Below are 144,179 nucleotides of genomic sequence, written 5' to 3' on the forward strand. Positions count from 1 at the left end.
CTGCACACACAGAACCATGTACAGATGTGATCCTCCACTGCACACACAGAGCCCTGTACAGCTGCGATCCTCCACTGCACACACAGAACCCTTTACAGATGTGCCCGTCCTTTGCACACACAGAACCCTGTACAGATTTGCTCCTCCACTGCACACACAGAACCCTGTACAGATGTGCCCCTCCACTGCACACACAGAACCCTGTACAGATGTGCTCCTCCACTGCACACACAGAACCCTGTACAGATGTGCTCATCCAATGCACACACAGAACCCTGTATAGATGTGCTCCTCCACTGCACACACAGAACCCTGTACAGATGTGACCCCCACTGCACACACAGCACCCTATACAGATGTGACCCCCACTGCTCACACACAGCACCTTATACAGATGTGATCCTCCACTGCACACACATCACCTTATACAGATGTTACCCCCACTGCACACACATCACCATATACAGATGTGAACCCCACTGCATACACAGCACCCTATACAAATGTGATCCCCTCTGCACACAGCACCTTATACAGATGTGATCCACCACTGCACACACAGCACACTATACAGATGTGATACCTTCTGCGCACACAGCACCCTATACAGATGTGATCCCTTCTGCACACAGCACCCTATACAGATGTGATCCCCTCTGCACACACAGCACCCTATACTGATGTGATCCCTTCTGCACACAGCACCCTATACAGATGTGATCCCTTCTGTGCACACACAGCACCCTATACAGATGTGATCCCTTCTGTGCACACACAGCACCCTATACAGATGTGATCCCTTCTGCACACAGCACCCTATACAGATGTGATCCCTTCTGCACACAGCACCCTATACAGATGTGATCCCTTCTGTGCACACACAGCACCCTATACAGATGTGATCCCTTCTGTGCACACACAACACCCTATACAGATGTGATCCCCTCTGCACACACAACACCCTATACAGATGTGATCCCCTCTGCACACACAGCACCCTATACAGATGTGATCCCCTCTGCACACACAGCACCCTATACAGATGTGATCCCCACTGCACACACAGCACCCTATACAGATGTGATCCTCCACTGCACACACAGCACCCTGTACAGATGTAATCCTCCACTGCACACACAGCACCCTGTACAGATGTGTTCATCCACTGCACACACAGAACCCTATACAGATGTGCTCCTCCACTGCACACACAAAACCCTGTACAGATGTGATCCTCCACTGCACACTCAGAACCTTGTACAGATGTGCTCCTCCACTGCACACACAGAACCCTGTACAAATGTGGTCCTCCACTGCACACACAGAACCCTGTACAGATGTGCTCCTCCACTGCACACACAGCACCCAGTACAGATGTGCTCCTCCACTGCACACACAGCACCCAGTACAGATGTGCTCCTCCACTGCACACACAGCACCCTGTACAGATGTGCTCCTCCACTGCACACACAGCACCCTGTACAGATGTGATCCTCCACTGCACACACAACCCTGTACAGATGTGCCCCTCCACTGCACACCCAGAACCCTGTACAGATGTGATCCTCCACTGCACACACAGAACCCTGTACAGATGTGCTCCTCCACTGCACACACAGAACCCTGTACAGATGTGATCCTACACTGCACACACAGAGCCCTGTACAGCTGTGATCCTCCACTGCACACACAGAACCATGTACAGATGTGATCCTCCACTGCACACACAGAGCCCTGTACAGCTGCGATCCTCCACTGCACACACAGAACCCTTTACAGATGTGCCCCTCCACTGCACACACAGAACCCTGTACAGATGTGCTCCTCCACTGCACACACAGAACCCTGTACAGATGTGCTCCTCCAATGCACACACAGAACCCTGTATAGATGTGCTCCTCCACTGCACACACAGAACCCTGTACAGATGTGACCCCCACTGCACACACAGCACCCTATACAGATGTGACCCCCACTGCTCACACACAGCACCTTATACAGATGTGATTCTCCACTGCACACACATCACCTTATACAGATGTTACCCCCACTGCAAACACAGCACCATATACAGATGTGAACCCCACTGCATACACAGCACCCTATACAAATGTGATCCCCTCTGCACACAGCACCTTATACAGATGTGATCCACCACTGCACACACAGCACACTATACAGATGTGATACCTTCTGCGCACACAGCACCCTATACAGATGTGATCCCTTCTGCACACAGCACCCTATACAGATGTGATCCCCTCTGCACACACAGCACCCTATACTGATGTGATCCCTTCTGCACACAGCACCCTATACAGATGTGATCCCTTCTGTGCACACACAGCACCCTATACAGATGTGATCCCTTCTGTGCACACACAGCACCCTATACAGATGTGATCCCTTCTGCACACAGCACCCTATACAGATGTGATCCCTTCTGTGCACACACAGCACCCTATACAGATGTGATCCCTTCTGTGCACACGCAACACCCTATACAGATGTGATCCCCTCTGCACACACAACACCCTATACAGATGTGATCCCCTCTGCACACACAGCACCCTATACAGATGTGATCCCCACTGCACACACAGCACCCTATACAGATGTGATCCCCTCTGCACACACAGCACCCTATACAGATGTGATCCCCTCTGCACACACAGCACCCTATACAGATGTGATCCCCTCTGCACACACAGCACCCTATACAGATGTGATCCCCTCTGCACACACAGCACCCTATACAGATGTGATCCCCTCTGCACACACAACACCCTATACAGATGTGATCCCCTCTGCACACACAGCACCCTATACAGATGTGATCCCTTCTGTGCACACACAGCACCCTATACAGATGTGATCCCCTCTGCACACACAGCACCCTATACAGATGTGATCCCTTCTGTGCACACACAGCACCCTATACAGATGTGATCCCCTCTGCACACACAGCACCCTATACAGATGTGATCCCCTCTGCGCACACAGCACCCTATATATAGTTGTAATCCCCCACTACACACTTTATCTACTCATAAGGTTCTCTAGTCCAGTGATTTGCAACCTTTTTTTTTGCCGTGGCACACTTTTTTACATTAAAAAATCCTGCGGCACACCACCATCACTAACTTTTACAAAATCACACATTGTAGCCTAATACAGGATATATATACAGTATATATATATATATATATATATATATATATATATACAAACACACTGTACTGTGCTGTCATGCCATGCCTCCTATAAACTATACATGACATATTGACATTCATTCACAAACAATCATAATGATCGTCTGTGAATGAATGGCAATGTCATGGTTGTAAAGGATGCCTGATGAGCCTGTCACATACCTCCCAATATTTCAAAATTTGAAAGAGGGACACCCCCGCACTGTTGTCAGTCTGCCGTGGCACACCTGAGGATCTCTCACGGCACATTAGTGTGCCACGGCACACTGGTTGAAAAACACTGCTCTAGTCAGCCAAACATTCTCTGATAAGCCTTATCATGCACCCACACTACAGAGAGATTTAGGTGCCACATTTACCACAGTGTTATCTCTATCTTGTGCACACATGTGCAGGAGCTATAGACCAGCAGCACAGCTCCACCTCTTACTATACACCGAGCTGTTCCAGCAGAGCCCTCAGAATCCTGGAATCTTGTCTCTGTGGGCACAACATGCTGAGTGAGTACCACTGCTCTTATATACAGTATATATCTGTATTTGTTGCCAAGAAAATAACAGGGGGAAATTACACGAGCACATTAGTAAGCACGGATGAAAAAATATATAATATAACAAGGAGGGGGTTGTTACTTGACAATAAATTCATTTTAACTGAGTCTGAAAGGTTCATTTTGTAGCATATTTTTCTTCAAAACACAAGTTTAAGAAACTTTGGAAACAATCACATATCAGTTGTGTGACGTGAGTCACCAAGATCTGAGGACCCGTTATGGAACATTCTTTGGGCTGGAGGTACATGGGCTTAAGGATACCCAGAGACTGCATGGAAATGTGGAATTTTATATGCTGGACACCCCATGTACTTTCATAACTCTGTCTTATGTCCATGTCACCCTGTATCCATAAATACAGGATGGGTACAGGGTGTGAGTGCCCCATTGTGGGAGCAATTGTGACTCTATAAACCAAGTGGGCATAAAGGACTTAATACTTAATAAGAGCTGTTCTTATATTTTGTAATTAGATGTATTTATTTACGTTTCAGATCTGATTGTGTCTCAAGAGTCTGTCTAGGTAAACTGATTGTGTTCCTATTTTGAACCTCAAGCATTCAGTCTTGGCTAATGTTCTTAGGGGTAGCTATAACAACCTGCAGCAGACGTTATTCCAATAGTGGCCGGTATTCAGTGGAGGTTGATTGGTTGGCGTTTGGCGGGAGGAAGCGGACTTTAACGGGTATTCCCAGTCTGGGGTACCGAGACCCGCTACAAGTTGTAAATGTAACAATGTGTAGTAACAAAACAAACAAAAAAAAAACATGTTAAAGGGATACTGAACCCAAATTGTTTCTTTCATGATTCAGATACAGCAGCAATTTTAAGTAACTTATTAATTCATTCCTATTATAAATGTTTCTTCGCTCTCTTGGTATTTTTACTTTAAAAAGCAGGAATGTAAGCTTAAAGGGACAGTATACACCAATTTTCATATAACTTCATGTAATAGAGACTACTATAAAGAATAATATGCACAGATACTGATATAAAAATTCAGTAGAAAACCGTTTGAAAACTTACTTAGAAGCTTCCAGTTTAGCTCTGTTTAAAAGGTTACTGGAACACCCACTGCAAGTGTGAAATATTAGACCCTCCCCCTTCATTTGCATGTAAAAAGACCCTTTACACAAACAGAAGCAAGCTGAGTAGGTATACGTCGGTATTCTCCTAAAACTTTGGGGCTTGGTTAGGAGTCTGAAAATTAGAGCAATGTTATTTAAAAATAAGCAAAACTATTAATTTAAAAAAAAACAAACAAACAACTGTATGGGCTATATAAATGGATCATCTACAAAACATTTATGCAAAGAATCATCTAGTGTATAATGTCCCTTTAAGAGCCGGCTCATTTTAGGTTCAGCACCTGGGCCACCAATCAGCAAGCGCTACCCAGGTGCTTAACCAAATATAGGCCAGCTCTTGGCTCTATTGGCTAAGAGGTGGAAACGTCACCTCACTGAAAAATAGCGTTCTGCTATGGACTGCCTGAGGAGTTTAGCGTGGCAAACACTTCAGAAAAATAAAGGAACTCTCGGTATGAAGTATTTTATACTTCATGACTGAAAGTCCCCTTTATTTGTTCCACAGCGTTTCAAAAACGCTAGGATTTACTATCACTTTAAAGCACAAAGATAGGGCAAAACGGTGTGAAAAAAATTAAGAAAAATATTACAAACAGTTTGGTGTCTGGATTGATCTCTTTATACAGTGTTTAAGGATAAGAATCTTTTATATGTGTAAATGATAACTGTTAAAAAATCTGAATTCCATTTTAAATGGGCATGAGTGTTATATTGGGCATGTTTGCTCAATTTTTTTTAATTTTTAATTTTTTTTTTTTTTTTTTTAGGTTTTTCATTCATGAGATACAATTGTGTTCTCCGATTTGGTGAGATTTTCATCTGAAATCAAGAAAAGTGCAGGAAATAGTTTTCTATAAGAAAACAGTGTCCCCAATTGATATCACCTTCTATTACGGATTTTAAATAGTTCTGATATTGTAATTGTGTAAATTTCTGAGTTACAAGGTTTAGAAAGCCATTATAGTCGATAAATTACATTCTGAACCTGCCATTGATCCAATCCACAACGCTAGTTACACATCTGAGTAGTGGGATTGGATCAGCGGTGTGTTCAGCTTGGGACCAGCAGTGCACTGCGGGGTCCCAAACATAACATCTACTGTGTGTTTAAACCCTTTGCGGGAGTTAAATACACAGTAGACCAGGGTGGATAGTCAGGGGCAACAACTCTGTTTAAAATTTAGGAGCCATTAAGAATATTAATAGCCAGACATACTCTTAGGAGCCAGACAGTGGTATCTGTATATAAAGCTACGAAGAATAACCCAAAGTTTGGAACCAGGGGTAAAATTCTAGGAGCCAATGGCTCCCAGGCTCCTGGGTTTGTCAAGCCCTGCTCTAACAGATTAGAGCATGTCATTTTTCAACTATAATGGCCCTTTAAAATATCGCCAAAAGTTCCAGACCTCACTGTACAGAACGAGGTTGGACTTTGCCAAATAATGTTCCTAATACTATGAGGGCTATTTATCAAGCTGAGGTGGACAGGGGCGCATATATGCTCTGGCGGGCTGAATTCAGCATTGCAATCCAGCCCCTGCCCACACACAGCCAATCATGCGTGGGCAGGAGCTGTCAATCTCCCTGGTTGGAAAAGACCGGTGAGATTGAATTTCGCCAGTTAAGAGGTGGCAAAAGGGTAGGGAAGCAGCGGTCTGATGACTGCTGCTTGTTTGAGAACCTGCAGCCGTAGTGGGTCGAATGGCTTGCAAAGCTTTTGATAAATCGACCCCTTAAAGAAGATAGCAACATGATGTTTTAGTAGGGGCATATTATGGCCTAGGCAGATACAGCTAACTGTGTGCTCTGCAGGATGCTCTATAGGAACCATTCTGTGTACGTAGTAGTTAGATAGCATGAAAATCTGGCGTGTTGGTGTGCCCAACAGTTAAAAATATTGCCCTAGTGTGCTTAATGATAATGTATTACATAACATAAGTAGAGATCACTAGGACATTGCAGGGGTTACATGCAAAGCTTGGATTAACAATGCAAAAATTACATACACTTGCGTATTAGAGCGTCTAATGTCTGCTTTCGAATGTCTCTTCAAATAGATTCTTGTTTAGACATCTGTACCTCTTGTCATTGGCTCACCCGATGTGTTCAGCTCCCAGTAGTGCATTGCTGTTTTTTTTAACAAAGAATACCAATAGAATGAAGCAAATTTTATAATATAAGTATTTATATATTTCTAAATTGTAAAAACTAGCCTGCAATGACTTGTGCCCTCATGTGTGTGCCCGTTCGGGTTGCACACTCGCTGACAGGAAGTTTGTGAGTTTTTGTTTATTCTCTGTGTTTCACGTACATGGGCACCAATCAGCTAAGCTGTAGGCGGGGCGTCCGTCCAGCACATCAAAAATATGTTATTATTATTCTATTTACTAGGGGTGCACCGAAATTTCGGCTGCAGAAAGTTTCGGACGAAAATGGCATTTTTGGTTATTTCGTTTTTCGGGTTTTTTTGCCTTTTATTTTTGGTAAAATTGTGTAGCATATTTCAAATGTGATGCCAGTCTAGAGCTGCTGTTTGAGTTCATTACTTGACTTACTGTTTTGCATATAATAATACTTTTCTAGGAGTATACTTTATTTTGATAATTGGTAAAAAAAAAAAAATATCATATAATATGTATAAGCCTTATATACAGTGCTTATACATCAGCCTCTTGTGCGTAGACATTCTATTCGCCTGAGGCAAATATGCGTGCACACTATATATGCATAAGCCCCAAGCTCGCACACAGTTGGTACAAATTAGCACCCACCAGACAGTGTATACAAAAAAGCACAGAAACTTTCTATAACCACCTTGCACGTAAGGTCGTAGCTAAGTCCGGTGGTCCTGGTGATAGGCAGTGTGAGACCCGAACCAGGAACTAGGCGGAGATAAAATGAGACGATCAGGTGCAGCCACTCCCATTGCACAGATAACTACACCCAAAAACAAAACGCATGTCCACCTCGTATTGTTGTCTGGCTATAACCACGCTCTCCCTTGTAGAGCTTCACCAATTTCACTGCAGATCACACCCTATGGTACAAGTGACCACGCCCATTTGTTGGAGCTTTCCCGTCTACAAGCTCTCAACTACACACACACTGTAGTTAAAAAAGAAAAAAAAATATTTCAGTTTCGTTTCGGATTTCGGCCAGGGGCATCCTGAATTTTCGGTATCAGTTTCGGTCCAGAATTTTCATTTTGGTGCATCCCTACTATTTACAATTAGTTTAATATTAAATTGTAATTTTATATTATGGCTCAACTGTCAGATGTGAAAAAAGTATTCTTTTTTTTAGTGATATCCATATCTATAGAACTACTGACGTTAGGAGCAAGAAATTTGGCATGTAAACTTACGTTATAATGACAATTTTAAATTATAATTTTTACTTTTCGAACTTGTTCGGTTTTTGAGATAAAGGTCCTCATAAATCACCCCCTCCTTTTCACCTTCCTTAAGTGGATTTTTGGGAAATGGTAAAACGCGTGTTTGTTTATTTTTGAAGGAGAATCTAAATACCAATTTTAACCTCTGTAACATCTTTGGTTTTTGAGCGATAGGTATCCTCGTAAAAAAAAATAATCACCCCCCTTTTTCTCCCTCTTAGGGATGTCATTTCTAAAAATCCTTCCTTAGTGGTTGCCTACGTCATAAAACAACGTACCTTCCAAATTTCACGTTCCTTGGTTAAACCGTTTGAGCTGGGCATTGATCAGTCAGTCAGGACTTTTATTTTCCTATTATATATATATATATTTTATTTTTTCTATTTTATATATAGATTTTGCTTAACAAATAAGTATTGAACGACCCCATGTATGACTATCAGACATATGATAGATTTTTTTCCTGACAAATGATCTGTGCGTGCTCATATTTGTCATGTATACTGTGACTATGCTGTAAATACATCTAGCAATACTGCAGTGGGCGCGATGTTGTGTTATTTGCTACTTTGAAGTTTACCTAATTACTTAGAAGGTTGGGAACCAATTAAACGAAAATTCTCTGATGATGCTTATTTATAAAGCACAGACGAATGTTTAAAAGGAATTAAAATGAATCACAATTTATATATAATCGTATACAGTTGATCTTCACCATCATTCCCAGAACGGTAGTTTGTTTGCTTTTTACTCACTGATTCCTGAACCATGAAGAGAACATTCTACAGCAGACAAAGTAAGTACAATTTTTGTTTTTGTCATTTTGGTATTTCAATTTTTTTTTTTTTTTTTTATTGAATGCCAACAAATACTGTTAGTGTACATTCTAGTAATGATATATCCCAAATACAGGTTTGTTAAGAAAGTCATTGAGATTCATTTGTCAAATCCAAAAATAAAATGACTTTACAACCAGTGGTGAAACAAACTCACAATACTAGATATAATCCAGTCTCCTGAATACAGGTTGGGTATGGAAAAATATGATGAAGGGGATATAGAAGGATAGGGGGCGGAGGAGGTGTGTTTAGGCTTGCCACCTTTCTTGGAAGAAAATACCGGCCACACTCATTAACATAAATTTAAATAAATAATTTAACAGCATAACTCAAAATCTAAAGCTGATTGTCTCATTTGTTTATAACTAGTATTTATCACTTTGACAGGGGCTTTCTTTCAATAGAATAGAAATTCTTTATTTTCTACATTGACATAAACCTTAAAGGGACACTGAACCCAAATTTTTTTCTTTCGTGATTCAGATAGAGCATAAAATTTTAAGCAACTTTCTAATTTACTCCTATTATCAAATTTTCTTCATTCTCTTGCTATCTTTATTTGAAATGCAAGAATGTAAGTTTAAATGCCGGCCCATTTTTGGTGAACAACCTGGGTTGTTCTTGCTGATTGGTGGAAAAATGTATCCACCAATAAAAAAGTGCTGTCTGGAGCCCTGAACGAAAAAAAAGCTTAGATGCCTTCTTTTTCAAATAAAGATAGCAAGAGAACAAAGAAAAATTGATAATAGGAGTAAATTAGAAAGTTGCTTAAAATTGCATGCTCTATCTGAATCACAAAAGAAAAAAGTGTCCCTTTAAAAATACTGGCCGTGTCGGTAAAATACCAGCTGGGTGGCAACCCTAGGTCTGTTGGAAGCAGGGTAGATTTGATTTAAATCAAATTGATTTAAATCACAATTTAAATCACTAGTCAGTAAAGGTTTCATTTTTAGAATAACTTTTCAAATGATTTTTCCAGTTATATCAGAAAATTACTGATTTATATACCATTAAAGGGACAGTATACACCAAATTTCATATAACTGCATGTAATAGACACTATTATAAATAAGAATATGCATAGATACTGATCTAAAAATACAGTATAAGACCTTTTAAAAACATATATAGAATCTTGGAATTTACCACTGTTGATGAGGTTAGGCTGGGACACCCAGTGAAAGGGGCTTAGAAAGCAGGAAGCGCAGACCCCCCCCCCCCCCCCCCCCCCCTTTACACAAACAGGAGCAAGCTGGGTTCTGTAGACATCAGTATACATCGAAGACTTTGGGGCTTGGTTCTGAAAATCAGCACAATTTAAAAATAAGCAAAATGATACATTGTTACAAAAACACCCCCTGATGGGCTATATAAATGGATCATCTACAAAACATTTATGCAAAGAAAAATCTAATGTACAATGTCCCCTTAAAAAATCCATAGATAAATTGTGGAAATTATTGGGAGGTGAACTATCTCCATTTTAATAGGTTTATTTTTAATCAACTTTTCAGCTGCACTTTATTAAAAGGAGAAAAATAATGATAAACTTAATAATAACAATTTAAATAGCTTTATTTATCTAAAACAATAGCTTTATATTTCATTTTTAATGCTTGCCCCTCCCTCCTCACACTTAGGTCCTTGTGCAGATCCATTCCACTGCAAACAACCTTCTATTCGTTGAGTTTCTTGAAACCTAGTATGGGTTGATTCTGTGTACATAGATTTGCAGGGGAGCAATGGCATTAAAGGGATAGTAAAGTCAAAATTAATCTTTAATGATTCAGAAAGAGCATGCAATGTTAAACAACTTTCTTATTTACTCCTCTTGTCTAATTTGCTTCATTCTCTTGGTATCCATTGTTGATAGGTTCAGCAGCAATGTACTGTGAACTAGTTACTTATCATTGGCTCACCCAATGTGTTCACCTAGCTCCCAGTAGATCATTGCTCTCCTTCAACAAACGATACCAAAAGAACAAAGCACATTTGATAAAATAATGAAATCTGAAAATTGTATGCTCTATCTATCTGAATCATGAAAGAAAAATGTTGTGTTTATGTCCCTTTAAGATCCATTTCTCAACTCTGTATGTTTATTTTAGAACATTTTTGCAGTGAAAAAGATCCATGTTATTTCTGCAGACACTATGGGGTAGATTTATCAAATGTCGGGCGGATATGATCCGCATACGCTGTCGGCATTTATCATTGCACAAGCACTTCTGGTGGAATGCTTGTGCAATGCTGCCCCCTGAACATTCTCGGCCAATCGGCTGCTAGCAGGGGCTGTCAATCATCCTGATTGTATCTGATTGGAAAATTGCAGTCCGCCACCTCAGAGGTGGTGGGTGAGTTAAAGGGACATTCCGGCCAAAATTGGAACATTTTTGTAATATACATGTATTAGCAAAAATGCTTCTAATAAAAGCTATAGCTGTTTGAAAAGTGTATCTAAGTATGCACCGTGCACCAGCATTTAAACATCACTTGTTCAGAGACCATGATACAAGCCCCACTGGTGCTCAGAGCACCAGTGGGGTTTTTATCTAAGTATGCACCGTGCACCAGCATTTAAACATCACTTGTTCAGAGAGCATGATACAAGCCCCACTGGTGCTCTGAGCAGCTGCAGTACTAAGAATGTGCGTACACTAAGAATATCTAGCTATGCTTCACATGCACGTGCAGAGAAAAATGTTAACAGTGATAATTTTTACTAGAAGCATTTTTGCCAATAAATGTGTATTGCAAATATGTTTCTGAAACTTCGGGTAGTAGATTGCAGAATCCGCTGTTTGATAAATCTACCCCAAATTCACAGTTGTGAGAACTAGAAAAACAAGAATATGTAAAAATATCTTCTAGACAGAAAAAATGCCCAAAATAATATTACAGAAACCTCTGGAAGCGCACATGACATTGTGAATGGATTAATGGAATTAATTTACCAAAACATTAAAGATAAAAGCCATGAATATACAGCCTCACGCTATATAATTAAAAACAAATTCTTACTTCAGGATAAATAACCTTTGGATTATAATGTACCTTAAATAGAAACTATATTTAGATAGATTTGTCATCAAAAAAGCATTTAATTTAAAAAAAAATCCTATATAAATAAAAAATGCATATTTAAATAAAAACATTTTGTTTATTTTTTAAAATCATTCACCTAGATTACGAGTTTTGAGCGCTATAGGGAAAGTAAAGAACGCAACAAAAGTGGTGTTATTTAACCCCCTATAGCGCTGCCATTACAAGTTAAAAAAAACCCGGCTTGCACGGGCGATATGGAGATTTTGAGCTCCATGCCGCACCAAAATACAAGCAGTGTTTTGACGTGCTCGTGCACACTTTCCCCATAGATGTCAATGGGGAGAGCTGGCAAAATAAAAAGTCTATCACCTGCGATCGCGGAAACAAAAGCTCCGTAACGCAGCCCCATTGATGTCTATGGGGAAAAAAAAATTATGTTTAAACCTAACACCCTAACATAAACCCTACGTCTAAACACCCCTAATCTGCTGCCCCTGACATCGCCGACGTCTGCCTACAGTTATTAACCCCTAATCTGCCACATAAATAAAATTATTAACCCCTAATCTGCCACTCCCGATATCGCCGCCACTATACTACATTTATTAACCCCTATTCCGCCGCACCCCAACATTGCCCACACTATACTGAAGTTATTAACCCCTATTCCGCTGCTACCCAACATCGCCACAACTAAATAAAGTTATTAACTCCTAAACCTCTGGCCTCCCACATCACTAACACTAAATAAACCTATTAACCCCTAAACGCCAACCCCCCACATCAAAATAAACTAAATTAAACTAGTAACCCCTAAACCTAACGCCCCCTAGCTTTATATTAAATTTACATTTTCCCTATCTTAAATTAAATTAAAACTTACCTGTCAAATTAAAAAAACTAAGCTTAAACTAACAATTAAACTAATATACTTATTAAACTAAAATTAAACTAACTACTGTTGAAGAAAAAATTAACACGAGACAGCAGTTCCAAATTAATAAGGTTATAATTGTACAATTAAACAAAATTACAACAAAATGACAACAGGTCACTTTACAGTAATACAGAGTGTGGCGCGCAGCCTCAGATAAGAACAGTGTCTTCTTTTATAGCCCATGTGTTGTGCCTCCAACTAAGAATCTTCACATGTAAACACCTTGTGGTCTTCTTATCTTGTCCATACAGACTTTGGGTGTTGTTCCTATAGCTGAAAAGACTTACTTTGCATACACAGCAGAAAAGAGCTGAACTGACAAGAAAAGAATGTAACTGTTTAAAAACGTCACGTCAGCCCATTATAACACATGAGAAATATATACAGAATTAAAAATATTTTTCCCTAACATTTCTCACCCTTTTGATAATTTTATTATCACGTGTATTTATCTATTACCTTTCATTTATTATCACGCCATTATTACTTTGTGTCTCTCATTTGACTAACAGCCTTCCTACCTGGAAATGACCCCTTAGACAGACTGTATATCACTGAGTATACAGATAAGCTGCATAGACAGTGGAATTCTGAGCCTCCATTCCAGATCTGCCTACATAGTTATCATTTCCTCTAAGCATTCACACATCTTTATTGGTAACACGCAAACACAAAATATGCAATCTCTATCTAATCAGATAACAACAGCAGCCAGAACTGAATCCGGTCACAGGCCTAGGTCCAAATCCTGTAGTAGGCCCAAAGCTGATGAGGTGCAATTGTGGGACCCCCTCGCAGAGATGAGATCTTCCACCTGTCTCCTAAAATGACTGGAGGGTCTGCAGGGGAGGCAGGTAGCTGAGCTAGGTTATCAGACGGTCATCTCTATAGCTGTTGTATCATCACCCTAAACAATCGGTATCTTCATCTTTTGCTGCAACGAGAAACACAAATCATTAACAATTTCCAAACAATTAGACATATTAGAATTACTCCTATCACTACCACTATGGGTTTTAAAAGATTTGTAAGCATATTGTTAAACCAGGTTCCAATGGATCCCATCCTTCCTTAGCTATATCTCTAGATCTTTGTTGTAACTCTTTTACTTTATTCATGTGTGCTTCTATGGGGTCATGGGAATCCTCCACCCAGGTACAACAATAATCTTACATGTCCCCCCTTCAATGGCAAGTAGGTAAGCAAGAGCCATCCTATTCTGCAGAGCCACTTTTCTAACTTGGGCTAACTCTTCATTGAGGACATGTATAGAACTTGTAGTCTCATTAATAATCCCATCCATAATACTAGCATATTTGTTAATTCTATTGGCTAGCTCAATTCCCCAACCTGTCCAGGCAGGAAACCACATCCAGGCTTTATCTGCAGATGAGAATAATTCTCGCTTATACCTTGTTTAAGGACCATTGGAATACTCAACATCTTTTCTAGCCATAGTTGAAACCATCTCATATTGTTATATAACTGAGTTTGACAGCTCCATTCATCATTGTCTGTCTGTTCAAGACAGGCACACCTAGGGGTACACAAAGCTTTAACGTTGGACAAAAACACAAACTGTTACAATCAGCAGTTACTGTATCACATTTAAATCATTCATTGATATTGGTACACCTATTAAAGGGATTTCTTTATGATTGGCCAGAACATGAGAGCATATCCAACAGTCTGTGGCATTCAGTTGCTTTGCGGTTTGTTGGTGTAAAAGCCAGATGGAATTTGTCCGTTTGTCACCCTTCACTGGTGTATAGAGGTAAAAAAAACACAAAGCAAAGGACAAAGAAAAAAACAGGACAGTATATGCATTTTGGCAGTTAGTTAACCCTCTTTGTCCCCAGTGGTCTCAATCTTTTGACACAGGTTTTTATCACCGGCCTGGAAGTTCACTTTCTTACAGTGAGAGGCGTGTATCCAGTTTGGTTTCCATTCTACTTTGACTGAGGTGGGTGTTGTCAGTAACACCTGGTATGGGCCGTCAAACCGGGGCTCTAAGTGTCTCCTCACGTATCTTCTTATCACCACCCAGTCTCCAGGGTGCAGGTGGTGAGTTCCAGTTATTTGTTCTGGATCTGGTAATGAAGAGAAAACTTTTCCATACAAATTAGTCAGTTGCTCATGCAGCTGAACAACATAATCAGTTAAAGAAGCATACTACCCATGTAATTCTTGTGGAAAGAAAAGTCCTGTTAGTGGTGGCCTACCAAACAAAATTTAAAATGGCGGAAGGCCATGCTTCCCCTTTGGGGTGTGTCTTACTGCAAAGAGGGCTAAAGGTAAGGCTTGTACCCAAGTAAGTTTTGTCTGCTCGCAGATTTTAACTATTTTATTTTTTAAAACACCATTGGCTCTCTCTCTACTTTCCCAGATGATTAATCTGCAACCCTTTCATCATTTCTGCAAACACTTGCCCAGTAAAATGAGTCCCTCAATCAGATTCTACTGTTTCAGGTAAACCATATCTGCACACAATTTCAGTTATCAGTTTTTTTGCTGTTACACCTGCTGTTGCTTTGGCAACCAGCCAGGCCTCCACCCAAGAGGAAAACATGTCTACACACACCAAAACATACTCATACACACCACATTTGGGCAGCTGAATATAGTCTATTTGCAGTCTTTGGAATGGGTAGTCAGGTTTTACAAGGGGTTTCATCTCCACCTTTGTCAATTTACCTGGATTGTATTTAGCACAAATCAAGCATTTCTTGCACCATTCAGTTGCAAATTGTGAGAAACCTGGTGCAAACCAAAATTTATTAACACTTGCAATCATTCCCCCTTTGGAAACATGGGAAGTGAGAAGAGATAAACTGGCTAAAACAGGATATAGCACTGTAGGTGCACATAATCTACCATCCCCATGTTTCCAAACCTCAATTTTTGTAATTTAGTGTTTGTTATTGTTTTGTAATTAGATAGTTTGTAATTTTTACAGTAGTGTTAGGATTTTTTTAATTTGTAGTTTAGTTTTATTTAATTGGCAGTTAGTTTAATTTTAGTTTAATAATTATATTAGTTTAATTGTTAGTTTAAACTTAGTTTTTTTTAATTTGACAGGTTTTAATTTAATTTAAGATAGGGAAATTTGAATTTTTAATATAAAGTTAGGGGGCATTAGGTTTAGTGGTTACTAGTTTAATTTAGTTTATTGCGATGTGGGGGGCTTTCAGTTTAGTGGTTAATAGTTTAATAATTAAATTTAGTTGTGGGGGGCTTTCGGTTTAGGGGTTAATAGGTTTAATATAGTGGCGGCGGTGTAGGGCTCAATAATTTTAGTATAGTGTGGGCGATGTGGGCGGAAGGCAGATTAGGGGTTAATAATATTTCAATAGTATTTGCGATGTGGGAGTGCGGCGGTTTATGGGGTTAATAAGTTTATTATAGTGGTGACGATGTCGGGGATCGGCGAAATAGGGGTTAATCATTTTTTTTAAGTGGCGGCGATGTCGGGAGCGGCAGATTATAAATTTTTTTAAAATAGTGTTTGTGATGCAGGAGGTTTAGGGGTTAATAGGTAGTTTATGGATGTTATTGTACTTTTTAACGCTTTAGTTATGAGTTTTATGTACAGCTTTGTAGTGTAAAACTCATAACTACTGACTTTAAATGGCGTTACGGATCTTGTCATTTTAGGCTGTAACGCTCGCTTTTTTAGCCTCACCACAAAACTGGTAATACCAGCGCTATGGGAATCCCATGAAAAAACGTCATTTTTAGGAGTGCGGTACTGACATTGCGGTACAGGCTAAAAGGCTTGCGGTACAGTTATACCGACAAGACTTGTAATGGCTGTGGTGCTGTTTTAACGCTGAAAAAAAACATATTTTCAGCATTAAAAGACGAACGCACAAACTTGTAATCTTGGTGATTGATTTTTATCTACCATGATTGGAAGGGTTCAAGTGGTCTAGAGTTGTAGCAACAAAGATAGCCGTATACCTCTAGCCAAGCTTGTTTGGATGGGGTGTGTTTGGATTCCCAAAGACGAGCAATTCGTGATTTGGCGCTGTTAAGACCAATTTGTAGGAAATATAACCATAATTTACAAGGGAATTTAGGTAAATCGTTAAGCAGATCGATTTGGAGTTTAACCTAAAATTGTTGCCGAAGATCTTTTGGAAATGACATTCCACGACTTTCCAAAACAGTTGAATAAATGCACATTGCCACATAATATGTAAGAGACTCCCATAATCCCTTTAACATTCACGGTAAGCCCCTGGATAGATAGTGCTCAACCGTAACGGGATGAGGTACCATCGTAGAAGTAACTTATGGTTCAGTTCTAGAATTTGTGGAGTGAAAGAGGACCTATGCGAAATATATATATTTTTTATGCATGTTCCTATCCAGTGTAAGTCAACATTTTCTTGTCAGACTTGCAGCTTAAGTATTAGAAATATGCAACTGATACATAGGTTTCAAAATAAAAATATTTTCAGCATGTTTAAAATCTGTTCTTTCATAAACCTGGTAAAAATATTTTTAGTACAGTTTTGCTTTAACCCCTTAACGACAGTGGACGTCTGTTATTAAGCACCACTAGGGGGCACGAAACGCGTCAGACTTGTTTCTATTTTTGATACAATAAAGAGTGATTTTATTTTGCTACTGATGTGAACCTGTTCCTTTTTCTATTGTGGATTTGAGAAGCAGTGTGGTTCTCTACTTGTTTTTTGGCTAGCACCCAGCCTGTAACGGAACACAAGGCAAATGACTTCATCATCGGGGGGCCTCATATGCCGCGAGCGGTGCCGCGAGCTGGTAGCGGCTAAGGAATGTTTTGTGACGTACAGTAAACTCTGATCTGAGACTTTTCAATAAATTGTATGTATATGATGTAGCTGATCTACATTAATACAACATTTCAATCTATTATGGCCCCTCCCTGAAGCTTGTCAGGTATAATTAGTCACATTATGTCTTTCTTTAGAACTGGAAAAACCTGCAGTGTTCTGAGTTCAATTACCGTTAAGTTAGGATAGAATACAAATGAGTTTAAATGTTTTTTTTGTTTTGTTTTTTTACTACTTAAAATAAAACCATTTTAAATCCTTTACAGAATGTGTTGCAGTGCCCTTTGGCAGTCAAAGAGTTAACTCTGACGCTAACGAAACCACCTCAAGACGCATATTCCATTGCAACTTAAAAATGTGACAAAGAATTACCAAGAAAACATTGTATTGGTTTCAAAACTGAGAAACAATCTCTATAAATTGTTTCTATCTGAATAAAGACCACAATATTAAAAATGTGTCCTGCCTCCCATTTGTAAAACCCCTGGCACTCAAAGGGTTAAATCGCTTGCATAAAGACTCATAATTGTGTTACTTAAAAAGGGACAGTAAACTGCTGAGATCAACTACAATAGATTGGTGACTACTCACCATGTTATTGTATTTTACTGTATAGGGATAGTGTACAGTAAAAACATTTTTCACTAATGTGTTTCCATTGACTTTTTATGCAAGCTGCAGAATATAAAATGTATGAGAAATTGCTTCTTTAGGTTTGTTTTTGTATACAAAATAGATTTGTTTTGTTCTTTAAAACCACAACCCATTAAAATCAGTTAAGCTTGCAGGGAAATCAGATATCCTTATGTTATCACGTTCTGTACACACACACACACACACTTATTTATATTATATCCGTTCGTATACCAAAGACCAATACTTAAAGGGACCTGAAATCCAAATTTTTTCTTTCTTGATTCAGAAAAGGAATATAATTTTAAACAACTCTCCAATTTACATCTATTATCTAATTTGTTTCATTATCTTAGTATAATTTGTTGAAAGGCATGTATAAATAGGATCAGTAGCTGCTGATTGGTGGCTGCACATAGATGCCTTGTGTGATTGGCTCACCCATGTGCATTGTTATTTCTTCAACAAAGGATATCTGAAGAGTGAATCAAATTAAATAATAGTAGCACATTGGAATGTTGTTTAGAATTGTATTCTCTATCTTAATTGTGAAAGAAAATGTTTGGGTTTCATGTCCCTTTAAGAGAGAACAAATACAAATTAACATTGTATTACTTATCTCTCTTTACCCCCACTGGGAGTGTAACTTCTTCTGCTGGCTATGTTTACAAAGCTTTTCTATAGCTAACTGTTAAAATGGACCACTAATTAAATATATAATAATAAGACAATGCAAAAGTACTTTGTTTGAGTGTCATAGAGTAGTAGATTTCTTTTTAACACATTTTAAAGTTAGTTCTATTTTCTCTCCCTCCGGATCATGTGACAGTCATCAGCCAATCACAAAATGCTTTTATGTATATTCTGTGAATCTTGCACATAACCAGTAGGTATTATTGCCTGAGAAATTGTGCATATGAAAAGACTGTGCACATTTATATAAAAGAAGTGAATTAGAAAGTTGTTTAAAATTGCGTGCTCTATCTGAATCATTAAACTTTAATTTTGACTTGAGTGTCCGTTTAAAGGGACAGTCTAGGCCAAAATAAAACTTTCATGATTCAGATAGAGCATGTAATTTTAAACAATTTTCCATTTTACTTTTATCACCAATTTTGCTTTGTTCTCTTGGTATTCTTAGTTGAAACCTAGGAGGTTCATATGCTAATTTCTTAGATCTTGAAGCCCACCTCTTTCAGATTGCATTTTAACAGTTTGTCACCACTAGAGGGTGTTAGTTCATGTATTTTATATAGATAACACTGTGCTCGTGCACGAGAAGTTATCTGGGAGCAGGCACTGATTGGCTAGACTGCAAGTCTGTCAAAAGAACTGAAAAAAGGGGCAGTTTGCAGAGGCTTAGATACAAGATAATCACAGAGGTTAAAAGTATATTATTATAAATGTGTTAGTTATGCAAAACTGGGAAATGGGTAATAAAGGGATTATCTATCTTTTAAAACAATAAAAATTCTGGTGTAGACTGTCCCTTTAAGTATAGAAAGTATAGAAACTTTCAGTAATGGTCGGGATACCACAGGGAAAAATTTAAAAAGATGATATCAAGTTAGAGGAGCTATTGTGAACAAATTAAATGGATACTAAGCCCAAATGATTTATTTAATGATTCAGATAGAGCATGCAATTTTAAGCAACTTTCTATTTTACTCCTATTATCAAATTGTCTTAGTTCTTTTCCTATCTTTATTTGAAAAGCAGGAATGCAAACCTTGGGAGTCGGACCATTCTTGGTTCAGACCTGGGTTGTGCTTGTTGATTGGAGGCTAAATGTACCTACATTCAATTACTGCTCCTGTTTTCATCAATCATTGCTGACAAACAAATGGCATTGCTTGCAATATGAGCAGGAGCAGTGTTTGAATGAATGTGCTGGGTGCATATACTCAATGCGCTCCACACTGTTAAAGTTATACTTGAAACTTTTATACATTTGCTTTATTTGGAGAAGACAATTTGGGCTTAAGTCTGCAGAAAATAAGCCTGGTCAGCACCATAATGTTAGTTTAAAGTACTACATTGTTTTGCAGTGGTTATCAGTTAAAGCTAATTAGGGGTAGCTATGTAGCCAGGTTGGCCTTGAGAAATCAGAAGGGTACATTGCCAGTTCTGAGAATAAGAACATTTACAATATTCAGAGCTAGATTACATGAAAATTGGACAAAATAAATAATGAAAATATATTGCAAAGTTATTTTATTACACATAACTAAAGGTTTTATAGAAAAATCTCAAGGTTTTTCCTTTCCCGTTAAAATGGTAATGAGTTCATGCGCATTTCAATCTTGAGTGTTACGTCACCATAATATTTGTAATATATTGCGTCATATCTGCTGTGGTAGCTAAGTAGTTAATTCTGCAAGCTTCTGATACTTTCACTAAACATGGAGTGTGGCCAATCCCTTGTTTGTTTTTCTCAAGTTTAATCACTGTCCTACGCCTAAGATCAGGGTTGGAAAACATAACAAATCTCTTAATACAGCCAAAAAAATAGAATGTGTGTGGGAGGGGCATGTTCTCCCTGTCTTGGGAATTTTAAAGTTGTATAAAACAGTCTGTTTCATTATTTGAATAAAAAAGCAGTGGGTTATACTTAGTATAAATCATTACAATGTGTATTATTCATCATTTTAAAGCATTTTACCTTTTATTTCTTTTTTTATAACTTAATTTCTGGAGGGTTCGTTAAAGGGACAGTAAACACACACAAAAAACAGGCTTGCTTTAGTGTAATCCTTGCCCACTGATTACACCGTACTATGTTCTCTAAAAGGTCATTCTTTTTTGTTTTTCATGTAGCCAAAATCGAGTATGTTTGCCAGCACTGGCCGTTCTAAAATGGCAGCCGAACTCCTCCTACCAAATACGTCACCGTGTCCCAAGGTGTGGTGAACAGTCGCTCCCGTGCTTGAGGGTACTGAATTAGCGCATGCGCAGTACAAACTGGTGATTAAACCAGAAGAGCAGGGAACATTTTAAACCAACGGTTTAAAGGGACATGAAACCCAAACATTTTCTTTCATGATTCAGATAGAGAATACAATTTTAAACAACTTTCTAGTTTACTTCTATTATCTAATTTGCTTCATTCTCTTGTTATCCTTTGTTGAAGATGTGCAGCTACCAATCAGCAGCTCGTGACCCTACCTGAGTATCCTATTCAACAAATTATATCTAGAGAAAAAAAAATAGTAAATTGGAAAGTTGTTTAAAATCACCTACTTTAATTTGAGTCCTGTCACTTTAAAGTATACTTCCTATATATTGGAAAGTCAGAGTGGTGAGTGTAAGCACCTTATATTGCTCATCGAGCGGTAGCAGCAGGTATATTTTTTACCAATCTCAATCTTCTAACAACTCAGGCAAATATTGAAGGTTCCAGTATTTCTATTGGCCGATTTATCATGGCTCGAATGGGGCCAAATACCCCTGTTTCCGCACAAGCCTTTAGGCTTGCCGGAAACAGGAGTTAAGAAGCAGTGGTCTCTGAGGCGGCGGACATCAATCTGTTCGATCTCATACGATCGGGTTGATTGACACCCCCTGCTAGCGGATGATTGGCCGCGAATCTGCAGGGGGCGGCATTGCACAATCAGTTCACCAGAACTGCTTGTGCAATGTTAAATGCCGGCAGCGTATGCTGTCGGCATTCAGCAGTGTCTTTCGGACATGATACGCGACAGCGTATTATGTCCACCAAACATTGATTAATCGGCCCCCAAGTATCTAAAGTTGTGTGCGTTTATTGTCACTTGTTTGAATATTTGATAAGGGATAAAACCATTCCTTACTCTCATTGCCTGAGTTGTAACAGTCTGTAAAATTCTGTGATAATTTTTCAATCCTTTGCTGACCTGACAGTTAACTGCATCAGTAAACCAAACTGATGACTGTCGTAGCCTCTGCCAATATATCTTAGCACGAATAACGTATATGTGATGCCAGCGCACATGGTGTCTTTGTTCCATGAACAGGCTACTATGGAGAATATACAGCTATGGAAAAAATTAAGAGACCACTGCAAAATTATAATTTTCTCTGGTTTTACTATCTATAGTTATGTTTTTCAGTAAAATAAACCTTTTTGTTTTATTTATTCAAATTTTAAACAAAGATATTGTCATTTAGAACATATCATTGCAGAAAATGACAACTGGTAAAAATAACAAAAAAAGATGCAGTGTTTTCAGACCTTGAATAATTAAAAGAAAACAAGTTTATATTCATTATTAAACACAATACTTATGTTTTAACTCAGGAAGAGTTCAGAAATCAATATTTGGTGTAATGACCCTGATTTTCAATCACAGCTTTCATGCGTCTTGGCTGCTCTAGTCTCCACCTGTCTTTCACACTTAAAGGGACACTGAACACAATTTTTTTCTTTTGTGATTCAGATAGAGCATGAAATTTTAAGCAACTTTCTAATTTACTCCTATTACTATTTTTTTTCATTCTCTTGGTATCTTTATTTGAAATGCAAGAATGTAAGTTTAGATTCCGGCCCATTTTTGGTGAACAACCTGGGTTGTCCTTGCTGATTGGTGGATAAATTGCATCCACCAATAAAAAAGTGCTATCCAGAGTCCTGAACGAAAATAAAGCTTAGATGCCTTCTTTTTCAAATAAAGATAGCAAGAGAACGAAGAAAAATTGATAATAGGAGTAAATTAGAAAGTTGCTTAAAATTGCATGCTCTGTCTGAATCATGAAAGAAAACATTTGGGTTCAGTGTCCCTTTAAGTTAAGTGACTTTATGCCACTCCTGGTGCAAACATTCAAGCAGCTCGGCTTTCTTTGACGGCTTGTGACCTCCATCTTCCTCTTGATCACATTCTAGAAGTTTTCAATGGGGTTAAGGTCTGGAGATTGGGCTGCCATGACAGGGTCTTAATCTGGTGGTTCTCCACCCTCACCTTGATTGACCTGGGTGTGTGGCATAGAGCATTGTCCTGCTGGAAAACGCAATCCTCAGAGTTGGGGAATATTGTCTCAGCAGAAGAAAGCAAGTATTCTTACAGGATAACCTTGTACGTGACAGGATAACCTTGTACGTGACAGGCGGAAGTTCCGGTATCAACACCATTTATAGCCCCACACGAGCACCGCCTTGCCACCTTTGATAAAGCCTGGAGGGGCGAAATGCGTCAAGGGGTTCTAGGGCATATGGAGATTAGTATACTGGGCACAATAGTTTGCCTTATCACGCTACCATAAGCTAAACTATAACAATTTTTGGTAGAGGTTAATAACAGAATCAGTATATTGGGCACAATAGTTTGCCTTATCACGCTACCATAAGCTAAACTATAACAATTTTTGGTAGCCGCACTCAGTGGCTTTTTATAGAGGTTAATAACAGAATCAGTATATTGGGCACAATAGTTTGCTTTATCACGCTACCAGAAATTAAACTATAATAATTTATGTGAACTGCACTTTGCGGCTCTTTCAGCGGTTCATAATAGAGACCGGTGGTTTATATATTCACACCCGGTTGAGTGCAAGTTACTTTCTGATATTCAATATTACCGTAATAGTTTATTAATGTACAGAATTCATGCTGTTTATAGCATCACTGGTTATAAATACCAGTTAGCACCATAAATATATATGCAGTGCTGGATATAACAGTGCAAGCCGGCATTTTATATTAAAATATATATGATTTGAACTACTTGATGTAATAACAAGGGTCAGGAGACTCATATTCGCATACGTTGTACTTTGCACTAATGTTCAAAGTCGAGTGTCATCTTTCAGCAAGTACAATTAAAGAAAGAGAATTTTTACTACAAGTGCTCATGCATAACACAACTTACCTTCTGACCTATTATATATTTTGTACATACGGTTTGCATATTCATTCAACATCTGTAATTATTCCAAATTTAAATTGACAGTCAACATCAAAATTGTTATTGTTTAAAAGATAGATAACGCCTTTAATACCCTTTCCCAGCTTTGCACAACTAACATTGTTATATTATTATACTTTATTACATTTAAACCTCTATTTGTGCCTGTTTCTAAGCTTCTACAGACAGCCTATTTTTTATTAGCTTTTCACAACAGGATAGTGCCAGTTCATGTGAGCCATATAGATATCATTGTGATCACGCCCGTGGGTTGTGCAGAACACAGCACTAATTGGCTAAAATGCAAGTCAATAGATAATAAATAAAAACTCATGATCAGGGGGCTGTAATAAAAGGCTTAGATACAAGATAATCACAGAGGTAAGAAGTATATTAATATAACTGTGTTGGTTGTGCAAAACTGGGGAATGGGTAATAAAGGGATTATCTATCTTTTTAAACAAGAACATTTTTTTGAGTTCACTGTCCCTTTAATGCAAAGCATAACTCCCAACACAAAATAATTAATATAGTAATACAATTACTAGTACAAAGATATGTAAATATTAGTTGGGGGACTGCCTTTCATAGTGACATTGTTTATCAACTAATTGTGTTACTTATTTCTGGTAAATCCGGAATTTCTTGACAATAGAGCAGACTGACGAGTTATTTATTATGGATCAACCTGGGGCAAAGATAGACAGGGCAGAGAACTCAAGGGAACTGCTGATTTTTTTACTACTTTTCTGCCTTTGTAGTCTGGGCATAGAGTGCTAAAGATGCATTCTTTAGTGGCAATCTCCACCTTTTTTGCACATTGTAAAGTTATAACCTCTTATCACATGCTTTTTTATTAGCTTTTCACAACAAGAGACTGCTAATTCATATGGGTCATATAGATAAAATTGTGCTCTCTCCCATGGCTTGTGAATGACACTGCACTAATTGGCTCAATAGACAATAAATAAAATGTCATGTGATCAGGGGGCAGTCTGCAGAGGCTTAGATACAAGGTAATCACAGAGGTAAAAAGTGTATTTATATAACAGTGTTGGTTGTGCAAAACGAGGGAATGGGTAATATAAAGGGATTATCTATCTTTTTAAACAATAACAATTTTAGAGTAGACTGCCCCTTTAAAGGGACATGAAACTCTAAATTTTTCTTTTGTGATTCAGACAGAGCATTCCATTTTAACCCTTTAAAAACAGTCAACAAACCCTGTAAGTCGACTGTGTTTTCCTTTGAAGGAGTTAAAGGGACATAAAACCCATATATTTTCTTTCATGATTTAGATAGAACATACAATTTTATAGAACTTTCTAATTTACTTCTATTGTCATATTTTCTTTGTTTTCTTGTTATCCTTTGTTGAAAAGCAGGAAAGTAAGTTCAGGAATGTGCACGTGCATGTGTCTGTGCACTATATGGCAGCAGTTTTGCAACAATGTTATACATTAGCAGGAGCACTAGATGGCAGCACTGTTTCTTATCATGTAGAGCTTCAGGCACGTGCACGCTACCTACCAAGGTATCCCTTCAACACAGAATAACATGAGAATGAAATAAATTTGATAATTGAAGTAAATTGGAAAGTTTTTAAACATTGTTTTCTCTATCTGAATCATGAAAAACAATTTTTGGGTTTAATGTCCCTTTAAATGGCGTGTCTCTTGCTAACAGTGGCAAGACTGCACTAGGCCTGTGCCTCCAGGATTGGAGCGTATCAACAAGACCCACACTATCACAAGGCCAAAAATGTGTGTTAAAGGGACAGTCAACCCAAAATTTCAAATAGGTAATTCCTATAAACTGGTTGTCAAACCTGTCCTCAGACCTCCCTAAAAGGCCACATTTCTTCTGTTATGTGTGATCAGTCCACGGGTCATCATTACTTCTGGGATATAACTCCTCCCCAACAGGAAATGCAAGAGGATTCACCCAGCAGAGCTGCATATAGCTCCTCCCCTCTACGTCAGTCCCAGTCATTCTCTTGCACCCAACGACTAGATAGGATGTGTGAGAGGACTATGGTGATTATACTTAGTTTTTATGACTTCAATCAAAAGTTTGTTATTTTAAAATAACACCGGAGCGTGTTATTACTTCTCTGGCAGAGTTTGAGGAAGAATCTGTCAGAGTTTTTTACTATGATTTTAACCGGAGTAGTTAAGATCATATTGCTGTTCTCGGCCATCTGAGGGAGGTAAAGGCTTCAGATCAGGGGACAGCGGGCAGAGGAATCTGCATTGAGGTATGTAGCAGTTTTTATTTTCTGAATGGAATTGATGAGAAAATCCTGCCATACCGTTAAAATGACATGTATGTATACACTTCAGTATTCTGGGGATGGTATTTCACCGGAACTACTCTGTTAAAGGTCACTAATCCTTTTTAATAACTATTTATCATGTTAAACGTTTTTGCTGGAATGTAGAATCGTTTACATTGCTGAGGTACTGTGTGAATAAATATTTGGGCATTATTTTCCACTTGGCAGTTTTTTGGCTTTATTTGTGACAGTTTCGTTTCTCTTCACTGCTGTGTGGGAGAGGGAGGGGCCGTTTTGGCGCTCTTTGCTACGCATCAAAAAATACCAGTCAGTTACTTTTATTTTTCCTGCATGATCCGGTTCATCTCTGATAGATCTCAGGGGTCTTCAAACTTCTTTGAAGGGAGGTAAATTCTCTCAGCAGAGCTGTGAGAATTCTTATAGTGACTGTGAATAAAAACGTTGCTTTGTATTTTTTATGTCAAATTTAATTATTGTTATTTTACTAATGGGAACAAACCTTTGCTAAAAGTTTTGTTGTTTTAAAGTTTGATGCTATAACTGTTTTTCAGTTCACTATTTCAACTGTCATTTAATCGTTAGTACCTCTTTGAGGCACAGTACGTTTTTTGCTAAAAAAGATTATAACCAAGTTGTAAGTTTTTTGCTAGTGTGTTAAACATGTCTGACTCAGAGGAAGATATCTGTGTCATTTGTTCCAATGCCAAGGTGGAGCCCAATAGAAATTTATGTACTAACTGTATTGATGCTACTTTAAATAAAAGTCAATCTGTACAATGTGAACAAATTTCACCAAACAGCGAGGGGAGAGTTATGCCGACTAACTCGCCTCACGCGGCAGTACCTGCATCTCCCGCCCGGGAGGTGCGTGATATTTTGGCGCCTAGTACATCTGGGCGGCCATTACAGATAACATTACAAGATATGGCTACTGTTATGACTGAAGTTTTGTCTAAATTACCAGAACTAAGAGGCAAGCGTGATCACTCTGGGGTGAGAACAGAGTGCGCTGACAATGCTAGGGCCATGTCTGATACTGCGTCACAGCTCGCAGAGCATGAGGACGGAGAGCTTCATTCTGTGGGTGACGGTTCTGATCCAAACAGATTGGACTCAGATATTTCAAATTTTAAATTTAAATTGGAGAACCTCCGTGTATTACTAGGGGAGGTCTTAGCAGCTCTCAACGATTGTAACACCGTTGCAATACCAGAGAAACTGTGTAGGTTGGATAAATACTTTGCGGTACCGGCGAGTACTGACGTTTTTCCTATACCTAAGAGACTAACTGAAATTGTTACTAAGGAGTGGGATAGACCCGGTGTGCCGTTCTCACCCCCTCCAATATTTAGAAAGATGTTTCCAATAGACGCCACCACTCGGGACTTATGGCAAACGGTCCCCAAGGTGGAGGGAGCAGTTTCTACTTTAGCTAAGCGTACCACTATCCCGGTGGAGGATAGCTGTGCTTTCTCAGATCCAATGGATAAAAAATTAGAGGGTTACCTTAAGAAAATGTTTGTTCAACAAGGTTTTATATTACAACCCCTTGCATGTATCGCGCCGATTACGGCTGCGGCAGCATTTTGGATTGAGTCGCTTGAAGAGAACCTTAGTTCATCTACGCTAGACGACATTACGGACAGGCTTAGAGTCCTTAAACTAGCTAATTCCTTCATTTCGGAGGCCGTAGTACATTTAACCAAACTTACGGCTAAGAACTCAGGATTCGCCATACAGGCACGTAGGGCGCTGTGGCTAAAATCCTGGTCAGCTGATGTTACTTCTAAGTCCAAATTACTTAATATACCTTTCAAGGGGCAGTCTTTATTTGGGCCCGGTTTGAAAGAGATTATCGCTGACATTACAGGAGGTAAGGGCCACGCCCTACCTCAAGACAAAGCCAAAGCTAAGGCTAGACAGTCTAATTTTCGTCCCTTTCGGAACTTTAAAACAGGAGCAGCATCAACCTCCACTGCACCAAAACAGGAAGGAGCTGTTGCTCGTTACAGGCAAGGCTGGAAGCCTAACCAGTCCTGGAACAAGAGCAAGCAGGCCAGGAAACCTGCTGCTGCCCCAAAGACAGCATGAACCGAGAGCCCCCGATCCGGGACCGGATCTAGTGGGGGGCAGACTCTCTCTCTTCGCCCAGGCCTGGGCAAGAGATGTTCAGGATCCCTGGGCTCTAGAGATCATATCGCAGGGATACCTTCTAGACTTCAAATTATCTCCCCCAAGAGGGAGATTTCATCTGTCAAGGTTGTCAACAAACCAGATAAAGAAAGAAGCGTTTCTACGCTGCGTACAAGATCTGTTATTAATGGGAGTGATCCATCCGGTTCCGCGGTCGGAACAAGGACAAGGGTTCTACTCAAACCTGTTTGTGGTTCCCAAAAAAGAGGGAACTTTCAGGCCAATCTTAGATTTAAAGACTCTAAACAAATTCCTAAGAGTTCCATCGTTCAAAATGGAAACTATTCGGACAATCTTACCCATGATCCAAGAGGGTCAGTACATGACCACAGTGGATTTAAAGGATGCTTACCTTCACATACCGATCCACAAAGATCATCACCGGTATCTAAGGTTTGCCTTCTTAGACAGGCACTACCAGTTTGTAGCTCTTCCATTCGGATTGGCTACGGCTCCAAGAATCTTCACAAAGGTTCTGGGTGCCCTTCTAGCGGTACTAAGACCGCGAGGGATTTCGGTAGCTCCGTACCTAGACGACATTCTAATTCAAGCTTCAAGCTTTCAAACTGCCAGGTCTCATACAGAGTTAGTTCTGGCATTTCTAAGGTCGCATGGATGGAAAGTGAACGAAAAGAAGAGTTCTCTCTTTCCTCTCACAAGAGTTCCATTCTTGGGGACTCTTATAGATTCTGTAGAAATGAAGATTTACCTGACAGAAGACAGGTTAACAAAGCTTCAAAATGCATGCCGCGTCCTGCATTCCATTCAACACCCGTCAGTAGCTCAATGCATGGAGGTGATCGGCTTAATGGTAGCGGCAATGGACATAGTACCTTTTGCACGCCTACACCTCAGACCGCTGCAATTATGCATGCTAAGTCAGTGGAATGGGGATTACTCAGATTTGTCCCCTACTCTGAATCTGAATCAAGAGACCAGAAATTCTCTTCTATGGTGGCTTTATCGGCCACACCTGTCCAGGGGGATGCCATTCAGCAGGCCAGACTGGACAATTGTAACAACAGACGCCAGCCTACTAGGTTGGGGCGCTGTCTGGAATTCTCTGAAGGCTCAGGTACTATGGAATCAGGAGGAGAGTCTCCTTCCAATAAACATTCTGGAATTGAGAGCAGTGCTCAATGCCCTTCTGGCTTGGCCCCAGTTAACAACTCGGGGGTTCATCAGGTTTCAGTCGGACAACATCACGACTGTAGCTTACATCAACCATCAGGGAGGGACAAGAAGCTCCCTAGCAATGATGGAAGTATCAAAGATAATTCGCTGGGCAGAGTCTCACTCTTGCCACCTGTCAGCAATCCACATCCCGGGAGTGGAGAACTGGGAGGCGGATTTCTTGAGTCGCCAGACTTTTCATCCGGGGGAGTGGGAACTTCATCCGGAGGTCTTTGCCCAAATACTTCGACGTTGGGGCAAACCAGAGATAGATCTCATGGCGTCTCGCCAGAACGCCAAACTTCCTCGCTACGGGTCCAGATCCAGGGATCCGGGAGCAGTTCTGATAGATGCTTTGACAGCACCTTGGAACTTCAGGATGGCTTATGTGTTTCCACCCTTCCCGCTGCTTCCTCGATTGATTGCCAAAATCAAACAGGAGAGAGCATCAGTAATTCTAATAGCACCTGCATGGCCACGCAGGACTTGGTATGCAGATCTAGTGGACATGTCATCCTGTCCGCCTTGGTCTCTACCTCTAAGACAGGACCTTCTGATACAGGGTCCATTCAAACATCAAAATCTAACTTCTCTGAAGCTGACTGCTTGGAAATTGAACGCTTGATTTTATCAAAACGTGGTTTTTCTGAGTCGGTTATTGATACCCTAATTCAGGCTAGGAAGCCTGTTACCAGAAGGATTTACCATAAAATATGGCGGAAATACCTATACTGGTGCGAATCCAAAGGTTACTCCTGGAGTAAGGTTAGGATCGCTAGGATACTGTCTTTTCTACAAGAAGGTTTAGAAAAGGGTTTATCAGCTAGTTCATTAAAGGGACAGATTTCAGCTCTGTCCATCTTGTTACACAGACGTCTGTCAGAAGATCCAGACGTCCAGTCCTTTTGTCAGGCTTTAGCTAGGATCAAGCCTGTGTTTAAAGCTGTTGCTCCACCATGGAGTTTAAACTTAGTTCTTAACGTTTTACAGGGTGTTCCGTTTGAACCCCTTCATTCCATTGATATAAAAATGTTATCTTGGAAAGTTCTGTTTTTAATGGCTATTTCCTCGGCTCGAAGAGTCTCTGAGTTATCAGCCTTACATTGTGATTCCCCTTATCTGATTTTTCACTCAGACAAGGTAGTTCTGCGTACTAAACCTGGGTTCTTACCTAAGGTAGTCACTAACAGGAACATCAATCAAGAGATTGTTGTCCCATCCTTGTGTCCAAATCCTTCTTCAAAGAAGGAACGTCTTTTACACAATTTGGATGTAGTTCGTGCCCTCAAGTTCTACTTGCAGGCAACTAAAGATTTTCGCCAAACTTCTTCCTTGTTTGTCGTTTACTCTGGACAGAGGAGAGGTCAAAAAGCTTCTGCTACCTCTCTCTCTTTTTGGCTTCGTAGCATAATACGTTTAGCCTATGAGACTGCTGGACAGCAGCCTCCTGAAAGAATTACAGCTCACTCCACTAGAGCTGTGGCTTCCACTTGGGCCTTTAAGAATGAGGCCTCTGTTGAACAGATTTGCAAGGCTGCAACTTGGTCTTCACTTCATACTTTTTCCAAATTTTACAAATTTGACACTTTTGCTTCTTCGGAGGCTATTTTTGGGAGAAAGGTTCTTCAGGCAGTGGTTCCTTCTGTATAATGAGCCTGCCTTTCCCTCCCGTCATCCGTGTACTTTTGCTTTGGTATTGGTATCCCAGAAGTAATGATGACCCGTGGACTGATCACACATAACAGAAGAAAACATAATTTATGCTTACCTGATAAATTCCTTTCTTCTGTTGTGTGATCAGTCCACGGCCCGCCCTGTTTTTAAGGCAGGTAAATATCTTTTAAATTATACTCCAGTCACCACTTCACCCTTGGTTACTCCTTTCTCGTTGATTCTTGGTCGAATGACTGGGACTGACGTAGAGGGGAGGAGCTATATGCAGCTCTGCTGGGTGAATCCTCTTGCATTTCCTGTTGGGGAGGAGTTATATCCCAGAAGTAATGATGACCCGTGGACTGATCACACAACAGAAGAAAGGAATTTATCAGGTAAGCATAAATTATGTTTTTTAGGATAACCTTGGGTGAGAGCAGGTAAAATAATCATGTTTAATAATCAGCTGATTATTTCACCTGTGCTCTAGCTCAGATATCCTCAAAATCTGGCCTGTTAGGGAGGCCGGAGAACAGGTTTAAAAAAACTGCAATTTCTCTGAATTATGTCCATATAAATAAAAACATCAACACTATGTTATAGGTGCAAAGTCTTGCATTTAAAGGGATAGTACATTAAATATTCATGATTGAGTTTACATGAATTTTAAACAACTTTCTTTGTATTCCTATTCTCAAACTTGCTTTGCACTTTTGCTATCCTTTGTTAAAAGACATACCTAGATAGGCTCAGGAGCCGCAATGCACTACTGGGAGTTAGTTGATGATTGGTGACTGCATATTCTTCTTGTCATTGGGTCACCAGATGTGTTCTGCTCACTCTCAGTAGTGCATAGCTGCTGTTAGGATTACTCTTCAACAAAGAAAAAAAGTGTCTAGTGTCACTAATATTGAAGATTTCTCATTAGTCTCTCACATTCCCAAAAATTGCTTTATGGAAATGATTCACTACACAGTGGTGGATTTTAGTAAATAGGCACTTTCAATATCATAGTAGGAGTGGCTATAGAAGCTTTTCTATGGTTACTGAATCTAAGGGAGTGTTCATTTAACAGATCGCCTGTGCAACCAGCCTCTCAGCTTTTGTCACTGCAGGTCACATTTGTCACAAGCAGGAAATAAAAGTTCTGCCGTCCTTATCCCTCTCCTGTGTTTTCTGTTCTGTTAAATATGTAACCAAACCAATTTAGCTCCAGCAGATCAACTCTCAATCTCCGTTCTGGACAGAAACCTTTCCTGTGCAGGTAAAATGTTAGAGCTGAGATTATAGAAGTGTGTGACCTATCTGTAATTTATATAAACAAAATGCTTAGTAACGTATATATTTCTATCAATAGTTGTGCAGTGTGTTTGCCATTGAATTTGCGCAATATCAGGCTTAACTTTAAAAAATAAATTTAACTTCTGTTTCCTTTCCAGCACTTTAAAAAAAAAAATGTCACAGGTTTGCTGTTTAATCACAGCCCGTCCGCCTTGTTCACCTTAAAGGGATACAGTCTACTCCAGAATTGTTATTGTTTATAAAGATAGATAATCCCTTTATTACCCATTCCCAAGTTTTTCATAATCAACACCGTTATATTAATATACTTTTTACCTTTGTGATTACCTTGTATCTAAGCCTCTGCAGACTGTCCCCATATTTTAGTTCTTTTGACAGACTTTCATTTTAGCCAATCAGTGCCCTTTCATAAGTAATTCCACAGGCGTGAGCACAATGTTATCTATATGGCACACATGAACTTATGCCCTCTAGCTGTGAAAAACTGTCAAAATGCCCTGAGATAAGAGGCGGCCTACATAGACTTAGAAATTAGCATGTGAGCCTACCTAGGTTTAGCTTTCAACTAAGAATACCAAGAGAACAAAGCAAATTTGATGATAAAAGTAAATTGGAAAGTTGTTTAAAATTGCATGCCCTATCTGAATCATGAATGTTTAATTTTGACTAGACTGTCCCTTTAATGTAGCGCACTCCCATGCTGGATAAAGCAGCCAACAGTTCTATCCAGCACAGGAGTCCATTACATTGGTGACTGGCAGATCAGTCAATTAATCAGATTAGCGAATCACATCAACTCCGGTGACGTAGAATCAGCTGTCTGACCGCACATTCAACCACTGTGCATGGGCTGCTCCGCATCACCGCATTCCAATCGCTGCACGTCACTGCTTATAATTGAGACATATCTATACGCTGCACTGTAATTCCCCCATCTTCCCAATTTTTTTTTTGCCTCTGCATGGAGGGGGTCAAGGGGGGCTAATCTGAGGAATCTGTCAGAACAACGGTACAGATATTAAGCAATACAGTATACTTATACTGCACAATTATTTAGAGAAATATACATTTATTGTCCCTTGTTTGTGTATAAAATTCTGATTGTCCCACGTTCCCAAATTCTGTAACCTGCAATTTTTAACATTTTGAAAACCTAAGTTATAGATTTTGCTTTTTAGTCTCTCTAGTGGGAAAAAAAGCGCAATTTTTACACCAAAAATAAGTGTTCAATGTCCCTTTTAATGAAATTGTGCTGAAATATATTTAAGGTTGTTAAAGTGAAGGTCAATTTTCATGTGAAAGTGCCCGGTTTTTAAAAAAAACTATTAAAAACAAGGGCACTTTCATTAATGAAAATTGACATTTCAGCCGTTTTTTTTAAATATACTTACCTTTTCTTCTTGAAGCCGCTCCAGTGCTTTACCAGCCCGTCGCAAGCCTCTTCATACGTCAGCAATACAGCTTTAGTTGTGCTACTGTGTGCCCTCTGTACAAGTTATTAATCTAGCAGGCTGCATGCTGTTTAAAATAAACAGGTGTAAAGCTATGTGACCTCACAAGTTTTATGTTGTCAGTCAGGTTTCAAGTATTCAACAGAACTCTCTAGTATTTCAACTGGCCGTCTAGTAAAATATATGTTAAAATCTAGACACTTATCTGAGGGCTGATGATAACTGGCAGGGGCTGCAGGGCAATGGGTCTGATTTGAGGTCTTATGTGGGTGTATAACTGACAGGAACAGCAGGACAATGGGTCTGATTTGAGGTCTTATGTGGGTGTATAACTGACAGGAGATGCAGGGCAATGGGTCTGATTTGAGGTCTTATGTGGGTGTATAACTGACAGGAGCAGCAGGACAATGGGTCTGATTTGAGGTCTTATGTGGGTGTATAACTTACAGGAGCTGCAGGACAATGGGTCTGATTTGAGGTCTTATGTGGGTGTATAACTGACAGGAGATGCAGGGCAATGGGTCTGATTTGAGGTCTTATGTGGGTGTAGAACTAACAGGGGCTGCAGAGCAATGGGTCTGATTTGAGGTCTTATGTGGGTGTATAACTGACAGGGGCTGCAGGGAAATGGGTCTGATTTGAGGTCTTATGTGGGTGTAGAACTGACAGGGGCTGCAGGGCAATGGGTCTGATTTTAGGTCTTATGTGGTAGTAGAACTGACGGGGGCTGCAGGGCAATGGGTCTGATTTGAGATCTTATGTGGGTGTAGAACTGACAGGGGCTGCATGGCAATGGGTCTGATTTGAGGTCTTATGTGGGTGTAGAACTGACAGGGGCTGCAGGGCATTGGGTCTGATTTGAGGTCTTATGTGGGTGATTAACTTAAAGGGGTGCAGGGCAATGGGTCTGATTTGAGGTCTTATGTGGGTGTAGAACTGACAGGGGCTGCAGGCAGGGCCGCCATCAGGGGGTGACAGGGGTGACTCCTGTCAGGGGCCCAATGGGCCAGGAGGGCCCCATGAGGCCAGAACAACCAAAAAAAATAAGTTTTTTTTTTTTTTAATTTTGGCAGCCATCAGTGGGAACTACAGCAGAGTGCTAATTGAGCATTGGAAATGTTATTACAAGGAGTAAAGTATTAGCATTTGAGAGGATATCTGAGTGTGCACTAAACTACTATGCACAGTGTGAGACAGACTTGACACTTTGTTTGCACAGTGTTTGCCTGAGTCAGACAGCATTGCAGAGGAGGTAGGACTTACTTAGTAAATATTTTTTATTTGTTTGTGCAATTTCGGATTGTAACTTCGTTGTGGGGCCAGAGGTCCATAAAAACACAATTTTTTAGCAGCAGTGTATTTATGATTATTTGACAATGCTGTAGAAATTCTATATTTAAAGCCATGCAGAAATGTTTCCTCCTCAATACACAAATGGTAGGTGCCCTTTTGGCAGATATGCGTTTTTTTTAATTAATATATATATTAATTACATTCCAGTTTACTGCCCCTTTATGCAAGGACTTTCCAGATGCAAGGAGGCATTTTATCTAATATTTTTACATCTGCATAAAATGTTATACTCTCAGACTAAGATTGCTCAGTGTTTGAAATGAGACAGGTTAACTTAAAACTGTACAGTTTACACTACAGCTGACTTAATTTTGAAATACATGCAAACAAGCCTAAATCCTGCATTTAACCAGATCGAATGGTATGAGTACCACAGCTTATGGTTCCACCAAGACCATATAGAGTACAGCATTTTCAAAATCCATAAGTACAGCTGTACACTATATTTGAAGTGGTGCTCTTGGTTGGGGAAAATGGGGAAAAAACAAACATATGTCAACCTTTTAAAAGTACTTTTCTTCATCTAGCCATCTACCCAGATCATTAATGTACAATTTTGAATTCACAGAATTATTTTTGTTTGCTTAATTTCTGCAATTTTTTTTATCATGCATGTCACACACTGTTGATTTAGGGGATGCAATGTGCAGAAATGTTACTTCCTGTGAGTGTTTCTGTGGGTGTCTGTGTTTATGTATTTGTGCTTTTGTGTCAGGGTGCCAGGAATCAGACTGAGACGAGAAGTGCAAAAATAATAACACCTTTATTAATAGCAAAAAATAATAAAAAGTCCACAAGTCAAATAATAAGCCAGGAATCAAAACCAGAGCTGGTAGTCAGACGAGCCGAGTCAGGAGCCAAAGCGAATAGTCAGACGAGCCGAGTCAGGAGCCAAAGCGAGTAGTCAGACGAGCCGGAATCAGGAACAAGGAGAACAGCAGAGTCAGGAACAAGCCAGGGATCAGGAACCAGGAGGGATGTCAGACAGCCAGGTAATACACAGGAGATCTCACAAACAGGTCTGAGACAGCGCAAGGGCAAAGCATACTGAACAAAGGCCCTTTTAAATAATAAGTGATGACATCACAATTCTGAGACTGCATCCTGTCTCACACGGATGATGTACACCAGTCTGGCCATAAAAGGAAGTGCAGGAAATGAGCAGCATCACACAGTATGCACCAGTCAACAAGAGAGGTAAGTAAAATGGCTGCCAGCAGCAAATGGCAAACAAAGCGGGAAAAAAACCCTGACAGTACCCTCCCCCGCGGGAGGACAAAAGGCTTATTGGGGAAACGGGCATGGAAGGCACGGAGGAGGGCGGGAGCTTGAACATCAGAGGAGGGAACCCATGATTGCTCCTCCGGACCATAGCCCCTATCTAAACTTACATTCTTGCATTTCAAATAAAGATACCAAGAGAATGAAGAAAATTTGAAAATAGGAGTAAATTAGAATGTTGCTTAAAATTGCATGCTCTACCTGAATCACAAAAGAAAAAATTTGGGTTCAGTGTCCCTTTAAGAGAAAACACATTTTATAGTTAAGTATCCCTTTAAGAGAAAGTTTTCTTAATGGGGAAAAGAGTTCTGTATTAACTTTGAAGATGTGATATTGTTAATTGTTTATATTCCTTAATTGTTTTTATTGTTTTATTTTAAAATGATTTATTTGATCATTACCAATTGAAAACTACATCATTAAGATCCTGAAAAAAGTTGAGTTGTGCATAATGTTTTGCGCTATCAGACTTTCTGTAACCCTTTACCATTAGAGAGTGCTGCACTGTTCTTATTGAATGTCTTCTAGTGTTAAATTAGCTATTAACAATAAAACCATAACAATTAACAAGAACTTATAAATATGACACATATTAGACATAACACTGCAGTTCAACTTGCGTTGGTGCAGAGATATTGTAGTGCAATAAACACCTGGGACAAACTGTGTTTCCAAAACTGTGTTCCATGGAAGTGTGGTGGTGGGGATTAAACATTTCTGAAAGTGAGTGCCTAGATTGGCAATAATTGTCTAAAAAGGTTCTCTCATAAGTAGTATAGAGATGTGTACCATGGGACCACAACATTTTTTTTCTATGCCTACTTCAGAATGCCAACAAAGATGGGCAAGCAAAATAACTAAACTGTGAAACTGGTGGTGGACCTGATATTCTATTACCTATTCTTGACTTAGGCGCACTCTCTTTATCAGGAACACGTTAGTTTTAGATGTGCTGTGACTCAGATGCCCTCTATTTATCAAGCACTCAGGTGCAGTCTCTTTATCAGGAATACTTTAGTGTTAGGTGCGCTCTGACTCAAGTGTTCTCTCTTTATCAGGAATACTTTAGTGTTAGGTGCACTCTGACTCAAGTGTTCTCTCTTTATCAGGAATACTTTAGTGTAAGGTGCACTCTGACTCAGGTGCACTCTCTTTATAAGGAATACTTTAGTGTTAGGTGCGCTCTGACTCAGGTGCACTCTCTTTATAAGGAATACTTAGTGTTAGGTGCGCTCTGACTTAGGTGCACTCTGACTCAAGTGTTCTCTCTTTATCAGGAATACTTTAGTGTTAGGTGCACTCTGACTCAAGTGTTCTCTCTTTATCAGGAATACTTTAGTGTTAGGTGCACTCTGACTCAAGTGTTCTCTCTTTATCAGGAATACTTTAGTGTTAGGTGCGCTCTGACTCAGGTGCACTCTCTTTATAAGGAATACTTTAGTGTTAGGTGCGCTCTGACTCAGGTGCACTCTCTTTATAAGGAATACTTAGTGTTAGGTGCGCTCTGACTTAGGTGCACTCTCTTTTGTTAGGTGTGCTCTGACTCAAGTGTTCTCTCTTTATCAGGAATACTTTAGTGTTAGGTGCGCTCTGACTCAGGTGCACTCTCTTTATCAGGAATACTTAGTTTTAGGTGCACTCTGACTCAAGTGTTCTCTCTTTATCAGGAATACTTTAGTGTTAGGTGCGCTCTGACTCAGGTGCACTCTCTTTATCAGGAATACTTAGTTTTAGGTGCACTCTGACTCAGGTGCACTCTCTTTATAAGGAATACTTTAGTGTTAGGTGCGCTCTGACTCAGGTGCACTCTCTTTATAAGGAATACTTTAGTGCTAGGTGTGCTCTGACTCAGGTGCACTCTCTTTATAAGGAATACTTTAGTGTTAGGTGCGCTCTGACTCAGGTGCACTCTCTTTATAAGGAATACTTAGTGTTAGGTACGCTCTGACTTAGGTGCACTCTCTTGTGCTAGGTGCGCTCTGACTCAAGTGTTCTCTCTTTATCAGGAATACTTTAGTGTTAGGTGCACTCTGACTCAAGTGTTCTCTCTTTATCAGGAATACTTTAGTGTTAGGTGCACTCTGACTCAAGTGTTCTCTCTTCATCAGGAATACTTTAGTGTTAGGTGCACTCTGACTCAAGTGTTCTCTCTTTATCAGGAATACTTTAGTGTTAGGTGCACTCTGACTCAAGTGTTCTCTCTTCATCAGGAATACTTTAGTGTTAGGTGCACTCTGACTCAAGTGTTCTCTCTTTATCAGGAATACTTTAGTGTTAGGTGCGCTCTGACTTAGGTGCACTCTCTTGTGCTAGGTGCGCTCTGACTCAAGTGTTCTCTCTTTATCAGGAATACTTTAGTGTTAGGTGCACTCTGACTCAAGTGTTCTCTCTTTATCAGGAATACTTTAGTGTTAGGTACACTCTGACTCAAGTGTTCTCTCTTCATCAGGAATACTTTAGTGTTAGGTGCACTCTGACTCAAGTGTTCTCTCTTTATCAGGAATACTTTAGTGTTAGGTGCGCTATGACTCAGGTGCACTCTCTTTATCAGGAATACTTAGTGTTAGGTGCGTTCTGACTCAAGTTATCTATCTTTATCAGGAATACGTTTGTGTTAGGTGCACTCTCTTAATTATTAACACATTTGCGTTAAAAGTGCTATGACTCTGGTGTGCTCGCTTTATCGGAGTCTTAAATGCGCTCTGACTCAGGTGCACTCTCTTTATCATGGACACTTTAGTGTTAAATGCGCTCTGGTGCGCCATCTTCATGAGAGAGATTTAAGTGTTAAATGCGCTCTGATTCAGGTGCGCTCTCTTTATCTTTCTTTAGCAGATCGATGACGATTTCGGCTTCCTCCAATTGTTGTGTGCCCCCTTTGGTGTTCAGCTCGTGGGGAAACACAACAATTCGAAGAAGCCAGATTCTTCAATGATCTGCTAAAGAAAGCAGGAGATGCAGGCGGAGGTTCGGCGGTATGTTTACCATAACGCAAATGTAAGTATTTAAAAAAATAATCGTCTTTGTAAACTTTAATGAATTGAGGTGCCCCTGTTTTTAAGAGTATTATTTGATACTGAGCAGTAATTTGTGAAAGTTTACGATCACATTAAGGTACAGTGCACTGAAAACTGTAATTTGATTTGTATTAGGCGGGGCGCAATATTAATGTTTTAATCACACCAGTTTCCACCTCTGTACTTCGCCCTTCATTGTGAACTTTTACATAGCAGAGAGCTCTTATTATTTATATGGGAGACATCTCGCAACTCGCAGGGACAGCCCTCTTTTTTTATAGAATTCCATGAGGGCTGCTCTTGCTAGTATTAGATAATAAGGGATTATTATCAGGTGCGCTCTCTTTATCAGGAATACTTAGTGTTAAATGCGCTCTGACTCAAGTGCACTCTCTTTATCAGGAAAACTTAGTGTTAAATGCGCTCTGACTCAGGTGCGCTCTCTTTATCAGTAATACTTACTGCTAGATTACGAGTCTTGCGTTAGCCTTAAAAAGCAGCGTTGAGAGGTCCCAACGGCCAACGCTGCTTTTTAACACCCGCTGGTATTACAAGTCTGGCAGGTACAGGTGTACCACTCACTTTTCTTCCGCGACTCGAGCTTACCGCAAATCCCCTTACGTAAATTGCATATCCTATCTTTTTAATGGGATTTGCCTAACGCTGGTATTACGATCGCCTGACAAATTGAGCGGTACACCCTCTCCTGTCAAGACTCCTACCGCATTTAAAAGTCAGTAGTTAAAGGGACACTGAACCCAAATTTTTTCTTTTGTAATTCAGAAAGAGCATGCAATTTTAAGCAACTTTCTAATTTACTCCTATTTTCAATTTTTCTTCGTTCTCTTGCTATCATTATTTGAAAAAGAAGACATCTAAGCTTTTTTTTTTGGTTTCAGTACTCTGGACAGCACTTTTTTATTGGTGGATGAATTTATCCACCAATCAGCAAGGACTGGGCCGGCATCTAAACTTACATTCTTGCATTTCAAATAAAGATACCAAGAGAATGAAGAAAATTTGATAATAGGAGTAAATTAGAAAATTGCTTAAAATGGCATGCTCAATCTGAATCACGAAAGAAAAATTTTGGTTACAGTGTCCCTTTAAGAGTTTTATGGGCTAACGCCATAACATAAAACTCTTAACTAAAGTGCTAAAAAGTACACTAACACCCATAAACTACCTTTTAACCCCTAAACCGAGCCCCCCCCCCCACATCGGAAACACTTAAATAAAGTTTTTAACCCCTAATCTACCGACCGGACATTGCCGCCATTTTAATAAATATATTAACCCCTAAACCGCCGCACTCCTGCCTCGCAAACACTAGTTAAATTTTATTAACCCCTAATCTGCCGTCCCTAACATAGCCGACACCTACCTACATTTATTAACCCCTAATCTGCCGACCCCAACGTCGCCACTACTATATTAAATTTATTAACCCCTAAACCTAAGTCTAAACCTAAGTCTAACACCCCCCTAACTTAAATATAATTAAAATAAAACTAAATTAAATTACTACAATTAACTAAATTATTCCTATTTAAAACTAAATACTTACCTGTAAAATAAACCATAAGATAGCTACAATATAACTAATAGTTACATTTGTATCTATCTTAGGGTTTATATTTATTTTACAGGCAACTTTGTATTTATTTTAACTAGGTACAATAGATATTAAATAGTTATTAACTATTTAATAACTTCCTAGTTAAAATAAATACAAATATACCTGTAAAATAAGAGAGGTGCGCTCTCTTTATCAGGAATACTTAGTGTTAAATGTGCTCTGACTCAGGTGCGCTCTCTTTATCAGGAATACTTAGTGTTAAATGTTCTCTGACTCAGGTGCGCTCTCTTTATCAGGAATACTTAGTGTTAAATGCTCTCCGATTCAGGTGTGCTCTCTTTATCAGGAATACTTAGTGTTAAATGCGCTCTGACTCAGGTGCGCTCTCTTTATCAGGAATACTTTGTGTTAAATGTACTCTGACTCAGGTGCGCTCTCTTTATCAGGAATACTTAGTGTTAAATGTGCTCTGACTCAGGTGCGCTCTCTTTATCAGGAATACTTTGTGTTAAATGCTCTCTGACTCAGGTGCGCTCTCTTTATCAGGAATACTTAGTGTTAAATGCGCTCTGACTCAGGAGCACTCTCTTTATCAGGAATACTTAGTGTTAAATGCTCTCTGACTCAGGTGTGCTCTCTTTATCAGGAATACTTTGTGTTAAATGCTCTCTGACTCAGGTGCGCTCTCTTTATCAGGAATACTTAGTGTTAAATGCGCTCTGACTCAGGAGCACTCTCTTTATCAGGAATACTTTGTGTTAAATGCTCTCTGACTCAGGTGCGCTCTCTTTATCAGGAATACTTAGTGTTAAATGCGCTCTGACTCAGGAGCACTCTCTTTATCAGGAATACTTAGTGTTAAATGCGCTCTGACTCAGGTGCGCTCTCTTTATCAGGAATACTTAGTGTTAAATGCTCTCTGACTCAGGTGTGCTCTCTTTATCAGGAATACTTAGTGTTAAATGCTCTCTGACTCAGGAGCGCTCTCTTTATCAGGAATACTTAGTGTTAAATGCGCTCTGACTCAGGTGTGCTCTCTTTATCAGGAATACTTAGTGTTAAATGCGCTCTGACTCAGGTGTGCTCTCTTTATCAGGAATACTTAGTGTTAAATGCTCTCTGACTCAGGTGCGCTCTCTTTATCAGGAATACTTAGTGTTAAATGCTCTCTGACTCAGGTGCGCTCTCTTTATCAGGAATACTTAGTGTTAAATGCGCTCTGACTCAGGTGTGCTCTCTTTATCAGGAATACTTAGTGTTAAATGTGCTCTGACTCAGGTGCACTCTCTTTATCAGGAATACTTAGTGTTAAATGCTCTCTGACTCAGGTGCGCTCTCTTTATCAGGAATACTTAGTGTTAAATGCTCTCTGACTCAGGTGCACTCTCTTTATCAAGAATACTTAGTGTTAAATGTGCTCTGACACAGATATACTCTTTATCAGCTTTACTTTGGTGTAAAAATGCCAATTTCTTGTCAGTAGGCACTTGCTTTATAGTCTTATTTTAGGGTTTGTCACAAAATGACACACAGTGTGTTTATTCAGCACTCACAAACTTGACATGTCTGTCGCAGTACCACCCTTCTCTGCTTGTAAAAACTTTTCAAACATTACCTGGAAGATTGTTTTGTTTGAGTATCCTTGCGCCTTCAAGTGAGCCTCACCCTGGAGCCCGTATCCCTCACTCAAAATGTCCAATATTTGTGTTCAATAGAGAAATTTATGGTATTTGTGTATCATCCTCACATATGGGGGTATATTTATCAAGCTCCGTATGGCGAGCCGGAAACAGAAGTTATGACTTATCCGCATGCTCTGAGGCGGCGGACAGAAATCAACCCAATCAAATACGATCGGGTTGATTGACACCCCCTGCTAGCGGCCAATCGCCCGCAAATCTGCAGGGGGCGGCATTGCACAAGCAGTCCACCAGATACCGTATTTTTCGCACCATAAGACGCACTTTTTTCCCCCTCAAAAGTAAGGGGAAATGTCTGTGCGTCTTATGGAGCGAATGCAGACCTTGCGCTTGCATATTTAGGCTATTGTGGGTGTGTGATCTCTGAGCCAATCCGGCTCAATTCCTACTCGCTTCTCCTCTAGTGCTTGTTAGAGGTACGCTTACACATCAGCTCATCTACTTCCTGCTCTCTTGAATCTGGCTGTGTCTCTCACCGCGGCACTACGTCATCAGCTATGGCCGCATCTCGGAACTCTCACACACTGCCTAACTAGAACGGCGTCTTACCCGCTCCTGCATGCTACAACCACTGGGACTCCTAGAACAAGATCAGGTCGTATTAATCTTACCTGCTTACTCTGTAATTGCTACCGTCCTGTTATTACTCTCCTTGGGTCAGTAACTGCTATGCTGGTAATGCCTACCGTCCTGTTATTACTCTCCTTGGGTCAGTAACTGCTATGCTGGTAATGCCTACCGTCCTGTTATTACTCTCCTTGGGTCAGTAACTGCTATGCTGGCAATGCCTACCGTCCTGTTATTACTCTCCTTGTGTCAGTAACTGCTATGCTGGCAATGCCTACCGTCCTGTTATTACTCTACTTGGGTCAGTAACTGCTATGCTGGCAATGCCTAAGCTCTACATCAGTCTCTGAGCACACATTGCCTACTGAGTTAGAACCTGAATCCTGTGTCCGTATTTCTAACTAGCAAGGGGCTGAAATTAAGTCAGAAGGGTTAACCTTAGCATCTGGTGATTGTTGTTAACCCCTCTGTCACAAACTACTATGTATCTAAGAAATATACACTACTCATACTTATGTTTCATCTGTTACTGCTTACAAAAGAACCTCTCAAATTGAGTACTCAGTACTAACTAATTAGTAACTACTAATCAAATAGACCAGATATATTTAGTACTTGAAGGAATAGGTTAGGGTTAGGGGGTTAGGGGTTTAGGGTTTAGGATTAGAATATTTTTTCTTGTTTTCCTCCTCTAAAAACTAGGTGCGTCTTATGGTCAGGTGCGTCTTATGGAGCGAAAAATACGGTACTTTGTATCATGTCCGCTCGCACATTGATAAATATGCCCCATGGCCTGTACTAATAATCTCTGAATAGGTCAAGTTTTAGTATTGTGTCATTTTTATCGAGAATATTATATCCTCAGCCTTTTATTAATGATTCCTTGTCCATTTGATTGAGAGAATGTTTAATAAGCTTGTGGGTTTTATAGAACTTATTTTTATGTTAGTCACCTGTGTTCAAAGCATAGAAAAAAACGAATCAATTTATAAAGTTAAAATGACTGAACACTTTAATTATGTTTAAAGGGATAAAAAGGTCAAAAATGAAATATGCATGGGTGTGATTTGAAATATACTTCCATTAGCAAAAATGATCTAGTTAAACTTATTATAGGTAGAAAACCCTTTATCCAGACTGCTTGGGACCGGAAAAGGTTTGGATTTTGAAATATTTGTATCTTTAAAATGGGACAGTTTGAAGAGGGGATGGAACCAAGTGTATACAACAATATCTTATATCATTTAGATAACATGTATATGTCATATACAGCTTATATATGTAACCTAAATGTAGTTTTATATCATTTCTAATACTTTTGTATACAGAAGGTCATTGGAAAATTTATTTTCTGATCATTTTATTTAAAAGAAAAATAATTTATAGACTTGTGCATGATCGAAAAATTTGTTTCGGTTCGGATCGATTCAGATTTTTTCGAATTTCGGTTTGGATCGATTTGAATTCGGAAAAATTCGAATGAATTCGTTTCGGATTAGTTTCGGATTCATTCGGATTCGAATAAATTCGGCTGGATTCGGTTCGATTCGGAAATTCGGTATGTTTTAGGTGAGATGTGCTGTGTATTAGACTAGTATTATGTACTGTATATTAGGTGTAACCCATAGCAGAGTGATATAACCTAATATACTGTACAATACTAGTGTAATCCATGGCCATCCGAATCTACCGAATAAATCCGAACAAATTCGGATTTATTTGGTAGATTCAGCACTATTTCAATTCGGAAATTCGAATCGACCCGAATCTCCGAATTTAAGAAGTTCGGCCGAATTTCCGAATTGATCCGAAACTAATCGCAATAATTTACATGTTTGGATTTCAGAATAATTTTTTGTTTTGGAATTACGGATTTGTACTGTTTTTCTGCAGCATACGTATATATACTGTGAAGGCCTGTGAACCAATATTCAAACACCACACCTTCTCAAAGAGTCAGCAGTAGGGTGACCATGTGTCCCGGATTGCCCTGGACAGTCCCGATTTTGCAGGTCTGTCTCGGGTCCCGGGCACCTTCATTCTGCATTGTCCCGGAATAAATGTTCCCTCTAATGAGCGCGGCAGCGCATTGATTTCTATGGTCCCACGGCCCTCAGTTAGCAGTTGTGTTAGCGCCGGCGGGGATATTGGCAGCGTCGTCATATGTGATTATTCATGTGGAGTCTGTGTGGACTAAACCGGAGGCGAAAGGAGCTTCAGCATTGTTAGTTTGCGGTCTGCCTGGCAGTCTGGCACAGTATTGCAAAGTTTCTGTTATTCCAAATTATAGTTACTCATTAGTGGGCTCAATATTCTATAAGTTCTCTGCTCTGGCGATACTATCAGACATGTCTCAACATGAGACATGTAATGTTTGATAGTATCGCTAGAGCAGAGGACTTATAGAATATTGATCTCATAGGGATATATATATATTTGATTGTGCAATGTGTACTCTACTATACATATGAAACAGGGCACGCACAGGATAAAAAGAAAGCTGCAGAACTGGAATTTATCATCCCCCGTATGCATCTTAATGTATCTGTTTCCGCACAAGCCTTCAGGCTCACCAGAAAAAGGAGTTAAAAAGCAGCAGTCTTAAAGGGAAAGACTACACAAGAATTGTTTTTGTTTAAAAAGATAGATAATCCCTTTATTACTCTGTTCCCTAGTTTTGCATAACCAACACAGTTATATAAATACACCTTTTACCTCTGTGATTACCTTGTATCTAAGCCTCTGCAAACTGCCCCCTAATTTCAGTTCTTTTGACAGACATCCATTTTAGCCAATCAGAGCTGGCTCACTGGAACTCCACGTGCGTGAGCACAGTGTTATCTATATGACACACATGAACTAACACCCTCTAGTGGTGAAAAACTGTCAAAATGCCCTGAGAGAAGAGGCGGCCTTCAAGGGCTTAGAAATTAGCATATGAACCTCCTAGGTTTAGCTTTCAAATAAGAATACCAAGAGAGCAAAGCAAAATTGGTGATAAAAGTAAATTGGAAAATTGTTTAAAATGACATTCTCTATCTGAATCATGAAAGTTTATTTTGGACTAGGCTGTCCCTTTAAGACTGCTGCTCCTTAACTCGTCCGCCAATCAGCCCGACCGGATACGATCATGTTTATTGACACCCCCTGCTAGTGGCCGATTGGCTGCGAATCTGCAGGGGGCGGCATTGCACAAGCATTTCACAAGAAATGCTTGTGCAATGATAAATGCCGACAGCGTATGCTGTCGGCATTTATCGATATGTGGCTGACATGATATGCTACAGCGTATCATATCCGTCCGCACATTGTTAAATCGGCCTCTATGTGTCAATAGAAAGTGTAACATTAACTTGAAATCTAGTAGCCACATTTCCAAAAGTCAATCATGTCTTCATCAATGCTAAAGATACAAGTTAATGTCACATCATTTTCTATTGACTTTAGTCATTCCAGTTCTGCAGCTTTTGGACTAATCTTGCTGGGCTGCAAATGAAATACAAATTATAGCCAAACAGGGACAGGCACATTTATGTTTGTTTTAAGCAGTGTTTTCTACAGAATATTTATATTAATATCTATATTGTAGTATTAATGTCACAGCAGGGCACATCATCTTGCTGGGCTGCAAATTAAATACCAATTACAGCCAAACAGATACTGGTCTAGCTAATAAAAAATGTTCTGTAGATAAAAACACTGCTTAAAACAAACATTATTATTAACATTTATACAGGTGGCTCTCGTTTTACAACGGTTCAATTTACACTGTTTCAGAATAACAACCTTTTTTTCCAGTCATGTGACTGCTATTGAAAAGCATTGAGAAGCAGTGCATTTATTAAAATAGCCAGTAGGTGGAGCTGTTCGCTTGTGTTGCAGCAAAGCCAAGCAAGCTGAGATTAATCAGTTTAACCAGACCTGAGCTATCGAGCAGATTTCAAAGGAACAAGATCTTCCTGTCTATAAATCAGTCCAGATTGGAATGCATAGAAAGTCTGTGTTGTGTGATTATTTTATTAGGTTTATAATGCTGTTTAGCAAATGTTTTTGTTCATTTAACTTAGTTTAATTATATATTCTGTGTTATGTAATTATTTTATTAGGTTTATATTGCTCTAGCATTTAAAGTCTTCATTTCAAAGCTTTAAAAATAATGTATTAGGTGTCACTTATGACAATTTTCAGAGGGGCCTGGAACCTATCTCCCTCACTTCCCATTGACTTACATTATAAACTGGGTTTCAATTTACAACGGTTTCGATTTACAACCATTCCTTCTGGAACCTAACCCCGGCGTAAACTGAGGGCTACCTGTATTGTAATGTAGTTTTAGGCACTGAGAAATCTGATACCCTATCAACCCTCCCAATTAAATTTAGCTATTTGCCTGATATTTTTCTACCAATGGCACCTGGAAGGGTCTAAACTGGTAACCACTGTTTGCTTTGCTTTTCTTTTCAAAAACTGGCATGGCAGTTTGGAAATGTGATCACCCTAGTCAGCAGTAGCTTGCATGACATATTCAGAAGCAATAGACACTACTGCCAGCTCTCTGAGAAGGTGTGGTGTTTGAATATTGGTTCATGGGTCTTCACAGCATATGTGCATATGCTGCAGAAAAACTAATAACTTTTACTATACACATTTTTGCCAATTGAAGTATATTGCAAAAATGATTATATTTCACATTGAAATGCACCCATGCACATTTCAATTTTGACCTTTCTACCAAGTTAACACTTCAGTAATATGTAATGACACAATTAGGGTTGCCACCCGTCCCTTAAAATACAGAACACTTGTAAGTTACACATGCTGCAGGGTGTGCAGGGAGGAATATAAATAGTGCTGTCCAGAAACACAATACATGTTCCTCCCTGCACACCCTGCAGCATGTGTAACTCATAAGTGTCCAAGAAAACATGGCTGAGGTAGCAACCCTAGACACAATCCACATTATTTTCTCAGAGTTTTGCTTAAATATTTTTTATAGCTGGTTTTCCTTGTCTGAGTGACTGTTCCCTTTCAAAGGAGTGCAAAATGCAGTTAGGAATAGAAAATGACCTAAACCAATTGATTGATTTTCTAAATTTGCAGGTTACAGAATTTGCTCTTTGACCCCTAAAGGGAGCGTAGGCCAAGCTCAATATTTACACACAAACAAGAGGTGTTTAATGTCCTTAGCTATCATGCTGTCACGTCACTGCAGACTTATATTTCAGGATAGCTACAACTGAGTAACTTTGCTTCCATCTTGAAAGGAAAACTAAAACAAGCTGCTGTTAAAGGTGGTAACTTTTTTTCTTTTCGTTTCAAATCTGGCTTTACTAGTATTCAAAATTGAACATACATTGCATACATGTTCATATAATGAATTACCTTACTGCTAAATCATTTGAAAATAGCAATGTAACAAAATATGCAATGATTAAAAAATACAATAACAAAACAAGATAAAATAACACAAAAATTAACAGAGCATAAAAATTGAAATGTCCTGCAGATGAACAGTAATGATAGATAAAGTCCTTGATCTGACTATATTCCATATGACGGTCTATGATTAGAAGTGACTGCCTACATAATTAGATGTTAAAAAGCCTTACTCCGTTCAATTTGCTATTAATTAGCATTGGATCTGGATAAGAATACGAATATCCTCTATTGCTGATGGTAATAGTATTCCTAAGTCTATAAATTTGGAGGGGGTAAGTTTTTTTAGCTTGATGTGCATGTTTAAAAGGATAAATGAGTCTGCTTCACCATATGAAATGTTCTGTGCTTGATTTAAAGGGACACTCTACTCCAAAAATGTTTTTGTTTAAAAAGATAGATAATCCCTTTATTACCCATTCCCCAGTTTTTCATAACCAACACAGTTATATTAATACACTTTTTACCTCTGTGATTACCTTGTATCTAAGCCTATGCAGACAGCCCCGTGATCACATGATGTTTTATTTATTATCTATTGACTTGCATTTTATCCAATTAGTGCTGTGTCCTGCACAACTCCACAGGAGAGAGCAAAATGTTATCTATATGGCTCACATGGATTAGCAGTCTCTTGTTGTGAAAAGCTAATAAAAAAACATGTGATAAGAGTCTGTCTGTTGTGCCTAGTGGCAATAGCTCATCTGCTGCTGTTTGTTTGAGGCACGGCTAGTGCCGATAGCTCATCTGCTGTTGTTTGTTTGTTTGAAGCATGGCTAGTGCCGATAGCTCATCTGCTGTTGTTTGTTTGAAGCATGGCTAGTGCCGATAGCTCATCTGCTGTTGTTTGTTTGAAGCATGGCTAGTGCCGCTAGCTCATCTGCTGCTGTTTGTTTGAGGCACGGCTAGTGCCGCTAGCTCATCTGCTGCTGTTTGAGGCACGGCTAGTGCCGCTAGCTCATCTGCTGCTGTTTGTTTGAGGCACGGCTAGTGCCGATAGCTCATCTGCTGCTGTTTGTTTGAGGCACGGCTAGTGCCGATAGCTCATCTGCTGCTGTTTGTTTGAGGCACGGCTAGTGCCGATAGCTCATCTGCTGCTGTTTGTTTGAGGCACGGCTAGTGCCGATAGCTCATCTGCTGCTGTTTGTTTGAGGCACGGCTAGTGCCGATAGCTCATCTGCTGCTGTTTGTTTGAGGCACGGCTAGTGCCGATAGCTCATCTGCTGCTGTTTGTTTGAGGCACGGCTAGTGCCGATAGCTCATCTGCTGCTGTTTGTTTGAGGCACGGCTAGTGCCGATAGCTCATCTGCTGCTGTTTGTTTGAGGCACGGCTAGTGCCGATAGCTCATCTGCTGCTGTTTGTTTGAGGCACGGCTAGTGCCGATAGCTCATCTGCTGCTGTTTGTTTGAGGCACGGCTAGTGCCGATAGCGCAATCTGCTGCTGCTGTTTGTTATGCCTTAGAAACAGGCAGAAATTTAGAGGTTTTGTTGGTTGTGCAAAGCTCAGGAATTGATAGTAAAAGGCGTTATGTATTTTTTTAAACAATAACAATTTTGGTGTTGACTGTCTCTTTAAAGTTACCCTATTTATTTTAATTCCTTTTTTCCCAATTTTGTCTTTGCAGGGATGACAATTGCAAATAAAACAATTCTGCTGCGCATTGGAGTTCTGATGATAGTTGTATTTGCTGTATTAAAGTATCTGACTAAAACCAGGTAAGTCCCAGCTTCACTCGCACAGCTGCTAAAACTGAAATGGTACTAGTACATTTATAGCAACACTCACATATTAACCACCCATGTGTTTTATGCGTGCCACTTTAAAGGGATGTGAAACACTTTAAGATTGAGGTAAAGTCAAAATTAAAGGGACATTAAACACTTTGAGATGGTAATATAAAATGATAAATCGTATGTGTGTGTGTGTATATATATATATAGTCTGCAAAATACTTTCATTATTTATTTTGTCCCCTTTTCCTATAAATCCATTCTGAAATTGTGAGCTTTTCAGTTCCTGTTAGAAATGTAAGTGCAGAACACTGTTATATTCCCCACAGCCATTGGCTGCACACTCAGTGACCTATTTATAACTGTCCCTAATTGGCTACAACAGAGAAGGTAACTTAGGTTACAACATGGCAGCTCCCATTTGTTTTATAGACACTAAAGCTTTACATTTATTTTGTCAATATTTAAACAACTAATGTAACTCTAAAAAATAAATGTTATTCTTATACTAATCTTCTCTTTGAATGCATCATTCTATTTTGCATTTATTTAGTGTTTAATGTCCCTTTAAACTTTCATGATTCAGATAGATCCTGTTTACTTCTGTTATCTAATTTCCTTTATTCTCTTAGCAAAGTAAACAAAGGTAGGTTCAAGAGCACCAATGCTCAACTGGGAGCTAGCTGCTAATTAGTGGCTACACATATATGCCTCTTGTCGTTGGCTCACCAATATGTGTTCAGCTAGCTCCCAGTAGTGCATTGCTACTCCTTCAACAAAGGATACAAAGTGAATGAAGAAAACAAGAAAGCTATTTAAAATTGTATGCTCTTTCTGAATCATCAAATTTTTAGGTTCATGACGTTTAAATGTTTAATTATGTTTAGTAAAAAGATTTGCAATATACATTAAAGGGATAGTAAACACCAAAAATGTTATTGTTTCTAAAGATAGATAATCCCTTTATTTACCATTCCCTAGTTTTGCATAACCAACACAGTTATATTAATACACTTTTTACCTCTGTAATTACCTTGTATCTAAGATTCTGCAGACTGCCCCCTTATCTCACATCTTTTGACAGACTTGCATGTCAGGTAATTAGTGCTGACTCTTAAATAACTCCAGGGGCATGAGCACAATGTTATTTATATGAAACACATGAACTAACACCCTCAAATTAAACTTTCATGATTCAGATAGGGCATGTAATTTTAAACAACTTTCCAATTCACTTTTATCATCAAATTTGCTTTGTTCTCTTGGTATTCTTAGTTGAAAATTAAACCTAGGTAAGCTCATATGCTAATCTTTAAGCTCTTGAAGGCTGTCTCTTATTTCAATGCATTTGACAGTTTTTCACAGCTAGAGGGCGTTAGTTCATGCGTGCCATATAACATTGTGCTCACACCCGTGAAGTTACTTATGAGAGGGCACTGACTGACTAAAATGCAAGTCTGTCAAAAGAACTGAAATAAGGGGCAGAGGCTTAGATACAAGGTAATCACAGATGTAAAAAGTGTATTAAAGTGAATGTCAATTTTGATGCTAAAGTGCCCGGTTTTTAAAAATTCGATTAAAAAAAGGGGCACTTTAATTCATCAAAATTTACGTTTCACTCGTGTTGTGAAAAATAACTTACCTTTTAATCTTGACAGCAGCTCCAACTTCCTCCGGTCGTTGCAAGCCATTTCTGACGTCAGAAATGATGGATAGGTCATCCTCCAATCACAGCTTCCCCCTGGGGGAATCGGTGTCTGATTCAATGCCGTGATTGGAGGAAGCCGGATTCCTCATTTTAGACCCAGGACGGGTGGAGGAAGCTGGAGCGGCTGTCAAGTTTAAAAGGTAAGTTTTGTTTTCTCAACATGTAAATTTTGATGAATTAAAGTGCCACTGTTTTAATCAAATTTTTAAAAGCCGGGCACTTTAGCATCAAAATTGACATTCACTTTAATATAACAATGTTGGTTGTGCAAAACTGGAGAATGGGCGAAGGCATTATCTATCTTTTTAACAGTAACAATTCTGGTGTAGACTGTCCCATTAACACATAAATATATATGTATATAAACATATATATTTAGAGGGAACACCCAATCCCCACACCCGCCAACTTTTTCTTCAAAAAACTGCCTGGTGCCGTTATTTTATTAAAAACAATTCTGCAATTTTTTAATAAAATACACAGCACTGTATTTTGGGGGCATTTGAGGCACATTTATAAAATTAACCAGAGCTCTGTTAATGGCTGTTTATTTATCGCACGCCCGCAAACGGGTAAATTTGCCTATTAGCAGGCACGCAATAAATTAGCACTCTACTTGTAATCTAGTCTATAAAAGGGCATCGTAAACAAAAGGTGTACAAAAACAATTTGTATTTGCAACGCATTTCTCAGCTAAAAACAAAACAGTTTCCAAAGGCAAACGTCTTCACTAGAACTATGTGTATTAAAGGGACACTGAACCCAATTTTTTTTCTTTTGTGATTCAGATAGAGCATGCAATTTTAAGCAACTTTCTAATTTACTCCTATTATCAATGTTTCTTCATTCTCTTGATATCTTTATTTGAAAAAAAAGACATCTAAACTTTTTTCTTGGTTCAGTACCCTGGACAGTTTGATTGGTGGATGAATTTATCCACCAATCAGCAAGGACAACCTAGGTTGTTCACCAAAAATGGGCCGGCATTTAAACTTACATTCTTGCATTTCAAATAAAGATACCAAGAGAATTATGAAAATTTGATAATAGGAGTAAGTTAGAAAGTTGCTTAAAATGTCATGCTCTATCTGAATCACAACAGAAAAAAATTGGGTTCAGTGTCCCTTTAACTCACTAATTGTTCTGTTAATATGTATATGTCCTGTATGTTTACACTCTTTGTTTATACTAGTCCGCCAGAGGTCCAAAAAGTTGTGACGGCTAAAAATGAGTACCCAGAAGACTTCTTTTGGGGAAATGTCGCAGGTCCCAATATAAATATGGAGGAAAAGGAGCTTCCACCCGAGCCACCGCATGAAGAGCAAGGTAAAGCCAAGGCAAAAAACGTGGCAAAAAAACAGAAGAATTCTGGAGATTTCAGCCATGTTCAGATGAAACTGGTGCACCTGGATTTGAAGGGAGCTGCCCCTAAGGTTTCATACTATGAACAGGTGAGATGTCTGTATATATAAAACAATATCACCAGGGAGTAGTTGGCCTAATTCATGTTAGGTGAGGAGCTTATATTAGCAGAAATTACCTGCAATTTGAATCCTATTGTGGCTTATTGCCACATAACAATCACATCTAGATAAATACACTTTACTGTCTTAAAGAGAAGTTAAAGTTAAACGTTTATGGTTCAGATAGCGCATGCAATTTTAAGATACTTCTTGATTTACTTGTTACCAAAATTACATCTTTCTCTTCATATCCTTTGTTGAAAGCCATATCTAGGTAGGCTCAGGAGCAGCAATGCACTACTTGGAGCTAGCTGCTGATTGGTTTCTATACACATAGACCTCTTGCTATTGGCTCGCTAAATGCGTTCAGCTAAATCCTAGTAACACAATGCATTGTGGTTAATTTCATTGTGTATTACTAAAATGCTCTAACACATTTCTTTTTGTACTTGTATGTCCCTTTAAAGGAATACAAAACTGGTAGTGCAAACCCCCAATTTCTTTCATATGCTGGTGAGAGTCCACAAGTCCATTATGTCTAGGATTCAACTCCCAGCCACTAGGTGGAGGCAAAGATTCCACATAACTCCAGGCATATTTCTTGCCTCCCGCCTCACTGATAAGCCAGTGTAATCTTTGCCTCTCAGGAGACAGTTGAAGATTTGAGGTGCTGTTAAGATAATCGTGATTGAGAGGGGTCCTCAGACCAATTTGAGGCCCATTTGTTATACCTCAGAAAGACAGAGGGAAGACTGGAGTATAGGGTAATGACACAATTACTCCCGGTGTAGGAGTTAGTCACAAGCCTGCCACAGGTGTTGCAGGGTCTGGTCCGCTAGCTTTCACCTGGGTTGTCGAGATAATCTGTACAGTGATCCTCTGCTGTAATGTACACAGCACTGGACGGGCTCTCTACTGGAAGCTGACATTTCAGCACTATGTAAATACAGTAGAACGGGGGCAGGTAAGTACTTTATCACTCTTTGCGCTCACATAGCCTACAGGCTATTAGAAGGTACAGTTTTACACAGTACATCATAGCCAGGGGACAAATCTTTCAGACAGTTTACACCACCTTATATACAATGTCTGATGGATTATGTTAAGGGGTTTTATAATGTACTGGGCAGCCTTAAGTTTTGAAAATATTTATTTTTTATGGCACAATATTTAATTCTTAATTTCAGGCTAGAAAACTTATCTTGAGGTAGATCTATCACAATATTTGTAACGTGTTTTTCTTTCTTAGTGTGAAAAACAGTTTTAATTGGCATTCTTTCGGAATTCCTACAATTCTGCAATTTTTGCAAGAAGGTTTAGAAAAGGGTTAATTTTATTTTTTACCAAAAGATAGTTTCCTCAGTCATCATCAATAGATAAATTCTGATGACTTTTTCTTTGTCCTAGTCCTCAGAACCCTAATTTGGATGCAGTTTAGAACTTTAAAGTTCTATATTCAGGGTACTAAGGATTTTTGTCAATCCTTTTCTCGGGTCCATGCAAGGCTCATAAGGCCTTGTTCATTCATTTGGCTTCTTGGTTAAAGTTTTTTTAATCCTCAAAGTTTACTTGGAGGTGGGGAAGTCTCTCCCAGGGTGTATTACTTTTCTCTCTACCAATTCAGTTTGCACTTCTTGTTATTTTTTTGTTTGTTTTTTAATGAGGCTTTAGTAGATCAATTATCTTTAGGGCAGTGATGCCTGTAAATTAGATGCCTGCCATTTTTGTTCCAACTATTTTCTATCCCGCCATCATTACTCATGGAATCCACAGCATGGGGATTAATTTCCACGATGTAATGGCCTTGTGGACTCTCACCACCTTGCAAAAGAAAACAACATTTATGCTTACATGATCAATTCATTTCTTTCAAAGTGGTGGGAGTCCACTAGGCCCTATGTAGTTATTTTTAATTGTCATTTTTTTTGGACAGTGGTTCTAGTTTTGCACTTAAAGGGACAATCTAGACAAAAATAAATGTTTGTGATTCAGATAGACCATGTCATTTTAAGCAACTTTGCAATTTACTTTTATCATCAATTTTGCTTTGTTCTCTTGGTATTCTTAGTCGAAAGCTAAAACTGGGTAGGCTCATATACTAATTTTTTTTTGCCCTTGAAGGCGGCCTCTTATCTTAATTCATTTTGACATTTTTTCACAACTAGAGGACGTTAGTTCATGTGTTCCATATAGATAACATTGTGCTCACGCCCGAGTTACCTAAGAATAAGCACTGATTGGCTAAAATGCAAGTCTGTCAAAAGCACTGAAATAAGGAGGCTTAGATACAAGGTAATCACAGAGGTAAAAAGTGTATTAATGTAACTGTGTTGGTTATGCAAAACAGGGGAATTGGTAATAAAGGGATTATCTATCTTTTTAAACAAAAAAAAAATCTGGTGTAGCCTGTCCCTTTAATTTACCTGTTCTGTCCTTTCCTTCCTTTCTGTTTTCTCCTTACTTGGCTATACATTAGACAGGCTTATCAGTGAGGTGGGAGGGATCGAATACTCTTGCAGGTTTTTGGAATCCTTGCCTCCTAGTGGCCAGGAGTTGAATTTCAGACTTAATGGACTCAGGGACTCTCACCACCTAGAACAAAATGAATTTATCAGGTAAGCATACATTTTCATGATTCAGTTATATTATCAAATTTGCTTAATTCTCTTGGTATCCTTTGTTGTACATAAATGCCTCTTGTCATTGGCTTAGTCGATGTATTCAGCTAGGTCTCAGTAGTGTATTGCTGCTCCTTCAACAAAAGATACCAAGAGAATGAAGGATATGTGATAATAGAATTAAGTTAGAAAGTTGTTTAAAATTGTATGCTTTATCTGAATCACAAAAGAAAACAAATGTGGGGTTAATTTTCTTTTAACAATAGAAACATTGCACCTTTATTTACCTTAGGCGTAAACTCAGCAGAAGCGTCTGAAGGTGCACGATAACGCTACCTTCTCTTAGGCTCTATACAAGAGTCACACTATACAAGTGACCCAACACTGTACTGAGACTGATTGAAGGTAGCGTGAGCTCACGCATTCAAGCTCAGCCAGTGCGTTCATTACAGCTTCTGATTGGTTGTTGTCTTTCTGGAAGTGCACAGAAATCGGTTGCCAAGAGGAGCCAGTTTTCTGTCCCTTTAAATGGACAGTAAACACCTTGAGATTTTTAAATAAAATGTTTAGTTATACATAATGAAATAACTTAGCAATATATGTACATAATTAATTTTGTCCCCTTTTCATGTAATTTAGCTCTTCAAATTGAGCAATTTCTGCTTCTCAGAACTCTAAATGCACCTGATGACTCCTCAAAGCTAACCCTACTACATATCTTTTACTAACTGGCTTTAACTAATAAGAACTGCACAACAGAATACTTAATACTAACTTTATGACAGTAGTTAGCCTTGTTGTCTGCAGACTAAAGCCCAGATTGGCTCCTCCAAATAAGGCAAATGGTGAGTGGAGTTTGGTTACTGAAAAATATCTGCAGTAAAAATGATTTTATTTTGTTTTAATAATATTAAGACTTTTAATTTTTTATTCTATAGCAACACAACAGAAATGTTATGACATTTTTATAAAAAGAGTTATGTAAATGTTCATCAGATTTATGTTTGAAGTAATGGGAAATATTTGTACACAGCTAATACTGCAGTATAAATGCTCATTGACCTAAAGGGACAACTCTCACATAACTCTCAACACTTCCTGGAGGCTATTTGGGATGGGGAGTCTGTGGCTTGGTCAGGGAGGTCCAGGGACACTCACTGCAAATTAGGGGCGGAGTCATGTCAAGGAGGAGTAGGTAGGCTGGGCTTGGATTGGGTAGAATTGGTCAGGGAGAGGGCAGGTCAGGGTGTGGCTAGGTAATCAGCAGCAACCCGGGAATTTTAAACAGGAGTGACAGTACAATCATTTTTCAAAGTAAAATATCTAATATATTTGCAATTCCTTCTTCTGTTTTTAGTTAAAAAAACATGTGTTTTGTCCTATTGTACTTATATCTCTTTGTCATGTCAATAGATATTTCCGCTACTGTCTAAACTGGGTGCCAATGGAGTACTTATTGAATATGAAGACATGTTCCCTTACAGTGGTGAGCTGGAAATCCTGAAATCGCCATACGCCTATAGGTGAGTGTGTGAGCACAGGTCTGTCTGTTTATTGTTAGCTTCCTGTAACCCATAATTCTTAGATGAAAAATAACAGTTATGTTCTAAAGAGTCTGTTGCATGGAAATGACACGTAAAAAACAATATGTGGATTTGACTTTCTGTTAGACTTTTTAACCCCTTGGGTGCATATTCATGACCAACCAGCATGAGGCTTAGGAAAATCTGTTATTTAAACTCTTGACTACCAAAAAGGTTGTTAACTCTTTGCTTCTCGGTGTGCTGCAGTCTTTACTGCAGGAATAAAAGGAGCAGTCTGAAAACAGTATAACTGTACTGAGTTGGCAAATTATATAGTAACATAGGAGATGAGGTTGAAAAAAGACCGAAGTCCATCAAGTTCAACCTATACAAATCTAAAATACTTACAAGCTCCAGTTAAACTTAACTAATCCCACTAACAGGTGACCCATTTAATACTAGCAATCATATATATGCATTTTGTTTATAGACAGAAATGTATCCAAACAATTTTTAAATGTATCTAGGGTATTGGCATTCACTACCTCCTTTGGTAATGAGTTCCACAATTTTATTGCTCTTACAGTGACAAAACATTTCAGTTGCAGGAGATTAAATCTCCTTTCCTCCAACCTTAAATTGTGACCTCTTGTCACAAACAATTTTCTTGGAATAAACATAGCTTCTGCCATCTCTGTATATGGGCCTTGAATATATTTATATAAAGTAATACAATTTAGTAAAAATTGTTTACTAAACATTTTAGTTTAGACTTCCACTATTTATATATCCTTCAGTCTCTGAAGCCAACGCTAAGGAACTCTGGGACTATCACACAGTTCCATTCCAGCATGGGACTCCCTTTCACAGCGATTCACCACTTTACCATAAGCTGGGCCCCTCACATCCATCTTTCTCACACTGGCCCAACCTTTTCCACAAGCTGGATCCAGTTGCATTTCTTTACTGGTGCAAAAAACACCCTGATATTTAAGGTTGTACCACTGATGATCTCTAAAGGACGGTAAAAGTTGCCTGTCTATGTTGCTGTCTGTTCACTCCTAACCAAATCTCCTAGACTCACCCCAAACTCCCCAGCCAAGCCATACCCACAGGACACACCTGACTGTGCCTCCACCTGTACTGACTCCACCAAAAAGCTTCCCTGACTAAGGGACCATTTTTCTAAACCTCAAAAGCAAAATTATATAAGATGACTCGTCAGTTTTATGAGGCCTCTTAGGGATAGTTTTAAAGACATTTTTTTTCTTTTCTTTGGAACTGTGTATCAAAAGCTCGCCGCTCAGGTGAGATGATCTAAGACGTCTCGTCAGTATGGAGAGGTCCCGATTTTTTTTTTAGTTTGAAAGATATTTAACTCACTACACAGGGTTCCGGATGTGAAGGAGAGATGCCTACATTACAATATAAGGTCTAAAGATTTTACATGATTTCTCTCCATGCCAGGGAGCTTTTCAATATCGGGCACTAAGGGAGATTAAAGCTTTTATATGAAGAAGAGGTACTTACTTTATATAGGGCTCAGTAAAATAAGATGATGATTTCTTTCCATGCTGCAAAGTTTTTGAGAATCAGGCCCAATGTCTCCAGTTACATGTATGGAGCTCTGCAAGGTAGTTCATTGTCCACAAAATGTAATTCCTTGAAGCACCACTGTCTGAAATACACCTGCTCTCCCTCTCACCTATCCAGCCACAATAGGATACTGCTCCTCTCTCTGGTACAGCCACCACCCCTCTCTCTAGTACAGACGCTACCCCTCTCTCTGTCACAGCCACTGCCCCTCTCTCTGGCACAGCCACTGCCCCTCTTTCTGGCACAGCCACTGCCCCTCTCTCTAGTACAGCCACTGCCCCTCTCTCTGGCACAGCCACTGCCCCTCTCTCTAGTACAGCCACTGCCCCTCTCTCTGGTACAGCCACTGCCCCTCTCTCTGGTACAGCCACTGCCCCTCTCTCTGGTACAGCCACTGCCCCTCTCTCTGGTACAGCCACTGCCCCTCTCTCTGGTACAGCCACTGCCCCTCTCTCTGGTACAGCCACTGCCCCTCTCTCTGGTACAGCCACTGCCCCTCTCTCTGGTACAGCCACTGCCCCTCTCTCTGGTACAGCCACTGCCCCTCTCTCTGGTACAGCCACTGCCCCTCTCTCTGGTACAGCCGCTGCCCCTCTCTCTGGCACAGCCACTGCCCCTCTCTCTAGTACATAGATTACCACTCTCTCTGGTACAGCCGCTGCCCCTCTCTCTGGCACAGCCACTGCCCCTCTCTCTGGCACAGCCACTGCCCCTCTCTCTGGCACAGCCACTGCCCCTTTCTCTGGTACAGCCACTGCCCCTCTCTCTGGTACAGCCACTGCCCCTCTCTCTGGTACAGCCACTGCCCCTCTCTCTGGTACAGCCACTGCCCCTCTCTCTGGTACAGCCGCTGCCCCTCTCTCTGGCACAGCCACTGCCCCTCTCTCTAGTACATAGATTACCACTCTCTCTGGTACAGCCGCTGCCCCTCTCTCTGGCACAGCCGCTGCCCCTCTCTCTGGCACAGCCACTGCCCCTCTCTCTGGCACAGCCACTGCCCCTTTCTCTGGTACAGCCACTGCCCCTCTCTCTGGTACAGCCACTGCCCCTCTCTCTGGCACAGCCACTGCCCCTCTCTCTGGCACAGCCACTGCCCCTCTCTCTGGCACAGCCACTGCCCCTCTCTCTGGCACAGCCACTGCCCCTCTCTCTGGTACATAGATTACCACTCTCTCTGGTACAGCCACTGCCCCTCTCTCTAGTACAGCCGCTGCCCCTCTCTCTGGCACAGCCACTGCCCCTCTCTCTGGTACATAGATTACCACTCTCTCTGGTACAGCCACTGCCCCTCTCTCTAGTACAGCCGCTGCCCCTCTCTCTGGCACAGCCACTGCCCCTCTCTCTGGTACAGCCACTGCCCCTCTCTCTGGTACAGCCGCTGCCCCTCTCTCTGGTACAGCCACTGCCCCTCTCTCTGGAACAGCCACTGCCCCTCTCTCTGGTACAGCCACTGCCCCTCTCTCTGGTACAGCCACTGCCCCTCTCTCTGGTACAGCCACTGCCCCTCTCTCTGGTACAGCCGCTGCCCCTCTCTCTGGCACAGCCACTGCCCCTCTCTCTAGTACATAGATTACCACTCTCTCTGGTACAGCCACTGCCCCTCTCTCTAGTACAGCCGCTGCCCCTCTCTCTGGCACAGCCACTGCCCCTCTCTCTGGTACAGCCACTGCCCCTCTCTCTGGTACAGCCGCTGCCCCTCTCTCTGGTACAGCCACTGCCCCTCTCTCTGGAACAGCCACTGCCCCTCTCTCTGGAACAGCCACTGCCCCTCTCTCTGGTACAGCCACTGCCCCTCTCTCTGGTACTGCCACTGCCCCTCTCTCTGGTACTGCCACTGCCCCTCTCTCTGGCACAGCCACTGCCCCTCTCTCTAGTACATAGATTACCACTCTCTCTGGTACAGCCGCTGCCCCTCTCTCTGGCACAGCCACTGCCCCTCTCTCTGGCACAGCCACTGCCCCTCTCTCTGGCACAGCCACTGCCCCTCTCTCTGGCACAGCCACTGCCCCTCTCTCTGGCACAGCCACTGCCCCTTTCTCTGGTACAGCCACTGCCCCTCTCTCTGGTACAGCCACTGCCCCTCTCTCTGGTACAGCCACTGCCCCTCTCTCTGGTACAGCCACTGCCCCTCTCTCTGGCACAGCCACTGCCCCTCTCTCTGGTACAGCCACTGCCCCTCTCTCTGGTACAGCCGCTGCCCCTCTCTCTGGCACAGCCACTGCCCCTCTCTCTAGTACATAGATTACCACTCTCTCTGGTACAGCCGCTGCCCCTCTCTCTGGCACAGCCACTGCCCCTCTCTCTGGTACAGCCACTGCCCCTCTCTCTGGTACAGCCACTGCCCCTCTCTCTGGTACAGCCGCTGCCCCTCTCTCTGGCACAGCCACTGCCCCTCTCTCTAGTACATAGATTACCACTCTCTCTGGTACAGCCGCTGCCCCTCTCTCTGGCACAGCCACTGCCCCTCTCTCTGGCACAGCCACTGCCCCTCTCTCTGGCACAGCCACTGCCCCTTTCTCTGGTACAGCCACTGCCCCTCTCTCTGGTACAGCCACTGCCCCTCTCTCTGGTACAGCCACTGCCCCTCTCTCTGGCACAGCCACTGCCCCTCTCTCTGGCACAGCCACTGCCCCTCTCTCTGGTACATAGATTACCACTCTCTCTGGTACAGCCACTGCCCCTCTCTCTAGTACAGCCGCTGCCCCTCTCTCTGGCACAGCCACTGCCCCTCTCTCTGGCACAGCCACTGCCCCTCTCTCTGGTACATAGATTACCACTCTCTCTGGTACAGCCACTGCCCCTCTCTCTGGTACAGCCGCTGCCCCTCTCTCTGGTACAGCCGCTGCCCCTCTCTCTGGCACAGCCACTGCCCCTTTCTCTGGTACATAGATTACCACTCTCTCTGGTACAGCCGCTGCTTCTCTCTCTGGTACAGCCACTGCCCTCTGTCTGGTACAGTCACTGCCCCTCTCTCTTGCACAGCCGCTGCCCCTCTCTCTGGTACAGCCGCTGCCCCTCTCTCTGGCACAGCCACTGCCCTCTGTCTGGTACAGTCACTGCCCCTCTCTCTGGTACAGCCGCTGCTCCTCTCTGGTACAGCCACTGCCCTCTGTCTGGTACAGTCACTGCCCCTCTCTCTGGTACAGCCGCTGCTCCTCTCTCTGGTACAGCCACTGCCCTCTGTCTGGTACAGTCACTGCCCCTCTCTCTTGCACAGCCACTGCCCCTCTCTCTGGTACAGCCACTGCTCCTCTCTATGGTACAGCCACTGCCCCTCTCTCTTGCACAGCCACTGCCCCTCTCTCTTGCACAGCCACTGCCCCTCTCTCTGGTACAGCCACTGCTCCTCTCTATGGTACAGCCACTGCTCCTCCACTGCCCCTCTCTCTTGCACAGCCACTGCCCCTCTCTCTGGTACAGCCACTGCTCCTCTCTCTGGTACAGCCACTGCTCCTCTCTCTGGTACAGCCACTGCCGCTCTCTCTTGTACAGTCACTATTTCAAGGGCGATTCCTGCAGCTGCTTTAAATACAATTAAATCTGCTGCTTTTATGAGTATATTGTTTTTTTAGCAAAGGGTACCTATGAGTCACCTACCCTTTGTGATTAGTAAGAAGTAGAAAACTGATACAGTTTTAACACTTGTATTATGCCACAGTCATTTTATGACAAAACATGTTTAGACCTGCTCTTGTAGAAGCACAGGAGGCTGCATTGTATTATATATATGTCACATGCTATTTACCCTTTATCCTGTTTAATTTTGAGTCCACTACTAGGGGGTGCGGATAGGTAAATGTATTGTCTTTTACCAGAGAATAAATTAGCCGAGAATGATGATGTCTGACACATACATTTTACAGTTGCTGACTTTAGTAGAATTAGAGGGAAGACATTATGGAACAAAATACAATAAGTCTGTATCTGTCACTATCTCCCTATGGTATCTGCTCTCTCCAGTGATGCTGACATTGAGAAGATTCTGCACCTGGCCAGCATGAACAAGCTGGAGGTGGTTCCGCTGGTGCAAACATTTGGACATTTGGAGGTGGGTCTGAGATTTTATTTTTTACTTTATATTCTTATTGTATACAAAGATTATGAAATGTATCAGGTCTGGCAGCTCTTAGCCTCAATAGAGAGGGAGTGTAGTGATATAATGTCATCTTTGTGGGCTGGTTTTTGTCTGTGTGACTTTGTGCTGAAAACTCCCATCCTGGTCACCGAATTAAACCCCAACTCCACGCAACCATTTAAACCACCCCACCCCACTCAACCATTTAAACCCCAACTCCACATAACCATTTAAACCCCCCACCCTTCTCAACCATTTAAAGCCCCACTCAACCATTTAAACCCCAACCCTACTCAACCATTTAAAGCCCCACTCAACCATTTAAACCCCAACCCTACTCAACCATTTAAAGCCCCACTCAACCATTTAAACCCCAAACCCACTCAACCATTTAAAGCCCCACTCAACCATTTAAACCCCAACCCCACTCAACCATTTAAAGCCCAACCCCACTCAACCATTTAAACCCCAACTCCACATAACCATTTAAACCCCCCACCCTTCTCAACCATGTAAAGCCCCACTCAACCATTTAAACCCCAACCCCACGCAACCATTTAAACCCCAACCCCACGCAACCATTTAAACCTCCCCACCCCACTCAACCATTTAAACCCCAACCCCACGCAACCATTTAAACCTCCCCACCCCACTCAACCATTTAAACCCCAACTCCACATAACCATTTAAACCCCCCACCCTTCTCAACCATTTAAAGCCCCACTCAACCATATAAACCCCAACCCCACTCAACCATTTAAAGCCCCACTCAACCATTTAAACCCTAAACCCACTCAACCATTTAAAGCCCCACTCAACCATTTAAACCCCAACCCCACTCAACCATTTAAAGCCCCACTGAACCATTTAAACCCCAACCCCACTCAACCATTTAAAGCCCCAACCCATGCAACCATTTAAAGCCCCACTCAACCATTTAAACCCCAACCCCACTCAACCATTTAAAGCCCCACGCCACTCAACCATTTAAACCCCCCACCCCACTCAACCATTTAAAGCCCCACTCAACCATTTAAACCCCAACCCCACTCAACCATTTAAAGCACCACCCCACTCACCCATTTAAAAACCCCACCCCACTCACTCAATTAACGTCCAGATTATGAATGGAGCGCTAACAGTTACGCACAAGTGATAAGGGATTTATCGCCGGTGTTTGCACTCGTCGGGTTTACCGCTGGTATTACAAGTTGAAAGTAAACGCGATTGCTTGAGCGCAATCACAATTTACGCTAGAATGATTACCGCATGTGAAGAACATTGGAATGTGAAATATTCATATTTTCATGTGAGGTTTTTTTATTCAACTTTTTTTGCTTCATTAACTTCTATGGGGGAATACGCGAATGCACATGCGATATTCTAAGATCGGCTTTTTACATGCGTCAGGTTAGCGCAAGAGCAATAATTTATAATTTTTTTCCAATATTGTTTTATTGTGAAAGAAAACACATTATAATGACAACAGTTTCAGGGGTAACATATAAAATCAAAGATCCAACAGTAGCTGAATAACAGTTTCAATAGGCAATGATATGTGTACAATTAGTCTTTTAACATGGACACACAAAATTTTCTAAGATTGAGTAGCCTATCGTAGTGAACGAGGTTTACAAGTAAGTTTCAATTACGAAAACTATCACGGCAACATCAGCAAAAGTATTACAATGGACATGAAAAGTCAGCTGGTAATTATGATAAAACGTAAGTTCAAGTGCAAAGGGCGTCACCAGGTGGGGCAAGCAACCTCAAGGGAGAGGGGGGGGTCACATATTAGGAAAAAGGTAAAGGGGGGAGGAAAGGGAAAATATTCAATTTAATATAAGATTTGGGTGGGGTTCTGAATTAGATATTACTTTACAAGGTAAGGCTGGGAAAACTGCAATGCATATGTGATAGTCTTTGGTCGTCCTGGTATAGGAGAGCAATAATTTTTTATTTTCAAATCATAATACTGGAGCAACCCAACGTGCTAACTTAGTAGTTAACGCTTGAACTGGAGCGTTAACTACCCACCTATTTCACTCACTTAAACCCCCCCATTTCGTGCACCAGCCTAAAACTCACAACAAAAGTCACAACACATTTATTTCATGATCCTTCTGTATCCTATTCAGTAACTTGGGTGCTTTAACCTGACCTTACTTGTGTAATCAATTGTCCTCTCTTTACAGTATGTTCTAAAGCATGATAAGTACCGTGCCATGCGGGAGGTGGAGCGCTACCCAAACAGCCTGAACCCTCACTTTGCTGACGCTCTGCCACTGGTAAAAATGCTATTGACACAAGTCCTGGATAAACACCCCAAATGTAACTGGGTCCATATTGGAGCTGACGAGGTGAGGACACTGCGAGAACATCTGTTATAAGCCTACACCACTGTGCTTGTGTGTGACAAATTTACATAGGTATCTTTCTTTAATCGCCCTGGTTTATGTGTGACATTGTAGTGTCAGTGTTCTCAAAACTATGTATTATGCATAAAAAAGCAGCAATTAAACTTTTTAAAACATTTTTGGTTAAAACTGAAAACTGTTCAGGTTTAAATTAAATTAAAACTAGCATAAAATTCACAGCTGATACTGTGCCCAATTGTGCTTTTCACAAAGAAGAACTTTCCTGAAGTAAATCAGTCTGATCACACCTAATAAGGTCAATACAGCCCCAAAAAAACAGGCAATTCTGCTCTGAACAAGGAACATGACAACCCCAGACAATCGTTTCAGCCTTCCGTGGGCCTCGTAAGTGAGGTGCAGCCATATACCTCTACGCACATTGGTGAGATGCAGCCATATACCTCTAAGAAGTCCACATCTGGTTTGCCCCACTACCCTTATGGAGACTTCCTCAGGGTCATAATACAAATGGATACAGAAAGAGAAGTGCTCTACCAGGAACGTACAACAGCTCAGTAACTTGTTCTACGCAGAGTTACCACCCAGGAGCAACCTTTTTTAGCCAAATTGTGCTTTTCACAGAAGAGAAATTTTCTGAAGTATTTCAGTCTGATCCGCCTAGTAAGGTCAGTCCGGTCCCGAAATACCAGGCAATCATGCTCTGATAAAAGAACATGACAACCCTATATCCCCCTAAGCACATTTGGCAAGGAGTCCATGTCTAGTTTCCCTCATCACCCTTAGGGAGACTTCCACAGAGTCATAATACATTCTCCCTAAGTGTAATGGGGGGAAACCAGACGTGGACTCCTTGTCCAATGTGCTAAGAGCAATGTTGCTGCACCTCACTGACGAGGCCCCCAGAAGGCCGAAGCGATCGTCTGGGGTTCCTCATGCGCTCCAACCTATGCCAATATTTACCTGGGTTGGTGGGAACGTGAGATCGTTTTTTGGGTTTACCTTGACTAAATATACTGATAATGTGATCCTGTGGCTCCGGTACATAGATGATCTCTTGATTCTATGGAAAGGAAATGAATCCCTCTTTAAGGAATTTTTAGGTATACTCAATACCAATGATCTGAATCTTAAATTAATTTATCATATAAGTCCAAAGGAGGTGGAATTCTTGGATATCAAGATAAGTAAAGATAGTACAGGGCATCTAAGTACAGATCTCTTCAGGAAACCTACAGCTACCAACTCAATCTTGGAATACAGCAGCTACCATTCCTGTCCTACTACAAGAGCCATACCAGTCGGGGAATTTTGGTGACTGAGGAGGAATTGTTCAGATTTAAGTACTTTCTTTTTAAGATCTAAAGAATTGAAACTGAGACTCAAATCTAGAGGCTATACATGTAAAGTTACATTTACATGTAAGATCACAAAAATTCTACAAAGAGATCACAAAAATCCTGAATAAGCACTGTGACATCCTCAGGTCTGATGAAGATTTAAAAGAGGTGGTGGGGGAACGAATTGCAGTAAGTTGGAAAAGGGCACCAACGATCAGTAACAAACTCGTGAGGAGTCACTTTGTACGCAAACAAAATAGACAAGTAATATCTGGAACCCATAGCTGTGAGTCTTGTTCTTTTTGTAAATACATGCATAACCTGAAAGAGGTGGAAATTTTCCCAAGGGGTTCTAAAAAGTTAGCCAATTTTGCTAATTGCAGAACGAGAAATGTGCTGTACTGTCTACAGTGTGATTGTCACACATTCTATGTGGGTTTCACTACAAGGGAAGTACGAACCCGACTGTCTGAACACATTAATAACATCAGAAATAGTTTAGAAGTTACTAAAAAAGGCAAGACCTTGACATCAGTTACGAGACATTTTTTTTGAAATATCACAAGGCCAAACCAGTTGTCAAAATGTCGGTACTAAAAGTAATAAAGACAGGCATACGAGGTGAGAACATTGAGCAAATGTTACTACAATCTGAGAGCAGATGGATTTTCTGTCTCAACTCTATGACACCGAAGGGTATGAATGAGAATGCAGGATATGGGTCTTTCTTATAAATAACAGGGTATATTATGGGTATTTAGCAGACAACCTATATATCTACCCATGTGTAGCTTCAATTTCAACTTGTTATTCAGGGATATGTGCGTTTTACAACATATGAGAATTTTTATGATTAGTAGCAGTTTATAATCTAATCTACACTCGTTGTTTATTTTAACCCAATAGTATACACATTCTCAGGATAACCTGTGCTCATAGAATCACCTCACACAATGGTTTAACTGCTTTGTACAAGCAATATTATAACCAGAGACACAAGTTAATATTTTACCATATGGTATACATAATAAACTAAAAGGATACTTTCCTTTTTAACACCTCTGCATTTTCATCTGTGTATGTCACTGAATTTATCACCACCTTACATACGTATGAGTAGTGCAAAACATCTTTTCTAACTGTTTTATGTATAATAATTGGTTCTCTATAACATCTAAATCTGAATCAAGTTAAAATGACTCCCTTATTAATTAGATATGCTGTTAGGTTTACATGAAAGGATCATAATAGGTTGGTGTATGAAACATAATGTAACAATATAAAGGCTTTTTACAGCTCTTAACACTATTCCACAATTTAGGTCCTCCAAACTGGTCTTTAAGTTGATGCCATTCAAAAAATGTCTATCGCAATTTTTGCGGTAGTTACCACTAATAGCAACAAATATTACTGTGATAGTCTTTCTGCTGTATATACAAGTTCTCGATATTTACATTTCGATTGCACCCATGCTCGCTACCCAATAGAGATAAGGGGGAGTAACCTATGAGTCTTTCTGTCAGTCTAACAAGTACATGTTAGCTGGTCACATGACTTGCTGAATGAATAGCGATCACGCCTGTCAGATAGGCTACAATGGTGGGGGTGTGAATCATACCTCCTCCGGATTGGTCTCTACAGGCTTTTTAAGGATAGGGCTATCTACACTCATGTTCGCCTTTGAAAAAGCTACGACGAAATGCGCATCAGGCGACCGCTACCTCATGTGAGCTGCTAGGAGTTTGGTGTGAAATTTGTTCCACAAACATTCGAAGCCAATTTACTAAGCATTTACTGTTGATGTAACTTATGGGTACTGTTTGGTATTAGGTATGGGTGTTTAGACTTGAGTTTATTGGGACTATGTCCCTGCTTAATATGTAAAATAAGTGCATATATAACACCTTGTTCCTTTACTGGGAGTACACTACTTCCCTTCCCATATAAGTAATTAACTGCTGAGTATTTCATACTTATTGCCTGTCATTTAGCAGTCTCACACAGGCCTGATAGCTTACTTTCTTTTAGTTAATTGTATGTGTGTTTGTCTTGTTGATATATCCGTTTGTTGCAGATTTTTACCATATACATATCAATAAAAGTTCATTTTTATTTATAGTTTAATATTTTCCCAATTCTTTTGTAAATTTTGAACATAAGTGAGTGTTCTATAAGGTGCTTCCTTTCTATTCTCAATATGATCGTCTGGGTTGCCATGTTCCTTGTTCAGAGGAGGATTACCTGGTATTTCGGGGCTGAACCGACTTTACTTGGCGATATCAGACTGATATACTTCAGGAAAGTTCTCCTCTGTGAAAAGCATAATTGAGCTAAAAGTGGCTGCTCCTAGGTGGTAACTTGCCATAGATCAAGCTACTGAGCTGTTGTTCGTTCCTAGTAGAGTATCTTCATAGTTTAATTGCAGCACAAAACAGGTGAAAATAAATAATATAAATATACTTCTCATAATTTAAACATTTTTGGAGAATTACATTTTTGTGTTCTACGCCTTAAAGACAAATTATATTTTACATTAGTCACGTCATAAATGAACAAAACTGTGGGCATGAATATGGGGCTTATCCTATCCGGCAGAGCTTGCAATCTAATAAAGTTGCTTCTTCCTGCAGGTTTACCATCTTGGTGAAGGGCAGGATTCCAAGAGCTGGCTAAACGATAACAAAGGTGACCTGGGCAAGATGTTTCTCGCTCACATCTTAGAGGTGGTGAAATTCCTGCGCACTGACTACCCTAACAAGCAGCCGATCATGTGGGATGACATGCTCAGGAAGCTTAGTGTAGAAGTCATCAAGGGTGAGAGCACATCAGCATATAACCATCTCATATGTAGCGTAACGTTCCATAAAGGGACATTACATACTAAGAACATTTCATTCACCCCCTACTTATTATGGGTGCCGCCATTTTGGAAACTAGGTTACACTGGGGGTATCTGAAGTAGAGTTACTGCACATGTGCAAACACATCAGCACTGGAATGCAGTGAAAGCTTTCAACATGACGGCACTCCTGACTAGAGGGGGCAGGGAAAAACCTCAATACCAAGCTTATGAAATTAATTTAGTGTTTAATGTCCCTGTAATTATGTATGGAAGTCTAAAAACTAATGATTCCTATAGAGAGAGCAATCCTATGAAGTTTAGCCATCCTCCATCTATGCCCCCCCAGCTCTACCTACTTAACACACATGACTTCACCTACTCTTATTCCACCCAAAGGACAACCAACAACTGCCCACTGGCTTCCCAAAATTATTTTCTAGAACAACCCCCTAGCGCAGGGGTCAGCAACCGTGGCACCCCAGATGTTTTGGAACTACATTTCCTATGATGCTGTCATTCTTTAGGCTGTCTGAGCATCATGGGAAATGTAGTTCCAAAACATCTGCAGTGTCAGGGTTGCTGACCCATGCCCTAACGGACCTTCTTTCCTTCTCCGTTTTTTTTTCTTTTTGTTTCTTTTTGTCGTTCCTTCCTTCTATCTTCCCATTGCAGTACTGACTATGTCACTTCCCCCTCCTTGCATGCACAACCTTTTCACATAAGCATTTATCATTGCTGTTACAACAATATTTATTTGTTTGTTTTTTTCAGCTTCTAGTATCATCCAGTATGTATCTCCAGTGCTGTGGATTTACAGTCCAAATTTCAACATCCCCCAGACAGGTAAGTAGCTTAGACTCTAATGGTCCTGACAAGTTCTTTGTGATATCTTTTCCAAACATCACTTTGTAAATAATAATATTTATATTCTGGAACAAGGCTACTACATAATTCATGAATAACCTTAAAGTGACACTTAAAAAATGAAAGTTTCATGATTCTGATAGAGATCACAATTTAAAATCACTTTCCAATATACTTCTATTATCAAAATGTGCAGTCTTTTTATATGCACACCTTCTGAGGCTCCAGCTCCTACTGAGCATGCGTAAAAGTGCACAGTATATACATTTGCATTTTTTTGATTGGCTGAATGCTGTCACATGATACAAGAGAAAATTAGATTAGCTTTGAAATTTGCCAGAAAATAATCTCCTACTTGTTTTAAAATTCAAAGTAAGTGATATTGCATTGTCTTTTTTATATATGTATATATCTGTGATTGACTGATGGCTGTGTGTCAGGTGGGAGGCTGATCTGTACACTAAAGCTAAAATTAACCCTACAAGCTACCTAATTAACCCCTTCACTGCTGGGCATAATACAAGTGTGGTGCGCAGTGGCATTTAGCGGCCTTCTAATTACCAAAAATCAACGCCAAAGCCATATATGCCTGCTATTTCTGAACAAAGGGGATCCCAGAGAAGCATTTACAACCATTTGTGCCATAATTGCACAAGCTGTTTGTAAATAATTTCAGTGAGAAACCTAAAGTTTGTAAAAAAAAGTGAACAATTTTTTATACCAAAATGGGCCTAGATCAATACTTTGGGTTGTCTACTAAAACAAAATATATACATATCAAGGGATATTCAGGGATTCCTGACAGATATCAGTGTTACAATGTAACTATCGCTAATTTTGAAGAAAAAAAATGGGTTGGAAATAGCAAACACTGGGTATTTCTAAACTCAGGACAAAATTTAGAAACTATTTAGCATGGGTGTTGTTTGGTGGTTGTAGATGTTGTCAGTATATGGCCGGGTTATAATACAACAATATATTTAAAAATTATTATTTAAAACCAACCCCCAATAAAATGCATATACGAAAAAATTTAAATTAATGTAACTTCCTAAATTCTTTATATTAGTTACATTTATAAACACATTGAATTATATTTATAGAAAACCAGATAGGAATCAAACTATACAAGTTTCAACTGTTACAATATTCTTTACAAAGCAAACCAAATGTACCTTTAGAATTAACCTTATTCACAATTTAATTGCATTACCTCACCACAATGAAATACCAAAGTATGGGCCACTAACTTTCAGACCAGCACAATTAAACTATTTAGCCTACAATTTATCCTATATAACTCTAATTTAAAACTTCAGACATTATATATATTATTTGTGCAAACAACCAATTCCTATGCCAATTTCTCTGAGCTGAAATAAACTCTTTAGCAGCAATAAGGCAAATTCTAAAATATATATGTATATATATATATATATATATATATATATATATTTGCAAAGATAAATTACTTAACATTAATGATTAGTTTTAAACTACACAGGGCTATGAAACACAAGTTTAAAATACAAATTGGGTCCTTTTAAATTTACTAACTGCAATTAGACTGTAGCAATAATGAATGTATTTGCTTTAAAATATCAAATTATATACTTAACAATTTCTTATACTTCACCAAATAAGCAAATCAATTCTTCCAGGGTTCTTCTGATAAATCCAATTTCACCTCATAAATTAAAAGAGGTGATTTTTGCAAGATGGATAAAAATTAGGCCCAGATTGCTTTATAATAGACTGGATCCCAAGGCAGCAGTTTGTCAGTCAAAATTCAGCAGCAGAGTCCTTTTTTCTCTCTTGCCTGGGGTTATATCACGTGATATAATCCCACCCCTTTTTATTCTAATCATCAGTGATAAATTCGATAGGCCCTTAACGAAGCTTTTCTTTTTGGATTGGCCCTTCAGATGCTTAGCATTGATTGGCTATTTGGGAGACACCTCCCTGATTGGCTCATCTGGCTCTGCATGTGTTCCAATAGTTAATTTATTTGGCTGTCATACCAGTTTTAATCCCCTAGGGGGCAGTAGACAACCGCAAATGCAGTTTCACCATCAAAAATTGCTAACAGTCTAATTATTTAACCTTTAAAATGTTTATCAAACATATTATAATCTCTTGTATTAATAAATCATATGTTTCATATATGGTCCGCACAGTCTCATTTTCTCTGATCATTTTAAGACCAAACGTGAAAATATTCCACTTATAATATATTAAAAATGCATTTAAAAATCATATCTTCTATGAAACGATTTAAAAGGATTATAATACCTTCATCATGGATTCACTTACTCTCTCAGCCATCATCTCAACATCAAACACACACCTTGAGATCATCAACCAGATGTCATTTTCATATCATTATATCTATATTGAATTACTATCCCATAAAGATTAATATTTCACATTCCTAATAATTTTTGAGTACATAGATTGATGTTTATGGCTAATATTCATAGGACATCTTGTTGTCTGAAAAATAAAGAAACAGATGTTGTAATTTTAAAATAAACACTTATACATTTATGTTACAGTATTTAAAATTATACAGGCTGTATTTTAAAAATGAATTTAACAACTGCAATGTCACATGTGTCTCTGTTTAGCTATTTTTTTAAATTGAGACGTATATCTGAGCTTCGTGTATTCAAAACTCAATAGGGAGCACTTAACATCTAGAGGGGATGAATCACTTCTTCAGCTAAAACAGTTTTTTCCTGAATCTAATTAAGCTTCAAACTAAATCCAGTGAGCCATGGTGTTAAATTATCACATTTGTCTGTTAGTGAAGGTTGGCATATGCTTCTCCCAGATCAGAATGTATATTGAGAATTTTCAAAGGGCTTCTGAGCATATTTTCCACCAAAACACAGATTATTGGCTCCATCAACCCAGGGGTTTGTGCTGGTTAATGAGATAGATGCTCTCTTTTGAACTCTTAGATGTTATGTTAATCAGGAGAAAGTATCTCATGTCTGATCTCAGATTTGGAATACATAGAATGTATTCAGTGATAAAATGAGCATGCTCAAACTTACTATTTGAGAGATTTCATACTTATTTTATCATATATATATATATATATATATATATATATATATATATATATATATATATATCAGACATCCCAGACTTTGTTTTTTTTTTTGTTTATAAATAGATCATCTACAAAACATTTATGCAAAGAAAAATGAGTCTATAATGTCCCTTTAAGGGTAAGAAAATTGAAAAATGGTCTGGTCACTAAGGGGTTAAAGAGACATGAAACCCAAAAATTTTCTTTCATGATTTAGGTAGAACATTCAATTTTAAACAACTTTCCAATTTACCTCTATTATCAAAGGTGCTTCATTCTTTTGGTATCATTTGTTGAAGGAGCAGCATTGCACTACTGGCTTCTAACTGAACAAATGGGTGAGTCAATGACAATCAGTATATATATATGCAGCCACCAATCAGCAGCTAGAACCTAGGTTATTTGATGCTCTTAAGCTTTCCTAGATAAACCTTTCAGCAAAGGATAACAAGAGAAGGAAGCAAATTAAATAATAGAAGTAAATTAGAAAGTTGTTTAAAATGATATGCTCTGACTGAACCATAAAAGAAAAATTTTGTGTTTAATGTCCCTTTAATTAACCTTTAATAGTAAATACACAACTGATACTGCTTTATTAGTTTCAAATCAAACACCTTTTTTAGTTTGTTCTTTTTTTTCTCAGAAAAGATTATCTCCAAGTATCAAGACAGCGGATTTAAAACTATTTGGTTTGCAAGCGCTTTCAAAGGGGCATCAACAGTTGACCAAATGTGGACTCCTATCAGCACGCACATGAAGAATCATCAGTTGTGGAGTCAGATGATTAAATCCATGTCTCGTTTCCCTAAAATACACTACCAGGGTATCGCTCTCACAGGGTGGCAAAGGTGAGTGCACCAGAATGCATGCAATATGTAGGTATTTTATATTCTGTATAAGAGTGTTTAGGGAACTACCACTTCCTGTATCTCAAATGTCTCACAAACTGCTGGATTATCCCAAATTTTAATTTAAAGGGAAAAAACACTCTCATGTGATTAATCCCATAATGAAAGTTCATTTGAGCTTAAAGGGACATTAAACACTTTCAGATGATAATATAAAAATTGATAAATTGTATATATAAAAAAATCTTTGCAATATACTTTAATTATTTATTTTGTCCCCTTTTCCTGTAATTCTATTCTGAAATTGTTAGCTTTTCAGTTCCTGTAAGAAATGAAAGCGCAAAACACTATTATATCCCACGCAGCCATTTGCTACACACTCTAGTGACCTATTTATTACTGTCCCTAATTGGACACAGTAGAGAAGGTAACCTAAGTTACAACATGGCAGCTCCCATTGTTTTATAGACACTAACACTTTACACGTCTTTTGTCAATATTTAAACAGCTAATGAAACTTTAAAAAGTATTTCTATGTATTATTCTCAGACTAATCGTTTCTTTGAATGCATCATTCTACATAGCTTTTATTTAGTGTTTATTGTCCCTTTAAGAGCTTGCTTACCTTCTTCACAATGATAACAATGCTCTTTTGGAAAACCTCTGGTATATTTTACTTCACTTGAATGCACTCCCCCATGCCTACTGGTTGCTCCATAAGCTGCAGACATGCTTTCAGCCAATGACAAGCAAGTTAGCCAGAGTGTCACAAACAAAGGGGTGTGGTCCTTGACAAACCAGTGTTTAACTAATGCGGCTCGCAACCATCTCTAAGATAATGCTGTTGATGTTAACAGTGAACACTTTGTGACCCCTACTTTGACTATTTTATATAGCTCTGTAATGAAGGTGAAAAGGACATTAAACACCTCTTTTGTTAAAAAAAATTGTGCTCGTCTCACACTGGAGGTCAAATCTTGTAATCTAAGTATGTTGCAAAATACAGCAAAATTGCCTAAATCCTCTACATACAACGCAAAGATTGCTTAGACACTCACAGCTGGCCCTAAATAGCCAACATCAAGATATTTTGATACTGTGGGCAATTTGCAGCATACTTAGGCTACAGAATTCGACTTCCGACTTCTCTAGGGAGTGGGGGCAAAGCACCATTTTATACAGCAAAGAAATGTCTTTTGCAACAAAAGCAAGCCATATAAATAATGACTGTTTATTGCAATGTTGATTAATTTTCATTAAAGGGATAGTCTAGTCAAAATTAAACTTCCATGATTCAGACAGAGCAGGCAATTTTAAGCAACTTTCTAATTTACTCCTATTATCAATTTTTCTTTGTTCTCTTGGTATCTTTATGTGAAAAAGTTGGAATGTAAGCTTAGGAGCCGGCCCATTTATTTGTTCAGCACCCTGGGTAGCGCTTGCTGATTGGTGGCTAAATGTAGCTTTTTCAAATAAAGACAGCAAGAGAACAAAGAAAAATTGATAATAGGAGTAGATTAGAAAGTTGCTTAAAATTGCCTGCTCTACTGGTAACATTACCGGACGTGATGTAAGTTTTCTCCACATATTATGATCATTTATATGCCTGGCAAGAATCATATATATCACATAGAGATATATTTTGGGAGAAGATTCAAAATCCTACTTTGACCTCTGATGAAAGTGCGAATTTGACCTCCTCTATCTCGGAATTTGAAATTAAAAAAGCTATTAAGAACTTACACCTAGATAAGGCACCAGGCCCGGATGCAATCCCCAATGAGTTTTATAAAATTTTAAGTCAAGATATTACCCCATACCTAGAAAATCTTTTTAACTTTTATTATTCTGGGGTTAATACTATCCCATCAAATTTCTCTGCGTCAGTAACTATGCTGATCTTGAAGCCAGGGAAGGATCCTTTAAAGAAAGAATCTTATAGACCCATAGCACTCCTTAATTCTGATTACAAAATACTTACCTTCATTCTTGCCAGTCGTCTGCAAACTCTTTTACCAAATATTATCCCTCCAAGCCAGACAGGGTTCATGCATAAGAGAAACTCTGCAGCCAAGATAAGAGACATTTTTTAACTATTGATTATTATAATGCATCAGAAGGAATTGCTGAAAAGGGGAAAATAAATAGACATGTGCATGGCGAAAAAATTTGGTTCGGTTCGGATCGATTCGGATTTTTTCGAATTTCGGTTCGGAGCGATTACAATTCGGAAAAATTTGAATCAATTTGGTTCGGATTTGTTTCGGATTCATTTGTATTCGAATAAATTCGGTTCGGATTTGTTTCGGATTCATTTGGATTCGAATAAATTCGGCTGGATTCGATTCGGTTCGGAAATTCGGAATTTCGGTAAGTGTTAGGTGGGATTAGACTAGTATTATGTACTGTACATTAGGTGTAACCCATAGCAGAGTGATATAACCTAATATACTGTACAATACTAGTGTAATCCATGGCCATCCGAATGTACCGAATAAATCCGAAGTTATTCGGATTTATTCGGTAGATTTGGCACTATTTTAATTCGGTGATTCGGTTCGATCCGAATCCCCAAATTTGCCGAATTTCCGAATCGAACATGTCTAAAAATAAATTTAAAAGATTTAGCGATTATTTCAGTAGATGCAGAAAAAGCGTTTGACTCCATTCACTATGACCATTTAATTTTTTCTTTATATAAATTTGGATTCAAAGAAAATTTTGTCAGATTTATTCAAAATTTGTATAGCAATGTTACTACAAAATTAGTTGTGAATAGCAATTTATCACCAGATATAAGGCTTAGCAGCGGTGCACGACAAGGATGCCCTTTGTCTCCCTTTCTTTTAAATATTATAATTGAACCCTTGGCTATTATGATTAGGCAATATCAGGAGGGCATTAAAGTAGGGCATAAAGAACTTAAAATAGCTCTATATGTAGATGATATTCTTTTATATGTGTTGAATACTAAAATAAATATTCCAAGAATATTAAACAATATCGAGCAGTTTGGGTCCTTTTCTAATTACAAGATTAACACCTTAAAATCTGAAATTTTCTGGATTAAGAGGAATAGAGAATTTATTAAGGAAATCCTTTTTAAAGTAGCAACTACGTGTTTCAAATATTTGGGTATTTACATATCTCTTCACCCAGAAAATTGGTACAATCTTAATATTCTCTCTGTTCTTGATAAAGTTAAAAAGTCCAATTGAAATTGGCAAAGTTTTCCTCTTTCTATATTGGGGAGGATAGCTTTATTTGAAATGGTTGTTCTTCCAAAAATATTGTATGTGATGCAAAATACCCCAGTTTTTCTGAGAGGAAGGGATTTGAAAGATTTAAATACTGCAATCCGTGGATTTATTTGGCAAAAAAAAGCCACAAATCTCTTTAAAAATTGGGAAAATTGGGAGGTTTGGCGCTACCTGATGTATGAATATATAACTTGATTTTTTTAGCACGGATATTAATTGATTGGATTCTGAAATTAGATTATTTCACAAATAATGACTTAGAAATTAATACAACGTACCTACTCTCCCCGGTAGCTTTGATACACTGTGAATCCGCTATAGTACCTAAAAATATAAAAAATAAATAAATCTGTCTATACGCCTATTTTAGCCTGGCGAAAGATTCTTGTAATGTTATCAATCCAACCCAATATTTCTAAATATCAAGTTATCCTAGGAAATCCAGAATTTCAACATGGGACCCAGTCGGAGGTGTTCCAGAAATGGGAAAGTTCAGGGTTAAACAAGATCTCCCAACTAATAGAAACAGAAAATCAAACAGTGAAAAAAATGTAATGCTTTGAGTCAAGAATTTGATCTTTCAAATAAAGATTTGTTTGCATATTTACAAGTCAGACATTACATATCAAAGATAGTGATGGAGCGCGGCTGGAGATTGGACTAGGGCAGGATAGAGGATTGGCTTACTTTGGCTGGAAATGGTATTTTGTCTGTTTCCACTGGGTACCAGATGCTTATTTCACGAGAAGGTGATTTTAATGTGAGAGAAATCTCCCAACAGTGGGGTAATCTAATTCCTTCTGAAACAGTAACTGCAAGTTAGGTGATTTGGGCTGGTAATGCAAACTGCACTATCATCAACCTGGATAGAAGCACATATGAAATTAATATATAGAACCTATTATACCCCAGAGAAGGGCTGGAAATGGGGAAACTCAACCTTTAGTTCCTGTCCTAAATGTTCTTACCCAAGGGCCAATTTGGTTCATATGATCTGGGAATGCCTGAAAATGTATCAGCTATGGCAAAAAAATAATATATTGGGCACTCAAGAAACTCAAGATGCCCATGAGTAACATTCACATTATACATATAGTTTTTCTTTGGGAGGGGACTCCTGAGGGCCAATATATGAAACTGATTAATTTGATCATTTTGGCGGTTAGATATCTGATTCTCAGGAAATGGAAAGAGCCAGTTGTCCCTAATATTCTGGAAGTTAGGAATTATTAAAAAAAAACAAAAAAAACAGTATATACTAGAACAGGGCTCGACAAACCCAGGAGCCTGGGAGCCACTCGCTCCTAGAATTTCACCCCTGGCTCCTAACTTTTTGGGTTATCCTCCATATATCTATATACAATTTAAACTGCCTGGCTCCTAAATATTCTTACTGGCTCCTAATTTTTAAACAGATTTGTCAAGTGCTGTAAACTAGAACAATATAACGTAGATCTTAATAATCGAGATATATGTACTTTTTTCAAAAAATGGTCTCCTTTCATTAAAACTTTCCCCCCGAATGAAATCGATCATATCATTTATTCCTTAAGAGATTCGGAAATAGTTTTATTAGGGGTATGGTGAAAAACGTGGTGGGGTGCTCCTTATTTATTTTTTTTCTCTCCCCCCTCCTCCCCCTCCGCCCTCAATTAATTTAGCGAACTAACAGAAAGAAAGATCAAAAATTATATTATAACTCCTAAATAGTCTTACACTATTAAGATTTGTTAATGTAATTCTCTTGAAAGTAATGTATGTCATTTAATATATTATTTGGTTAAAGTCTAATGTTAAGACAAAAGAAAATGCCTTGGAAAATTATATGACAAGAATATGAATATGTAATTAAAGCAAAAAGATTTGTTAATATGATTGCCTAGACTAACAAGTCCTAAGTTTTAGGAGACATACAAGAGGATTTGTTTCTCTGTCTTCATTTTTAAGATATTTTGACTCCTGAATCCTTTGATTTTCGCATAATTGTGACAGCCTTGTTAGGCGGCCAATGGGTTTAATTTTGATAAAATGATGTGGTTTGTCCTGGCAGATACGATCATTATTCAGTGCTATGCGAGCTTCTTCCTGTGGGTATTCCATCCCTTGCCGTGTGTCTCCAGACATTACAGCACGGTAAGTGACTCCGGATCAGAAGCAGAGGGTATTTACCTGTCTGATGTGCTGACAACTCTCCCATTTCTACCTGTACAGGAAAGTTCACAGATGGAGCCAAAAAGGAAATGGCAAATATTCTGGGATTCAGTAACATTGATGCAGAGAAGAATATTTGGTAAATATGTTTAAAGGAACATGAATGTGGTGTATATTCTGTATATGCTGTATATGTGTGTGTGTGTGTATATCTATTCTATCTTATCAATCTATTTTATCTAATATATATTTATCTCATCTATCTTATCTATCTCATCTATCTAATATATCTATACTATGTCCATTTCATTTTTTCTTACCACTACCATCATTTTTAAGCTTTTGACCAAAAAACGTGTGTTTTTAGTTCAAATCTGCTTAGAATAATTGTTAAAAGAGAGACAAAAAAATATTGAAATGCACAATATACTTTAATTTGCATAGGTACTTCTGAGAAACGTTATCACAGGTTTTGTGTAGGTTGTACTTCTAGCATACGCAGGTAAGCTGTGCACACCCACACTGACATGTTCTAAGTGGTCTGACATTACGCTCTATGGGGTAGATTTATCATACCCCGAGCGGACATGATTGGCTATAGCGAATCATGGCTGCCCTGCACCGTTAAATGCTGACAGCGTATCAGCATTTAACATTGCACAAGCAGTTCTGGTGAACTGCTTGTGCAATGCCACCCCCTGCAGATTTGTGGCTAATCGGCCGCTAGCAGCGGGTGTCAATCAACCCGATAATATATAGGCGGCGAACGAGTTAAGGAGCAGAGGAAACAGTTACATTAGGGGCAATACGGCCTTAATAAATTGACCCCTATTGGCGAAATTTATAGACGCCGAAGGTCCTTGTTATAAAGGTGAGATCATGTTCAAAATTCTTTGAGCTTCCTTTACCTATCTCTTAAAGGGATTACTGAACCCACATTTTTTCTTTCATGATGTAGGAAGAGCAGCAACTTACTAATTTACTCCTATTATAAATTTTCCTTCGTTCTCTTGCTATCTTTATTTGAAAAGCAGGAATTTAAAGCTTAGGAGCCAGCCCATTTTTGGTTCGGAAATTGGGTTATGCTTGCTTATTGGTGACTAAATGCAGCCACCAATAAGCAAGCACTATCCAGGGTGCTGAACCTAAAATGGGCTGGTTCCTAAGCTTTACATTCCTGCTTTTTAAATAAATATAGCAAGAAAACGAAGGAAAGTTGATAATAGGAGTAAATTAGAAAGTTGCTTAAAATTGTATGCTCTACCTGAATCGTGAAAGAAAAAATTTGGGTTCAGTGTCCCTTTAAGTAGATGAAAAAATGTAAAATCCTATTTAGGAAATATTCATATTTAATAAAGTGTTCTAGTGTTTATTTACTGTAAATATTTTATATTTCTTGGTTCTGCACATAGCAGAATATGTTCTATGTATTTATAAATAGATATCCCTATATATATCTAATTTACTCCTATTATAAATTTTCCTTCGTTCTCTTGCTATCTTTATTTGAAAAGCAGGAATTTAAAGCTTAGGAGCCAGCCCATTTTTGGTTCGGAAATTGGGTTATGCTTGCTTATTGGTGACTAAATGCAGCCACCAATAAGCAAGCACTATCCAGGGTGCTGAACCTAAAATGGGCTGGTTCCTAAGCTTTACATTCCTGCTTTTTAAATAAATATAGCAAGAGAACGAAGGAAAGTTGATAATAGGAGTAAATTAGAAAGTTGCTTAAAATTGTATGCTCTACCTGAATCGTGAAAGAAAAAATTTGGGTTCAGTGTCCCTTTAAGTAGATGAAAAAATGTAAAATCCTATTTAGGAAATATTCATATTTAATAAAGTGTTCTAGTGTTTATTTACTGTAAATATTTTATATTTCTTGGTTCTGCACATAGCAGAATATGTTCTATGTATTTATAAATAGATATTCCTATATATATATCTGTATATGTATAGATATATATTGTACCAAAATACCATCAGATATATGTAAAAATATGTATTTATGAATAAATAAAACATATTCTGCTATGTGAAGAACATTGGAATGTGAAATATTAAGAATATGTGATCAGGTTTGTGCGCATGGGGTTAGCGCGCAAGTGAAAACAGTTTACTGTCTACTCCTAATACGAGCGCAACATGATGCATGCAAAAAGCTTACTTGTAGCGGAGTTAACGCCTGAGCAGGAACGTTAATTAGCACTCCACTTGTAACCTGGCCCATAATCTTTTAAAGGGACAGTCAAGGCCAAAAAAATATTTCATGATTTAAATAGGGAATGTAATTTTAAAAAACTTTCCAATTTACTTTTATCACCAATTTTGCTTTGTTCTCTTGGTATTCTTAGTTGAAAGCTAAACCTAGGAGGTTCATATGCAAATTTCTTAGACCTTGAAGACTGCCTCTAATCTGAATGCATTTTGACCACTAGAGGGCATTAGTTCATGTGTTTCATATAGATAACATTGAGCTCATGCACATAAAGTGACCTAGGAGTGAACACTGATTGGCTAAAATGCATGTCTGTCAAAGGAACTGAAATAAGGGGGCAGTCAGCAGAAGCTTAGATACAGGGTAATTATAGAGGTAAAACGTGTATTATTATAACTGTGTTGATTATGCAAAACTGGGGAATTGGTAATAAAGGAATTATCTTTTTTTTTAAACAACAAAAATTCTGTTGTTGACTGTCCCTTTAATTTGTTCCAAAATCCCAAACACTTTTACAAGTACTACTTAAAGGGACATGAAACACACATTTCTTCTTTTATGACAGATAGAACATACATTTTTGAACAACATTCCAATTTACTTCTATTATCAATTTTGCTTTATACTCTTGGTATCCTTTTATAGAAGGAACAGCAATGCATTACTGAGAGCTAGCTGAACACATTAATAAACCAATAACAAGAGACATTTATGTGAAGCCACCAATTAACAAGTAGCTCCCAGCTCCTGAGCCTACCTAGGTATGTGTTACAACAAAGGATACAAAAAGAGCAAAGCAAATTAGATAATAGAAGTAAATTGGAAATTCATTTAAAATAGTATGCCGTATCTGAATAACGAAAGAAAAAAAAATTGGTTTCATGTCCCTTTAAGGTAGACCCTACACCCCCTGTCGCAGGGCACTACATCTTACACAGGCACTGAAATCATAGACTACGGACAAGTTTTATACAAGTACATGTCTGTAAACAATCAGTTATTCTTCTTTATTTCACTTCTTGTAGTACTGGAAATGGTGCATTCCCGGGATCTGAGATTTTCCGCCTGGTCAAAAAAATTAACGAGGAGTTAAAAAAAAAGATCAGAGAACTACTGGAGGGAAACAAGTGAGTGAAATGTGAATTAGTAGGGAACTGGCACATATAGGCATACACCCTGTACCCACTTCAGGTACTCAAATGCACTGCACCCCCTGCAGGCAGTCACAGAGTACTACACCCTATACATGTACTGACAGATACTACACCCCCTGCAGACAGTGAAAGAGTACTACACCCAATACAGGTACTAACAGATACTACAGCCCCTGCAGGCAGTGAAAGAGTACTACACTCTATACAGGTACTAACAGATACTACACCCCCTGCAGGCAGTGAAAGAGTACTACACTCTATACAGTGACTAACAGATACTGCACCCCCTGCAGGCAGTGAAAGAGTACTACACCCTATACAGGTACTAACAGATACTACACCCCCTGCAGGCAGTGAAAGAGTACTACACTCTATACAGGTACTAACAGATACTGCACCCCCTGCAGGCAGTGAAAGAGTACTACACCCTATACAGGTACTGACAGATACTACACCCCCTGCAGGCAGTGAAAGAGTACTACACCCTATACAGGTACTAATAGATACTACACCCCCTGCAGGCAGTCACAGAGTACTACACCCTATTCAGGTACTAACAGATACTACACATCCTGCAGGCACTCACAGAGTACTGCACCCTATACAGGTACTAACAGATACTACACCCCCTGCAGGCAGTCACAGAGTACTACACCCTATACAGGTGTAACAGATACTACACATCCTGCAGGCACTCACAGAGTACTACACCCTATACAGGTACTAACAGATACTACACCCCCTGCAGGCAGTCACAGAGTACTACACCCTATACAGGTACTAACAGATACTACACCCCCTGCAGGCACTCACAGAGTACTACACCCTATACAGGTACTAACAGATACTACACCCCCTGCAGGCAGTCACAGAGTACTACACCCTATACAGGTACTAACAGATACTACACCCCCTGCAGGCACTCACAGAGTACTACACCCTATACAGGTACTGACAGAGGTTACACCCCCCCCCTGCATGCAGTCACAGAGTACTACACCCTATACAGGTACTAACAGATACTACACCCCCTGCAGGCAGTCACAGAGTACTACACCCTATACAGGTACTAACAGATACTACACCTCCTGCAGGCAGTCACAGACTACTACACCCTATACAGGTACTAACAGATACTACACCCCCTGCAGGCAGTCACAGAGCACTACACCCTATACAGGTACTGACAGAGGTTACAGCCCCCCCCCCCCTGCAGGCAGTCACAGAGCACTACACCCTATGCAGGTACTGACAGATACTACACCCCCTGCAGGCAGTCACAGAGCACTACACCCTATGCAGGTACTGACAGATACTACACCCCCTGCAGGCAGTCACAGAGCACTACCCTATGCAGGTACTGACAGATACTACACCCCCTGCAGGCAGTGAAAGAGTACTACTCCCTATGCAGGTAATGACAGAGGTTACACCCCCCCTGCATGCAGTCACAGAGCACTACACCCTATGCAGGTACTGACAGATACTACACCCCCTGCAGGTAGTCACAGAACACTACACCCTATGCAGGTACTGACAGACACTACACACCCTGCAGGCAGTCACAGAGCACTACACCCTATGCAGGTACTCACAGATACTACACCCCCTGCAGGCAGTCACAGAACACTACACCCTCTGCAGATACTGACAGACACTACACCCCCTGCAGGCAGTCACAGAACACTACACCCTCTGCAGATACTAATGGACACTGCACCCCCTGCAGGCAGTCACAGAACACTACAACCTCTGCAGATACTAAAGCACACTGCACCCCCTGCAGGCAGTCTCAGAGTTATACACCGTATGTATATAATGACACACATTGCACCCCCTGCAGGCAGTCACAGAGCAATACACCATATGTATATAATGACACACATTGCACCCCCTGCAGGCAGTCACAGAGCACTACACCATCTGCAGATACTAACGGACACTGCACCCCCTGCATGCAGTCACAGAGCACTACACCCTCTGCAGATACTAACGGACACTGCACCCCCTGCAGGCAGTCACAGAGCACTGCACCCTCTGCAGATACTAATGGACACTGCACCCCCTGCAGGCAGTCACAGAGCACTACACTATATGTGGGTACTAACAGACACTGCACCCCTTGCAGTAAGTCACAGTACTGCACCCTATGTATGGTTGATATAGAGCTGTTCACTAACCCCTAACTTCCCCCACAGTGATATCAAAGGCTGGTTTTCTCGTTACCATCGGAAGCATCTTTTTGGGAATCCTCACAAAATGGAAGGATTCAGCGACAAAGTACTAAAGTAAGTCTAAATTCTGCTAGATTTGTGTGTTCAATCTGTGTGATCAGCTCAGTACACTCTGTGTTCCTTCCTCGTCCTCCTTAGTCACTGTAGACAGGATCTTTTTACTGAAGATGCTCTCTCACTGCTGGTTACGCTGTCTGTGGATCATTTTTTTACAATGGCGAGCGGCTGTCAGTGCTTCGTGATTTGCTTTGTTTTTCTCATGATTCTGCAAAAATGTTATCTCCAAAGGCAACATAATTGCTGGCAAAATATTGCAGCTGCAACCACAATCGCACTATACTTGCTGCTGATAGGACAAATTCGCTTTAACACTTTAGTTGTAATAAAGGGCTGCCAATCCCTAAATCTTAGATCTAATGTCCTTAAAAAAACAACCCCAAACCCTAAATGTCTCACTAACCATAAACATAGTCTTAGCTCTAACCCCAAAGCCAAACAATACCCTTAAACTTAGCCCCAACTCAAATGCCTTTACTTAGCCTTAACACTAAACTTAGTCCTAGCCCTAACCCCAATCCCTAATCGTAAATGTCTCACTAACCATAGACATAATCTTAGCTCTTACCCCAAAAACCAAACCCCAATCCTTAACCCTAAACTTCTCACTAACCATAAACATAGTCTTAGCTGTAACCCTAAAACCAAACCCCAATTCTTAACCCTAAACTTCTCACTAACCATAAACATAGTCTTAGCTCTAACCCTAAAACCAAACTCCAATCCTTAACCCTAAAATTCTCACTAACCATAAACCTAGTCTTAGCTCTAACCCTAAAACCAAACCCCAATCCCTAAAATTAACCTGTACCTTAAACCTAATCTTGGTTCTAGCTCCGATGCCAAAACCCAATCACAAACCCTAAACGTAGCTCCAACTCAAATGCCTTAAAGGGACAGTCTAGTCAAAATTAAACGTTCATGATTCAGATAGGGCATGACATTTTAATCAACTTTCCAATTTACTTTTATCATCAAATTTGCTTTGCTCTCTTGGTAGTCCTTGGGGAAAGCTAAACCTAGGTAGGCTCATATGCTAATTTCTAAGATGTTGAACTGCCTCTTATCTCTGTGCATTTGACAGTTAGACATTGCTAGCTCATGTGTGTCATATAGATAACATTGTGCTCCCTTGGAGTTAAGAGTCAGCACTGATTGAATACAAGTCTGTTAAAAGAACTGAGATAAGGGGGCAGTCTGCAGAGGCTTAGATACAAGGTAATCACAGAGGTAAACAGTATATTAATATAACAGTGTTGGTTATACAAAACTGGGGAATGTGTAATAAAGGGATTATCTATCTTTTGAAATAATAAAAATTCTGGAGTAGACTGTCCCTTTAATTTAACTCTAACACTAATCTAAGTCTTAGGAGCCAATTTATCACAAGTTGGACGGACACGATTCACTGTGGCGAACATGTCCGCCCGCCATTGCTAAATGCTGACTGCATACATTGTCGGCATTTATCATTGCACAAGCATTTCTAGTTAAATGCTTGTGCAATGCCGCCCCCTGCACATTCGCTAGCAGGGGGTGTCAATCATCCCGATTGTATCCGATCGGGATGATTGCACTCCTCCACTTCAGAGGTCGGATGAATTAAGGAGCAGCAGTCTTTCGACCGCCGCTTCTTAACTTTTCTTTCCGGCAAGCCTGAAGGCTCGCACGGAATTAGCAGCATCCACTACATATTAAATATACCCCTTAGTCTTAACCCCAATCTCTATCCCTAAAATTAAATTACCACTGACTCCACCTCCAAGTCTACATTTAGTCCTAACACAAACCTTACCTTAAACTGAATTTGACAGCCACAGAATGTTCACAATTGGATGTCTCCGTATACTTCATCTTCACCCTAAAAGTAGCTGAGTTGAGATTGTGGTCATTGATGTTGTGGATATTGAGATATTGCGTTCAGACCTCTTCTATCTTCTTTACTTCTGTTGCTATAATCAGGAGTTAAAGCGCAACATATTGGCCTAGCTACACTTATGAAAACCTTTACTAGTTGTCACATGTTGTTCATTCTAATTCTCCTTTCTATCTTCCCTTATAAAATTACAAAAAGGTTAAAATCTGGATTAGAACTGTGTTTTTTTTTGTTTTAATTCTCGTATATTTAACAATTGAGATTTCACCTCCCCACAACAAATAATACTAAAACTTTTTTTGATTCCCAAATTATTTATATAATTCAGGAAGTAGTTTCAAGAATTGTACACTGTATTCTAGATGGTCAGACTAAAGTAGCGTTAGTTCTATCTTTTTGCTGCTAATAGTACTCCCATACAACCCTGTATCCTGCTGCCTTTTCCTGCTGCTTTGCTGTATTGTTGCTGTATACCTAACTGTTCTGACCTAAGCTTACCCTCTTTTATCACCCAGACTACATGAGGAGTGGGAAGCTATCACAAAGTCCCTCCGCTCTGAGTTGGAGACCATCTACTTCCCTGACACAGTGGAGGAATGGATGGAGGAAAATGTCAACCCATATATGGACCCACTTCGAGAATTTGTCAAAGACCTCCAGGAAATTATACCTCTCAATGCCCAGCCGAAGGCCATGCGAAAAAAATGATGTTGTTGACAATCTCAGGAAGAAGTCTTTAGTCATCGCTGGCAAGTCAAGTAGCCCATAAAACAATTGACCAAGCTCACAAGAAGTCATCTTCTTGTTCTGTAGGCAACACGTTTTTTTCCCCTTTCACCGATACAAATGGCTGATCCATTTAGTTACATGTTCAGGAGTGTAAACATCTGCATGGGCAAGACTCTGTATATCTATAGCTACAAAATGTGATTAACTCATTGGCTGCCAGAGCCGGCTAGAATGTGTTGCAACTCTGTTTTGTAGCCAATCGGTTAAGAGTTTCATAAGTAAGTACAGTGATCACTACAGAATATCTACACTAATTTGTGCATATGCAACGCTACAATAAGTATCTGCATATGCAACGCTACGATAAGTATCTGCATATGCAACGCTACAATAAGTATCTGCATATGCAACGCTACAATAAGTATCTGCATATGCAACGCTACAATAAGTATCTGCATATGCAACTCTACAATAAGTATCTGCATATGCAACGCTACAATAAGTATCTGCATATGCAACGCTACAATAAGTATCTGCATATGCAACGCTACAATAAGTATCTGCATATGCAACGCTACGATAAGTATCTGCATATGCAACGCTACGATAAGTATCTGCATATGCAACGCTACAATAAGTATCTGCATATGCAACGCTACAATAAGTATCTGCATATGCAACGCTACAATAAGTATCTGCATATGCAACGCTACAATAAGTATCTGCATATGCAACGCTACGATAAGTATCTGCATATGCAACGCTACAATAAGTATCTGCATATGCAGGTATATGATTTTTTTAAATGAGCTATTTGGTTGTCCTCACCCCCCCCCCCCAGGCCATACCTCACTGTAATCTTCTGCCCCAGCAACATAATGCAAATATATTACTTGTGTCATTTCTTCACCACTGGCAGATTTGGGGAATTAAAGGGACAGTATAAACTTGGAGATTGTAATATAATAGTAAAACAACTTTGCGCTATACTTACATTATTTAATTTGCCCTTTTTTCCTGTTATTTAACAAATCTAATGCTGCTTCCTTTCTGTCCCTAACTGGACACAGCAGAAATGATCAGATAACAAACTGTAAAAACAGGGGTCAAGTGCTAAAAAAAAATAAGTGTGGGAACTCACCAAGACTTCCCCCCTCACAATTAATATCGTTTTATATAAACACACACACTTATGCACACACTGTATGTATATGTATATAATCTATACGATTTGGATAATGAAAGCAAATTAAAACCAATGAAGGGTTGAATGGTTGCCTTAGGACCTGAGACTCCTCTGCCACAGAGTCTCACCCACTTAACGTGCAATAGTCCTACTTCTGCTGAGGGGAGCTAAATAACCCCACAGCAAGCCACATAGAAGTGTAAGCACAATGTGTTACACACAGTGTGGGGCGATCACACAGCAGGACCGCTGACAGGCTTGCATTTAGTGTATTGTAGGAAGTGTTACTGCCCATTACTAGAGGATCTCACTATCCCTCTAATCAGACTGTGCACCAGCTCCTCCCACCAGCAGCAGCAGTGTTTACTTAAGTGTTTCTGTTCTCTGTCCAGAGGGAACTTAGTTCCTCCTGCAAAAATAGTGCAGGAACTCTGTTTCCATGCGTTCCCGCCCGACTTGACCCCTGTGTAAAAAAGATATAGGTTTTATTAACAAACTCACAGTTTAGAGCCTTATCTATTCTATTAATGTCCTCTTAACAGTCAAAATTGAAATGTGTATGAGTGCATTTCAGTTTTGAATCACAATCACATTATCACAGTTTCAGTGGTATATTTACATATGTGTATACCCAGTGCACCTGCATTTGAACATAGCGCTTGTTTAGGGAACCCCTGGGTGTTTGTATGAAACACAGGGCCAGATTACAAGTGGGGCGCAAACATTTGCACGTGAGTGAAAAGGGGTTTATCGCGGGAGTTTGCGCTCGTAGAGTTGAAAGAAAATGTAATTGCTTAAAGGGACAGTATACTTAAAGGGACAGTATACACTCATTTTCATATAACTGCATTTAATAGACACTACTATAAAGAATAAGATGCACAGATACTGATATAAAAATCCAGTATAAAACTGTTTAAAAACGTACTTAGAAGCTTTCAGCTTAGCTCTGTTGAAAAGGCAGCTGGAAAGCCCACTGCAAGTGGGAAATAAGACACTCCCCCCCCCCTCCCCCTTTTGCATATGAAAAGACCCTTTACACAAACAGGAGCAAGCTGGAGAAGGTAGCTGACGGTATTCAAATAAAACTTTGGGGCTTGATTAGGAGTCTGAAAATCAGAGCAATGTTATTTAAAAATAAGCAAAACTATACATTTAAAAAAAACAAAAAAAACTTTATGGGCTTTATAAATAGATCATCTACAAAACATTTATGCAAAGAAAAAATGAGTGTATAATGTTCCTTTAAGCACAATCACGATTTACTCTAAAATGATTACCGCAACATCAGAGCTCTGGTTAACTGTTTTGCAAAACAAAAAAGTTGCACAAAACATATCAAAAATACATTACAAAGTACAGTTACACTCATAATGAAACCATCTAATAAAAATTATTTAAAAAATTGCATAAAAAGTTATAAGGGCTCTATCCTGTAACAATGCCAATTATATAAGCACTATGTTGTTATTTCACAAAATAAAATAAAATATTTTTGAAAAAAAAAAAAGTTATAAGGGCTCAAAGAAATGAGATTTCAGGTGTTAGGGAAAAATAAAGCAGGCAAAGGGCTTTAACATAGAGATACATACATATGTGTGTATATACTGTATATTTATGTATTTATTTGTGCATATATGTATTTACAGACATTTACACACATATAAACACACACACACATATACAGGCAGTCCTCGGGTTACAGACATCCGACTTAAGCACAACTCGTACTTACATACAGAGAAAATAGAGCTTTATCGACAATCCTTCTTTCCAGGATAATCCAAAATACTGAAAATCCAATTGTCACAAGGACAGAAAGTGATGTGAAATTTTCTGAACAGGGGCACAGATAGCAAAACAAACTTTATCCTATGCTATCCAAAACAAAAAAAAAAATGTTTGGCTAGAGTTTCACCTAAAAAAAAGTGCCTGTTCCAACTTACATACAAATTCAACTTAAGAACAAACCTAAAGTCCCTATCTTGTACGTAACCCGGGGACTGCCTTTATATATAGTGCATTGGAGCCTTTTGCAGTTAAGTGAAGCATATTTATAGTTCTATTGTGTATTTAGTGTAAATATTTCACATTCCAAAGTTCTTCACATAGCAGAATATTTATAAATAGATATATATATATATATATATATATATATATATATATATATATATATATATATATACAGTATATATATATATAATTGGAATGTAAAATATTCATATTTTCATGTCAGGTTATCGCACATTAGAATATGCGATTGGGTGGAATTTTTTTCTACTTTTTTTCTCCATTGACTTCTATTGGAAATACATGAACGCGCAAGCAATATTGTAAGTTCATCTTTTTGCACTCGTCAGGTTAGCGTGTGAGAGAAAACAGTTGAATTAATAATACGCGCGCAACCTGATGACCGCAAAAAGCTTACTTCTAGCGCAGTTAACGCTCGAGCAGGAGTGTTTATTAGCGCTTCACTTGTAATCTGGCCCGAAGTGTGTGATTGCTGACAGGATACCCGCTACAGATGTCTCTCTGAGCTAGAGCAATGTTTGAACGCAGGTACAATGGGCACACGTAGCATATGTACATATGCCACTGAAACAGATTTGCTAATACAAGTATTTTACTCATGCGCATTTCAATCTTGCCTGTTATGTCCCTTTAAATTTAGGTGTCCCTGTTCTACAGACTCTAACTTGGACATTTTTACTCCATTATCATTATGCTGTGTTTTGGTAAATGCAGATTTTTGCACTACGCAGTGCTTTGTTACCTCATTTATTGTTATTTATGCTGACCAGACTGAAGAGTGTGCACATTTGTATGATTACAATCATTTCTTACAGAGCAAGAAGACCTGAGTTTTACAGACTCAAGCAGCCTTTGTTTTAATTGTTTGTTGGATTTTAATATTTTTTAATAAAAATTATTTTCATAATTACAGAGTCTCCAATGCTATTTTTCTCAGTATCTCACTTTATTAATTTATTTTCTGCATAATCTGCAAATAACAATGCTATATATAAAGTATATATATATAATCACTAAAGAAATACTAACGTAAACCTTCCCAGCAATCCCATAGAGCCAGTAATAAAAATATAGGAAGATCTCTAACCCAGCAACAGTTAAAGGGACAGTCTACTCCAGAATTGTTATTGTGCCCCCTTATTTCAGTTCTTTTGACAGACTTGCATTTAGCCAATCAGTGCCCTCTCATTTGTAACTCCATGGGCGTGTTCACGTTATCTGTATGGCACACATGAAATATCGCTCTTTAGCTGTGAAAAACTACCAAATGTATTCAAATAAGGGACGGCCTTCAAGGGCTTAGAAATTAGCATATGAGCCTACCTAGGTTTTAGCTTACAACAAAGAATACCAAGTGAACAAAGCAAATTTGAGGATTAAAGTGAATTGGAAAGTTGTCTAAAATTGCATTCCCTATCTGAATCATGACAGTTTAACTTTAAATAGACTGTCCCTTTAACATAAACGTGTTATATCAATCATACATATTTATCAGGGCACACAAAATACAGCAAGAGCCTGCAACAGGGATCCCTGCATCAAAAAAATGACACAGCATAAGAAACGTATCAAGCAATGTAGTCCCCAATTGTAACAAAAAGTTACCAACTGTTAAAATAATAACTGTTACAATGATGGTGATAATCCTAAACATGCATAAATGTCCTAGTTATCAACAGTGGTAATAATACTTATGTTACATAGATTTCCTGGGACATGTTAAAGGGACATGAAACACAAAAATGTTCTTTAATGATTTAGGTTGAGCATACAATTTTAAACAACTCTCTATTTTACTTATATTAGCTAATTTGCTTCATTCTCTTGGTATCATTTGTTAAAGGAGCAGCAGTGCACTACTGGTTTCTAACTGAACACATGAGTGAGCCAATGACAATCGGTGTGTGTGTATATATATATATATATATATATATGCAGCCACCAATTAGCAGCTAGAACCTATCGGCTAGATTTGGAGTTTGGCGGTAGCCGTGAAAACCAGCGTTAGAGGCTCCTAACGCTGGTTTTAGGCTACCTCCGGTATTTGGAGTCACTCAAAAAAGGGTCTAACGCTCACTTTTCAGCTGCGACTTTTCCATACCGCAGATCCCCTTACGTCAATTGCGTATCCTATCTTTTCAATGGGATTTTTATAACTCCGGTATTTAGAGTTGTGGCTGAAGTGAGCGTTAGAAATCTAACAACAAAACTCCAGCCGCAGAAAAAAAGTCAGTAGTTAAGAGCTTTCTGGGCTAACGCCGGTTCATAAAGCTCTTAACTACTGTACTCTAAAGTACACTAACACCCATAAACTACCTATGTACCCCTAAACCGAGGCCCCCCCCACATCGCCGCCACTCGATTACATTTTTTTAACCCCTAATCTGCCGACCACCACCTACGTTATCCTTATGTACCCCTAATCTGCTGCCCCTAACACCGCCGACCCCTATATTATATTTATTAACCCCTAACCTGCCCCCCACAACGTCGCAGCCAGCTACCTACAATAATTAACCCCTAATCTGCCGACCGCAAAGCGCCGCTACTTAAGTTATCCTTATGTACCCCTAATCTGCTGCCCCTAACACCGCCGACCCCTATATTATATTTATTAACCCCTAATCTGCCCCCCTCAACGTCGCCTCCACCTGCCTACACTTATTAACCCCTAATCTGCCGAGCGGACCGCACCGCTACTATAATAAAGTTATTAACCCCTAATCCGCCTCACTAACCCTATAATAAATAGTATTAACCCCTAATCTGCCCTCCCTAACATCGCCGACACCTAACTTCAATTATTAACCCCTAATCTGCTGACCGGAGCTCACCGCTATTCTAATAAATGTATTAACCCCTAAAGCTAAGTCTAACCCTAACACTAACATACAACCCCCCTAACAAATATAATTTAAATCTAACGAAATTAATTAACTCTTATTAAATAAATTATTCCTATTTAAAGCTAAATACTTACCTGTAAAATAAATCCTAATATAGCTACAATATAAATTATAATTATATTATAGCTATTTTAGGATTAATATTTATTTTACAGGTAACTTTGTATTTATTTTAACCAGGTACAATAGCTATTAAATAGTTAAGAACTATTTAATAGCTAAAATAGTTAAAATAATTACAAAATTACCTGTAAAATAAATCCTAACCTAAGTTACAATTAAACCTAATACTATACTATCATTAAATTAATTAAATAAAATACCTACAATTACCTACAATTAAACCTAACACTATCAATACATTAATTAAATACAATACCTACAAATAACTACAATGAAATAAACTAACTAAAGTACAAAAAATAAAAAAGAACTAAGTTACAAAAAATAAAAAAATATTTACAAACATAAGAAAAATATTACAACAATTTTAAACTAATTACACCTACTCTAAGCCCCCTAATAAAATAACAAAGACCCCCAAAATAAAAAATGCCCTACCCTATTCTAAATTACTAAAGTTCAAAGCTCTTTTACCTTACCAGCCCTGAACAGGGCCCTTTGCGGGGCATGCCCCAAGAAGTTCAGCTCTTTTGCCTGTAAAAAAAACATACAATACCCCCCCAACATTACAACCCACCACCCACATACCCCTAATCTAACCCAAACCCCCCTTAAATAAACCTAACACTAAGCCCCTGAAGATCATCCTACCTTGTCTTCACCTCACCGGGTATCACCGATCGGTCCTGGCTCCAAAATCTTCATCCAACCCAAGCGGGGGCTGGCGATCCATCATCCGGTGGCTGAAGAGGTCCAGAAGAGGCTCCAAAGTCTTCATCCTATCCGGGAAGAAGAGTAGATCCGGACCGGCGACCATCATCTTCCAAGCGGCATCTTCTATCTTCATCCGATGAGGACCGGCTCCATCCTGAAGACCTCCACCGCGGACCCATCTTCATCCGGCGACGTCCAACTGAAGAATGACGGTTCCTTTAAGGGACGTCATCCAAGATGGCGTCCCTCGAATTCCGATTGGCTGATAGGATTCTATCAGCCAATCGGAATTAAGGGCCCCGCAAAGGGCCCTGTTCAGGGCTGGCATGCCCCGCAAAGGGCCCTGTTCAGGGCTGGTAAGGTAAAAGAGCTTTGAACTTTAGTAATCTAGAATAGGGTAGGGCATTTTTTTATTTTGGGGGGCTTTGTTATTTTATTAGGGGGCTTAGAGTAGGTGTAATTAGTTTAAAATTGTTGTAATATTTTTCTTATGTTTGTAAATATTTTTTTATTTTTTGTAACTTAGTTCTTTTTTATTTTTTGTACTTTAGTTAGTTTATTTCATTGTAGTTATTTGTAGGTATTGTATTTAATTAATTTATTGATAGTGTAGTGTTAGGTTTAATTGTAACTTAGGTTAGGATTTATTTTACAGGTAAATTTGTAATTATTTTAACTATTTTAGCTATTAAATAGTTCTTAACTATTTAATAGCTATTGTACCTGGTTAAAATAAATACAAAGTTACCTGTAAAATAAATATTAATCCTAAAATAGCTATAATATAATTATAATTTATGTTGTAGCTATATTAGGATTTATTTTACAGGTAAGTATTTAGCTTTAAATAGGAATAATTTATTTAATAAGAGTTAATTAATTTCGTTAGATTTAAATTATATTTAAGTTAGGGGGGTGTTAGTGTTAGGGTTAGACTTAGCTTTAGGGGTTAATACATTTATTAGAATAGCGGTGAGCTCCGGTCGGCAGATTAGGGGTTAATAATTGAAGTTAGGTGTCGGCGATGTTAGGGAGGGCAGATTAGGGGTTAATACTATTTATTATAGGGTTAGTGAGGCGGATTAGGGGTTAATAACTTTATTATGATAGCGGTGCGGTCCGCTCGGCAGATTAGGGGTTAATAAATATAGGCAGGTGGAGGCGACATTGTGGGGGGCAGATTAGGGGTTAATAAATATAATATAGGGGTCGGCGATGTTAGGGCAGCAGATTAGGGGTACATAGGGATAATGTAAGTAGCGGCGGTTTACAAAGCGGCAGATTAGGGGTTAATAATAATATGCAGGGGTCAGCGATAGCGGGGGCGGAAGATTAGGGGTTAATAAGTGTAAGGTTAGGGGTGTTTAGACTCGGGGTACATGTTAGAGTGTTAGGTGCAGACGTAGGAAGTGTTTCCCCATAGGAAACAATGGTGCTGCGTTAGGAGCTGAACGCGGCTTTTTTGCAGGTGTTAGGTTTTTTTTCAGCTCAAACAGCCCCATTGTTTCCTATGGGGGAATCGTACACGAGCACGTTTTTGAGGCTGGCCGCTTGCGTAAGCAACTCTGGTATCGAGAGTTGAAGTTGCGTTAAATATGCTCTACGCTCCTTTTTTGGAGCCTAACGAAGCCTTTATGTGGACTCTCAATACCAGAGTTATTTTTACGGTGCGGCCAGAAAAAAGCCAGCGTTAGCTTTTTGGGTCGTTACCGACAAAACTCTAAATCTAGCCGTTTGTTATTTGCTGTTCCTGAGTTTACCTAGATAAACCTGTCAGCAAAGGATAACAAGAGAAGGAAGCAAATTAAATAAGTAAATTGTAAAGTTGTTTAAAATTGTACGCTCTGTCTAAATCATGAATGTCTAATTATGACTTTTCTGTCCCTTTAAAAGGACACTGAACCCAAATTTTTTCTTTTGTGATTCAAATAGAGCATGAAATTTTAAGCAACTTTCTAATTTACTAGTATCATCAAATTTTCTTCATTCTCTTGGTATCTTTATTTGAAATGCAAAAATGTAAGTTTAGATGCCGGCCCATTTTTGGTGAACAACCTGGGTTGTCCTTGCTGACTGGTGGATAAATTCATCCACCAATAAAAAAAAAGTGGTTTCCAGAGTTCTGAACCAAAAAAAGCTTAAATGCCTTCTTTTTCAAATAAAGATAGCAAGAGAATGAAGAAAAAATGATAATAGGAAAAATTAGAAAGTTGCTTTAAATTGCATGCTCTATCTGAATCACGAAAGAAAAAATTTGGGTTCAGTGTCCCTTTTAAGGTGAGGTTTTTTTTCTCTATTTTTTCCCCCTGCACTGATTGCGTTCTGGCAGTAGCGCTGATACTTAGAGCAGAACATTTGCGCAGCCAGAGACTGAGTGCGGGGAAATCAACTCCAGGGGACTAGTGGTAGAACAGGGTGCTTAACATTTATTTAAAGTTAGTGTAGATACCCACGCCCAGGCCTGTGGTGTCCATATCCAAAAAATCATTAAAAGGACACATTTAGTTTCAAGTTTATTGAGATGGGTTATTCCCAGGTTGCGTTCTAAATGATCATATGGGAAGAAGTCTATGGTAATTTCAAAGATAAAATACAGCTATTTACAACAGGATTTAAATGCTAAGTTTTGTTATTTGTGTTTAAAAAAGCATGTAAATAAAACAGCATTTTTAAAACCGTAAAATATTTTATTTTCATAAAAATTAATGTGCTCTCCATTTTTCGAAGGGTGCTTGAGTCCAATTGAATGGCTTCTTAGTAAATCATTAACTTGGGTCAGACAGGTGTCTTTGTGACAAATCACAGTTGGACAATAAGACAACTACATCCTGTGGAGTTAGAGGTGCTTGTTATTTATTGCAAATGTGTGTGTATGTGAGAGAATGTGTATGAGTGTGTGTGTGTGTGATAATTTGTGTAAGAGTGTTTAACGTGTGTGAGAGAGTGTGTGTGTATGAGTGAGAGAGAATGAATGCGTGTGTGTGTGTATGAGTGAGAGAGAATGTGTGCGTGTGTGTATGAGTGAGAGAGAGAATGTGTGCATGTGTGTGTGTGTGTGATTGTGTATGAGTGAGAGAGAATGTGTGCATGTGTGTGTGTGTGATTGTGTATGAGTGAGAGAGAATGTGTGCATGTGTGTGATTGTGTATGAGTGAGAGAGAATGTGTACATGTGTGTGTGAGTGATTGTGTATGAGTGAGAGAGAATGTGTGCATGTGTGTGTGTGTGATTGTGTATGAGTGAGAGAGAATGTGTGCATGTGTGTGTGTGTGATTGTGTATGAGTGAGAGAGAATGTGTGCATGTGTGTGTGTGTGATTGTGTATGAGTGAGAGAGAATGTGTGCATGTGTGTGTGTGTGATTGTGTATGAGTGAGAGAGAATGTGTGCGTGTGTGTGTGTGTGATTGTGTATGAGTGAGAGAGAATGTGTGCATCTGTGTGTGTGTGATTGTGTATGAGTGAGAGAGAATGTGTGCATGTGTGTGTGAGTGATTGTGTATGAGTGAGAGAGAATGTGTGCGTGTGTGTATGAGTGAGAGAGAGAATGTGTGCGTGTGTGTGTGATTGTGTATGAGTGAGAGAGAATGTGTGCATGTGTGTGTGAGTGAGAGAGAGAATGTGTGCGTGTGTGTGTGTGAGTGATAGATAGTGTGTGTGTATGAGTGAGAGAGAATGTGTGCATGTGTGTGTGAGTGATTGTGTATGAGTGAGAGAGAATGTGTGCGTGTGTGTATGAGTGAGAGAGAATGTGTGCATGTGTGTGTGAGTGATTGTGTATGAGTGAGAGAGAATGTGTGCATGTGTGTGTGAGTGATTGTGTATGAGTGAGAGAGAATGTGTGCATGTGTGTGTGTGAGAGAGAATGTGTGTGTGATTGTGTATGAGTGAGAGAGAATGTGTGCGTGTGTGTATGAGTGAGAGAGAATGTGTGCATGTGTGTGTGAGTGATTGTGTATGAGTGAGAATGTGTGCATGTGTGTGTGTGTGATTGTGTATGAGTGAGAGAGAATGTGTGCGTGTGTGTATGAGTGAGAGAGAATGTGTGCATGTGTGTGTGAGTGATTGTGTATGAGTGAGAGAGAATGTGTGCATGTGTGTGTGAGTGATTGTGTATGAGTGAGAGAGAATGTGTGCATGTGTGTGTGAGTGATTGTGTATGAGTGAGAGAGAATGTGTGTGTGAGTGATTGTGTATGAGTGAGAGAGAATGTGTGCGTGTGTGTATGAGTGAGAGAGAGAATGTGTGCGTGTGTGTGTGATTGTGTATGAGTGAGAGAGAATGTGTGCATGTGTGTGTGAGTGATTGTGTATGAGTGAGAGAGAATGTGTGCGTGTGTGTATGAGTGAGAGAGAGAATGTGTGCGTGTGTGTGTGATTGTGTATGAGTGAGAGAGAATGTGTGCATGTGTGTGTGAGTGAGAGAGAGAATGTGTGCGTGTGTGTGAGTGATAGATAGTGTGTGTGTATGAGTGAGAGAGAATGTATGCATGTGTGTGTGAGTGATTGTGTATGAGTGAGAGAGAATGTGTGCATGTGTGTGTGAGTGAGAGAGAGAATGTGTGCGTGTGTGTGTGTGAGAGAGAGAGAGTATGTGTGTGTGAGTGATAGATAGTGTGTGTGTATGAGTGAGAGAGAATGTGTGCATGTATGTGTGAGTGATTGTGTATGAGTGAGAGAGAATGTGTGCGTGTGTGTATGAGTGAGAGAGAATGTGTGCATGTGTGTGTGAGTGATTGTGTATGAGTGAGAGAGAATGTGTGCATGTGTGTGTGAGTGATTGTGTATGAGTGAGAGAGAATGTGTGCATGTGTGTGTGTGAGAGAGAATGTGTGTGTGATTGTGTATGAGTGAGAGAGAATGTGTGCGTGTGTGTATGAGTGAGAGAGAATGTGTGCATGTGTGTGTGAGTGATTGTGTATGAGTGAGAATGTGTGCATGTGTGTGTGTGTGATTGTGTATGAGTGAGAGAGAATGTGTGCGTGTGTGTATGAGTGAGAGAGAATGTGTGCATGTGTGTGTGAGTGATTGTGTATGAGTGAGAGAGAATGTGTGCATGTGTGTGTGAGTGATTGTGTATGAGTGAGAGAGAATGTGTGCATGTGTGTGTGAGTGATTGTGTATGAGTGAGAGAGAATGTGTGTGTGAGTGATTGTGTATGAGTGAGAGAGAATGTGTGCGTGTGTGTATGAGTGAGAGAGAATGTGTGCGTGTGTGTATGAGTGAGAGAGAATGTGTGCATGTGTGTGTGTGTGAGAGAGAGAGAATGTGTGCATGTGTGTGTGTGTGATTGTGTATGAGTGAGAGAGAATGTGTGCATGTGTGTGTGTGTGATTGTGTATGAGTGAGAGAGAATGTGTGCGTGTGTGTATGAGTGAGAGAGAATGTGTGCATGTGTGTGTATGAGTGAGAGAGAATGTGTGCATGTGTGTGTGAGTGATTGTGTATGAGTGAGAGAGAATGTGTGCATGTGTGTGTGTGTGATTGTGTATGAGTGAGAGAGAATGTGTGCGTGTGTGTATGAGTGAGAGAGAATGTGTGCATGTGTGTGTGTGTGAGAGAGAGAATGTGTGCATGTGTGTGTGAGTGATTGTGTATGAGTGAGAGAGAATGTGTGCATGTGTGTGTGTGTGATTGTGTATGAGTGAGAGAGAATGTGTGCATGTGTGTGTGAGTGATTGTGTATGAGTGAGAGAGAATGTGTGCGTGTGTGTATGAGTGAGAGAGAATGGGTGCATGTGTGTGTGTGTGTGAAAGAATGTGTGCATGTGTGTGTGTGTGATTGTGTATGAGTGAGAGAGAATGTGTGCATGTGTGTGTGTGTGATTGTGTATGAGTGAGAGAGAATGTGTGCATGTGTGTGTGTGTGATTGTGTATGAGTGAGAGAGAATGTGTGCGTGTGTGTATGAGTGAGAGAGAATGTGTGCATGTGTGTGTATGAGTGAGAGAGAATGTGTGCATGTGTGTGTGAGTGATTGTGTATGAGTGAGAGAGAATGTGTGCATGTGTGTGTGTGTGATTGTGTATGAGTGAGAGAGAATGTGTGCATGTGTGTGTGATTGTGTATGAGTGAGAGAGAATGTGTGCATGTGTGTGTGTGATTGTGTATGAGTGAGAGAGAATGTGTGCGTGTGTGTATGAGTGAGAGAGAATGTGTGCATGTGTGTGTATGAGTGAGAATGTATGCATGTGTGTGTGAGTGATTGTGTATGAGTGAGAGAGAATGTGTGCATGTGTGTGTATGAGTGAGAGAGAATGTGTGCATGTGTGTGTGAGTGATTGTGTATGAGTGAGAGAGAATGTGTGCATGTGTGTGTGAGTGATTGTGTATGAGTGAGAGAGAATGTGTGCATGTGTGTGTGTGTGATTGTGTATGAGTGAGAGAGAATGTGTGCATGTGTTTGTGAGTGATTGTGTATGAGTGAGAGAGAATGTGTGCATGTGTGTGTGAGTGAGAGAGAATGTGTGCGTGTGTGTATGAGTGAGAGAGAATGTGTGCATGTGTGTGTGTGTGAGAGAGAGAGAATGTGTGCATGTGTGTGTGTGTGATTGTGTATGAGTGAGAGAGAATGTGTGCATGTGTGTGTGTGTGATTGTGTATGAGTGAGAGAGAATGTGTGCGTGTGTGTATGAGTGAGAGAGAATGTGTGCATGTGTGTGTATGAGTGAGAGAGAATGTGTGCATGTGTGTGTGAGTGATTGTGTATGAGTGAGAGAGAATGTGTGCATGTGTGTGTGATTGTGTATGAGTGAGAGAGAATGTGTGCGTGTGTGTGTGTGAGAGAGAGAATGTGTGCATGTGTGTGTGTGTGAGAGAGAGAATGTGTGCATGTGTGTGTGAGTGATTGTGTATGAGTGAGAGATAATGTGTGCATGTGTGTGTGTGTGATTGTGTATGAGTGAGAGAGAATGTGTGCATGTGTGTGTGAGTGATTGTGTATGAGTGAGAGAGAATGTGTGCGTGTGTGTATGAGTGAGAGAGAATGGGTGCATGTGTGTGTGTGTGTGAAAGAATGTGTGCATGTGTGTGTGTGTGATTGTGTATGAGTGAGAGAGAATGTGTGCATGTGTGTGTGTGTGTGATTGTGTATGAGTGAGAGAGAATGTGTGCATGTGTGTGTGTGTGATTGTGTATGAGTGAGAGAGAATGTGTGCGTGTGTGTATGAGTGAGAGAGAATGTGTGCATGTGTGTGTGTGTGAGAGAGAGAATGTGTGCATGTGTGTGTGAGTGATTGTGTATGAGTGAGAGAGAATGTGTGCATGTGTGTGTGTGTGATTGTGTATGAGTGAGAGAGAATGTGTGCATGTGTGTGTGAGTGATTGTGTATGAGTGAGAGAGAATGTGTGCGTGTGTGTATGAGTGAGAGAGAATGGGTGCATGTGTGTGTGTGTGTGAAAGAATGTGTGCATGTGTGTGTGTGTGATTGTGTATGAGTGAGAGAGAATGTGTGCATGTGTGTGTGAGTGATTGTGTATGAGTGAGAGAGAATGTGTGCATGTGTGTGTGTGTGATTGTGTATGAGTGAGAGAGAATGTGTGCATGTGTGTGTGTGTGATTGTGTATGAGTGAGAGAGAATGTGTGCATGTGTGTGTGTGATTGTGTATGAGTGAGAGAGAATGTGTGCGTGTGTGTATGAGTGAGAGAGAATGTGTGCATGTGTGTGTATGAGTGAGAATGTGTGCATGTGTGTGTGAGTGATTGTGTATGAGTGAGAGAGAATGTGTGCATGTGTGTGTATGAGTGAGAGAGAATGTGTGCATGTGTGTGTGAGTGATTGTGTATGAGTGAGAGAGAATGTGTGCATGTGTGTGTGTGTGATTGTGTATGAGTGAGAGAGAATGTGTGCATGTGTGTGTGTGTGATTGTGTATGAGTGAGAGAGAATGTGTGCATGTGTTTGTGAGTGATTGTGTATGAGTGAGAGAGAATGTGTGCATGTGTGTGTGAATGATTGTGTATGAGTGAGAGAGAATGTGTGCATGTGTGTGTGTGTGAGTGAGAGAGAATGTGTGCATGTGTGTGTGTGTGATTGTGTATGAGTGAGAGAGAATGTGTGCATGTGTGTGTGTGTGATTGTGTATGAGTGAGAGAGAATGTGTGCATGTGTGTGTGTGTGAGAGAGAATGTGTGCATGTGTGTGTGTGTGTGAGAGAGAGAATGTGTGCATGTGTGTGTGTGTGATTGTGTATGAGTGAGAGAGAATGTGTGCGTGTGTGTGTGTGAGAGAGAGAATGTGTGTGTGTGTGTGTGTGTGTGTGTGTGAGAGAGAGAGAGTGAATGAGAGAGAGTGTGTGTGTGTGTGAGTGATAGATAGTGTGTGTGTATGAGTGAGAGAGAATGTGTGCATGTGTGTGAGAGTGTGTGTGTGTGAAAGAGATCATGGGGCCCATTTATCAAGCTCCAAACAGAGCTTGTGGGCCCGTGTTTCTGGTGAGTCTTCAGACTTGCCAGAAACAGCAGTTATGAAGCAGCGGTCTAAAGACCGCTGCTCAATAACCCTGTCCGCCTGCTCTGATGAGGCGGACAGACATTGCCGTAAATCAACCCGATTGAATACGATCAGGTTGATTGACACCCCCTACTGGTGGCCCATTGGCTGCAAGTCTGCAGGGGGCGGCGTTGCACCAGTAGCTCTTGTGAGCTGTTGGTGCAATGCTGAATATGGAGAGCGTATCGCTCTCCGCATTAAGCGAGGTCTTGCGGACCTGATCCACACTGTTGGATCAGGTCCGCAAGACCTTTGATAAATAGGCCCTAAGAGAGTGTTTGAGTGTGTGTGTGTGAGAGAGAGAGAATGTTTATGTGTGTGTGTATAATAGAGAATGTTTGTGTGTGTGTGTGTGTGTGAGAGAGAGAATTTGTGCGTGTGTGTGTGTGTATGTATGAGAATGAAGACTAAAAATGAAATTATTGAACTGCAAGGTTACACTGGAAATTTTGTTTAATTATCACTTGTGCTGATAAAGATAATTGTGCGAGAGAGTGTCTATGTATGAGAATGTGTGGGTGTGAGAGAGATTGAAAGAGAGAATGAGAGAAAAAAATTGTGAGAGTAAGAGTGTGTGAGAGTGAGTGTGTGTATGTGAGTTAAAGTGTGTGATTTTTAGAGTGTTTTTGAGAAAGTGTGAGTGAGAGTGTTGTGCGTGAGAGAGTGAGAATGTGTGTGAGAGAGTGTATGAATGTGTGTGAGTGAAATAAACTGTGTGTGAGAGAATGAGTGAGCATGTGTGTTTGAGATTGTGTGTGTGCGTAAGAGAGAGCATGTTTTTGAGAGAGTGTGTATGAGAGATTGAGAGAGAGAATGTGTGGGTAAGAATGTGTGAGTAAGAGACTGTGGGCCAGGTTATGAGTGGTGCGCAAAACTGAGCTTTTGCGACTGCAATATTTGCGCTCCACTCAGTTATATCAGTGCATGCAAATGTGTGCTGGTATTACAAATAAAGCATAATGCGAACGCTTCCTCACGTTCACATTGCATGGAAGCTTTGCGCTCACAAGAGCGCGCTTCCATAGACTCCAATGGGAGCCTCGTTCTCATGCCATCAGACACAGCTAAGAACCTAGCGGAGTGAAGGGGTAAGTTGTACAGTGATGGGCAGCAAATGTTAAATATTTATGTATGTGAATATATACATATATTAACACATAAATACTGTATATATGTATATAAGCATATACATGGCCCTCCAAAAATATTGGCAGTCACCCTTGGTAAATATGTCTTTACTTTTTAAACCTTTTGATCTTTTGTTAAAAAAACGCTCATGGACATCAAACAGTTGCAAACACAACACAGGTTTATCCACAAAAAAAATAATCTTTGTTAAATATATATGTTACACAATTATTGGCGCTCTTTTAGTCAATACTTTGTGCTACCTCCCTTTGCCAAGATAACAGATCTGAGTCTTCTCCTATAATGCTTGATGAGGTTGGATTATACATGACAAAGGATCTGAGACCATTCCACCATACACTCACCATACACTTTCTCCAGATCCTTCAAATTTCGATGTCGACTCAGGTGGACTCTCCACTTCAGTTTACCCCACAGGTTTTCTATGGGGTTCAAGTCATGGGACTGGGATGGCAATGACAGGACCTTGATTTTGTGGTCGGTAAACAATTGATTTTGAAGTATGTTTTGGATCATGGTCCTGCTGGAAGATCCAACCAAACCCCCTATTAAGCTTTCTGGCAGAGGCAGTCAGGTGCTCATTTAATACCGGTTAATATTTGATAGAGTCCATGATGTCATGTATCCTAACAAAATGTCTAGGTCCTCTGGGAGAAAAACAGCCCAAAAACATTAAAGAGCAACCACCATATTAAACTGTGGGCATGAGGTACTTTTCCATATGGCTACCTCTCTGTGTGCGCCAAAACCGCCTCTGGTGTTTATTGCCAAAAAGCTCTATTTCGGTTTCATATGATCATAGAACCTGATCCCATTTGAAGTTCCAGTAGTCTGGCAAACCAAAGACGCTTGAGTTTGTTTTTGGATGAGAGTAGAGGCTTTTTTCTTGAAACCCTTCCAAACAACTTGTGAGTGAGAGTGTGTGAGAGACAGTAAGCGAGTGTGTGTGTGTGTGTGAAAGAAAGTGTGTGTGTGTGTATGTGAGAATGTGTGAGAGTGTATGAGAGAGAGAGAGAGAGAGAGAGAGAGAGAGTGAGCAAATGTGTTTGTGTGAGAGAGAGTGTGTTTTTTTGAGAGTGTGAGAGTGTATGCGTGATAGAGTTAGAATGTGTATGAGTGTGTGAGAGGGTTGTGTGTATGTTTGTGTGAGAGAGAGTGTGTGTGTATAAAAGAGAGTGAGTGTTTGTATGTGTGTGAGAGATAGTGTGTGAAAGAATGTGTGTGAGAGAGAAAGTGTGTGCAAGATTGCGTGTATGTGAAAGTGTGTGTTTATTGCTACTTTATTTCAACATACCAGAACATTTTGCTTATGTAGCGCTACCTTACCTTGTCATCACTGGCAACACAACATATTAAAGTGCACCCTCATTTTAGTAATTTGGCCACTGCCCAAACAAATTAGAGGGAACATTACATAATAGTAACTATAAAATCTGGTTAGCTTAGTAGCAGATTTAGCACCTATTTTTTTTTAATATCATATTTCAGGATTTTGACCCTTTACGCCTAGGAGAGTGACACAAAAAGTTGAGTTAATAGACAATAGTATACAATAAGAGCAGTTAATAGACTAAATAGACCCACCAGTAAATTTTTTACACGAGGAGTGGAGGACTGGCAACTTTTAGCCTAGAAGGATGTACATGCAGCAGTCAAGGTTCAACAACCCCAACCATTTGAAATGTTATATTTTATTCTTACTGCATGCTTCAGTATAGCAGAGGCATGCAGGGAATTGTAGTTCCCAAGTGTGGGTCAGTGAGAGTGTGGGGCTGTGTGCAAGTCTCTTACATCCCCTGCCAAGTGCTGGCCCAGAGGAAATGAGAGAGTGCTGGGTCAGGTATTGTAGCAGCTGTGCCATTGAATGCAGTGATCACTTGCACAGATGCCACTGTTCTCAGCAAAAAAAGACAGAAAATCAACTGTGTGCCAAGTGCTGCACCCTTTTTATTAGTGCCAGTCTTGATTTCATCACCAAGGCAGCTTGGGGGCAATGGTCACCCCGACCCTGGACCAGTCTGCTCCTAAAACAAACAATAAATCCTCAGCCTCGGTTGGTATGTTAACTTATTGCTTGACTACAGAAGAGTCTTGTAATTTGTGTTTATATTGTATCCCTTTTAGGGAAATAATATTGCAATATACATTCATTATTTATGTTGCCTGCTTTTGCTGTAAAAAATACCTGAAGACTGAAGTGCCTCATCTTACTTTGATTGGTTGTCCATGGAACGGGGATTATACCAGGCTTTGATTTTTCCCTGAACTACCCCTTATGTGCAAAATCTTGTAAATTGTGATAATAAAATGACAGTGGAAAGAACACGAAATTGCAAAATACAGGTTGATGGTTCAGATAGAGCGTACAATATTAACAGACTTTTCAATTTATTATCGAATTTAAAGGACCAGTAAATACAGTAGATTTGCATAGTCAACAAATGCATGAAAATAAGACAATGCGATAGCACTTAGGGGACGATTTATTAATGTGCGAACAGACATGATCCTCTGTAGCGCATCATGTCCGCCACACATCGATAAATGCCGACAGCATACTCTGTCAGCATTTGTCATTGCACAAGCATTTCTAGTGAAATGCTTGTGCAATGTCGCCCCCTGCAGATTCACGGCCAATCGGTAGCTAGCTAGCAGGGGTGTCAATCAACCAAATTGTATCCAATCGGGTTGATTGCTGTCCTCCGCCTCAGAAGTGGCGGACGAGTTAAGGAGCAGCGGTCTTAAGACCCCGGCTTTTAGCTACTGTTTCTGGTGAGCCTCAAGGCTTGCGCGGAAACAGCTGCATTGGGGCCAATATGGGGCTTGATAAATTGGCCCCCAAGTCTGAACTTCAAATGAGTAGTAGATTTTTATATGACAAATTTCAGTTATGTCTTTTCCCCTCCCCCTGTATCATGTGACAGCCATCAGCCAATCACAAATGCATATTCGTATATTCGTTGAATTCTTGCACATGCTCAGTAGGAGCTGGTGACTCAAAAAGTCTAAATATAAAAAGACTGAACATTTTGTTAATGGAAGTAAATTGGAAAGTTGTGTAAAATTACATGCTGTATCTGAATCATGAAAATTTAATTTAACCTGAGTGTCCCTTTAATAGAATAGGGAAAGAGCATTTCTCTGGCACACTATTATCTAATTTGCTTGGTTCTCTTGGAGCCTATTGAAAGCATTCCTAGGTGGGCTCAGGAGCTGGGAGCTAGCTGCTGATTGGTGGCTGTGCATATATACCTCTTATCTTTGACTTACTGATGTGCTTAGCTAGCTCCCAGCTGTGCATTGCTGCTCTATCAAAAAAGGACACCACGAGAATGAAACAAAATGATGATAGAAGTAAATTGGAAGTTTTGTTTAAAATTGTATGCTCTATCTGAATCATGAAAGAAAATGTTTGGGTCTCATGTTCCTTTAACAGCAAAAAACAAGCAAAAAATAAAAAATGAATGTACATTACAAAGTATTTTTTACTACACCTAATGAAATATTTGAAATACATTATATATACACTGTAGTTATCAGTATGACCACTAGGTGGCGCTGGTTTCATGCTCAAAACCCCATAAACCCACTGGTCACCTGCTGTAACTACTACTATTCACTGAGCGCCAACCTGCATTACACACCTGCAAAATAAGTGGGGGTCAATATACTGTAACAAGTGGCTAGAACAGTGCCTGCCAAACCCACCTCTTTATAAACAGCAGAGGAGCAGAAAAGAGCAGTGCCAATCGTATTACCTTATAAAAGCAAATTATAATTTTGCTGGTTAATGATAATTATTATGAATATACAGAGCATGCCAAGACCTTTTTCCACTTAACCTGTGGCAGCTCTGAGCTTTTGTAGATTTGCCTCCTGTTATTATATGAAATTTCACATGAGGAATTGCAAAAATAAACCACAGAGACTCTATTGTCATCAGTACAGTTACACAGGTTTACTCTGACTCAGTGATATAAATGGGGAATTACAGTATCTGACAGCTTTAAATATAGGAAATTATATATATATATATATATATATATATATATATATATATATATATATATATATATATATATATATATATATATATCCATCTATCTATATATCTATCTATCTATCTATCTATCTATCTATCTATCCATTTATCCATCTATCCATTTATCTATCAATGTATCCATCTATCCATTTAGCCATCTATCCATTTAGCCATCTATCCATTTTCCATTTATCCATCTATCCATTTATCCATCTATTCATTTATCCATCTATCCATCCATTTATCAATCTATCCATCCATTTATCCATCTATCCATTTATTCATTTATTCATCTATCAATTTATCCATCTATCCATTTATCCATCTATCCATTTATCAATTTATCAATGTATCTATCTATCCATTTATCCATCCATCTATCTATTTATCATCTATCTATGTGTGTCTTTTAAAGGGACACTGAACCCAAATTTTTTCTTTCGTGATTCAGATAGATCATGACATTTTAAGCAACTTTCTTGTTTACTCTTATTATCACATTTTCTTCATTCTCTTGGTATCTTTATTTGAAATGCAAGAATGTAAGTTTAGATGCCGGCCCATTTTTGGTGAACAACCTGGGTTGTTCTTGCTGATTGGTGGATAAATTAATCCACCAATAAAATGTGCTGTCCAGAGTTCTGAATAAAAAAAAGCTTAGATGCCTTCTTTGATAAAATTTGATAATAGGAGTAAATTAGAAAGTTGCTTAAAATTGCATGCTCTATCTGAGTCATGAAAGAAATAATTGGGTTCAGTGTCCATTTAAGGGGAAAGTAAATTAAAAATGTTTATCCTCAATATTGAGAACTATTTAATGGGACAGTGAGGGCTAGATTACAAAAGGAGCGCTAATTTATCGCATGCCCGCAAATGGGCAAAGTTTGCGGGTGCACAATAATAAAACAGCATTACAAGGGGCTGATTATTGCTACTGCGAGCTCACGGTAGCAATTAGTGCTTATAAAATTAACCAGAAGTCAGACCTAAATTTAATAAATGTGCCCCAAATACCCCCAAAATACAGTGGTTTATATTTTATTTAAAAAAATAAAAAGTGTAGCATTTTTATTTTTTAATAACATAACAGCACCAGGCAGTTTTGCGGGGCTCAAGTTGGCGGCTGTGGGGTGTTAGAAAAACAAAAACGGGACTATAGTGGGTATGTGTGTATGTATCTAAGGGGTTAAACAGGCATTGGTGGTATAGTGGGTATGTGTGTATGTCTCTAAGGGGTTAAACAGGCATTGTTAGTATAGTGGGTATGTGTGTATGTATCTAAGGGGTTAAACAGGCATTGGTAGTATAGTGGGTATGTGTGTATGTATCTAAGGGGTTAAACAGGCATTGTTAGTATAGTGGGTATGTGTGTATGTATCTAAGGGGTTAAACAGGCCTTGGTAGTATAGTGGGTATGTGTGTATGTATCTAAGGGGTTAAACAGGCATTGGTAGTATATTGGGTATGTGTGTATGTATCTAAGGGGTTAAACAGGCATTGGTAGTATAGTGGGTATGTGTGTATGTATCTAAGGGGTTAAACAGGCATTGGTAGTATAGTGGGTATGTGTGTATGTATCTAAGGGGTTAAACAGGGATTGGTAGTATAGTGGGTATGTGTGTATGTATCTAAGGGGTTAAACAGGCATTGGTAGTATAGTGGGTATGTGTGTATGTATCTAAGGGGTTAAACAGGCATTGGTAGTATAGTGGGTATGTGTGTATGTATCTAAGGGGTTAAACAGGCATTGGTAGTATAGTGGGTATGTGTGTATGTATATAAGGGGTTAAACAGGCATTGGTAGTATAGTGGGTATGTGTGTATGTATCTAAGGGGTTAAACAGGCATTGGCAGTATATTGGGTATGTGTGTATGTATCTAAGGGGTTAAACAGGCATTGGTAGTATAGTGGGTATGTGTGTATGTATCTAAGGGGTTAAACAGGCATTGGTAGTATAGTGGGTATGTGTGTATGTATCTAAGGGGTTAAACAGGGATTGGTAGTATAGTGGGTATGTGTGTATGTATCTAAGGGGTTAAACAGGCATTGGTAGTATAGTGGGTATGTGTGTATGTATCTAAGGGGTTAAACAGGCATTGGTAGTATAGTGGGTATGTGTGTATGTATCTAAGGGGTTAAACAGGCATTGGTAGTATAGTGGGTATGTGTGTATGTATATAAGGGGTTAAACAGGCATTGGTAGTATAGTGGGTATGTGTGTATGTATCTAAGGGGTTAAACAGGCATTGGTAGTATAGTGGGTATGTGTGTATGTCTCTAAGGGGTTAAACAGACATTGGTGGTATAGTGTGTATGTGTGTATGTATCTAAGGGGTTAAACAGGGATTGGTGGTATAGTGGGTATGTGTGTATGTATCTAAGGGGTTAAACAGGCATTGGTAGTATAGTGGGTATGTGTGTATGTCTCTAAAGGGTTAAACAGGCATTGGTAGTATAGTGGGTATGTGTGTATGTATCTAAGGGGTTAAACAGGCATTGGTAGTATAGTGGGTATGTGTGTATGTCTCTAAGGGGTTAAACAGGCATTGGTAGTATAGTGGGTATGTGTGTATGTCTCTAAGGGGATAAACAGGCATTGGTAGTATAGTGGGTATGTGTGTATGTATCTAAGGGGTTAAACAGGCATTGGTAGTATAGTGGGTATGTGTGTATGTATCTAAGGGGTTAAACAGGGATTGGTAGTATAGTGGGTATGTGTGTATGTATCTAAGGGGTTAAACAGGCATTGGTAGTATAGTGGGTATGTGTGTATGTATCTAAGGGGTTAAACAGGCATTGGTAGTATAGTGGGTATGTGTGTATGTATCTAAGGGGTTAAACAGGCATTGGTAGTATAGTGGGTATGTGTGTATGTATATAAGGGGTTAAACAGGCATTGGTAGTATAGTGGGTATGTGTGTATGTATCTAAGGGGTTAAACAGGCATTGGTAGTATATTGGGTATGTGTGTATGTATCTAAGGGGTTAAACAGGCATTGGTAGTATAGTGGGTATGTGTGTATGTATCTAAGGGGTTAAACAGGCATTGGTAGTATAGTGGGTATGTGTGTATGTATCTAAGGGGTTAAACAGGGATTGGTAGTATAGTGGGTATGTGTGTATGTATCTAAGGGGTTAAACAGGCATTGGTAGTATAGTGGGTATGTGTGTATGTATCTAAGGGGTTAAACAGGCATTGGTAGTATAGTGGGTATGTGTGTATGTATCTAAGGGGTTAAACAGGCATTGGTAGTATAGTGGGTATGTGTGTATGTATATAAGGGGTTAAACAGGCATTGGTAGTATAGTGGGTATGTGTGTATGTATCTAAGGGGTTAAACAGGCATTGGTAGTATAGTGGGTATGTGTGTATGTCTCTAAGGGGTTAAACAGACATTGGTGGTATAGTGGGTATGTGTGTATGTATCTAAGGGGTTAAACAGGGATTGGTGGTATAGTGGGTATGTGTGTATGTATATAAGGGGTTAAACAGGCATTGGTAGTATAGTGGGTATGTGTGTATGTCTCTAAAGGGTTAAACAGGCATTGGTAGTATAGTGGGTATGTGTGTATGTATCTAAGGGGTTAAACAGGCATTGGTAGTATAGTGGGTATGTGTGTATGTCTCTAAGGGGTTAAACAGGCATTGGTAGTATAGTGGGTATGTGTGTATGTCTCTAAGGGGATAAACAGGCATTGGTAGTATAGTGGGTATGTGTGTATGTATCTAAGGGGTTAAACAGGCATTGGTAGTATAGTGGGTATGTGTGTATGTATCTAAGGGGTTAAACAGGCATTGGTAGTATAGTGGGTATGTGTGTATGTATCTAAGGGGTTAAACAGGGATTGGTAGTATAGTGGGTATGTGTGTATGTATCTAAGGGGTTAAACAGGCATTGGTGGTATAGTGGGTATGTGTTTATGTATCTAAGGGGTTAAACAGGCATTGGTAGTATAGTGGGTATGTGTGTATGTATCTAAGGGGTTAAACAGGCATTGGTAGTATAGTGGGTATGTGTGTATGTATCTAAGGGGTTAAACAGGCATTGGTAGTATAGTGGGTATGTGTGTATGTATCTAAGGGGTTAAACAGGCATTGGTAGTATAGTGGGTATGTGTGTATGTCTCTAAGGGGTTAAACAGACATTGGTGGTATAGTGGGTATGTGTGTATGTATCTAAGGGGTTAAACAGGGATTGGTGGTATAGTGGGTATGTGTGTATGTATCTAAGGGGTTAAACAGGCATTGGTAGTATAGTGGGTATGTGTGTATGTCTCTAAAGGGTTAAACAGGCATTGGTAGTATAGTGGGTATGTGTGTATGTATCTAAGGGGTTAAACAGGCATTGGTAGTATAGTGGGTATGTGTGTATGTCTCTAAGGGGTTAAACAGGCATTGGTAGTATAGTGGGTATGTGTGTATGTCTCTAAGGGGATAAACAGGCATTGGTAGTATAGTGGGTATGTGTGTATGTCTCTAAGGGGTTAAACAGGCATTGGTAGTATAGTGGGTATGTGTGTATGTCTCTAAGGGGTTAAACAGGCATTGGTAGTATAGTGGGTATGTGTGTATGTATCTAAGGGGTTAAACAGGCATTGGTAGTATAGTGGGTATGTGTGTATGTATCTAAGGGGTTAAACAGGCATTGGTAGTATAGTGGGTATGTGTGTATGTATCTAAGGGGTTAAACAGGCATTGGTAGTATAGTGGGTATGTGTGTATGTATCTAAAACAGGCATTGGTAGTATAGTGGGTATGTGTGTATGTATCTAAGGGGTTAAACAGGCATTTGTAGTATAGTGGGTATGTGTGTATGTATCTAAGGGGTTAAACAGGCATTGGTAGTATAGTGGGTATGTGTGTATGTATCTAAGGGGTTAAACAGGCATTGGTAGTATAGTGGGTATGTGTGTATGTATCTAAGGGGTTAAACAGGCATTGGTAGTATAGTGGGTATGTGTGTATGTATCTAAGGGGTTAAACAGGCATTGGTAGTATAGTGGGTATGTGTGTATGTATCTAAGGGGTTAAACAGGCATTGGTAGTATAGTGGGTATGTGTGTATGTATCTAAGGGGTTAAACAGGCATTGGTAGTATAGTGGGTATGTGTGTATGTATCTAAGGGGTTAAACAGGCATTGGTAGTATAGTGGGTATGTGTGTATTTATCTAAGGGGTTAAACAGGCATTGGTAGTATAGTGGGTATGTGTGTATGTCTCTAAGGGGTTAAACAGGCATTGGTAGTATAGTGGGTATGTGTGTATGTATCTAAGGGGTTAAACAGGCATTGGTAGTATAGTGGGTATGTCTCTAAGGGGTTAAACATGCATTGTTAGTATAGTGGGTATGTCTCTAAGGGGTTAAACAGGCATTGGTAGTATAGTGGGTATGTGTGTATGTCTCTAAGGGGTTAAACAGGCATTGGTAGTATAGTGGGTATGTGTGTATGTCTCTAAGGGGTTAAACAGGCATTGGTAGTATAGTGGGTATGTGTATGTATCTAAGGGGTTAAACAGGCATTGGTAGTATATGTCTCTAAGGGGTTAAACAGGCATTGGTAGTATAGTGGGTATGTGTGTATGTCTCTAAGGGGTTAAACAGGCATTGGTAGTATAGTGGGTATGTGTGTATGTCTCTAAGGGGTTAAACAGGCATTGGTAGTATATTGGGTATGTGTGTATGTCTCTAAGGGGTTAAACAGGCATTGGTGGTATAGTGGGTATGTGTGTATGTCTCTAAGGGGTTAAACAGGCATTGGTAGTATAGTGGGTATGTGTGTATGTCTCTAAGGGGTTAAACAGGCATTGGTGGTATAGTGGGTATGTGTGTATGTCTCTAAGGGGTTAAACAGGCATTGGTGGTATAGTGGGTATGTGTGTATGTCTCTAAGGGGTTAAACAGGCATTGGTAGTATAGTGGGTATGTGTGTATGTCTCTAAGGGGTTAAACAGGCATTGGTGGTATAGTGGGTATGTGTGTATGTCTCTAAGGGGTTAAACAGGCATTGGTGGTATAGTGGGTATGTGTGTATGTCTCTAAGGGGTTAAACAGGCATTGGTGGTATAGTGGGTATGTGTGTATGTCTCTAAGGGGTTAAACAGGCATTGGTGGTATAGTCGGTATGTGTGTATGTCTCTAAGGGGTTAAACAGGCATTGGTGGTATAGTCGGTATGTGTGTTTGTTGTGTTTTTGATTTTGCTAATTTCCTTTTGTGTAAAAGTTCATCTTTTTTTAACTTTGATTGTTTTTATTTTTTTGGTGACTTTGCTTTCTAATATCATCCAATATTTGTGGGGGGTAAGTCAGCGTGTTTTGCCCATGTGAAAATTTTGATTGTAATTAGTAAAACAGGACTGGCACACCTAAAGTATAGGACAATTTTTCACTTAAAGGGGCAAGTCTAAATTAGACTTTCATGATTCAGATAGAGCACGTAACTTTAAACAACTTTTCAATTTACTTTTATCATCAATTTTGCTTTGTTATCTTGGTATTCTTAGTTGAAAGCTAAACCTAGGTAGGCTCATATGCTAATTTTTAAGTCCTTGAAGGCTGCCTCTTATCTGAATGCATTTTACAGTTTTACAGTTTTTCACAGCTAGAGGGCTATAGTTCATGTGCGCCATATAGATAACATTGTGCTCACTCCCATGAAGTTATTTAAGAGTCAGCACTAATTGCCTAAAATGTAATTCTGTCAAAAGAACTAAAATAAAGGGGAAGATACAAGGTAATCACAGAGGTAAAAAGTGTATTAATATAACCATGTTGGTTGTGCAAAACTGGGGAATGGGTAATAAAGGGATTATCTGTCTATTTAAACAATATCATTTTTGGTTTTAAATGTCCCTTTAAAAAACTATAATGTAAAAAGTGCTGCCGACACTCAATAAAAATGTCTATTTGTGATCACTTTCACATTGAAAATGGCTCATTCGCAGGTGATAATGTACTGATAATTTTCAAACAAAATTTATCGAGATCAACCCCATAATTATCAGTGATATGAAAACTGCTTACTCTAACAAACTCCAGAGTGTAATGTAGACACTACAATGTTCCTTAAAGGGACAGTCTTGTCAAAATTACATTTTTATGATTCGAATAGAGCAGGCAATTTTAAGCAACTTTCTAATTTACTCCTATTATCATTTTTTCTTTGTTCTCTTGGCACCTTTATTTGAAAAGCAAGAATGTAAAGCTTAGGAGCCGGTCCATTTTTGGTTTAGCACCTGGGTAGCGCTTGCTGATTGGTGTCTAAATGTAGCCACCTATCAGCAAGCCCTATCCAGGTGCTGGCAAAAGAGCAAAGAAAAATTGATAAAAGGTGTAAATTAGAAAGTTACTTAAAATTGCCTGCTCTATCCGAATCATGAACGTTTAATTTTTGAGTAGACTATTCCTTTAAAGGGCCTTTGAATACAGTAGAAATGCACAACCAACAAGTGCATGAAAAAAATACCATACAGATTTGACTTCAATATGCTGGGCCCCCTCTGCATCATGTGACAGACATCAGCCAATCACAGACTCACGTATACATACACTGAACTCTTGCACAGTGCCTTAGAAAATGAGCATATAAAGAGACTTATAATATAAATAAACTGTAAAGTCTCATAAAACTAAATGCTCTATCTAAATCATGGAAGTTTAATTTTGACTTTAATGTCCCTTTAATGCAAAATATTAGAAACTGGCCTAAACACAGCCAACCATTCTACAATTTGTACAGCTGCTTTGATTGGTTCTATTTTGTTTGAACGCAGCATTATTGTCACTGGACTATTATTACTATTTCCGAGCCGACATTACTAAAGTAAATCCTGATTCCCGTTTCCCTGGCGAATGCTCAGTGTACTATCTGCTGGTAGAATCAATAGATCTGTCTATCTGTGCTGTATCTACATGGCCTGTCGGCCTTCCTGAGCCATATCGATTGCAGTAATAGGACAGGTGAGCTCTGCAAAATGATTGGTGGGAACCTTTACCCAACCTAAGGATTGTTATTGTGAGATAATTCGGTGCCAGGGGCTGCAGAAATCCTCCTGTCTAAACTGTTGAGCTAACTAAGGCAAACTCTTAGAATGAGGGTTCATTTGTAAATGTCAAGCTTCCCTAGACAGGAGGGAGTCGTTCTCTGCAGAAGTCAATATTACTCCCATAAATCTCTTTTTTTTCCCTGCATAGACCACAAAACCAATAGATAGTTACATCTCTTACCTCTGCTTTCCGAAAGTGCCAGGAATAGGGATGGGTGAATCTTTTACAACATTTAAAAAATTAAACAAATTTTAACACATTTTTTTGTACAATATTCTAACAATTGTTTAATGCAACAGTATTTCTAATGCTTTCTTTAAATGTAATATTCGAATTATACAATATTCGAAATAGAAAAATTTTATTCAATATATTTGTATATACTATGTATCATTTTACTAAATTCCCTACCCCATGAAAAATTACTTCTGAATAGTATTTGTTAAATCGAATGTTACATTTAAAATGTCTAATATGAATATTCGATCTAATTATGAACATTCGAAAACAAATGTAACATTCGAAAATAAGAAATAACATTTATTTAATGTATTTTAAGGGTTTTTTCGTCCAAGACAAATGTCCACAGGACTATTTATTCGACCAAACAAATTGTGCTTTTGACAAATTCGCCCATCCCTAGCCAGGAACACTCAGAACGTTTCCAGCTTGTGTGTAGAGAACAGTGTGTGTGTGCACGTATCTTTATTATACGATTACAAACCAATACCTCAGTTTAACATATAGCCAAGTTAGTGAAGTGTATAAGGTATAAAAGCATAAAAAAGAGGAACAGGAAAATAATGTGCTTTATACAAAAAATCATAACCCCAAAAAATGGGTGGGTCTCCACCACAAAAGAAATTAATTTATCAGGAAAGTTCTTACATAAATTATGTTTTCTTTCATATAGGTCCATGAGCTGGTTACTTATGGGATATAATACCCAAGATGTGGAAGTTAGCAAGTAACTATAGAGGGAGGGATAAAATAAAAACAGCTATTTTCGCTGTGAAATGAAATCCAAAAAAATAATTAAGTTTTCTTAAAAAAATCAAAAAACTTAAATCATATGCTCTAGAATTAAACTGAGACAGCTGCCTGAAGAACCTTTCTACCAAAAGCTGCTTCCGAAGAAGCACAACTGTAAAAATGGTAAAATGTATTAAATGTATGCAAAGAAGACCAAGTGGCTGTTTTGTAGATTTGATCAACTGAAGCTTCATTCTTCAAAACCCAAGATGTGGCAACTGATCTTGTAGAATGAGCTGTAATTCTCTAAGGCGAAGACTGGCCGCCTCCAAACAGAAGTTAATCAGAAGTTTCAACCAAGATGCCAAAGAAATGGCAGAGGCTTTCTGACCTTTTCTGGAACCAGAAAAAATAATAAATAGACTAGAAGTCTTTCTGAAATCTTTAGTAGCATCAACATAATATTTCAAAGCTCTTACCACATCCAAATAATGTAATGATCTTTCAAGAGTATTCTTAGGATTAGGACACAAAGAAGGAACAATAATTTCCCTATTAATGTTGTTAGAATTCACAACTTTAGGCAAAAAATGTAAACTAAGTCTGCAAAACCGCCTTATCCTGATGGAAAATCAGATAAGGAGACTCACAAGAGAGAGCAGACAATTCAGAAACTCTTCTAGCAGAAGAAATAGCCAAAAGAAATAATACTTTACTTAAAAAGTGCCCAATCCATTGCTGAGAGTGTCTTATATAATAAAAGTATATATTTACCGTGTAAAACACCCATCCACATATAGCAGACAGCCAAACCAGTGCTGAAACATATCAGCAGAAGTAATGGTACACAAGTGTATTGTCAATCTATAAAGGGAGGCAGCAGAGAATCCCTGCAACCGATTTACAGAGAGCCTTATGAAAAGCTTTCCCATAGGTGAAAACATGGTATCATCGGGCAATACTCCCTTCACATCCCTTAGACAAACACTGCACTTGGAGAGGAACTAGACTTCAATATGCTTAGAAGCGCCTATCATGGAAGAAATCAAACACATCATGCTCCACCACCTCCTAAGGAGGAAAACATTTTAAAACTGAGGTATGAGTGAGGTGGGAGGTGTATATATAGGCATTTGAGGTTTGGAAAACTTTGCCCCCTCCTGGTCGGAATGTACAGTGGGGAAAAAAAGTATTTAGTCAGCCACCAATTGTGCAAGTTCTCCCACTTAAGAAGATGAGACAGGCCTGTAATTTTCATCATAGGTATACCTCAACTATGAGAGACAAAATGTGGAAACAAATCCAGACAATCACATTGTCTGATTTGGAAAGCAATTATTTGCAAATTATGGTGGAAAATAAGTATTTGGTCACCTACAAACAAGCAAGACTTCTGGCTCTGACAAACGTGTATCTTCTTCTTTAAGAGGCTCCTCTGTCCTCCACTCATTACCTGTATTAATGGCACCTGTTTGAACTTGTTATCAGTATAAAAGACACCTGTCCACAACCTCAAACAGTCACACTCCAAGCTCCACTATGGTGAAGACCAAAGAGCTGTCAAAGGACACCAGAAACAAAATTGTAGACCTGCACCAGGCTGGAAAGACTGAATCTGCAATAGGCAAGCAGCTTGGTGTGAAGAAATCAACTGTGGGAGCAATAATTAGAAAATGGAAGAGATACAAGACCACTGATAATCTCCCTCGATCTGGGGCTCCATGCAAGATCTCACCCCGTGGGGTCAAAATGATCACAAGAACGGTGAGCAAACATCCCAGAACCACACGGGGGGACCTAGTGAATGACCTGCAGAGAGCTGGGACCAACGTAACAAAGGCTACCATCAGTAACACACTACGCCACCAGGAACTCAGATCCTGCAGTGCCAGACGTGTCCCCCTGCTTAAGCCAGTACATGTCTGGGCCCGTCTGAAGTATGCTAGAGAGCATTTGGATGATCCAGAAGCGGATTGGGAGAATATCATATGGACAGATGAAACCAAAGTAGAACTGTTTGGTAGAAACACAACTTGTCGTGTTTGGAGGAGAGAGAACACCATACCTACTTTGAAGCATGGGGTGGCAACATCATGCTTTGGGGCTGTTTCTCTGCAAAGGTAACAGGACGACTGATCCATGTACATGAAAGAATGAATGGGGCCATGTATCGTGAGATTTTGAGTGCAAACCTCCTTCCATCAGCAAGGGCATTGAAGATGAAACGTGGCTGGGTCTTTCAGCATGACAATGATCCCAAACACACCACCCGGGCAATGAAGGAGTGGCTTTGTAAGAAGCATTTCAAGGTCCTGGAGTGGCCTAGCCAGTCTCCAGATCTCAACCCCATAGAAAACCTTTGGAGGGAGTTGAAAGTCCGTGTTGCCCAGCGACAGCCCCAAAACATCACTGCTCTAGAGGAGATCTGCATACAGGAATGGGCCAACATACCAGCAACAGTGTGTGACAACCTTGTGAAGACTTACAGAAAACGTTTGAACTCTGTCATTGCCAACAAAGGATATATAACAAAGTATTGAGATGAACTTTTGATATTGACCAAATACTTATTTTCCACCATAATTTGCAAATAAATTCTTTCCAAATCAGACAATGTGATTGTCTGGATTTGTTTCCACATTTTGTCTCTCATAGTTGAGGTATACCTATGATGAAAATTACAGGCCTCTCTCATCTTCTTAAGTGGGAGAACTTGCACAATTGGTGGCTGACTAAATACTTTTTTCCCCACTGTATATCTCATGTATATCCCTAAAAAGTAGTGATAGGATTGGGCCTGTGCTGTTAGGATTAAAGAGCAGTGATAGGATTAGGTCAGTAGTGTTAGAATTAAAGAGCAGTGATAGGATTCAGTCAGTGATGTTAGGATTAAAGAGCAGTCATAGGATTGCGTCAGTGGTGTTAGGATTAAAGAGCATTGACAGGATTGGGTCAGTGCTGTTAGGATTAAAGAGCAGTGATAGGATTGGGTCAGTGATATTAGGATTAAAGTGCAGTGATAGGATTGGGTCAGTGGTGTTAGCATTAATGAGCAGTAATAGGATTGGGTCAGTGGTGTTAGCATTAAAGAGCAGTAGTCAGGAATAGCTATCCGGTGATGACTTCCGGTTTGGAGGCGGAGTGGAGCGGTTGGTTGCTGCTTCGCGCGCTGAAAATACAGGGCTTGCTACATCGCCCTAACGCAATTCCTCCTTGCACTGCAGTTTCTTTTTGCAGGCCGGAGACTTGGCCTAAGGCCACCAGCGTGACCGAAGTCACAAGACAGAAACGGCTTCGTTGTGGAAGCACTGCCGCCCTGGCGCAGCGTCTACCTTCTTTCTCATATAGAGCAACATGTGAGGGGACCCCAGTGAGCGGATCTGCCTGTTAAAACGGCCGGGACGCGCAGCAGAGAACGGTGTACATCACTCTCAGGGCTGTTATCCAGAAACAGGCAATTATCAAGATGATCTAAAGGATCGCCACGCTGGGATCCCTGTTTGTGAAGTCTGGTCGTGAGTACTAAAGATATACAGTGTGTGGTCACTTTTGTTTTTTTTATGCTCATCATTTAAGTTATATTTCTTCTGGCTATATCCCACTAAGACTATTACCTAACATCGCAAAAAAGAATAGTGGTGGATGCAGATTCTATAAAGTTGCGACAGTGTGGTGTGGGTAGTGGCCTGCATCAGAGAGACTTAAATTTGGGAGAAGTGCTCTTACTATCTGCCCCCAAAATATCGCCATTACTCAAATCGCACAATAAGTCAATAGTGGGCCGGCAGTAGTGCTACTCTCTAAGGATTTTATCTTACATTAAATGCTGTGAAGAAAAGCGGTGCTAGAAATTGAACAGCAGTTCCCAGGACCCTGATACAGGGTAGGAACATTGGCCCTGACATTTCCACCTTTAAAGTGACCTGCTCTCACACTGGGGCTGGAAGTTTTGTAACAAGATTGGTTGCCTTTGACAACGAATATAGGTCCCCAATCAAAAATACTCTAAGGGAAAAAGATCTGATAATCTGAGAGCCTAGCAGCAGTTCCCAGGACCCTGCCACAGGGTAGGAACATAACTTTGGCACCACTTTCTACTTGATGGTTATTGCTACACACTCTGGCCTAAGCTCCACACCAACTCTTAATGGTACTCCCCAGTCTAAACTCCATTCTAAATAGAATCTAAAGAGGAAAAGTCTAGCACGAGTTTTTCAGAACACTGATACAGACCAGGATTATAACATTGATACTAGTATTGCCCCTTATTGCTGGTATATACACTGACATAAAGTGCTGCATTAGCCCTAACAGGGACAAAGTGAAGTGAAGGAAGTATATTACGGGAAGGCTGGATGCCCACAGAACTATCTATCCCTGTATGACTCTGTGTTTGGCCATCAATTGGATTACAACTGAAATTGTCTTTCTAACTACTCAGGGCAATATATATATTTACATGAGTATTGAATAATGTGCCCTGTAGTTCTCAAAAATCTACATTACTTTGATTTCCTGGATGAAATGGACTATCTCTAGGAGACTATAAGAGTGCTCTGGAAACAGGACGAGAAAGATCACTTGATATTTAAGAGAGTCCTCAAATCCATTTCATATAGTCTTCTTTTTGCTGATAGTAATTTGTGTTAAGATAGTCAATTTTGAGATAAAGTGGGTTCAGGCGAGCTGATTAGTAGTAGTAAGTGCTGATAACCTTGCTGCAGGAACTATAAATATAAGACCACCCAAATAGTATGCTTCTGGGTTAGAGACCACGGAGGCGATTCTGTAAAGAAAGACCCTCCCTCCCTTTTCTTTTTTTTTTCCCTTTTTTTTCACACTCACATTCACTGCGAATTAGCACTTTTTGTGTTTTTTTTTTTTCTTTTTATTCACTTTTTCCTGGCCCCCCAGGTCTATTAGACTGCACTAAGGTTTTGGTTTATGGGATTTTCCCTTTTTTTTTTTTTTCTCTCCCCCACGCATCACACTCTCACTTTAATTGCTGCACTTCAACACAAGTCCTCACTCACGGCACTGTAATCTGCCACGTTTAGGGAAAGTAAGTGATAGTCGGAGTTACTTCTCACATTTCCACTTTTTTACTGTAGATTAATCCACCCTCCCCCTTTTTTTTTTTTTTTCTCTTCTCTCTCACGCATCACACTCTCACTTTAATTGCTGCACTTCAACACAAGTCGTCACTCACGGCACTGTAATCTGCCACGTTTAGGGAAAGTAAGTGACAGTCGGAGATACTTCTCACATTTCCACTTTTTTATTGTAGATTAATCCACCCCCCCTTTTTTTTTTTTTTTTTTTCTTCTCCCCCTCTTTTTATTTTTATATCTCTACCCTGCTTAGCTTGAGCAATAAATTCAATATACATGGATAGATTTGTCACACAACATAAACAAACATCACCAGCCATGCCACCCAAACAGAAAGATAAGAAATCTGCTAAGTTATCCGAGAGCTCCCTAGTAGTTGCGCAAGAACAATATAATGGTATTGGTCCAAATTTTGATTTTTCTGAATTAGTTGAGCAGATTTCCAAGATGATTTCTCCGCAATTGGATGTTGTTAAACAAGAAATTAAACAAGATATAAATAATATTGTCCTGGAAGTGAGGCAATTTACAGCCAGATTGGAGGAAATTGAGACCCGAATCTCGGACTCTGAAGATAGATTACATAAATGTGAGCAGTCTAACAAAGAGTCCGGGTCTCAAATAGCTCTGCTACAAGCTAAATTAGAGGATCTAGAGGATCGCTCGCGTCGAAATAATTTAAGAATTATCGGTCTCCCCGAATCTACAGAATACCAAGATTTAGTTGCCTTTGCTTCAGTTAAACTTCCCCAATTATTAAAAATGCCAGCCTCCCCGATGCCTATGATCATTGAAAGAGCCCACAGAGTGGGTCCAATACGCCAAAATTCTGAGGGTATTAGTAGACCTAGACCCATACTGATTAAAATGCTAAACTTCCAGGACAAGATTAATATTCTTAAACACTACAGAAAAGCTAACCCATTAATATTAGATCAACAAAAAGTATTAATCTTTCAAGATTTTTCCTCCGAGACTACCAATAGGAGGAAAGAAATGTCTCCCTTCTGCTCTCGACTTATGAAAGCAAACTACAATGTTAGGCTTGTCTATCCTGCAAGATTAATCATGATTATAGAGGGACAAACAAGTACATTAAACAATATTGCAGAGGCCCAGAAGTTTTGTTTAGATAATGGTATCCCTTAAATGTCAGGGATTGGCTTGATTGCTTGAAGTTATTTTATGTTTTGATTATGAGTGTTTTTTTTACTGTAAAATTACTGTTGAAAAGAAGGTTTTTTCAAGATTATGTGTATAAAGATGTATTTTTATTACCGGTATGTAAACGGGGGGGGGGGGGGGGGGTTCTTCTCTTCCTTTTTTTTTTTTTTTTTTTCTCTTCCTCCTCTTTCTCTTCCTCTCGTTTCTCTCCCCTTCTTTTTCTTTTTTTTTTTTTTTATGAGGTTGCTGCATCCTCTTCTCCCCTCTGCTCTCTCGTTCTCATATATTTAAAAGTATTACAGTCTTGCGGGCTCTTTGTACTTTATAAAATCACGGTACGTTTTAAAATGTTTTTTAGCACTTTAGTAAATTTGGACCGGGCATAGGGTCGATTAAAATTCTATCCTGGAACGTAGGTGGAATTACTTCCCCTATTAAACGAAAAGCCGTATTAAAATTACTGGGATCCCATAAGCCCGATATTGTTATGCTTCAAGAAATTCATCTAAAAGGGCATGAAATTGATAAACTCAAATCTAGATGGGTTGGGGAGGTGGTAGCTGCCCCGTCACAGGTCAGGAAGAAAGGAGTGGCAATATTGATCAATAAAAACTTAAAATATAAAATAAATAAGAGCCAAATTGACCCAGAGGCCCGTTATCAAATCCTTGATATTGAAGTAGAGAAGATCTCTTTTATTCTCTGCAATATTTATGGCCCTAACCAACCTGACTCTAGGTTTTGGGAGGAACTAGCACTAGAATTAGTATTATATAGAGGCCGTAATATTGTAATTGGAGGGGACCTTAACCTAACAGCATACCCTAACTTAGACAGATTAAGTAGAACTAAAAGTACTAAGCGAGTCAAGAAAACACGAACATTACAAAAATTCTGTCATAAAGTGGGTGTATATGACATCTGGAGAAGTTTGAACCCAGATGTCAAAGCATTTACATGTCTATCCAAAGGACATCAAGCTTTGTCGCGCATAGACATGTTTCTAATCTCTGAAAACTTAAGTGGTAAGGAGGTAAAGGCCGACATTAAAGATATAGTACTTTCTGATCACGCGATTATAGCTATAGAATTTAACTCTAAATCCCTTATTCCTAGACCGAATAATAATTTCTTTTTCCCCAATTATCTCCATAGTAACCTACATTTTCAAAACTGGCTAGCTAACAAATGGAGAGAATTTGAGAGTTACAATCATGCTTATAAAGATAAGACAGAAATACTCTGGGAGACCGGAAAGGCTGTTCTACGTGGGGATATTAAGGCTTATATGTGTGCCCTCAAAAGAAAATCCTTACAGAAAGAAATTCAACTCTCTAATAGTGTGAGGAACGCATATAATGCGTTCATAGCTGTACCTTCCAAAAATCTTGGAGAAAGATACATAAATTTAAAAACACAAAGGGATATCTTCCTTAAACAACAAATGATATCTGAAGATATAAGGAAGAAATCACTTTATGGTGGCTACTCAGGGAAAGCGGCAAAATATCTTGTTAAAATTACTAAAAAGAGATCTTCCAATTACATCGCCTCAATTAGATCTGGGAAAAATAGATTTACCTCTAACCACGACATTCAACATACGTTCACGGATTTCTTTAAAAATCTCTACAAAGCTGAACTTCCCAATCTAGAATTAAAAGAGAGGTTTTGGGATAATGTAAAGATCCCCAAAATGCCACAAGAGATAATTAACCAACTTAATGCACCGATCTCTACACAAGAAATTCTAACTGGTATTAAAGCTGCTAAATTTAATAAAGCCCCTGGCCCCGACTCGCTACCAGCTGAATTTTACAAGATCCTCGCAGATCAAATAGTTCCTAATCTACATAAGTTATTCAATTCTTATTATTCCGCAGATATGCCATGCTTCCCGTATTTTGCGGCGTCAAACATAGCTTTAGTTCTTAAAAAAGAAAAAGATCCTGAAATCCCCTCTTCATATCGACCTATTTCCCTGTTAAATTTTGATTATAAATTACTTACGTCTATAATTGCAAAAAGATTGGCCCCTCACTTAAACAATATCATACATGACAATCAGGCTGGCTTTATGATGGGGAGAAGCCCGACAAAAAATATCCGCAAAGTTATGCTCGTACTGGATTATCTGCGGAATAATAAGAAAGTGTTAAAAAAAGATGCTGCCATCTTAACAGTCGACGCCGAAAAGGCTTTCGACTTTATCTGTTGGGACCATCTCTTTTCGGCCTTGGAAAAGTTTGGCTTTTCGGGGTACTTTACAAAATTGATTAAAGCTATCTATAACAATCCCTCTTCAGCAATTTTTATCAATGGTTCAACTACGGAGCGTTTTACTTTACAGAGAGGCACTAGGCAGGGATGCCCCCTATCGCCTATCCTCTTTAACATATCATTAGAACCACTGGCGATTCTCCTTAGGCAGCAGTTAGAAGGTATCCAGATTGGTAAACAAAAATATGTTCTAGCTTTGTATGCTGACGATTTACTTCTTTTCTTATCTGGTCTAAAAGAAAGCTTACCTAAACTATTAGAGTCAGTGCAGATATTCGCGTCATTTTCTGGTTACAAAATCAATGTTCAAAAATCTGAATTATTGTGGATACACAGAACTGCGTACCATGTATCAGAACATCCATTCAGAGAGGTCACTCAAATAAAGTATTTAGGAGTAACGATGTCAAAATCCCCACAAGAATGGTATGAGTTGAATTATGTTAAATTCTTCAATTACTGTAAGCAGAAATTGAAAGACTGGGCCTCTCTCCCTATCTCTCTTTCAGCACGCATTATGCTTATTAAAATCATACTTTTACCAAAGTTAATATATCTCCTCCAAAACATACCCTTTCTTTTACATAAGGCAGATATAAGACTATTTAGCCGAATATCTAGTGAATTTCTCTGGAAAGGTAAGAGACCCCGAATTGCATTAAATACACTAACACTCTCTAAAGAGTCGGCGGGCCTCGCTTTCCCGAATATTACCTATTACAATATTGCTTCAATAGCAAAACTGGCGGCTGACTGGATCTCAGAGAAAGAACTTTTCACTGTCTTTGCCGGGGAAACAAATCTTGTTCACCCATTCAACTTAAAAGCACTTCTACATTGCCCAATTGCACAACTGCCACCGGTAATTGCTAAAATGCCGACTTTTAAAAATGTGATTCTGGCATGGCAGAAATTCTGTGTAGAAATAGGAACATCTCCATTCGTCTTGGAATATCTCCCAATTCAGGGATGCCCAGGATTTGCTCCAGGCTTTACTTATAAGGTCTTTGAGAGATGGAAATTGAAAGGGCTGACCTCTATAAAACAATTAGTTACTTCTAATACAATAATTAGATCATTCCTTGACATCAGAGTAGAATTTGAGCTTCCCCAATGTGATCACTATGCGTATTTGCAAATAAAGCACTACATCACAGATCTCAAACTTAAATTTGGCTCTAATTGGACATATGCTCCGTTAAGGAGCCTAATAAATCAATATAAGAGTGGGTCTACGTCAATCTCTCCACTCTATCGTTTGATGACGATTTCCAAACATGAGGCCCAATTGGAGAAAATAGTAGCTATTTGGAGTAATAGCTTTCCAGAGCTTAGGCCTCAACAAATTCAAGTGAGCCTGAACCTGTTGAATAAAACAGGAAATGCCCTAGCATGGCGAGAACGGCATTTAAAAATGATTTATGCGACATATATCACCCCTGACAAATTATCAAAATGGTATAGAAAAATTATCGGATGCTGGAAATGTCAGGCCCAACAAGCAAACCTTTTACATTGCATCTGGTTGTGCCCCAAAGTCCAACAGTTCTGGCTGAAAATTAAGTTTTGGTTGAATAAAATCCTAGACACAGAAATAAGACTAGAGGCCCAAATGGTCATTTTCTTAGTTACATTTTCACAACAACAAAAAAATTATAAGTTAATCAATACCGTAATTCTATTAGCTAGGAATGTGATCTTGAAATACTGGAAACTCCCCCACCTACCCACGTTTATAAAATTTAAAAAAGAAGTATTGAAACAATGTATGGTGGAACAATATGCAATATTTAAGTACAATGAGGCTCACATAAAAAGATTCCTAGACAAATGGGGTGTAGTAATATTGTCACTTACACCCCTGGCACAGCAGCAATTAATTAAGCCCCTCAGCCAATCGGCCTATATTCTTGAACTGATTAACGCGGGCAGATACCCAGCATTTTGGGCCGATTAGAGAGAGAGCGGAGAGGGATGGGGGGCACTGCAGGTTCTTCTCTTTGGTTTCCTTCCTTTTTTTTTTTTTTTTCTCTATCTCTCTCCCTCCCTCTACCCTTCTTCTTTCCCGTACCCCCCTCGTATTGACACCATTAAAAAGTATATTTAACCTGTTTTAGGACAGGTATATATGTATTAAGTCCCTCATGGAGATTAGTCTCATACATCTTACAGGAAAATTAAAAAATTACGTGATACATAGTCTATACTTCTCCGGCACACATTATTAATACAGAGACCCTATGGTCACCATTGCATTTGCTATATTTAAGTTTTGTTTTTTCCGTTTAAAAAAAATGATTGTTGTAAGTATAAATGCTTTAGGATTTGATAAAGCTTGTCTCATCTCTGTAAAGAACACTGATTGTACTCCTGCCACATAGTTTGTAATATGATGATTGTGTGTACGTCAATAATAAATAAACGTTTAAAAAAAAAAAAGCATTAAAGAGCAGTGATATGATTGGGTCAGTGGTGTTAGCATTAAAGAGCAGTTATAGAATTTGGTCAGTGGTGTTAGCATTAAAGAGCAGTGATTGGATTGGGTCAGTACTGTTAGGATTAAAGAGCAGTGATTGGATTGGGTCAGTACTGTTAGGAATAAAGAGCAGTGATAGGATTGGGCCAGTACTGTTAGGATTAAAGAGAAGTGATAGGATTGGGTCAGTACTGTTAGGATTAAAGAGCAGTGATAGGATTGGGTCAGTACTGTTAAGATTAAAGAGCAGTGATAGGATTGGGTCAGCGCTGATAGGAATAAAGAGCAGTGATAGGATTAGGTCAGTACTGTTAGGATTAAAGAGCAGTGAAAGGATTGGGTCAGTACTGTTAGAATTAAAGAGCAGCGATAGTATTGGGTCAGTGATGTTAGGATTAAAGTACAGCGATAGGATTGGGTCAGCGGTGTTAGGATTAAAGATCAGTGATATGATTGGGTCAGTGATGTTACACTGTCAGAAAAAATGTGCAAAAATTGTACCTTTAGGGGTACAACTGCTTGTCACTGGGGCAGTACCCTCAAAGGTACACCCACTATACCCTTTAACATGGGTACAAATTGTTTCCCCTTGCAGATTGTACTTTTTAAAGGCAAAAATGTACCTTTGGTGACTAGATTGGACCTCAGTGCTAGCCTATCGTACCATAATATATCTTTAAAAAATGGTGCAAAATAATTTAATCTTTTAAAGGTACTGCCCCAGTGACAAGCCCTTTGTACCTCATGATGTCAAATTTGTATTCAACGCAGCATATAAAAATGCTGTTCCATGAAATGTATTATATAACATTCAAATATGCGTTAAATACTAGTCACTGCAGTTTTATAAGTTTGATTAGTGTAAACAAACAGCAGGCCCAAAGACTGCTAGAGAAATTCCTGAAAGTACCAGACTAAACAACTAATTCCATAAGGAACTGCTCAACATGATTTATTTCACTCTGTACTAGACTCTAACACCACCCCATTTAACTTAGGGTAATATGCCATATAAAACATAAATATGTAGAAAACATATAGAAAACAAAATAATAATAAAATATAACTCTAACGAAAGGAAGGGGGATTCAGGGGAGGGATAAACGATAAAACACAACCATATATTGAATTGTCACTCTATGCTAAATATATGCTTTTTTTTTTTTTTTTTTTTTTAAATTTTATTTTATAGTAAAGAAAATATATTACAATAATCAAATGTAAAAATACATCACAATGAATAAAATATTCCATATACAGTTTAAACATTAACAATCCGTGTCAAGGTAAGGGCTAGCAATCCCCCTTACAATAGTGGATTACATAATAAAGATAATACAAAAATTAGACAATCAACCAGAGTTTATCCTATGTGTATCAAAGTCTAAAAAACATAATAAACTTGTGACAAATTTGTGGTCATTTTTCATCTTTACTTCTTTTAGTAATTAATATCTCTCCCAGGCATACACACATCACACAAAACGAGAAGAAAAAAAAGAAAAAAGAAAGAGAAAAATAAAAAAAAAAATAAAAAAAAAAATTCCCCAACTCTCTCGTCTCCTGCCCCGCCTAATCACCTCACCCAGAATCTGACGCCCATTCTCCAGGGAAGTGGCCAGCTAGGATGTTTACCATAACATACTCCGTGTCTCTAAGAGGTTTAATTAGCTTTTTCTGAAGTGCGAGAGGAAAAGATCTCACAAGTGTTTCCCATTTTTTGAAGAATGTAGGCAGATATTTATCTTGTGGATAGGGAATATTGAATTGCTCTGTTGTGAAATGGTTAATCATAGCACTTTTAAATTGTATCATTGTAGGTGCAGAAGAAGCTTTCCACTGTTTAAAGATAAGATTCCGAGCCGTTAGGATTATAGTGTTTATCAGATTGTAATTCTTGGTTATTCCCTGAAATTTCACCAGAAAGAAAACATCTATTGGGGATACTTTATGATCCAATTTCAAAATTACTGTCATCCAGTAGGATATTTTCTTCCAGTATTGATGGATTTTGGGGCAACTCCAGAGACAGTGGAATAGATCTGCACTTAATGAAGAACATCTAGGACAAAGGACTCTTGATTTATACCATTTGGAGAGAACAGCAGGAGTAAGATATCTTTTAAGGCCAATTTTTTCTGTGACTCTCTCCACGAGGTCGGTACCCAGCTTTGTTGGATTATTTGGAAACTCCCTGTAATGGTCTGTTCGTCTATATCTGGGAAATATGTGTCCCACATTGCCACCATCTCAGTTACCTGTGTCTTTGACGTTTTCTGATTTATGAGAAGATATAGTGGGGAAATTATATAGATTCCTGCCGCATACAGGGAGATCTTGGCCTGTAGCTCACCCCGGGACCAATTATTCCCGTATTTTGAGCATAGCTCATGCAGATAGTGTCTAGCTTGGAGATAAGCATAGAATTCGCGTGGCTGTAGATCGTATTGCATTGCAATATCCTCAAACAGTCGCGGGTATCCGTCTGTATCTAGTAGTTGCCACATATTTTGAAGCCCCTTTGACGCCCAAGCTTTGAATATCTGGTTGGTTAAGCCTGGCCCGAACTCGGGATTACCACATATAGTTAAATATTGTGATATATGGGGGGAGCAATCGTTTTCCACACAAAGCCTCTGCCAGGCCACCAGGACGTTCTTAAAGGTGGTCATATAGAATATATTGGAGGGCAGGGAAGTGAGGGGACAGTGTAAAAGTGCCTTCAAATTGAACGGGGCCACCATTTGATTTTCCCAGATAACCGAGGAAATTTGGTCTTTCCCAGTTAGCCAGTCTAGAGCAAATCTGGCTAAAATGACCAGATTATATGATTGAATATTAGGGAGAGCGAGGCCAGCTGAAAGCTTAGAATTCATAAGTCTATGGGGCGCAATGCGTGGTCTCTTACCATTCCATAAGAATTGAGAACATGCCCTATTATACATGATAATATCTTTTTTATGTAGAAAACACAGGATATTCTGCATAATATAAAAAAGTTTTGGTAAGAGGACAGATTTAATTAAAGTTACACGCGCCGTTAATGATATAGGTAACGAAGTCCACTCCACTAACTTCTTTCTGCAGTAATCTAGACTTGGCCTATAATTTATTTTGTACCACTCTTCTGGATTTCTAGATAGACAAAGACCGAGATAAGTAATCTGGGAGACCTCAAGGAAGGGATGATTACAATAATAAGGAGGATTTCTATATAGCCATATTAGTTCTGATTTTGAGATGTTTATCTTAAATCCAGAGATCTCCCCAAATTCTTGGATAATCATTTGAAAGATGGGTATAGTGACCTTAAGATTAGAAAGAAATATTAGAAGATCATCCGCATATAGGAGCAACACTAGCTTTTCATCTGCCATGAGGATCCCGTCCAGTTCTTGTCTTAATCGAATGGCAAGAGGTTCTATACTCAGGTTGAATAGAAAAGGAGAAAGAGGGCATCCTTGTCTAGTCCCTCTGGAGAGCTCAAAGCGTTGGGTAGATGTATTATTTATGATGACCACCGAGGAAGGGGTACTATAGATTAATTGAATATAATTAATAAAATATTCAGGAAATCCGAACCGATCTAGCGCGGAGAACAAATGGACCCAGTCAACGCGATCGAATGCTTTCTCCGCGTCGATCGTTAAGATAGCCTTATCTTCCGTTTCCCGTACTCGTAAAGACTTATATTTGATCCAGAAGGATTCGATCAGGATTAATAGTTTCCTTGTATTTCTTACAGGGTTCCGGTCCGACATGAAACCAGATTGGTTCTCATGGATTAAATCACCCATGTATGGTTTCAATCGGGAGGCTATTATAGATGCGAGCAGCTTATAGTCGGTGTTTAGGACTGAGATCGGTCTATAGGAGCTAGGTAATTCCGGGTCTTTACCTTTTTTTAGGATTAATGAGATATTTGCGGTTGTAAAAGAGGGAGAACAATTGGTGTTTTCTGAAAAATAAAAATTAAATAGCTTATTCAATATTGGGGTCACCTGTGTCTGTAAAATCCTATAGTACTCGATGGGGAGGGCATCAGGTCCAGCCGCTTTATTAGTTTTCGCGTTCTTAATTGCTATTGTGATTTCCTCCTCAGTAATAGAGGCATTAATCGTGTCTCTGGCCTCAGAAGATAACCTTGGGATCTCAATCTTTTCCCAGAATGCCAATCTCTTATCGGGGTTAGTAGGCTCTCTTTTGTATAAATCTTGAAAAAAGTCAAAGAATACTTTTTCAATGTCAGTATGTTTGGTATATCTCATATCTCCCTGTTTAATAGCAGATATTGGATGTCTGGGAGAAGATTTAGTGGTTCTGGCCAGAAATTTCGCCGATCTACCCGTAGAGCCACCGTATATTGCTCTCATTCTCATTTCTTCCTGAACGCTACTTTGCTTAATATGCGTGTCACGGAGCGTTTTTGCAGTCACATATGCATCCCAGCAAACTTTAGTGTGGTTTATAATATAAGCCCTATATGCGTTCTTAACCCGATTAGCAAGTTGTCTAGTTGTTAGGGTCCAATTTTTTTTCAGATGTAGGGAGTAAGATTTAATTTCCCCTCGTAAAACGGCCTTAGAGGCCTCCCAGAATACTTCGATCTTATCTATATAACTGTGATTATTACTATAGTATTCATCCCATTTTAAGCGTAATTGGTTCTGAAACTTGATATTGTTGCTCAGGTACTTAGGAAAATATATATGATTCTTACCTCGGTGTCCACAATTTATATCACATCTCAACCCGATCACGGCGTGATCGGAAATGACGATGTCTCCAATACTGGACACCCAGTTCCAGTTAAGCAGGGATTCAGAAATTAAAAAATAATCGATCCTCGAGAAGGACTGTTGGACTTGAGATACACAAGAGTAATCTCGAGCATCCGGGTTCTGGACCCGCCATATGTCCACCAGTCCCAGCTGACTACAGAATTTCTGAAAGGTCCGAGCTTTCCGATCCCTATTTTTTAGGGCCTTTTTATTTGAGCTATCTAGCAGAGGATCTGCCATTAAATTTAGGTCTCCCCCGATAATTAGATTTGACCCAATATAGTTATGTAGTTTAACTGAGAGTGTAGACCAAAATTTGCGATCGATTTGATTGGGACCGTATATATTGCACAGTATGTATTTTATATGTTTAATTTCCAATTCCGCGATTAAAAATCTGCCCTCAGGATCGGTTACAGTATTAATTACCTAATATTCCAACTTCCGATTCACTAAAATGGCCACTCCCCTCTTCCTAGATGTAAAAGGAGCCGCCAGAACTTCCCCCACCCACTTAGCTTTCAATTTAGGGGTTTCAAGAGCCTTGAGATGAAGCTCCTGTAGGAAAACTATATCAGGGTTAAATTTACCCAGGTGTTTTATTATAGTTTTCCTTTTAATTGGGGAGTTAATACCACCAATATTCCATGATAGTAAATTGAGCTTACTAATCAAAGAAATTATTTGTCCTTAATCCATAGATACATACCCAAATAAACTCATTGTATATACGATCTCGGCAGTCAAGAAATGAGCCCGAAGGAGAGGGTGGCAGACCCTTGGGTGTGAAAAGAGGGAGGGGGACCGGAGAGACAATGAGAGAGACAGGAGAAGAGAGAAAAAAAAAAAAAAAAAAAAAAAAAGAACACACTCGCCCCATTTATATTTCTAGAAGCAGAAGCAAACAAATATACACCCCAGTTATACCATTTCTGTCTCAAATTCCAATACCCTTCAGAAAGTATAAAAAAAACCATAGTAACTCTCATTTCTAGCGCCTCTATGCTACCTAAACAACAATACACAGGCTAAGGTACCCCTGATTCTCTGCAGAAAGCTTCAGCTTCCATAACATTGTTCAGAGTGTATGTAGTGCCGTCTTTCAGTACCACTAATTTTGCAGGATACAGAAGCTTGATATTATACTTTTCTCTCTGGAGTCTACCATAAAAGAAAGACATATCCCTTCTCTTTGCCATGGTTTCAGAGGAAAAGTCCTGAAACATCAGCAGCTTATGTTGGCCTAAAGCGAACGGGTTACATTTCCTGTAATGTCGGAGATACAGCATTTTATCCTGAAAGTTTACAAATCTAAAGATCACAGGTCTAGGTCTCTGGGACTCACTATGCTCACGACGTTGCCCTATCCTATGAGCTCTTTCAATCTGGAAGGGAGCAGCAGGAGCTGGAATCTGCAGGGCCTGAGGTAATGTGGAGGAGGCAAAGGTCATTAAATCCAGAAACTCAGGGGTTTCAGGGAGCCCAATCACTTTTAAGTTATTACGCCTTGAGCGATCCTCCAGGTCCTCGATCTTAGCTTGAAGAGATGTAATAGTTTTACCATAGGAATCTATAGATGGATCTAATACATTAAACCTGTCTTCCAGGTCTGAGATTCTATTCTCAATTTCATCCATTCTGGATGAGAATTGTCTAACTTCAGTAGTGAGGTTAGATATCTCATTTCTGATCTCTTTTTTGATTGAATCAAATTGGGGCATCAGAATTTTAGCTACTTCAGCTGCAAATTCTGCCATGTTATTAGAAGGGGGGTTAAAAAGCCCCTTATCTTGAGGGGACACTACGCTAGAATCCAGATTCCTGCTGCTCCCTTTTTTTTCTTTGGACTTAGGAGGCATATTGGAAGGAGAGCCCCTTTGATGCAAGTATCTGTCCATAGACCAGACGTGTTTCTTGACAGACTACAGTCTAAGAGAAGAAGAAGAAAAAAAGAAAAAAAAAAAAAAAAAAAAGGAAAAAAGGTTGCAATAAATGCAGGGCCTTACTACTTACTTAGGTAGTCTCTGACTATGTGTTTCTATTGAATATGGGCGTATAAGTTATATAAGTATTACTCATCTAAGAACACAGGAAAGTAATCCCTGTGGTATCTGTATAATCAGCAATTCATACTTGTGTTATCCTGGCAAGATTATCTCCAAATGTTGTCTATCGTGCAAGTGAGTCTATAGTAAATAAATAAATTACGTAATAGTGTTACCTAGCTGCCTCTACTTCTATTATATATACTAAATCCACATCAAAGCCAGCTCTCTAGAGGTAGAGAACCTAGGGCAAATATCTCTTAAGGTGCTTGTGTTTCTGTTGTATTATTTTAACTCACACAAAAATATAACAGAATGTGCTCTGAGGTCAGAAGGTGCTTATACTCCTATTCCTAGTGACTGTTATAGTTTAAGTGTATCCCCTAATTCTTGCCTTTATATAAATTGTAACCCTTTCTTAGCAAATTCCCTGGTCCTAAACCATGTCTAACGTGTAATCCTATATAATTAGGAACTTTGTAGCACTGAGCTTTTCGGGAAATAGGTTAGTACAATTGTTGCTTATTATAAGTTATTATAAATTCACTAATAAACCCCATATATGTCCAAACAAAGCTCCATGGCCTAAGTTCACATTGACCCTAGGAAAACTATAGAAGGGTTCATAAGAAGAATTCTGTGTAAAGCAATTAATAGTGTGTGCCTAAAAAAGTTAATGCAATCAAAGTGAGATACCACAATGTTAAGTACAACCCAGCAGAAAAAAACAAAAAACAAAAATTGTTGTTTTAAATATAGCAAAAACAGGCAAAATAATAAAACAGTATATACCAAATTAAATATAGTATATAAACATCAACAATAGTAGGCTCTGAAGGTACATAATGAAAAATAAGAGTTTATATGAGAGCAACCTGTTGGAATGTTGCACAGGGGGTTTGTCAATGCTAGAGTCCTTAGGTATACGTTGTTTCAAAAAGTCTCAGCATGCAAAAATACAGGACTCTTTCAACATAAACTGGTTTAGAAAACAGCTTATGTACGTGCAGATTGGTAGGAAGCCAATAAGTAGTGATAGGTAAGGCTAAAATTCCAGCCCAAATGGCCACTTTAAAAACAGCAGGCAGTAACTTCACCGCAACCGCGGTAGTCTGATCTGACAGAGAAGAAGCAGCTGCTTATAACGACTTTAAATTTTCTTCTGCACCCACCAAAAAGCAAGCAAACATATATAGAAACAGTACCTCGCCACAGGAGTCGCAAGCCTCGGCGGTGCCTCTGTTCACCCACTTTCCCAGGCTATGCACAAACTGTTGAGGCGGAGATCTACCGCTTTGATGAGCGGGAAGAGAGCCACTCCGCAGCGCGGCCGTCCACCAGCCACCGTAGCCGATGAGTACTGCAGTCCGATTGGCCACCCCAGCAATCGTTCATCCAATCCCGTATAGGCCTGAAAGGGGAAGCCCAAGCTCTGTAGCAACCAGGTCCGGCGTGCACAGCAACACTTGCGACTTCTCTCGCTGCAGGAGATGGATACACTTCTGTTATTCCCCCTTCCAGAGGGCCCTGGTCTCCTTCAAAGTACCCAACTGTGTCTTCCTCTCAACCAGGGAGGGGGGTATTACCGCTTGTGATTCAAGCCCATCCAGGAAGGCTAAGTAACCGTGTCACCTTCAGCGTGCACCGCGCCGTCTTCAGGTCCCCCAAGGCACAGAGGAACTGCCGCTCACCTGTATAGAACACCCGACCAGGCAGGCGTCTGCGGGAGAGCGCTGGTGTCGCCTCTGCCGATCACACCTCCAACATAGGTAAGCCAGGAACCTCTAGTCGGACATAGTTAGATATCAGGTGGGTGACCGTGGTATTCAGGTGGTCCTCAATACACTGGACCGAAGCTGGTAATAGATCCCTAAGCCACTTTAAATGTCCTATCCCAAGGCTACTTGTTACAGTACTTGCGGGCTTATGTAGAAACGGTGTGCACTAGCCAGCGTGCACCCTTAGGCTAAAGTCCAGACTTCCCATGCAGGATCAAGATCCTAATGCCCAAGCCTATAGAGGGCCAAGGGCAAAAACGCATATGTTGGTGGTGATTTAGGCCTCACCTTGAGGCGCGGAGCTTCCAAGACACCTGCAGCTACCTGCAGCTACCTGCATGCCCCGCCTCCAACAGGAAGTCAACCCCCAAATATATGCAAATTAGTCTATTTTCCCAATACACATTTTGGTGATGAACCTTCTACCAATAGATGGAGCTGTGTTACACATGTCAAGGAACTTTCAACCAATAGATGGCGCTATGGCATGGTGTTACACAATGTCCATGTTTGTGACTGGGGAACGGTTACAATTTTATTTTATTGTTTTTTAAAACTGGTTCTTAAACAGCTCTTGTTTATTTTATAGAGTTTAAAACAAAAAAAAATATCTGTAGTTTTAGTTAATACATTTGCTTTATCTTTAACATTAAAATGTTAAGCGATTGTTTGCTATTTAGAACCAGCAGCACAATATCATTGAATATATGGGTTGTTAAGTATTTTTTGTTGCCTTGCCCACTTCTTGCATATTACCAACAACCATTGAACATGAATTATTTTGCTGTACAACATGTATGTTGAATTCATTTTTGGTGTATGCCAGTTATGTGTTAAATTAATAATTGAGGTGCACAAATTATATGGACTTGCAGGGTTTGGCAGCCTTGAACCACCCACCGCCCTCAACCTTTTAGTCACACAAGTGATTGTACCTTTTTGAGGGGAATAAATGGTACAAACATGGACCCTTTGACAGGTTGGAAACATATTTGTACCTTATTTACTGCTAAATTGTACATATTAGTTCCTTAAGGTGTAATTATGATCCATTGAGGGTACAACCACAGCAGTTGTACCCTAAGTGTTCACAAACATACCCCAACTGTACCCTTTTTTTCTAACAGTGTAGGATTAAAGAGCAGTGATAGGATTGGGTCAGTGATGTTAGGATTAAAGAGCAGTGATAGGATTGGGTCAGTGATGTTAGGATTAATGAGCAGTGATAGGATTGGGTCAGTGATGTTAGGATTAAAGAGCAGTGGTAGGATTGGGTCAGTACTGTTAGGATTAAAGAGCAGTGATAGGATTGGGTCAGTGATGTTAGAATTAAAGAGCAGTGGTAGGATTGGGTCAGTGCTATTAGGATTAAAGAGCAGTGATAGGATTGGGTCAGTGATGTTAGGATTAAAGAGCAGTGGTAGGATTGGGTCAGTGCTGTTAGGATTAAAGAGCAGTGGTAGGATTGGGTCAGTAGTGTTAGGATTAAAGAGCAGTGATAGGATTGGGTCAGTAGTGTTAGGATTAAAGAGCAGTGGTAGGATTGGGTCAGTAGTGTTAGGATTAAAGAGCAGTGATAGGATTGGGTCAGTACTGTTAGGATTAAAGAGCAGTGATAGGATTGGGTCAGTGATGTTAGAATTAAAGAGCAGTGATGGGATTGGGTCAGTGATGTTAGGATTAAAGAGCAGTGGTAGGATTGGGTCAGTGCTGTTAGGATTAAAGAGCAGTGGTAGGATTGGGTCAGTAGTGTTAGGATTAAAGAGCAGTGATATGATTGGGTCAGTTATGTTAGGATTAAAGAGCAGTGGTAGGATTGGGTCAGTACTGTTAGGATTAAAGAGCAGTGATAGGATTGGGTCAGTGATGTTAGAATTAAAGAGTAGTGGTAGGATTGGGTCAGTACTGTTAGGATTAAAGAGCATTAAAAGGATTGGGTCAGTACTGTTAGGATTAAAGAGCAGTGAAAGGATTGTGTCAGCGCTATTAGGCTTAAAGTTTGTGTCTGTGTATATCTGTGTGTGTTTGTGTCTGTGTATATCTCTTCCAGTGTGTGTCTGTGTGTGTGTGTGTATCTCTGCCTGTGTGTGTCTGTGTAAATCTCTGCCTGTGTGTGTTTGTGGATATCTCTGATTGTGTGTGTGTCTGTTCATATCTGTGTGTGTGTCTGTCTGTCCATATCTGTGTGTGTGTGTGTGGTTGTCTGTCCATATGTGTGTGTATGTGTGTGTGCATATCTCTGTCTGTGTATATCTCTGCCTGTGTGTGTGTGTGTAAATCTCTGCCCGGCTGTGTGTGTGTATATATCTCTGTGTGTGTGTGTATGTCTAAGTATATTTCTGCCTGTGTGTGTGTCTGTGCATATCTCTTTCTGTGTGTATGTCTGTGTTTATCGCTGTCTGTGTGTGTGTCTGTGTATATCTCTGTCTGTGTGTGTGTGTGTGTCTACGTATATTCAATATAAAATAGTAAAAAAATCAGGACGTCTCCTGATATAAAAAGTATATAAAAACTAAGATCAAACCTTATCAATGTAAAGACCAAGTATTACAGAATTGATAAAGCCCAGTCCAGGGTGAAACGCGTAGACAAAGCCTTTTGAGCAGGAATCCTCCTGTTATTACTTTTGTTATTAACAGAATAACCAAGTCTGCATCGCATTTTAAGAGATTGCTTTGCTCCTGGAAGAATTGGACCACTTATTTAAGGGAAGGATCCCTATAATACATAAAGAGAAACTGATTTGTCATTTGAAACTGTAGCGCTACAGTCACTTTCTCATCAGATTGACAGAACTGTCAACTAGGACGGAACCAGAGTCACGTGGAGCACACTCTGCAATCCAGAGTCAGGTGATACTCACGCAGCACACATACGTCGCAGGTTGCCCTCTTGGACCCGGACAGAGCCGCTGAGAGGAACCGCAGACACGATCAACACGCTGCAAACAGACGTCATTTACTGCCCTCTTGGATGCGGACAAAGCCACTGAGAGGCACGGGAAAAAATGAATTACTGCATAAACAGCTTCATCCACTCGGCCAAAGGATAAAGGTACTTTGCCAATATTGGCTCATTCCTGAAGTTATAGAATCCATCATAGATGATCATAAGTATTTGCGACATCTATTTTTTTCTCTATAATCACGCTATATAACGCTTGCCCTCCTATAATATTGGTGGTTATTCATAAAAACATTTTGTCTCATATGGTCCTCATACAATATTTGGGACTTTGTTACAAACTTGCTAAACAGCATCTGTGCCCTTATTTCACACAATATATACGTTGAGAGAGTTTGTTCAAATGTTAATGCTGAACATTTTTCAAGAGATTCTGTAATACTGGGTCTTTACATTGATAAGGTTTGATCTTAGTTTTTTATATACTTTTTATATCAGGAGACGTCCTGATTTTTTTACTATTTTATATTGACACTATTTTAAATAAATGTGATTTCGATACTATATGCTACAAATGTATTATACTGTATCCGTGCATCTAGCGCACCTCTTCTTTCTGTTACTATTCTATCTGGTTGAAATTTGAGGGGTTAAAGAGTCCCAAGTTGGTAACTGTGGACATGAGTATTAACTATCCAACAAATGGTAAGTGATGCCTCAGAATATGAGCGGTTGTATTAACTCTGGAAATACCAGAGACCTATACCTGTTAATTACCTATAATGAAGCAAAGATATAGAGGTACCAAGAACATATACCAATGAGATATAGTAATGGAATTAAATGTTCCTCTTGTCTGGAGATATCAGTAACACAATAATAAGTAAGCTGTACCTTATAATGAGTGACCTATACCTTATATTATCTGAGATTTATATCAGAGGTCCATGTATCCAGCCTATACCTTTAGGTTACCAATGATACCACTTGTTTGTGAAAATAAATGAAAGCATTGTATCAGAGGGCATTAAATCTAATAAAGATAGCCTCTAAATGTGAGTGATCATTTTCTCTATGGAAATACCAGAGACCTATACCTGTGATTACCAATGATAAGGCAATGATATAAAATAGGGGATCTCTGAGGATACCAGAGACCTATACCTTGTGGTTACCTATAAATTACAGATAATGGTAAAAGAATGGAAAGTCAGAACTCACATGGATAGTACAGACTATCAAATCTAATAAAGAATGCTTCTAGGTTAGTAATTTTCTCTCTGGAAATACCAGAGACCTATACCTGTTAATTACCAGTGATGAAAATTACTTCTAATTCAGTGACTTTCTCTCTGGAAATACCAGAGACCTATAAATGTTAGTTTACCAATAATGAAGTATAAATATAAAGAGTACAGTTGAGGCTCCTGCTAAAAAGCCATGAAGCTAAGTTAGCGATCCAATGTATTAGAATAACACAAAAAATCATTGTAGTTGAATACCTATTAATAGCGTAGGTTTTAAAGTAGGCATAGCTAGCTAAAAAGAAGGAGGGAGAGGGAAGGGGGTGCCACTGACGTGTTTCGCCATGGTGGTTGTATCAAAGGGCAATCGCCCTTGCTTCTTGTGAGATTTAAATACCCTAAGCTGTGTCAGGATTGGCTGTGATGGGGACCTATCATGTTGAAGGTAAGGAGATTGGGTAATGTGCATGTCAATCAAAAATGGTACACGATGATTTGATACACTCTTGTTAACCTCACACATTATTTTAAACATTATTTTAAAATGATCTGCCGAGAGTAATAATCGGCTACAATATGATAAGTATATAAATTATGTATTTATAAAAGCTGTGTAGATTAACCATCTTAGAATTATACACTCGATCATCATTTCTTCTTATTAGTTAAGGTATCTGTCAATCATTGCTATCATTGGACAACATTGTTGTCAATCAACAAAGTGTATATCAATTGGATGAGATAGCATTGCTGTCCCAGATTACTTATTGGATTAAAAGATCTAACGAGAAGGAAATAAGGTTACTCTGACATTTTTAAACAGTAGTGTACTTGTTTGACATTGTTTAATCAAATTATATTCTACCTCATTGGTTGCTGCATTTGTCAATCATTTATCGATCATCGTAACCTGCAATTAGGATTGGTCGAGAGACTCAGACTTATCTAATGGGAAATTCTAAAAAGAACATATCAAAAACACACAATTCCTGAAAATCTCATAATTTTACATGAAATGTCAATCTTTTAGTAAACTGATGAATGATTTTGCTGCATAGTTTTTATAATAACTGATTAAAGGAACATAAGAGTTATATTCGTGTAGCGCTTTCCTTAAAGGGACATTAAACACTTTGAGATGGTAATATAAAATGATAAAATGTATATAATAAAACAACTCTGCAATATACTTTCATTATTTATTTTGTCCTCTTTGCCTGTAATTCCATTCTGAAATTGTGAGCTTTTCAGTTCCTGTTAGAAATGGAAGTGCAGAACACTGTTAAATCCAGCACAACCATTGGCTGCACACTCTAGTGACCTATTTATAACTGACCCTAATTGGCCACAACAGAGAAGGTAACACAAGTTACAACATGGCAGCTCCCAGTGTTTTATAGACACTAAAACCTTACACTTATTTTGTCACTTTTTAAACAACTAATGAAACTTTAAAAAATACATCTACATGTTAGTCATGGACTAATTTTTTCTTTGAATGCATCATTCTATCTAGCATGTATTTAGTGTTTAATGTCCCTTTAATTAAAACATCTCATCGCCATTCTGACTATGATTATATGGTG

The 144,179-nt window shown here is 39.4% G+C and overlaps 1 protein-coding gene across 1 annotated transcript; it reads left to right on the forward strand.

Moving 5' to 3' along the window:
* The first annotated feature begins 32,824 nt into the window (after nucleotides 1-32,824).
* Nucleotides 32,825-93,279, forward strand: LOC128642086 (hexosaminidase D). The gene is made up of 14 exons (XM_053694743.1): nucleotides 32,825-32,973; nucleotides 51,022-51,112; nucleotides 54,028-54,286; nucleotides 58,330-58,439; nucleotides 63,996-64,083; nucleotides 66,306-66,470; nucleotides 70,456-70,639; nucleotides 71,439-71,510; nucleotides 75,272-75,476; nucleotides 80,787-80,869; nucleotides 80,948-81,026; nucleotides 84,128-84,229; nucleotides 86,455-86,544; nucleotides 88,939-93,279. The coding sequence occupies exons 2-14, from the start codon at nucleotides 51,024-51,026 to the stop codon at nucleotides 89,129-89,131; spliced, it is 1,719 nt and encodes a 572-aa protein (XP_053550718.1). The 5' UTR covers nucleotides 32,825-32,973; nucleotides 51,022-51,023; the 3' UTR covers nucleotides 89,132-93,279.
* The last annotated feature ends 50,900 nt before the right edge of the window (nucleotides 93,280-144,179 follow it).

Source organism: Bombina bombina, chromosome 11 (assembly GCF_027579735.1).
Source record: "Bombina bombina isolate aBomBom1 chromosome 11, aBomBom1.pri, whole genome shotgun sequence".
Lineage (NCBI taxonomy): Eukaryota > Metazoa > Chordata > Amphibia > Anura > Bombinatoridae > Bombina > Bombina bombina.

Excerpts from the sequence above, each read along its gene's own strand:
- LOC128642086 (XM_053694743.1), top strand. The coding sequence starts at position 51,024 with ATGACAATTGCAAATAAAACAATTCTGCTGCGCATTGGAGTTCTGATG. Across the intron at positions 64,084-66,305 it reads AAACATTTGGACATTTGGAG|TATGTTCTAAAGCATGATAA; the intron begins GTGGGTCTGAGA and ends CTCTCTTTACAG. Across the intron at positions 81,027-84,127 it reads GATGCAGAGAAGAATATTTG|TACTGGAAATGGTGCATTCC; the intron begins GTAAATATGTTT and ends CACTTCTTGTAG.